Source organism: Salmo salar, chromosome ssa10 (genome assembly GCF_905237065.1).
Source record: "Salmo salar chromosome ssa10, Ssal_v3.1, whole genome shotgun sequence".
NCBI lineage: Eukaryota > Metazoa > Chordata > Actinopteri > Salmoniformes > Salmonidae > Salmo > Salmo salar.
In genome coordinates this window covers 125498314-125642492 of record NC_059451.1, presented here as the reverse complement: position 1 = coordinate 125642492, position 144179 = coordinate 125498314, and the positions used below count along the sequence as shown (strand labels likewise).

Below are 144179 nucleotides of genomic sequence, written 5' to 3'. Positions count from 1 at the left end.
ATTTTTCTCGTAGAAAAGCGATAATATTCCGACAGGGAATCTCCTTTTCGGCAAACAGAGGAAAAAATCCCAAAGGCGGGGGCGGTCGGGGTCACGCGCATAAGCCCAGTGTCCCTTGATCGGCCACTTGAGAAAGGCAATAATGTGTTTCAGCCTGGGGCTGGGATGACAACATTCTGTTTTTTCCCGGGCTCTGAGCGCCTATGGACGACGTGGGAAGTGTCACGTTAGAGCAGAGATCCTTAGTAAATGATAGAGATGGAAAAGAAGTTCAAGAAATGGTCAGACAGGCCACTTCCTGTAAAGGAATCTCTCAGGTTTTGACCTGCCATTTGAGTTCTGTTATACTCACAGACACCATTCAAACAGTTTTAGAAAATTTAGGGTGTTTTCTATCCATATGTAATAAGTATATGCATATTCTAGTTACTGGGTAGGAGTGGTAACCAGATTAAATCGGGTATGTTTTTTATCCAGCCGTGTCAATACTGCCCCCTAGCCCTAACAGGTTAACTGATTTTTGTACTCCGACGTCCTTGGGTAGGCGAACGGAGTCTGGAAGGGCATCTAGGAATCTTTGGTTTGTCCGAGAATTTATAGAACAACTTTTGATGATCCTTGGTTGGGGTCTGAGCAGATTATTTGTTGCTATTGCAAATGTAATAAAATGGTGGTCCGATAGTCCAGGATTATGAGGAAAAACATTAAGATCCACAACACTTATTCCATGGGAGAAAACTAGGTCCAGAGTATGACTGTGGCAGTGAGTAGGTCCGGAGACATGTTGGACAAAACCCACTGAGTCGACGATGGCTCCGAAAGCCTTTTGGAGTGGGTCTGTGGACTTTTCCATGTGAATATTAAAGTCACCAAAAAAAGTGAATATTATCTGCCATGACTACAAGGTCCGATAGGAATTCAGGGAACTCAGTGAGGAACGCTGTATATGGCCCAGGAGGCCTGTAACAGTAGCTATAAAAAGTGATTGAGTAGGCTGCATAGATTTCATGACTAGAAGCTTGAAAGACGAAAACGTCAGGTTTTTTTGTCAATTGAAATTTGCAATCATAAATGTTAGCAACACCTCCACCTTTGCGGGATGCGCGGGGGATATGGTCACTAGTCTAACCAGGAGGTGAGGCCTCATTTAACACAGTAAATTATTCAGGTTTAAGCCATGTTTCAGTCAGGCCAATCACATTAAGATTATGATCAGTGATTAGTTAATTGACTATAACTGCCTTGGAAGTGAGGAATCTAAAATTCAGTAGCCCTATTTTGAGATGTGAAGTATCACAATCTCTTTCAATAATGGCAGGAACGGAGGTCTTTATACTAGTGAGATTGCTAAGGTGAACACCGCCTTGTTTAGTTTTGCCCAACCTAGGTTGAGGCACAGCCACGGTCTCAATGGGGATAGCTGAGCTGACTACACTGACTGTGCTAGTGGCAGACTCCACTAAGCTGGCAGATTGGCTAACAGCCTTCTGCCTGGCCTGAACCCTATCTCATTGTGGAGCTAGGGGAGTTAGAGCCCTGTCTATGTTCGTAGATAAGATGAGAGCACCCCTCCAGCTAGGATGGAGTCCATCACTCCTCAACAGGCCAGGCTTGGTCCTATTTGTGGGTGAGTCCCAGAAAGAGGGCCAATTATCTACTAATTCTATCTTTTGGGAGGGGCAGAAAACCGTTTTCAACCAGCGATTGAGTTGTGAGACTCTGCTGTAGAGCTCATCACTCCCCCTAACTGGGAGGGGGCCAGAGGAAATTACTCGATGCCGACACATCTTTCTAGCTGATTTACACGCTGAAGCTACATTGCGCTTGGTGACATCTGACTGTTTCATCCTAACATTGTTGGGGCCGAGGTGGATAACAATATCCCTATACTCTCTACACTCGCCAGTTTTAGCTTTAGCCAGCACCATCTTCAGATTAGCCTTAACATCGGTAGCCCTGCCCCCTGGTTAACAGTGTATGATCGCTGGATAATTCGTTTTAAGTCTAATACTGCGGGTAATGGAGTCGCCAATGACTAGGGTTTTCAATTTGGCGGAGCTAATGGTGGGAGGCTTCGACGTCTCAGACCCCGTAATGGGAGGAGTAGAGACCAGAGAAGGCTCGGCCTTCTGAGTCGCTGCTTAATAGGGAGAACCGGTTGAAAGTTTCTGTCGGCTGAATGAGCGACACCGGTTGAGCATTCCTACAGCATTTCCCTCCAGAAATCATGATAAAGTTGTCTGGCTTCGGGGACTGTGCGAGGGGATTTATACTATCATCTGTTCTTACTGGTGGTACAGACGCTGTTTCGTCCTTTCCTACACTGAAATTACCCTTGCCTAACGATTGCGTCTGAAGCTGGGCTTGCAGCACAGCTATCCTCGCCGTAAGGCGATCGTTCTCGTCTATATTATGAGTACAGCGACTGCAATTAGAAGTCATCATGTTAATGTTACTACTTAGCTTCGGCTGGTGGAGGTCCTGACAAACCACATCCAGATAAAGCGTCCGTAGTGAAAAAGTTATATGAAAAAAAGCAGAGCGAGGGAAAAACCAAAAATGTAAACGGTATTTAATAAGTAAAAACCGTAAAGTTGTCAGGTAGCAAAGTAAGGTTAGCAACAAAACGCACAGTAGCACGTAAACAAGTCTGCAAGTTGTGGCCGGAAATAACGAAAAAGAGAGTCAGATTTTTCCCAGTATCAGAAACCCTAATAGAATCCAGATACACTCTCAGAACATACAGTACCAGACAAAAATGATCTGCACCTTCAGTATTGGGAAACCCTAATAGAATCCAGAAAAACTCTCAGAACAGAAAAGGAACAATACATCAGCCATCAACTAACTGAAATGGAGGAATCCAGAACTGCCTATCCAAACCATAAGGAGAATAACTGCCTATCCAAACCATAAGGAGAATAACTGCCTATCCAAACCATAAGGAGAAAAACTGCCTATCCAAACCATATGAAGAAGAACTGCCTATCCAAACCATAAGGAGAAAAACTGCCTATCCAAACCATAAGAAGAACTGCCTATCCAAACCATACTGAGAAGAACTGCCTATCCAAACCATACTGAGAAGAACTGCCTATCCAAACCATACTGAGAAGAACTGCCTATCAAAACCATACGGAGAAAAACTGCCTATCAAAACCATACGGAGAAAAACTGCCTATCAAAACCATACGGAGAAAAACTGCCTATCCAAACCATACAGAGTTGAACTGCCTGTCCAAGCCATACTGAGAAGAACTGCCTATCCAAACCATGCAGAAAATAACTGCCTATCCAAACTATACAGAGAAGAAATGCCTTTCCAAACTATACAGAGAAGAAATGCCTTTCCAAACCATACAGAGAAAAACTGTCTATCGAAACCATACGGAGAAGAGCTGCCTAACCAAACCATAGGGAGAAGAACTGCCTAACCAAACCATAGGGAGAAGAACTGCCTAACCAAACCATAGGGAGAAGAACTGCCTAACCAAACCATAGGGAGAAGAACTGCCTAACCAAACCATAGGGAGAAGAACTGCCTAACCAAACCATACGGAGAAGAACTGCCTATCCAAACCATAAGGAGAAGAACTGCCTATCCAAACCATAAGGAGAAGAACTGCCTATCCAAACCATAAGGAGAAGATCTGCCTGACCAAACCATACAGAGAAGAACTGTCTAACCAAACCATACAGAGAAGAACTGCCTATCCAAAGTGATAAAATACACAGACAGCAAATTCAGCCCTGCCATAATCCCGTGTGGCTCAGTTGGTAGAGCATGGTGTTTGCAATGCCAGGGTTGTGGGTTTAATTCCCACGGGGGACCAGTATGGAGAAGAAAAAAAAAAGAGAAAAAAAATTAAATGTATGCATTCACTACTGTAAGTCGCTCTGGAAAAGAGCGTCTGCTAAATGACTAAAATGTTTTTAAAAAATGTAAAATGTGTTGTAGGCTGTTTCTCTGACATCTGGAACCAGGGACTAATAACTCAAATTTTAGAAAATTGAGAAATATTTTTTCCAATTTCCGTGGCATTTCTGTCAACATCATGAACATGGTTCTTTTCTGTTTTGAGGATGGATTTTAGTACGTATGGCACGATAGCGCATAGGGTGCACCAATTGGTGTCACCTCGCTAGTCAGTATGTAGTCCACCTGTACTGTTTGCCATCTTGTTAGTGGGACGGTGTTTCACCTGTGCTGGCCCAGGTGCTATTTAAGAGTGGCTGGCCCAGTTCTCTTGATAGATGTGAAAGGTTAACCCTTTTAGTAGGCTCTCACTAGTTTGTGGTCTAGACAAACAATCCTTTATCTGATCTTCCCTGGTTTTGTTTTCCTGCACCTTTTTGATTTCCTTCCTGTCTTTAAGTTTGGTGTGGGTTTTTCTTTTGTTTGCCTCTTCTTGGGCAGATTTAGTGGGCACTCATGGTGGCTGTCTTTTAAGTCTCAGTTGTTGCTAGGCAACTTTCAATGGACACTCCCTTGCATGTCTTTTAGAACTCCTCCTAAAAGCCCACCTGTTTCATTCTGGTTGTTGTCAGTGACTCTCTTTGTTAGTTCCTTCCCTCTTCTGTTTGAGTAACATTTCAGGTTTTTTTGCTGGAGAATGTAAAAAAATGGGGGCTCATCTGGGATATTGTTTCCCATGAGTATGGTAGTCACTATAATCACCTACTCTTAAGCTCTGCCCAGATATAGGAGTGTTCAAAATACCCTTTGTGGTAATCGGTCACTGACATCCACCCAAAGAGGTTATAAGATTGGGGGAATCATTTTGAAAGTTGCATAAACATACCGGCTAATAAAATGAAGCCCTATAGTGCAATAGGGCTAGGCCCCTTTTTTCTCAATTTCCGCCTGAATGACGTCCCCAAAGTAAACTGCCCGTTACTCAGGACATGAAGACAGGATATGCATATAATTGGTACCATTGGAAAGAAAACACTTTGAAGTTTGTAGAAATGTTAAAATAATGTAGGAGAATATAACACAATAGATATGGTAGGAGAAAATCCAAAGAAAAACCAAACAGAATCTTTTTTTTGAAAGAGATTATGTTCTTCCAATGGCAAGTATAAGGGCATACTCAATTCTAGCTCCCAATTCTAGCTCTCAATTCCTATGGCTTCCACTGGGTGTCATCAGTCTATGATCAAGGTTTCAGGCTTGTAACTTGAAAAACAAATAAGAAATAACTGTTTTAGTACAGGGACACAGTCTTGGAAATTCATGTTTTCGCGCTCCATAAAGACAAGACACTCCTGCTATAATCTGTTTCCTATTGAACATACTTTTTCCGTAAGAAATATTATAGTTTGATTACTTAAACCATGTGAAGGGATGGCGTGATTAATGGGGAACCAATTATTTGTCTCCACAATGTCTGTGCGCAAGTCACTCCCCTCAGTGAGCTTGTCCAGGAGTGGAGTCAAGAGGGGGTTTGCTTGAGATGGGAGTATCTAGAGTTGACAATTGATTCATGCCATTGGATGAAATGGTGTTTTTGTTCTATGAAGTACCAGGGACGAGATTAGAACCTCGTCATTAGGGACCAAACTGAATGATAATTTATAGTGAATGCTATCTGGCTGTGGATACTCCTTTCTAAACTATAAGGTCCCTTTGTGAACTGTTCCTAAGATCTGTGATTTGTCATGTCAAAGGGGGGTGGATATTTGCTATAAAATATCTCACTAGCCATTGTGTTGACTCTTAACGGGTCATTAGAAATGGTGAATCGTTGAAAGTCAAAGTGCTTTTGCAAAAGTATCTTAATTATTAAAGATGTAGTTAACTCGGACTGGTGTGTTTGTAACTCTCCTCATTTGGTAATGCAGAAATTAGCCACCACATGTGTACGCCGAGGAACTTAAAACTCTCCACCCTCTCCACTACTGTCCCGTCAATGTAGATAGGGGGCTGCTCCTTCTGCTGTTTCCTGAAGTCCACGATCATCTCATTTGTTTTGTTGACACTGAGTGCAAGGTTATTTTCCTGACACCACACTCCGAGGGCCCTCACCTCCTCCCTGTAGGCCGTCTCATTGTTGTTGGTAATCAAGCCTACCACTGTAGTGTCGTCTGCAAACTTGATGATTGAGTTGGATGCGTGCATGGCCATGCAGTCGTGGGTGAACAGGGAGTACAGAAGAGGGCTGAGAACGCACCCTTGTGGGGACCCAGTGTTGAGGATCAGTGGGGTGGAGATGTTGTTACCCACCCTCACCACCTGGGGGCGGCCCGTCAGGAAGTCCAGGACCCAGTTGCACAGGGCGGGGTCGAGACCCAGGGTCTCGAGCTTAATGACGAGTTTGGAGGGTACTATGGTGTTAAATGCTGAGCTGAAATCGATGAACAGCATTCTTACATAGGTATTCCTCTTGTCCAGATGGGTTAGGGCAGTGTGCAGTGTGATGGCGATTGCGTCGTCTGTGGACCTATTGGGTCGGTAAGCAAATTGGAGTGGGTCTAGGGTGTCAGGTAGGGTGGAGGTAATATGGTCCTTGACTAGTCTCTCAGAGCACTCCATGATGACGGAAGTGAGTGCTACAGGGCGGTAGTCATTTAGCTCAGTTACCTTAGCTTTCTTGGGAACAGGAACAATGGCGGGCCCTCTTGAAGCATGTGGGGACAGCAGACTGGGATAAGGATTGATTGAATATGTCTGTAAACACACCAGCCAGCTGGTCTGCGCATGCTCTGAGGACGCGGCCGGGGATGCCGTCTGGGCCTGCCGCCTTGCGAGGGTTAACACGTTTAAATGTTTTACTCACGTTGGCTGCAGTGAAGGATAGCCCGCAGGTTTTGGTAGCGGGCCGTGTTAGTGGCACTGTATTGTCCTCAAAGCGAGCAAAAAACTTGTTTAGTCTGTCTGGGAGCAAGGCATCGTGATCCGCAACGGGGCAGATTTTTTTTTTTTGTAGTCCGTGATTGACTGTAGACCCTGCCACATACCTCTCGCGTCTGAGCCGTTGAACTGCGACTCCACTTTGTCTCTGTACTGACGCTTAGCTTGTTTTATTGCCTTGTGGAGGGAATAGCTACACTGTTTATATTCGGTCATGTTTCCGGTCACTTTGCCCTGATTAAAAGCAGTGGTTCGCACCTTCAGTTTTGCGCGAATGCTGCCATCAATCCACGGTTTCTGGTTGGGGAATGTTTCACAATTTTCACCCATATTAAGAGATACAACAACAAAGACAAGGCAAAAAAAAACAGCACTCACGTACACACACACACACACCATTTTCCTCTCCCCGCTCAGCGCTTCTCTCACCCCATCCCCCTCATTGCGTCTCTCAATACATACATTTTAAACAAACATAAAAAGAAATAATTATTACTTTTTTTTTATTTAAAAAAAAAAATATGTAAAAAAAAAAGCTCAGTTTAAACCAAGAAGTTGGCTTCCCCACATGGAACGTACAGTGTAATAGACGCTGTTGGTATGACATCACCGATGCACTTATTAATGAACTCGCACACCGAATCAGCGTATTCGTCAATGTTGTTGTTCGCAGCAATGCGGAACATATCCCAGTCCACGTGATCGAAGCAATCTTGAAGTGTGGAATCCGACTGGTCGGACCAGCGTTGAACAGACCTGAGGGCTGGAGCTTCCTGTTTTAGCTTCTGTCTATAGGCTGGGAGCAACAAAATGGAGTCGTGGTCAGCTTTTCCAAAGGGAGGGCGGGGGAGGGCCTTATATGCATCACGGAAGTTAGAATAACAGTGGTCTAGGGTTTTGCCCACCCTGGTAGCACAACCGATATGCTGATAGAATTTGGGGAGCCTTGTTTTCAGATTAGCCTTGTTAAAATCCCCGGGTACAATAAATGCAGCCTCAGGATATGTGGTTTCCAGTTTACATAGAGTCCAATGAAGTTCTTTCAGGGCCGTCGAGGTGTCTGCTTGGGGGGGATATACACAGCTGTGATTATAATCGAAGAGAATTCTCTTGGTAGATAATGTGGTCGGCATTTGATAGTGAGGAATTTTAAGTCAGGTGAAGAAAATGACTTGAGTTCCTGTATGTTGTTATGATTACTGCACTTCTCGATAATCTTAAGGCACACACCCCCAGCCTTCTTCTTACCAGAGAGATGCTTGTTTCTGTCGGCGCGATGCGTGAAGAAACCAGGTGGCTGTACCGACTCAGATAGTGTGTCTCAAGTGAGCCATGTTTCCGTGAAACAAAGAACGTTACAGTCTCGGATGTCTCTCTGGAATGCTACCCTTGCTCGGATTTCGTCTACCTTGTTGTCAAGAGACTGGACATTGGCGAGTAGTATGTTCGGGAGCGGTGCGCGATGTGCCCGTCTCTGGAGCCTGACCAGAAGACCGCTCCGTCTGCCCCTTCTTCTGCGGCGCCGTTGTTTTGGCTCGCCGGCTGGGATCCAATCCATTGTCCTGGGTGGTGGGCCAAACAGGGGATACGCTTCGGGAAAGTCGTATTTCTGGTCATAATGTTGGTGAGTTGACGTTGCTCTTATATCCAATAGTTCCTCCCGACTGTATGTAATAAAACCTATGATTACCTGGGGTAACAATGTAAGAAAGAACACATAAAAAAGCAAAATGCTGCATAGTTTCCTAGGAATGCGAAGCGAGGCGGCCATCTTTGTCGGCGCCGGAAGTCTCTATAGTGCAACTAAGGGAGTTAGAAGTAAAGACAAAGTTGGAGCAACAAAAATTGGAGCTGGAGCACAGGGAAAGACAAGATGAGCATGCAGCCAGACTAGAATAAGAACAATGTGCACATTCTATTTGGTAATGGAAGCGCGACAAAGGGAGATAGATCTGGAAGCACTCCGAATCCAGTCAGGCCATCCTGCACCCTCACGGAGTTTTATCTTGGTCAAAACAGCCAATTTGTACAGCTTGAACTTCAATGCAAAGGAGGGGGATGTGTCTTTTACTCTGTTTGAGCGGATTGCCACATCCCTAAAACGGCCTCTACATATTTGGTCTGTTGACACATAAAACGACCTTCACAAGCGAGAAGTCACCTCCTTCTACAAGGTTTCAGTCCATTTCTACATTAGGGTTAGGGCTAACCCTACATTACAGCCCAAAGATAAAGATCGATAGAACTGGTATTTCATATCCACCAGTTTGTCATTACTGCCCTGACAAAGGACACATTGTCTCAGTGTCCTAAGTTGAAGCAAAAATGAGCAATGGGAAAAAGCTATTTATTCTTGTAGGAGAACTCCAGCCCATCAAGACTGGTTGGGACTGATCTATCTCCTAAACAAGATTTTTGATCATATGTGTATGAACCCTTTGTTTCAGACGGGTTCGTGTCTCTGCAGCATGTCAATGCTGGTAAACAGCCGGTGAAGATACTGCGAGACACTGGGGCAGCCCAGTCCTTCATTTTGGAGGGTGTTTTGCCTGGTTACAATGTGTTAGTACAAGGCATGGAGATGGGCTGCATGGAAGTTCCTTCGTATACAGCTATGGAAAGAATTAAGAGACCACTGCAAAATTATCAGTTTCTCTGGTTTTACTGTTTATCCTCTACGGGCTAGGGGGCAGTATTGAGAATTTTGAAAAAAAATATGTGCCCATTTTTAACTGCCTCCTACACCAACTCAGAAGCTAGGATATGCATATTATTAACATTTGGATAGAAAACACTCTGAATTTTCTAAAACTGTTTGAATGGTGTCTGTGAGTATAACAGAACTCATATGGCAGTCAAAACCCCGAGACAGATCGAAACAGGAAGTGGAATTCTGAATTGCGAAATAATTTACATTTACATTTAAGTCATTTAGCAGACGCTCTTATCCAGAGCGACTTACAAATTGGACCTGAGGGCTGGAGCTTCCCGTTTTAGTTTCAACTTCATCACGTTGCCTATTAATCACACCGTTAGCTATGGTTCATTGAGCACTTCCTATTGCTTCCACTAGATGTCCCCAGTCTTTACAAAGTGGTTTGAGTTTCCTACTGTTAAAACTGAGTGAATGAGACGCTGTTGAAATTGGTCACATGAGGAGGGCCATCACCATTATGACGCCGGCGGCCCTGGCTTCCCTCCCCTTTCGAAACATTTTGAAACACAATGCAATCGTCCTCCTTGAATCTTATTGGCTCTCTTGTTGAAAAACGCCCTGAAGATTTATGTTATACAATGTTTGACATGTTTGAACGAACCTAAATGGAAAAAAATGCATTTTCTCGAAATGACTGTCCCGCGGCCGACGGAGCATTTGGATCAGCTTTCAGACGCGCTAACAAGAACAAGCTCTTGGAACATAAAGGAGTCATTTTTTCGAACGAAAATACATTTGTTGTGGACCTGGGATTCCTGGAAGTGCTTTCTGATGAAGACAACCAAAGGTAAGGGATTATTGACAATAGTATACAAGACTAGATGTGATATGCGATTGTTCCAAGATGGCGCTGACCTGTAACGTTAGCCTATTTTTCAGAGTATCGCATCCCCTTTCATCGCAAAGTATGATTACCCAGTAAAGTTAATTTTAAATCTGGCATTACAGGTGCTTTCAAGAGATATTCATCTATAAATCTTAGAATGACAATATTACATTTTAAAAATGTTTTCGAATAGTAATTTAGTAAATTGTAGCTCTGTTTCATCGGATGCATTTGAGGGAAAATAGTTAGTCAACGTTACGCACCGATGTAAAATGCTGTTTTTATATATAAATATGAACTTTATCGAACAAAAGAATGCATGTATTGTGTAACATGATGTCCTAGGTGTGTCATCTGATGAAGATTGTCAAAGGTTAGTGCTGCATTTAGCTGTTTTTTGGTTATTTGTGATGCATGTGGTTGGTCGGAAAATGGCAATGTGGCTACTTTTACGATATACTCCTCTAACCTAATCTAATGTTTTGCTTTTGCTGTAAAGCCTTTTTGAAATCGGACAATGTGGTTCGATTCAGGAGAGGTGTATCTATAAAACGATATAATTTGAAAAAAAATTTGAAAAAAAAATATTATTACATTTTGTTATGCTAATGGCGATATGATTTTTAGCTTAGCTGTGGTTTAGTTTTTTGTGACATATATGCTTGCTTTGAAAATGGCTGTGTGATTATTTTTGGCAGAGTACTCTCCTGACATAATCTAATGTTTTGCTTTCGCTGTAAAGCCTTTTTGAAATCGGACAATGTGGTTAGATTAACCTGTTAGGGCTAGGGGGCAGTATTGACACGGCTGGATAAAAAACGTACCCGATTTAATCTGGTTACTACTCCTGCCCAGTAACTAGAATATGCATATAATGATTGGCTTTGGATAGAAAATACCCTAAAGTTTCTAAAACTGTTTGAATGGTGTCTGTGAGTATAACAGAACTCATATGTCAGGCGAAAACCTGAGAAGATTCCATGCAGGAAGTGGCCTGTCTGACAATTTCTTGCCCTTCTTGATTATCTCTATCCATTACAGAGGATCTCTTCTGTTACGTGACACTTCCTACGGCTCCCATGGGCTCTCAGAAGGCGGCAAAAAGCTGAATCGTGGCTTTGCAGGCTCTGGTTGAAAAAAAGTAGCGCGTTTGGGTAGTGGCTGGTTACAGTACTGTGAGACTCAGGCGCGTGCCCGCGTCGACCGAATGCTTTGTTTTCTTTCCCCGGTTTACCTAAACGCAGATTCCCGGTCGGAATATTATCGCTTTTTTACGAGAAAAATGGCATAAAAATTGATTTTAAACAGCGGTTGACATGCTTCGAAGTACGGTAATGGAATATTTAGACATTTTTTGTCACGAAATGCGCCATGCTCGTGACCCTTATTTACACTTCGGATAGTGTCTTGAACGCACGAACAAAACGCCGCTATTTGGATATAACGACATTATATGCTAGCTTGAAAAATGGGTGTCTGATTATTTCTGGCTGGGTACTCTGCTGACATAATCTAATGTTTTGCTTTCGTTGTAAAGCCTTTTTGAAATCGGACAGTGTGGTTAGATTAACGAGAGTCTTGTCTTTAAAATGGTGTAAAATAGTAATATGTTTGAGAAATTGAAGTAATAGCATTTCTAAGGTATTTGAAAATCGCGCCACGGGATTACACTGGCTGTTGCGTAGGTGGGACGATTTCGTCCTGCCTAGCCCAGAGAGGTTAACGAGAGTCGTGTCTTTAAAATGGTGGAAAATAGTCATATGTTTGAGAAATTGAAGTTATAGCATTTTTTAGGTATTTGTATTTCGCGCCACGCGATTCCACTGGCTGTTGACTAGGGTGGGACGTTTGCCCAGAGAGGTTAACAAAATAAATGTAATCATTTTTCATATTATATGCACAACGTATTGGATGGACACTTGACAAAGGGGATATACTTTTCAAGTTACAGTATTTCTTTATAACCTTTTTTTAATGATATCACAAAATAACAACCCATATGACATTATACGTTTTTAGATCATGACTGACCATTCCCCACCTTCTTATAATAGAAATGTTGTTCCAGTATTTACTATTTGAATGTGTTAGAGTTTTGGCGGGATAAAGTCTGTTCCTTGGGTTAAATACTGGAGGGGGAGAGAAAGTCCTCTTCTCCTGTAATTTAGGACAGGGTGTGAACTGTCAACCCCCCAGCAGCTCCCTCCCTCCTCTGTGGGTGAGAGAGGGCCTGGTTACCGTCATCCACCACCAAGCTGATCTGACCCATTCTGATCCTCATGGGACGGTCATGACACAGACAAGGGTATCCCACGGGGGGCCAGCACAGAAAAAAATGTATGAAATGTATGCATTCACTACTGTAAGTCGCTCTGGATAAGAGCGTCTGCTAAATGACTAAAATGTAAAAAATGTATCCCCCTGTGATGCATGATTGCCTCTGACCCATCAGAGGTAATCACAATCAGACCCATCAACAGAGGTAATCACGATCAGATCACGATTATTCCTTTTGTGTGTATAGGGTAGTTGTTGTGAAATTGTTAGGTTATATTACTTGTTGGATATTAATAATGCATGGTCGGAACTAGAAGCACAAGCATTTCGCTACACACGCATTAACATCTGCTAACCATGTGTATGTGACAAATAAATTTGATTTGATTTGACCCATCAACAGAGGTAATCACGATCAGACCCATCAACAGAGGTAATGACGATCAGACCCATCAACAGAGGTAATGATGATCAGACCCATCAACAGAGGTAATCACGATCAGACCCATCAAGAGGTAATGACGATCAGACCCATCAACAGAGGTAATGATGATCAGACCCATTAACAGAGGTAATCACGATCAGACCCATCAAGAGGTAATGATGATCAGACCCATTAACAGAGGTAATGATGATCAGACCCATCAACAGAGGTAATGATGATCAGACCCATCAACAGAGGTAATGACAATCAGACCCATCAACAGAGGTAATCACGATCAGACCCATCAACAGAGGTAATGACGATCAGACCCATCAACAGAGGTAATTACGATCAGACCCATCAACAGAGGTAATGACATTTCAGACCCATCAACAGAGGTAATGACATTTCAGACCCATCAACAGAGGTAATGACGATTCAGACCCATCAACAGAGGTAATGACGATCAGACCCATCAACAGAGGTAATGACGATCAGATCCATCAACAGAGGTAATGACGATCATATCCATCATCTGTCTTTCCTTTTGCTTGACATTTTCCTTTACTTACTCATGGGCCTTCAGACGCCCCCTCTGACTGACTTTGTCCAAAGCCACTTAATATGATTAACTGTCCTGATAAACTTCAGGGAAGAAATATTTTATGTCAATCATCGTATCCAAATGAATACTGCAAAAAATCGTCAACCTGCTCTAATGTGTACAGGGAACCTGACAGGGACACCCTGAGATGCTACATCTACATTGATGAGGATAGCCGACAGCTTGTCAATCTCTTCCTCCATCCTCATTCTAACCCTAACCCATTGATGAGGATAGCTGACAGCTTGTCAATCTCTTCCTCCATCCTCATTCTAACCCTAACCCATTGATGAGGTTAGCCGACAGCTTGTCAATCTCTTCCTCCATCCTCATTGAGCAGCTCTACGTAATCCAGAACCCGCCAGCTCCACCCCACTGCCTCCAACCCCTCCCCAATATATCACCCTGCTTGTCTATAATTTCACTGGGCACATCATCCTGCGTGTCTGTAATTACATTGGGAACATCATTTTCCGTTGTCTGTGAGACTGGTGTATCAGCCTTGGAGTCCGTGTTGCCAGTACCCTCTGTAACCCCTGCAGGGTGCTCAGTCACTATCACACCTGGCCCTGAGCCCACCACCACGGCAACCTCAGCTACCTCATTCACAGTGCGTGCGACGGAACCTTGCAATTCCGATGGTTGGGGTTGAGTCTGGACCCTGCTAGAGGCCAGGGCTTCCCCGAAACCCCCGCTCCAATCTCAGATCTGGATCCAGACGTGACAGAGGGTCCATCAGTGCTCTGCTTGCCCCGCTCCCTGTGCCTGCATGCCTGCCGCTTATGTCCAATCTCCCCACAATCAAAACGCTTCCAACTATCTGTATTCGCATAAACCATTTAGGCTTTCGCAGTATATAACACCTGATATGAAATATCTACATTTTTTGTCGGTGTGTCCAAAAACATGAAAAACTGCCTTCTACAAGCGGTAACATGTTTCAGCGGTTTTTACATCCAAGTAATAACTCTTTCATTGGGCAAATGTCCTGTTAAGTGCAAGCTCTCGCATCAGGTCACCATCAATAATGAACAGTGGTACATTGGATATAGTCAACCACGTAGGCGGAGAGAACAGCAGCGTGATCTGCAAAAATACAACATTTATAGTAACACCTGTCTCAACCAGCCAGTTGACAAGGCGCTTCTCTTTCAGAAACACTGCTTTATTCATTCACAAAACAGTTGAAAGACATTCATGGCCTGTTCTTCCACAGCAAGGAGAACATCCTCCACGTAACATTCGGCTCAGGCACACATCTGAACCCATGGTGGAGAGACCGGGACGGTTTCACTACGTGAGATGCCATTCCCATTCCCACTCCCACCAAACAAATGCCACCCGAGAGAGAGAGAGAGAGAGAGAGAGAGAGACAGACAGACAGACAGACGGAGACAGCCCCTCCCATCTCCTTCAAATGGACAATTGAAGGAAGTGCACTTCATCACCCAACTGACTGATTAGTCTGAACACACACACACACACACACACACACACACACACACACACACACACACACACACACACACACACACACACACACACACACATTCCTGCCAACCCAAACATGCTGAACAAACAGACCACACACTAATAGCAGCACACACACACTGAACAACAGTTCACCACATTACTATGATCATAGTCTCATGAAGACGCACAGTATCTATTTTAGTGTGGCGGTAATGATGGAAAAGTAGAGTTATGTCTATCAACTGATGACTTTATTACACGCCAAATAACCGATAGACAGTCTGTAATTAATGTATCAGGTTATCTGACAGTTCCTCTGTTCATGTGTTCAAACTGTAAGGGGATATTTATATTAGGGTTATTGATTCCCCAAGGTTGATCCGTCGCTGTCTAGCTGTGCTGAAACCAAGGGGGAAGGGAGCTCCGCTTGCCGAGACATTGAGCCATGGGGCCAGGGGCCCAGGCCACCCAGGGGAGGAGGAAGTAGTGTGATCCAGCCCACCCTGGGGAAGTAGTGTGATCCAGCCCACCCTGGGGAAGTAGTGTGATCCAGCCCACCCTGGGGAAGTAGTGTGATCCAGCCCACCCTGGGGAAGTAGTGTGATCCAGCCCACCCTGGGGAAGTAGTGTGATCCAGCCCACCCTGGGGAAGTAGTGTAATCCAGCCCACTCTGGGGAAGAATTGTGATCCAGCCCACCCTGGGGAAGGGGAAGTGGTTTACTAAGGAACTGACAAAAATCATAACGGAATGAAATGCTTTGTTGGTTTAAGCAAGAGGGACTGGTTTGGCAGATGATTGGATGGCTTTTAAACGTCTTCAAAATATGGGTGTGGCTATGATCCGTAAATTGAAAGCAGTACACTTCCTGAAATTTAAATAATCCATCCAAATTTAAATAATCCATCCAAATTTTGACAAGTAGTGAAAGGTTTGAAGTGCAGAAAAGATACACAGCTTCCTAAACAATTGTTGGTCAACACACAGATTGTAACTGAGAACCTCCATTCTGAAAGCCTTGAACCAGCATTTTTTAGATGCAGGCAGTTTATTTGAAAAGGTCAAAGGTATAATTGAGCCCCCTATAAATGTACCTGCACCCCTGTGCACTCCTTCACCAGGTTCTCCTTTTCATCCTTCTCTGTTTCAGAAGTGTGTAAAGCCCTGAAAGAAATTGATAAAAAAAAATCCCATGGCCCTGATGAACTAGACCCACGCCTCATACACCTAGCCGCAGACATCATTGCTCCCCCCGTAACATGTATTTTTAACCTTACGCTTGATGTTAAGGAAATCCCCAAGTTATGGAAATCTGCTTTTGTACTGCCTCTCCTGACAGGTGGAGATCCCTCGCTACTTGACAACTATGGACCCATATCAAAGTTATCTGTACTGTCAAAGGTACTGGAGTCCTTAGTTAGAAGGCAGCTAAAGACCTACTTCCAAGAAAACAACATCTTAAATTGAATGCAATCAGGTTGTAGGTCTGGCCACAGCACTGCTTCAGCAACATTGAAGTTTTAAAATGACATCCACTGTGCTCTTGATAAGAAGTTACATTGTGTGTCTGTTTTTATTGATTTGTCGAAGGCTTTTGACCCCGTGGACCATGCTGTGTTAGTGCAAAGGTTAACATGTTGTGGAATTACTGGTCATGCTCTAGATTGGTTTATAAATTACCTATCGAATCGTACACAATGTGTAATGGCAGATGGTTGCGAATCTGAGTCCATAGAGGTGTGCGCAGGTGTACTGCAAGGTTCTATTTTGGGCACACTGTTGTTCATTTTTATATCAACAACATTGGAGATCTTATTGAAACAGCGGATGTTCATTTTTATGCAGATGATACTGTTATTTATTCAAGTGGTAGTAGTTTATCTTTAGCTTTTGAAAATGCCCAAAGAGCATTTAACATCATACAACAGAATCTGTAAGATTTAAAGATGATTCTAAATTCGGGTAAAACAAAATGCATGGTATTTTCAAATGCCAGGCATGTTACAAATTATGTCATTGCTACGTTTGCTGGACAAATATTTGGGTGTGTGGGTTGATGATAAGCTGAGCTTCACTGTGCCTGTAGAGAACTTGATAAGGAAGCTCAAGCTGAAAATAGGATTTTATTACCGGCATAAGGTTGTTTTTCTTTTGAGGCCAGGAAGGAGCTGGTACGATGTACATTACTGTCGGTTTTAGATTTTAGTGATGTTATACAGTGGGGGAGAAAAGTATTTGATCCCCTGCTGATTTTGTATGTTTGCCCACTGACAAAGAAATGATCAGCCTATAATTTTAATGGTAGGTTTATTTGAACAGTGAGAGACAGAATAACAACAAAAAAATCCAGAAAAACGCATGTCTAACGAAACGTCTAACACATCATTGTGATCTCTACAGCGCTGTTGGCTGGTCGTCATTGACCTTGCGTAGGCTTTAACACTGGTATACACTGATTTATTAGGCCATATTGGGTAAAATGCCATTTTATCTGTGTTCTTTTTTGGTCAGTAAATAAATATCAATTACGGTCCCATTCTGATTTGCTTCTAACAGTACCAAAAATTAGAACAGGTCATGGTAGAAATAGTTTTAGTTACTTAGCACCATGGTCCTGGAATTCACTCCTGAACATTTTAAAATGTAATGATCTAGTTTCGTTGGTGGAGTTTAAACACTTGATCGATGTATATATCATAGAAGAGTGTAATTGTTTTTAGGCCAGCTGTTTTTAGTCAAGATGTTTGTGTTTTTAATGTAATATGTAATTGTTGTACTGTATGTGTGTTTATAGTTTTGTTTAATGTTGTGTTAGTGTCTGTAAGTTGTTTTGTCTGAAACGTTCCCCCTGCTGCTATTGGACCAGGTCTCTCTTGGAAAAGAGATATTATCTCAATGAGAAAAAACCTGTATAAATAAAGATAAAATAAAAAAAATAAAGTGGTGTGATCCTGTGGTGCGCGTTCAGGCAGGTGTCGGTGCGGAAGTGGCGATTAACTGAAGAGGCGACTCCTGTTTGGGACTGTCGCTCCATCTCGGGTCTCCGCAATAGCAGGTTCAACAGGCAATTATGGACTACAAAAAGAAAACCAGCCATGTCACGGACACCGACGTCTTGCTTCCAGACAAACAAAACACCTTTTTGCTCACTTTGAGGATAATATGGTGCCCCCGACGCGGCCCGCTACCAAGGACTGTCCTTCTCCGTGGTCGACGTGAGTAAGTCATTTAAACGTGTTAACCCTCGCAAGGCTGCTGGCCCAGACGGCTTCCCAAGCCGAGTCTGACGGGCCGCCCACAGGAGGCGAAGATAGGAAACAACATCTCCACTTTGCTAGTTCTCAACACTGGGGTTCCAACAAGGGTGTGTTCTCAGCCCCCTCCTGTAGTCCCTGTTTACCCATGACTGCGTGGCCATGCACGCCTCCAACTCAATCATCAAGTTTGCAAATGACACAACAGTAGTGGGCTTGATTACCAACAACGCCGAGACAGTCTACAGGGAGGAGGTGAGGGCACTCAGAGTGTGGTGTCAGAAACAACCTCTCACTCAAAGTCAACAAAACAAAGGAGATGATCGTGGACTTCAGGAAACAGCAGAGGGAGCACCCCCCTATCCACATGGAAGGGACAGCAGTGGAGAAGGTGGAAAGTTTGAAGTTCCTCGGCATACACATCACGGACAAACTGAAATGGTCCACCCACACAGACAGTGTGGTGAAGGTGGAACAGCGCCTCTTCAACCTCAGGAGGCTGAAGAAATGTGGCTTGTCACCTAAAACACTCACAAACGTTTACAGATGCACAGTTGAGAGCATCCTGTCGGGCTGTATCATCGCCTGGTACGGCAGCTGCTCCGCCCATAACTGTAAGGCTCTCCAGAGGGTGGTGCGGTCTGCATAACGCATCACCGGGGGAAAACTACCTGCCCTCCAGGACACCTACAGCACCCGATGTCACAGGAAGGCCAAAAAGATCATCATGGACAACAACCACCTGAGCCACTGCCTGTTCACCCCGCTACCATCCAGAACTCAAGGTCTGTACAGGTAAATCAAAGCTGGGACCGAGTGACTGAAAAACAGCTTCTATCTCAAGACCATCAGACTGTTAAACAGCCATCACTAACACAGACAGGCTGCTGCCTACATACAGACTCAAATCATTGGCTACTTTAATTAATAAATGGATCACTAGTCACTTAAAATAATGCCACTTTAATAATGTTTACATATCTTCCATTACTCATCTCATATGTATATATTGTATTTTATACCATCTATTGCATCTTGCCTATGCCGCTCGACCATCACTCATCCATATATTTATATGTACATATTCATATTCCAGCCCTTTACATTTGTGTGTATAAGGTAGTTGTTGTGGAACTGTTAGATAACTTGTTAGATATTACTGCACTGTCGGAACTAAATCAAATCAAATTTATTTATATAGCCCTTCTCACATCAGCTGATATCTCAAAGTGCTGTACAGAAACCCAGCCTAAAACCCCAAACAGCAAGCAATGCAGGTGTAGAAGCAACTAGAAGCACAAGCATTTTGCTACACTCGCATTAACATCTGCTAACCATGTGTATGTGACCAATAAAATTTGAATTGAACCCATCTTCAACATCTCTAATAATCAGATCGAGAAACCCTAGAAATCCAACATGATAGAGAGGATCTTTTCAACATTAAACAACACTTATGTTCTTCTGTGAAGATAATATTATATACACTAATCTTTACAGGAAACCTACTGATCATAACAGTTTGTTGAGGGCTGATAATTGTCACCCACTTCCCCTGTTCAACCTCTCTTTCGTATCGTCCGAGATCCCTACAGATTGGAAAGCTGCTGCGGTCATCCCCCTTCAAAGGGGGTGACACTCTAGACCCAAACTGTCATAGACCTATGTCCATCCTGCCCTGCTTTCTAAAGTCTTCGAAAGCCAAGTTAATAAACAGATCACTGACCATTTCGAATCCCACCGTACCTTCTCCGCTGTGCAATCTGGTTTTCGAGCTGGTCACGGGTGCACCTCAGCCACGCTCAAGGTCCTAAACGATATCATAACCGCCATCGATAAAAGACAGTACTGTGCAGCTGTCTTCATCGACCTGGCCAAGGCTTTCGACTCTGTCAATCACAGCCTTGGTTTCTCAAATGACTGCCTCACCTGGTTCACCAACTACTTCTCAAACAGAGTTCAGTGTGTCAAATCGGAGGGCCTGTTGTCCGGACCTCTGGCAGTCTCTATGGGGGTGCCACGGGGTTCAATTCTCGGGCCGACTCTTTTCTCTGTATATATCAACGATGTCTCTCTTGCTGCACGTGATTCCCTGATCAACCTCTACGCAGATGACACCATTCTGTATACATCTGGCCCTTCTTCGGACACTGTGTTATCTAACCTCCAAACGAGCTTCAATGCCATACAACAATCCTTCAGTGGCCTCTAACTGCTTTTAAACACTAGTAAAACCAAATGCATGCTTTTCAACCGTTCGCTGCCCGCACCTGCCCGCTCGACTAGCATCACTTCTCTGGATGGTTCTTAAAATATGTGGACAACTACAAATACCTAAGTGTCTGGCTAGACTGTAAACTCTCCTTCCAGACTCATATTAATCATCTCCAATCCAAAATTAAATCTAGAATTGGCTTCCTTTTTTGCAACAAAGCTTCCTTCTCTCACACCACCAAACATACCCTCGTAAAACTGACTATCCTACGGATCCTCGACTTCGGCGATGTCATTTACAAAATAGCTTCTCATACTCTACTCATCAAACTGGATGCAGTCTATCACAGTGCCATCAGTTTTGTCACCAAAGCCCCATATACCACCCACCAATGCGACCTTTATTCTCTAGTCGGCTGGCCCTCGCTTCATATTTGTCGCCAAACCCACTGGCTCCAGGTCATCTATAAGTCTATAATAGGTAAAGCTCTGCCTTATCTCAGCTCACTGATCACGATAACAACACCCACCCATAGCACGTGCTCTAGCAAGTATATCTCACTGGTCATCCCCAAAGCCAACACCTCTTTGGCTGCCTTTCCTTCCAGTTCTCAGCTGCAAATAACTGGAATGAACTGCAGAAATCGCTGAAGCTGGAGACTTATATCTCCCTCACTAACTTTAAACATCAGCTATCTGAGCAGCTAATTGATTGCTGCAGCTGTACATAGTCCATCTGTAAATAGCCCACCCAATCTACCTACCTCATCCCCATATTGTTTTTATTTACTTTTCTGCTCTTTTGCACACCAGTATTTCTACTTGCACATCATCATCTGCTCATCTATCACTCCAGTGTTAATTTTCTAAATTGTAATTCCTTAATAATAATAACTACTATGGCTTATTTATTGCTTTACCTCCTCATGCCATTTGCACACACTGTATATAGACTTTCTTTTTTCTATTGTGTTATTGACTGTATGTTTGTTTATTCCATGTGTAACTCTGTGTTGTTGTTTGTGTCACACTGCTTTGCTTTATCTTGGCCAGGTCACAGTTGTAAATCAGAACTTGTTCTCAACTTGCCTACCTGGTTAAATAAATGTGAAATAAAAAATAAAAAAGACATTACCATACTATCATCGGATCTTAGAATGTGCCAATGTTTGAACGGTTCCCTTAATTTGTTCAGAGCACTTTGAATAGCGGGTCATGTCATGTCTCATCTTGTTTTCAATTATCTCAATGGCAGTACTGATCTGACCATTTTTGTACCCCCTCTCCTTGAATTTTCTTTGTATCTCAGCCATATTTCTGTCGAAATCTGATAGTTTTTTTGCAAATTCTTTTGATTTGACAGAATTGGCTGTAGGGCAAACTATTTTTCAGGGGAAGTGGGTGACAACTATCAGCCCTCAACAAACTGTTACGATCAGTAGGTATCCTGTAAAGATCAGTGTATAGAACATTATCTTCACAGAAGATCAAGTAAACTGATTTGACGTGTTTCACAGTAAATCTCAAATGCTCAGAACAAGAGTTGAGAAAATTATGGAAAGCCTGGAGCTGTTTTGCATCACCCCTCCATAGAACAAAAATATAATCAAAATACCGTTTCCAAATCATGATGTTAGGCAAGAAAACATTTGTGAGAGGATTGAATATAGACTGTTTCACCATGTAACCCACATAGAAATTCGCATAGTTAGGAGCCAAGGGGGATCCCATAGCAGTACCCTTCGTCTGAATAAAGAAATAATTTAGAAACATGAAGTAGTTGTGGGTGAGTACTATTTCAGACAATGTTATAATGCAGGCACTAGAAGGTAGTTCATTAGGGTCATGTTGCAGAAGAAAATGTTCCATAGCTTCAATACCGCCCTCAAGTGGAAAATTTGTGTATAACAACTCAACATCAAAAGTAGCTAACAAAGTATCTCAGGGAGAGGATCAAGAGATTCAATGATAGAGATCATACTGCTGGTGTCCTTTAGGAGGAGGGGAGCTGTTCTGAGATCATACTGCTGGTGTCCTTTAGGAGGAGGGGAGCTGTTCTGAGACCATACTGCTGGTGTCCTTTAGGAGGAGGGGAGCTGTTCTGAGATCATACTGCTGGTGTCCTTTAGGAGGAGGGGAGCTGTTCTGAGATCATACTGCTGGTGTCCTTTAGGAGGAGGGGAGCTGTTCTGAGACCATACTGCTGGTGTCCTTTAGGAGGAGAGCTGTTCTGAGACCATACTGCTGGTGTCCTTTAGGAGGAGGGGAGCTGTTCTGAGACCATACTGCTGGTGTCCTTTAGGAGGAGGGGAGCTGTTCTGAGATCATACTGCTGGTGTCCTTTAGGAGGAGGGGAGCTGTTCTGAGACCATACTGCTGGTGTCCTTTAGGAGGAGAGGAGCTGTTCTGAGATCATACTGCTGGTGTCCTTTAGGAGGAGGGGAGCTGTTCTGAGATCATACTGCTGGTGTCCTTTAGGAGGAGAGCTGTTCTGAGATCATACTGCTGGTGTCCTTTAGGAGGAGGGGAGCTGTTCTGAGACCATACTGCTGGTGTCCTTTAGGAGGAGGGGAGCTGTTCTGAGATCATACTGCTGGTGTCCTTTAGGAGGAGAGCTGTTCTGAGATCATACTGCTGGTGTCCTTTAGGAGGAGGGGAGCTGTTCTGAGACCATACTGCTGGTGTCCTTTAGGAGGAGGGGAGCTGTTCTGAGACCATACTGCTGGTGTCCTTTACAAAGGAGGGGAGCTGTTCTGAGATCATACTGCTGGTGTCCTTTAGGAGGAGAGCTGTTCTGAGATCATACTGCTGGTGTCCTTTAGGAGGAGAGCTGTTCTGAGATCATACTGCTGGTGTCCTTTAGGAGGAGGGGAGCTGTTCTGAGACCATACTGCTGGTGTCCTTTAGGAGGAGGGGAGCTGTTCTGAGATCATACTGCTGGTGTCCTTTAGGAGGAGGGGAGCTGTTCTGAGACCATACTGCTGGTGTCCTTTAGGAGGAGGGGAGCTGTTCTGAGATCGTACTGCTGGTGTCCTTTAGGAGGAGGGGAGCTGTTCTGAGACCATACTGCTGGTGTCCTTTAGGAGGAGGGGAGCTGCTCTGAGATCATACTGCTGGTGTCCTTTAGGAGGAGGGGAGCTGTTCTGAGATCATACTGCTGGTGTCCTTTAGGAGGAGGGGAGCTGTTCTGAGATCATACTGCTGGTGTCCTTTAGGAGGAGAGCTGTTCTGAGATCATACTGCTGGTGTCCTTTAGGAGGAGGGGAGCTGTTCTGAGATCATACTGCTGGTGTCCTTTAGGAGGAGGGGAGCTGTTCTGAGATCATACTGCTGGTGTCCTTTAGGAGGAGGGGAGCTGTTCTGAGACCATACTGCTGGTGTCCTTTACAAAGGAGGGGAGCTGTTCTGAGATCATACTGCTGGTGTCCTTTAGGAGGAGGGGAGCTGTTCTGAGATCATACTGCTGGTGTCCTTTAGGAGGAGGGGAGCTGTTCTGAGACCATACTGCTGGTGTCCTTTAGGAGGAGGGGAGCTGTTCTGAGACCATACTGCTGGTGTCCTTTAGGAGGAGGGGAGCTGTTCTGAGATCATACTGCTGGTGTCCTTTAGGAGGAGGGGAGCTGTTCTGAGATCATACTGCTGGTGTCCTTTAGGAGGAGGGGAGCTGTTCTGAGATCATACTGCTGGTGTCCTTTAGGAGGAGGGGAGCTGTTCTGAGATCATACTGCTGGTGTCCTTTAGGAGGAGGGGAGCTGTTCTGAGATCATACTGCTGGTGTCCTTTAGGAGGAGGGGAGCTGTTCTGAGATCATACTGCTGGTGTCCTTTAGGAGGAGGGGAGCTGTTCTGAGATCATACTGCTGGTGTCCTTTAGGAGGAGGAGCTGTTCTGAGACCATACTGCTGGTGTCCTTTAGGAGGAGGGGAGCTGTTCTGAGATCATACTGCTGGTGTCCTTTAGGAGGAGGGGAGCTGTTCTGAGACCATACTGCTGGTGTCCTTTAGGAGGAGGGGAGCTGTTCTGAGATCATACTGCTGGTGTCCTTTAGGAGGAGGGGAGCTGTTCTGAGATCATACTGCTGGTGTCCTTTAGGAGGAGGGGAGCTGTTCCGAGATCATACTGCTGGTGTCCTTTAGGAGGAGGGGAGCTCTTCTGAGATCATACTGCTGGTGTCCTTTAGGAGGAGGGGAGCTGTTCTGAGATCATACTGCTGGTGTCCTTTAGGAGGAGGGGAGCTGTTCTGAGACCATACTGCTGGTGTCCTTTAGGAGGAGGGGAGCTGTTCTGAGATCATACTGCTGGTGTCCTTTAGGAGGAGGGGAGCTGTTCTGAGATCATACTGCTGGTGTCCTTTAGGAGGAGGGGAGCTGTTCTGAGATCATACTGCTGGTGTCCTTTAGGAGGAGGGGAGCTGTTCTGAGATCATACTGCTGGTGTCCTTTAGGAGGAGGGGAGCTGTTCTGAGATCATACTGCTGGTGTCCTTTAGGAGGAGGGGAGCTGTTCTGAGATCATACTGCTGGTGTCCTTTAGGAGGAGGGGAGCTGTTCTGAGATCATACTGCTGGTGTCCTTTAGGAGGAGGGGAGCTGTTCTGAGATCATACTGCTGGTGTCCTTTAGGAGGAGGGGAGCTGTTCTGAGATCATACTGCTGGTGTCCTTTAGGAGGAGGGGAGCTGTTCTGAGATCATACTGCTGGTGTCCTTTAGGAGGAGGGGAGCTGTTCTGAGATCATACTGCTGGTGTCCTTTAGGAGGAGGGGAGCTGTTCTGAGATCATACTGCTGGTGTCCTTTAGGAGGAGGGGAGCTGTTCTGAGATCATACTGCTGGTGTCCTTTAGGAGGAGGGGAGCTGTTCTGAGATCATACTGCTGGTGTCCTTTAGGAGGAGGGGAGCTGTTCTGAGACCATACTGCTGGTGTCCTTTAGGAGGAGGAGAGCTGTTCTGAGATCATACTGCTGGTGTCCTTTAGGAGGAGGGGAGCTGTTCTGAGATCATACTGCTGGTGTCCTTTAGGAGGAGGGGAGCTGTTCTGAGATCATACTGCTGGTGTCCTTTAGGAGGAGGGGAGCTGTTCTGAGATCATACTGCTGGTGTCCTTTAGGAGGAGGGGAGCTGTTCTGAGACCATACTGCTGGTGTCCTTTAGGAGGAGGGGAGCTGTTCTGAGATCATACTGCTGGTGTCCTTTAGGAGGAGAGCTGTTCTGAGACTATACTGCTGGTGTCCTTTAGGAGGAGGGGAGCTGTTCTGAGATCATACTGCTGGTGTCCTTTAGGAGGAGGGGAGCTGTTCTGAGATCATACTGCTGGTGTCCTTTAGGAGGAGAGCTGTTCTGAGATCATACTGCTGGTGTCCTTTAGGAGGAGGGGAGCTGTTCTGAGATCATACTGCTGGTGTCCTTTAGGAGGAGGGGAGCTGTTCTGAGATCATACTGCTGGTGTCCTTTAGGAGGAGAGCTGTTCTGAGATCATACTGCTGGTGTCCTTTAGGAGGAGGGGAGCTGTTCTGAGACCATACTGCTGGTGTCCTTTAGGAGGAGGGGAGCTGTTCTGAGATCATACTGCTGGTGTCCTTTAGGAGGAGGGGAGCTGTTCTGAGATCATACTGCTGGTGTCCTTTAGGAGGAGGGGAGCTGTTCTGAGACCATACTGCTGGTGTCCTTTAGGAGGAGGGGAGCTGTTCTGAGATCATACTGCTGGTGTCCTTTACAAGGAGGGGAGCTGTTCTGAGATCATACTGCTGGTGTCCTTTAGGAGGAGGGGAGCTGTTCTGAGATCATACTGCTGGTGTCCTTTAGGAGGAGGGGAGCTGTTCTGAGATCATACTGCTGGTGTCCTTTAGGAGGAGGGGAGCTGTTCTGAGACCATACTGCTGGTGTCCTTTAGGAGGAGGGGAGCTGTTCTGAGATCATACTGCTGGTGTCCTTTAGGAGGAGGGGAGCTGTTCTGAGACCATACTGCTGGTGTCCTTTAGGAGGAGGGGAGCTGTTCTGAGATCATACTGCTGGTGTCCTTTAGGAGGAGGGGAGCTGTTCTGAGACCATACTGCTGGTGTCCTTTAGGAGGAGGGGAGCTGTTCTGAGATCATACTGCTGGTGTCCTTTAGGAGGAGGGGAGCTGTTCTGAGATCATACTGCTGGTGTCCTTTAGGAGGAGGGGAGCTGTTCTGAGATCATACTGCTGGTGTCCTTTAGGAGGAGAGCTGTTCTGAGATCATACTGCTGGTGTCCTTTAGGAGGAGGGGAGCTGTTCTGAGATCATACTGCTGGTGTCCTTTAGGAGGAGGGGAGCTGTTCTGAGATCATACTGCTGGTGTCCTTTAGGAGGAGGGGAGCTGTTCTGAGATCATACTGCTGGTGTCCTTTAGGAGGAGGGGAGCTGTTCTGAGATCATACTGCTGGTGTCCTTTACAAAGGAGGGGAGCTGTTCTGAGATCATACTGCTGGTGTCCTTTAGGAGGAGGGGAGCTGTTCTGAGATCATACTGCTGGTGTCCTTTAGGAGGAGGGAGCTGTTCTGAGACCATACTGCTGGTGTCCTTTAGGAGGAGGGGAGCTGTTCTGAGATCATACTGCTGGTGTCCTTTAGGAGGAGGGGAGCTGTTCTGAGATCATACTGCTGGTGTCCTTTAGGAGGAGGGGAGCTGTTCTGAGATCATACTGCTGGTGTCCTTTAGGAGGAGGGGAGCTGTTCTGAGATCATACTGCTGGTGTCCTTTAGGAGGAGGGGAGCTGTTCTGAGATCATACTGCTGGTGTCCTTTAGGAGGAGGGGAGCTGTTCTGAGATCATACTGCTGGTGTCCTTTAGGAGGAGGGGAGCTGTTCTGAGATCATACTGCTGGTGTCCTTTAGGAGGAGGGGAGCTGTTCTGAGATCATACTGCTGGTGTCCTTTAGGAGGAGGGGAGCTGTTCTGAGATCATACTGCTGGTGTCCTTTAGGAGGAGGGGAGCTGTTCTGAGATCATACTGCTGGTGTCCTTTAGGAGGAGGGGAGCTGTTCTGAGATCATACTGCTGGTGTCCTTTACAAGGAGGGGAGCTGTTCTGAGATCATACTGCTGGTGTCCTTTAGGAGGAGGGGAGCTGTTCTGAGATCATACTGCTGGTGTCCTTTAGGAGGAGGGAGCTGTTCTGAGACCATACTGCTGGTGTCCTTTAGGAGGAGGGGAGCTGTTCTGAGATCATACTGCTGGTGTCCTTTAGGAGGAGGGGAGCTGTTCTGAGATCATACTGCTGGTGTCCTTTAGGAGGAGGGGAGCTGTTCTGAGATCATACTGCTGGTGTCCTTTAGGAGGAGGGGAGCTGTTCTGAGATCATACTGCTGGTGTCCTTTAGGAGGAGGGGAGCTGTTCTGAGATCATACTGCTGGTGTCCTTTAGGAGGAGGGGAGCTGTTCTGAGATCATACTGCTGGTGTCCTTTAGGAGGAGGGGAGCTGTTCTGAGATCATACTGCTGGTGTCCTTTAGGAGGAGGGGAGCTGTTCTGAGATCCTACTGCTGGTGTCCTTTAGGAGGAGGGAGCTGTTCTGAGACCATACTGCTGGTGTCCTTTAGGAGGAGGGGAGCTGTTCTGAGATCATACTGCTGGTGTCCTTTAGGAGGAGGGGAGCTGTTCTGAGACCATACTGCTGGTGTCCTTTAGGAGGAGGGGAGCTGTTCTGAGATCATACTGCTGGTGTCCTTTAGGAGGAGGGGAGCTGTTCTGAGATCATACTGCTGGTGTCCTTTAGGAGGAGGGGAGCTGTTCTGAGATCATACTGCTGGTGTCCTTTAGGAGGAGAGGAGCTCTTCTGAGATCATACTGCTGGTGTCCTTTAGGAGGAGGGGAGCTGTTCTGAGATCATACTGCTGGTGTCCTTTAGGAGGAGGGGAGCTGTTCTGAGACCATACTGCTGGTGTCCTTTAGGAGGAGGGGAGCTGTTCTGAGATCATACTGCTGGTGTCCTTTAGGAGGAGGGGAGCTGTTCTGAGATCATACTGCTGGTGTCCTTTAGGAGGAGGGGAGCTGTTCTGAGATCATACTGCTGGTGTCCTTTAGGAGGAGGGGAGCTGTTCTGAGATCATACTGCTGGTGTCCTTTAGGAGGAGGGGAGCTGTTCTGAGATCATACTGCTGGTGTCCTTTAGGAGGAGGGGAGCTGTTCTGAGATCATACTGCTGGTGTCCTTTAGGAGGAGGGGAGCTGTTCTGAGATCATACTGCTGGTGTCCTTTAGGAGGAGGGGAGCTGGTCTGAGATCATACTGCTGGTGTCCTTTAGGAGGAGGGGAGCTGTTCTGAGATCATACTGCTGGTGTCCTTTAGGAGGAGGGGAGCTGTTCTGAGATCATACTGCTGGTGTCCTTTAGGAGGAGGGGAGCTGTTCTGAGATCATACTGCTGGTGTCCTTTAGGAGGAGGGGAGCTGTTCTGAGATCATACTGCTGGTGTCCTTTAGGAGGAGGGGAGCTGTTCTGAGATCATACTGCTGGTGTCCTTTAGGAGGAGGGGAGCTGTTCTGAGATCATACTGCTGGTGTCCTTTAGGAGGAGGGGAGCTGTTCTGAGACCATACTGCTGGTGTCCTTTAGGAGGAGGGGAGCTGTTCTGAGATCATACTGCTGGTGTCCTTTAGGAGGAGGGGAGCTGTTCTGAGATCATACTGCTGGTGTCCTTTAGGAGGAGGGGAGCTGTTCTGAGATCATACTGCTGGTGTCCTTTAGGAGGAGGGGAGCTGTTCTGAGATCATACTGCTGGTGTCCTTTAGGAGGAGGGGAGCTGTTCTGAGACCATACTGCTGGTGTCCTTTAGGAGGAGGGGAGCTGTTCTGAGATCATACTGCTGGTGTCCTTTAGGAGGAGGGAGCTGTTCTGAGACCATACTGCTGGTGTCCTTTAGGAGGAGGGGAGCTGTTCTGAGATCATACTGCTGGTGTCCTTTAGGAGGAGGGGAGCTGTTCTGAGATCATACTGCTGGTGTCCTTTAGGAGGAGGGAGCTGTTCTGAGATCATACTGCTGGTGTCCTTTAGGAGGAGGGGAGCTGTTCTGAGATCATACTGCTGGTGTCCTTTAGGAGGAGGGGAGCTGTTCTGAGATCATACTGCTGGTGTCCTTTAGGAGGAGGGGAGCTGTTCTGAGATCATACTGCTGGTGTCCTTTAGGAGGAGGGGAGCTGTTCTGAGACCATACTGCTGGTGTCCTTTAGGAGGAGGGGAGCTGTTCTGAGATCATACTGCTGGTGTCCTTTAGGAGGAGAGCTGTTCTGAGATCATACTGCTGGTGTCCTTTAGGAGGAGGGGAGCTGTTCTGAGACCATACTGCTGGTGTCCTTTAGGAGGAGGGGAGCTGTTCTGAGACCATACAGCTGGTGTCCTTTAGGAGGAGGGGAGCTGTTCTGAGATCATACTGCTGGTGTCCTTTAGGAGGAGGGGAGCTGTTCTGAGATCATACTGCTGGTGTCCTTTAGGAGGAGGGGAGCTGTTCTGAGATCATACTGCTGGTGTCCTTTAGGAGGAGGGGAGCTGTTCTGAGACCATACTGCTGGTGTCCTTTAGGAGGAGGGGAGCTGTTCTGAGATCATACTGCTGGTGTCCTTTAGGAGGAGGGGAGCTGTTCTGAGACCATACTGCTGGTGTCCTTTAGGAGGAGGGGAGCTGTTCTGAGATCGTACTGCTGGTGTCCTTTAGGAGGAGGGGAGCTGTTCTGAGACCATACTGCTGGTGTCCTTTAGGAGGAGGGGAGCTGCTCTGAGATCATACTGCTGGTGTCCTTTAGGAGGAGGGGAGCTGTTCTGAGATCATACTGCTGGTGTCCTTTAGGAGGAGGGGAGCTGTTCTGAGATCATACTGCTGGTGTCCTTTAGGAGGAGGAGCTGTTCTGAGATCATACTGCTGGTGTCCTTTAGGAGGAGGGGAGCTGTTCTGAGATCATACTGCTGGTGTCCTTTAGGAGGAGGGGAGCTGTTCTGAGATCATACTGCTGGTGTCCTTTAGGAGGAGGGGAGCTGTTCTGAGATCATACTGCTGGTGTCCTTTAGGAGGAGGGGAGCTGTTCTGAGATCATACTGCTGGTGTCCTTTACAAAGGAGGGGAGCTGTTCTGAGATCATACTGCTGGTGTCCTTTAGGAGGAGGGGAGCTGTTCTGAGATCATACTGCTGGTGTCCTTTAGGAGGAGAGCTGTTCTGAGACCATACTGCTGGTGTCCTTTAGGAGGAGGGGAGCTGTTCTGAGATCATACTGCTGGTGTCCTTTAGGAGGAGGGGAGCTGTTCTGAGATCATACTGCTGGTGTCCTTTAGGAGGAGGGGAGCTGTTCTGAGATCATACTGCTGGTGTCCTTTAGGAGGAGGGGAGCTGTTCTGAGATCATACTGCTGGTGTCCTTTAGGAGGAGGGGAGCTGTTCTGAGATCATACTGCTGGTGTCCTTTAGGAGGAGGGGAGCTGTTCTGAGATCATACTGCTGGTGTCCTTTAGGAGGAGGGGAGCTGTTCTGAGATCATACTGCTGGTGTCCTTTAGGAGGAGGGGAGCTGTTCTGAGATCATACTGCTGGTGTCCTTTAGGAGGAGGGAGCTGTTCTGAGACCATACTGCTGGTGTCCTTTAGGAGGAGGGGAGCTGTTCTGAGATCATACTGCTGGTGTCCTTTAGGAGGAGAGCTGTTCTGAGACCATACTGCTGGTGTCCTTTAGGAGGAGGGGAGCTGTTCTGAGATCATACTGCTGGTGTCCTTTAGGAGGAGGGGAGCTGTTCTGAGATCATACTGCTGGTGTCCTTTAGGAGGAGAGCTGTTCCGAGATCATACTGCTGGTGTCCTTTAGGAGGAGAGGAGCTCTTCTGAGATCATACTGCTGGTGTCCTTTAGGAGGAGGGGAGCTGTTCTGAGATCATACTGCTGGTGTCCTTTAGGAGGAGGGGAGCTGTTCTGAGACCATACTGCTGGTGTCCTTTAGGAGGAGGGGAGCTGTTCTGAGATCATACTGCTGGTGTCCTTTAGGAGGAGGGGAGCTGTTCTGAGATCATACTGCTGGTGTCCTTTAGGAGGAGGGGAGCTGTTCTGAGACCATACTGCTGGTGTCCTTTAGGAGGAGGGGAGCTGTTCTGAGATCATACTGCTGGTGTCCTTTAGGAGGAGGGGAGCTGTTCTGAGATCATACTGCTGGTGTCCTTTAGGAGGAGGGGAGCTGTTCTGAGATCATACTGCTGGTGTCCTTTAGGAGGAGGGGAGCTGTTCTGAGATCATACTGCTGGTGTAGTTTAGGAGGAGGGGAGCTGTTCTGAGATCATACTGCTAGTGTCCTTTAGGAGGAGGGGAGCTGTTCTGAGATCATACTGCTGGTGTCCTTTAGGAGGAGGGGAACTGTTCTGAGACCATACTGCTGGTGTCCTTTACAAAGGAGGGGAGCTGTTCTGAGATCATACTGCTGGTGTCCTTTAGGAGGAGAGCTGTTCTGAGATCATACTGCTGGTGTCCTTTAGGAGGAGGGGAGCTGTTCTGAGACCATACTGCTGGTGTCCTTTAGGAGGAGGGGAGCTGTTCTGAGATCATACTGCTGGTGTCCTTTAGGAGGAGGGGAGCTGTTCTGAGACCATACTGCTGGTGTCCTTTAGGAGGAGGGGAGCTGTTCTGAGATCATACTGCTGGTGTCCTTTAGGAGGAGGGAGCTGTTCTGAGATCATACTGCTGGTGTCCTTTAGGAGGAGGGGAGCTGTTCTGAGACCATACTGCTGGTGTCCTTTAGGAGGAGGGGAGCTGTTCTGAGATCATACTGCTGGTGTCCTTTAGGAGGAGGGGAGCTGTTCTGAGATCATACTGCTGGTGTCCTTTAGGAGGAGGGGAGCTGTTCTGAGATCATACTGCTGGTGTCCTTTAGGAGGAGGGGAGCTGTTCTGAGATCATACTGCTGGTGTCCTTTAGGAGGAGGGGAGCTGTTCTGAGATCATACTGCTAGTGTCCTTTAGGAGGAGGGGAGCTGTTCTGAGATCATACTGCTGGTGTCCTTTAGGAGGAGGGGAACTGTTCTGAGACCATACTGCTGGTGTCCTTTACAAAGGAGGGGAGCTGTTCTGAGATCATACTGCTGGTGTCCTTTAGGAGGAGAGCTGTTCTGAGATCATACTGCTGGTGTCCTTTAGGAGGAGAGCTGTTCTGAGATCATACTGCTGGTGTCCTTTAGGAGGAGGGGAGCTGTTCTGAGACCATACTGCTGGTGTCCTTTAGGAGGAGGGGAGCTGTTCTGAGATCATACTGCTGGTGTCCTTTAGGAGGAGGGGAGCTGTTCTGAGATCATACTGCTGGTGTCCTTTAGGAGGAGGGGAGCTGTTCTGAGATCATACTGCTGGTGTCCTTTAGGAGGGGAGCTGTTCTGAGATCATACTGCTGGTGTCCTTTAAGAGGAGGGGAGCTGTTCTGAGATCATACTGCTGGTGTCCTTTAGGAGGAGGGGAGCTGTTCTGAGAAAATACTGCTGATGTCCTTTAGGAGGAGAGCTGTTCTGAGACCATACTGCTGGTGTCCTTTAGGAGGAGGGGAGCTGTTCTGAGGTCATACTGCTGGTGTCCTTTAGGAGGAGAGCTGTTCTGAGATCATACTGCTGGTGTCCTTTAGGAGGAGGGGAGCTGTTCGGAGGTCATACTGCTGGTGTCCTTTAGGAGGAGGGGAGCTGTTCTGAGATCATACTGCTGGTGTGCTTTAGGAGGAGGGGAGCTGTTCTGAGATCATACTGCTGGTGTCCTTTACAAAGGAGGGGAGCTGTTCTAAGATCATACTGCTGGTGTCCTTTATGAGGAGGGGAGCTGTTCTGAGATCATACTGCTGGTGTCCTTTAGGAGGAGGGGAGCTGTTCTGAGATCATACTGCTGGTGTCCTTTAGGAGGAGGGGAGCTGTTCTGAGATCATACTGCTGGTGTCCTTTAGGAGGAGGGGAGCTGTTCTGAGGTCATACTGCTGGTGTCCTTTAGGAGGAGGGGAGCTGTTCTGAGATCATACTGCTGGTGTCCTTTAGGAGGAGGGGAGCTGTTCTGAGATCATACTGCTGGTGTCCTTTAGGAGGAGGGGAGCTGTTCTGAGATCATACTGCTGGTGTCCTTTACAAAGGAGGGGAGCTGTTCTAAGATCATACTGCTGGTGTCCTTTAGGAGGAGGGGAGCTGTTCTGAGATCATACTGCTGGTGTCCTTTAGGAGGAGGGAGCTGTTCTGAGACCATACTGCTGGTGTCCTTTAGGAGGAGGGGAGCTGTTCTGAGATCATACTGCTGGTGTCCTTTAGGAGGAGGGGAGCTGTTCTGAGACCATACTGCTGGTGTCCTTTACAAAGGAGGGGAGCTGTTCTGAGATCATACTGCTGGTGTCCTTTAGGAGGAGAGCTGTTCTGAGACCATACTGCTGGTGTCCTTTAAAAGGAGGGGAGCTGTTCTGAGATCATACTGCTGGTGTCCTTTAGGAGGAGGGAGCTGTTCTGAGATCATACTGCTGGTGTCCTTTAGGAGGAGGGGAGCTGTTCTGAGATCATACTGCTGGTGTCCTTTAGGAGGAGGGGAGCTGTTCTGAGATCATACTGCTGGTGTCCTTTAGGAGGAGGGAGCTGTTCTGAGACCATACTGCTGGTGTCCTTTAGGAGGAGGGGAGCTGTTCTGAGATCATACTGCTGGTGTCCTTTAGGAGGAGGGGAGCTGTTCTGAGATCATACTGCTGATGTCCTTTAGGAGGAGGGAGCTGTTCTGAGACCATACTGCTGGTGTCCTTTAGGAGGAGGGGAGCAGTTCTGAGGTCATACTGCTGGTGTCCTTTAGGAGGAGGGGAGCTGTTCTGAGGTCATACTGCTGGTGTCCTTTAGGAGGAGGGAGCTGTTCTGAGATCATACTGCTGGTGTCCTTTAGGAGGAGGGGAGCTGTTCTGAGATCATACTGCTGGTGTCCTTTAGGAGGAGGAGCTGTTCTGAGACCATACTGCTGGTGTCCTTTAGGAGGAGGGGAGCTGTTCTGAGATCATACTGCTGGTGTCCTTTAGGAGGAGAGCTGTTCTGAGATCATACTGCTGGTGTCCTTTAGGAGGAGGGGAGCTGTTCTGAGATCATACTGCTGGTGTCCTTTAGGAGGAGAGCTTTTCTGAGATCATACTGCTGGTGTCCTTTAGGAGGAGAGGAGCTGTTCTGAGATCATACTGCTGGTGTCCTTTAGGAGGAGGGGAGCTGTTCTGAGATCATACTGCTGGTGTCCTTTAGGAAGAGGGGAGCTGTTCTGAGACCATACTGCTGGTGTCCTTTAGGAGGAGGGGAGCTGTTCTGAGATCATACTGCTGGTGTCTTTTAGGAGGAGAGCTGTTCTGAGACCATACTGCTGGTGTCCATTAGGAGGAGGGGAGCTGTTCTGAGACCATACTGCTGGTGTCCTTTAGGAGGAGGGGAGCAGTTCTGAGATCATACTGCTGGTGTCCTTTAGGAGGAGGGGAGCTGTTCTGAGATCATACTGCTGGTGTCCTTTAGGAGGAGGGGAGCTGTTCTGAGATCATACTGCTGGTGTCCTTTAGGAGGAGGGGAGCTGTTCTGAGATCATACTGCTGGTGTCCTTTAGGAGGAGGGGAGCTGTTCTGAGATCATACTGCTGGTGTCCTTTAGGAGGAGGGGAGCTGTTCTGAGATCATACTGCTGGTGTCCTTTAGGAGGAGGGGAGCTGTTCTGAGATCATACTGCTGGTGTCCTTTAGGAGGAGGGGAGCTGTTCTGAGATCATACTGCTGGTGTCCTTTAGGAGGAGGGGAGCTGTTCTGAGATCATACTGCTGGTGTCCTTTAGGAGGAGAGCTGTTCTGAGACCATACTGCTGGTGTCCTTCAGGAGGAGGGGAGCTGTTCTGAGATCATACTGCTGGTGTCCTTTAGGAGGAGGGGAGCTGTTCTGAGACCATACTGCTGGTGTCCTTTACAAAGGAGGGGAGCTGTTCTGAGATCATACTGCTGGTGTCCTTTAGGAGGAGGGGAGCTGTTCTGAGATCATACTGCTGGTGTCCTTTAGGAGGAGAGCTGTTCTGAGACCATACTGCTGGTGTCCTTTAGGAGGAGGGGAGCTGTTCTGAGATCATACTGCTGGTGTCCTTTAGGAGGAGGGGAGCTGTTCTGAGATCATACTGCTGGTGTCCTTTAGGAGGAGAGCTGTTCTGAGACCATACTGCTGGTGTCCATTAGGAGGAGAGCTGTTCTGAGATCATACAGCTGGTGTCCTTTAGGAGGAGGGGAGCTGTTCTGGTATCATACTGCTGGTGTCCTTTAAGAGGAGGGGAGCTGTTCTGAGATCATACTGCTGGTGTCCTTTAGGAGGAGGGGAGCTGTTCTGAGAAAATACTGCTGATGTCCTTTAGGAGGAGAGCTGTTCTGAGACCATACTGCTGGTGTCCTTTAGGAGGAGGGGAGCAGTTCTGAGATCATACTGCTGGTGTCCTTTAGGAGGAGGGGAGCTGTTCTGAGATCATACTGCTGGTGTCCTTTAGGAGGAGAGCTGTTCTGAGATCATACTGCTGGTGTCCTTTAGGAGGAGGGGAGCTGTTCTGAGATCATACTGCTGGTGTCCTTTAGGAGGAGAGCTGTTCTGAGACCATACTGCTGGTGTCCTTTAGGAGGAGGGGAGCTGTTCTGAGATCATACTGCTGGTGTCCTTTAGGAGGAGAGCTGTTCTGAGATCATACTGCTGGTGTCCTTTAGGAGGAGGGGAGCTGTTCTGAGATCATACTGCTGGTGTCCTTTAGGAGGAGAGCTTTTCTGAGATCATACTGCTGGTGTCCTTTAGGAGGAGAGGAGCTGTTCTGAGATCATACTGCTGGTGTCCTTTAGGAGGAGGGGAGCTGTTCTGAGATCATACTGCTGGTGTCCTTTAGGAAGAGGGGAGCTGTTCTGAGACCATACTGCTGGTGTCCTTTAGGAGGAGGGGAGCTGTTCTGAGATCATACTGCTGGTGTCTTTTAGGAGGAGAGCTGTTCTGAGACCATACTGCTGGTGTCCTTTAGGAGGAGGGGAGCTGTTCTGAGACCATACTGCTGGTGTCCTTTAGGAGGAGGGGAGCTGTTCTGAGATCATACTGCTGGTGTCCTTTAGGAGGAGGGGAGCTGTTCTGAGATCATACTGCTGGTGTCCTTTAGGAGGAGGGGAGCTGTTCTGAGATCATACTGCTGGTGTCCTTTAGGAGGAGGGGAGCTGTTCTGAGATCATACTGCTGGTGTCCTTTAGGAGGAGGGGAGCTGTTCTGAGATCATACTGCTGGTGTCCTTTAGGAGGAGGGGAGCTGTTCTGAGATCATACTGCTGGTGTCCTTTAGGAGGAGGGGAGCTGTTCTGAGATCATACTGCTGGTGTCCTTTAGGAGGAGGGGAGCTGTTCTGAGATCATACTGCTGGTGTCCTTTAGGAGGAGGGGAGCTGTTCTGAGATCATACTGCTGGTGTCCTTTAGGAGGAGGGGAGCTGTTCTGAGGTCATACTGCTGGTGTCCTTTAGGAGGAGAGCTGTTCTGAGACCATACTGCTGGTGTCCTTCAGGAGGAGGGGAGCTGTTCTGAGATCATACTGCTGGTGTCCTTTAGGAGGAGGGGAGCTGTTCTGAGACCATACTGCTGGTGTCCTTTACAAAGGAGGGGAGCTGTTCTGAGATCATACTGCTGGTGTCCTTTAGGAGGAGGGGAGCTGTTCTGAGATCATACTGCTGGTGTCCTTTAGGAGGAGAGCTGTTCTGAGACCATACTGCTGGTGTCCTTTAGGAGGAGGGGAGCTGTTCTGAGATCATACTGCTGGTGTCCTTTAGGAGGAGGGGAGCTGTTCTGAGATAATACTGCTGGTGTCCTTTAGGAGGAGAGCTGTTCTGAGACCATACTGCTGGTGTCCATTAGGTGGAGGGGAGCTGTTCTGAGATCATACTGCTGGTGTCCTTTAGGAGGAGGGGAGCAGTTCTGAGATCATACTGCTGGTGTCCTTTAGGAGGAGGGGAGCTGTTCTGAGATCATACTGCTGGTGTCCTTTAGGAGGAGGGGAGCTGTTCTGAGATCATACTGCTGGTGTCCTTTAGGAGGAGGGGAGCTGTTCTGAGATCATACTGCTGGTGTCCTTTAGGAGGAGGGGAGCTGTTCTGAGATCATACTGCTGGTGTCCTTTAGGAGAAGAGCTGTTCTGAGACCATACTGCTGGTGTCCTTTAGGAGGAGGGGAGCTGTTCTGAGATCATACTGCTGGTGTCCTTTAGGAGGAGAGCTGTTCTGAGACTATACTGCTGGTGTCCTTTAGGAGGAGGGGAGCTGTTCTGAGATCATACTGCTGGTGTCCTTTAGGAGGAGGGGAGCTGTTCTGAGATCATACTGCTGGTGTCCTTTAGGAGGAGAGCTGTTCTGAGATCATACTGCTGGTGTCCTTTAGGAGGATAGGAGCTGTTCTGAGATCATACTGCTGGTGTCCTTTAGGAGGAGGGGAGCTGTTCTGAGATCATACTGCTGGTGTCCTTTAGAAGGAGGGAAGCTGTTCGGAGACCATACTGCTGGTGTCCTTTAGGAGGAGGGGAGCTGTTCTGAGATCATACTGCTGGTGTCCTTTAGGAGGAGAGCTGTTCTGAGATCATACTGCTGGTGTCCTTTAGGAGGAGGGGAGCTGTTCTGAGACCATACTGCTGGTGTCCTTTACAAAGGAGGGGAGCTGTTCTGAGATCATACTGCTGGTGTCCTTTAGGAGGAGGGGAGCTGTTCTGAGGTCATACTGCTGGTGTCCTTTAGGAGGAGGGGAGCTGTTCTGAGATCATACTGCTGGTGTCCTTTAGGAGGAGGGGAGATGTTCTGAGATCATACTGCTGGTGTCCTTTAGGAGGAGGGGAGCTGTTCTGAGATCATACTGCTGGTGTCCTTTAGGAGGAGGGGAGCTGTTCTGAGATCATACTGCTGGTGTCCTTTAGGAGGAGGGGAACTGTTCTGAGACCATACTGCTGGTGTCCTTTACAAAGGAGGGGAGCTGTTCTGAGATCATACTGCTGGTGTCCTTTAGGAAGAGAGCTGTTCTGAGATCATACTGCTGGTGTCCTTTAGGAGGAGAGCTGTTCTGAGATCATACAGCTGGTGTCCTTTAGGAGGAGGGGAGCTGTTCTGAGATCATACTGCTGGTGTCCTTTAGGAGGAGGGGAGCTGTTCTGAGACCATACTAGTGGTGTCCTTTAGGAGGGGAGCTGTACTGAGACCATACTGCTGGTGTCCTTTAGGAGGAGGGGAGCAGTTCTGAGGTCATACTGCTGGTGTCCTTTAGGAGGAGGGGAGCTGTTCTGAGGTCATACTGCTGGTTTCCTTTAGGAGGAGAGCTGTTCTGATATCATACTGCTGGTGTCCTTTAGGAGGAGGGGAGCTGTTCTGAGATCATACTGCTGGTGTCCTTTAGGAGGAGGGGAGCTGTTCTGAGGTCATACTGCTGGTGTCCTTTAGGAGGAGGGGAGCTGTTCTGAGATCGTACTGCTGGTGTCCTTTAGGAGGAGAGCTGTTCTGAGACCATACTGCTGGTGTCCTTTAGGAGGAGGGGAGCTGTTCTGAGATCATACTGCTGGTGTCCTTTAGGAGGAGAGCTGTTCTGAGACCATACTGCTGGTGTCCTTTAGGAGGAGGGGAGCTGTTCTGAGATCATACTGCTGGTGTCCTTTAGGAGGAGGGAAGCTGTTCTGAGACCATACTGCTGGTGTCCTTTACAAAGGAGGGGAGCTGTTCTGAGATCATACTGCTGGTGTCCTTTAGGAGGAGGGGAGCTGTTCTGAGACCATACTGCTGGTGTCCTTTACAAAGGAGGGGAGCTGTTCTGAGATCATACTGCTGGTGTCCTTTAGGAGGAGGGGAGCTGTTCTGAGATCATACTGCTGGTGTCCTTTAGGAGGAGAGCTGTTCTGAGACCATACTGCTGGTGTCCTTTAGGAGGAGGGGAGCTGTTCTGAGATCATACTGCTGGTGTCCTTTAGGAGGAGGGGAGCTGTTCTGAGACCATACTGCTGGTGTCCTTTACAAAGGAGGGGAGCTGTTCTGAGATCATACTGCTGGTGTCCTTTAGGAGGAGGGGAGCTGTTCTGAGATCATACTGCTGGTGTCCTTTAGGAGGAGGGGAGCTGTTCTGAGACCATACTGCTGGTGTCCTTTAGGAGGAGGGGAGCTGTTCTGAGACCATACTGCTGGTGTCCTTTACAAAGGAGGGGAGCTGTTCTGAGACCATACTACTGGTGTCCTTTAGGAGGAGGGGAGCTGTTCTGAGATCATACTGCTGGTGTCCTTTAGGAGGAGGGGAGCTGTTCTGAGATCATACTGCTGGTGTCCTTTAGGAGGAGAGCTGTTCTGAGATCATACTGCTGGTGTCCTTTAGGAGGAGGGGAGCAATTCTGAGATCATACTGCTAGTTTCCTTTAGGAGGAGAGCTGTTCTGAGATCATACTGCTGGTGTCCTTTAGGAGGAGGGGAGCTGTTCTGAGATCATACTGCTGGTGTCCTTTACAAAGGAGGGGAGCTGTTCTAAGATCATACTGCTGGTGTCCTTTAGGAGGAGGGGAGCTGTTCTGAGATCATACTGCTGGTGTCCTTTAGGAGGAGAGCTGTTCTGAGACCATACTGCTGGTGTCCTTTAGGTGGAGGGGAGCTGTTCTGAGATCATACTGCTGGTGTCCTTTAGGAGGAGGGGAGCTGTTCTGAGACCATACTGCTGGTGTCCTTTACAAAGGAGGGGAGCTGTTCTGAGATCATACTGCTGGTGTCCTTTAGGAGGAGGGGAGCTGTTCTGAGATCATACTGCTGGTGTCCTTTAGGAGGAGAGCTGTTCTGAGACCATACTGCAGGTGTCCTTTAGGAGGAGGGGAGCTGTTCTGAGATCATACTGCTGGTGTCCTTTAGGAGGAGGGGAGCTGTTCTGAGATCATACTGCTGGTGTCCTTTAGGAGGAGAGCTGTTCTGAGACCATACTGCTGGTGTCCATTAGGAGGAGGGGAGCTGTTCTGAGATCATACTGCTGGTGTCCTTTAGGAGGAGGGGAGTAGTTCTGAGACCATACTGCTGGTGTCCTTTAGGAGGAGGGGAGCTGTTCTGAGATCATACTGCTGGTGTCCTTTAGGAGGAGGGGAGCTGTTCTGAGATCATACTGCTGGTGTCCTTTAGGAGGAGGGGAGCTGTTCTGAGATCATACTGCTGGTGTCCTTTAGGAGGAGGGGAACTGTTCTGAGACCATACTGCTGGTGTCCTTTAGGAGGAGAGCTGTTCTGAGACCATACTGCTGGTGTCCTTTAGGAGGAGGGGAGCTGTTCTGAGATCATACTGCTGGTGTCCTTTAGGAGGAGAGCTGTTCTGAGACCATACTGCTGGTGTCCTTTAGGAGGAGGGGAGCTGTTCTGAGATCATACTGCTGGTGTCCTTTAGGAGGAGGGGAGCTGTTCTGAGACCATACTGCTGGTGTCCTTTACAAAGGAGGGGAGCTGTTCTGAGATCATACTGCTGGTGTCCTTTAGGAGGAGGGGAGCTGTTCTGAGACCATACTGCTGGTGTCCTTTACAAAGGAGGGGAGCTGTTCTGAGATCATACTGCTGGTGTCCTTTAGGAGGAGGGGAGCTGTTCTGAGATCATACTGCTGGTGTCCTTTAGGAGGAGAGCTGTTCTGAGACCATACTGCTGGTGTCCTTTAGGAGGAGGGGAGCTGTTCTGAGATCATACTGCTGGTGTCCTTTAGGAGGAGGGGAGCTGTTCTGAGACCATACTGCTGGTGTCCTTTACAAAGGAGGGGAGCTGTTCTGAGATCATACTGCTGGTGTCCTTTAGGAGGAGGGGAGCTGTTCTGAGATCATACTGCTGGTGTCCTTTAGGAGGAGGGGAGCTGTTCTGAGATCATACTGCTGGTGTCCTTTAGGAGGAGGGGAGCTGTTCTGAGATCATACTGCTGGTGTCCTTTAGGAGGAGGGGAGCTGTTCTGAGATCATACTGCTGGTGTCCTTTAGGAGGAGAGCTGTTCTGAGATCATACTGCTGGTGTCCTTTAGGAGGAGGGGAGCTGTTCTGAGATCATACTGCTGGTGTCCTTTAGGAGGAGGGGAGCTGTTCTGAGATCATACTGCTGGTGTCCTTTAGGAGGAGGGGAGCTGTTCTGAGATCATACTGCTGGTGTCCTTTAGGAGGAGGGGAGCTGTTCTGAGATCATACTGCAGGTGTCCTTTAGGAGGGGAGCTGTTCTGAGATCATACTGCTGGTGTCCTTTAGGAGGAGGGGAGCTGTTCTGAGATCATACTGCTGGTGTCCTTTAGGAGGAGGAGAGCTGTTCTGAGACCATACTACTGGTGTCCTTTAGGAGGAGGGGAGCTGTTCTGAGATCATACTGCTGGTGTCCTTTAGGAGGAGGGGAGCTGTTCTGAGATCATACTGCTGGTGTCCTTTAGGAGGAGAGCTGTTCTGAGATCATACTGCTGGTGTCCTTTAGGAGGAGGGGAGCAATTCTGAGATCATACTGCTAGTTTCCTTTAGGAGGAGAGCTGTTCTGAGATCATACTGCTGGTGTCCTTTAGGAGGAGGGGAGCTGTTCTGAGATCATACTGCTGGTGTCCTTTACAAAGGAGGGGAGCTGTTCTAAGATCATACTGCTGGTGTCCTTTAGGAGGAGGGGAGCTGTTCTGAGATCATACTGCTGGTGTCCTTTAGGAGGAGAGCTGTTCTGAGACCATACTGCAGGTGTCCTTTAGGAGGAGGGGAGCTGTTCTGAGATCATACTGCTGGTATCCTTTAGGAGGAGGGGAGCTGTTCTGAGATCATACTGCTGGTGTCCTTTAGGAGGAGAGCTGTTCTGAGACCATACTGCTGGTGTCCATTAGGAGGAGGGGAGCTGTTCTGAGATCATACTGCTGGTGTCCTTTAGGAGGAGGGGAGTAGTTCTGAGATCATACTGCTGGTGTCCTTTAGGAGGAGGGGAGCTGTTCTGAGATCATACTGCTGGTGTCCTTTAGGAGGAGGGGAGCTGTTCTGAGATCATACTGCTGGTGTCCTTTAGGAGGAGAGCTGTTCTGAGACCATACTGCTGGTGTCCTTTAGGAGGAGGGGAGCTGTTCTGAGATCATACTGCTGGTGTCCTTTAGGAGGAGGGGAGCTGTTCTGAGATCATACTGCTGGTGTCCTTTAGGAGGAGGGGAGCTGTTCTGAGATCATACTGCTGGCGTCCTTTAGGAGGAGGGGAGCTGTTCTGAGATCATACTGCTGGTGTCCTTTAGGAGGAGGGGAGCTGTTCTGAGATCATACTGCTGGTGTCCTTTAGGAGGAGGGGAGCTGTTCTGAGATCATACTGCTGGTGTCCTTTAGGAGGAGGGGAGCTGTTCTGAGACCATACTGCTGGTGTCCTTTAGGAGGAGGGGAGCTGTTCTGAGACCATACTGCTGGTGTCCTTTTGGAGGAGGGGAGCTGTTCTGAGATCATACTGCTGGTGTCCTTTAGGAGGAGAGCTGTTCTGAGATCATACTGCTGGTGTCCTTTAGGAGGAGGGGAGCTGTTCTGAGATCATACTGCTGGTGTCCTTTAGGAGGAGGGGAGCTGTTCTGAGATCATACTGCTGGTGTCCTTTAGGAGGAGGGGAGCTGTTCTGAGATCATACTGCTGGTGTCCTTTAGGAGGAGGGGAGCTGTTCTGAGATCATACTGCTGGTGTCCTTTAGGAGTAGGGGAGCTGTTCTGAGATCATACAGCTGGTGTCCTTTAGGAGGAGGGGAGCTGTTCTGAGATCATACTGCTGGTGTCCTTTAGGAGGAGGGGAGCTGTTCTGAGAAAATACTGCTGATGTCCTTTAGGAGGAGAGATGTTCTGAGATCATACTGCTGGTGTCCTTTAGGAGGAGGGGAGCTGTTCTGAGATCATACTGCTGGTGTCCTTTACAAAGGAGGGGAGCTGTTCTGAGATCATACTGCTGGTGTCCTTTAGGAGGAGGGGAGCTGTTCTGAGATCATACTGCTGGTGTCCTTTAGGAGGAGGGGAGCTGTTCTGAGATCATACTGCTTGTGTCCTTTAGGAGGAGGGGAGCTGTTCTGAGGTCATACTGCTGGTGTCCTTTAGGAGGAGGGGAGCTGTTCTGAGATCATACTGCTGGTGTCCTTTAGGAGGAGAGCTGTTCTGAGACCATACTGCTGGTGTCCATTAGGAGGAGGGGAGCTGTTCTGAGATCATACTGCTGGTGTCCTTTAGGAGGAGGGGAGTAGTTCTGAGATCATACTGCTGGTGTCCTTTACGAGGAGGGGAGCTGTTCTGAGATTATACTGCTGGTGTCCTTTAGGAGGAGGGGAGCTGTTCTGAGATCATACTGCTGGTGTCCTTTAGGAGGAGAGCTGTTCTGAGACCATACTGCTGGTGTCCTTTAGGAGGAGGGGAGCTGTTCTGAGATCATACTGCTGGTGTCCTTTAGGAGGAGGGGAGCTGTTCTGAGATCATACTGCTGGTGTCCTTTAGGAGGAGGGGAGCTGTTCTGAGATCATACTGCTGGTGTCCTTTAGGAGGAGGGGAGCTGTTCTGAGATCATACTGCTGGTGTCCTTTAGGAGGAGGGGAGCTGTTCTGAGATCATACTGCTGGTGTCCTTTAGGAGGAGGGGAGCTGTTCTGAGATCATACTGCTGGTGTCCTTTAGGAGGAGGGGAGCTGTTCTGAGATCATACTGCTGGTGTCCTTTAGGAGGAGGGGAACTGTTCTGAGACCATACTGCTGGTGTCCTTTAGGAGGAGAGCTGTTCTGAGACCATACTGCTGGTGTCCTTTAGGAGGAGGGGAGCTGTTCTGAGATCATACTGCTGGTGTCCTTTAGGAGGAGAGCTGTTCTGAGATCATACTGCTGGTGTCCTTTAGGAGGAGGGGAGCTGTTCTGAGATCATACTGCTGGTGTCCTTTAGGAGGAGAGCTTTTCTGAGATCATACTGCTGGTGTCCTTTAGGAGGAGGGGAGCTGTTCTGAGATCATACTGCTGGTGTCCTTTAGGAGGAGAGCTGTTCTGAGATCATACTGCTGGTGTCCTTTAGGAGGAGGGGAGCAATTCTGAGATCATACTGCTAGTTTCCTTTAGGAGGAGAGCTGTTCTGAGATCATACTGCTGGTGTCCTTTAGGAGGAGGGGAGCTGTTCTGAGATCATACTGCTGGTGTCCTTTACAAAGGAGGGGAGCTGTTCTAAGATCATACTGCTGGTGTCCTTTAGGAGGAGGGGAGCTGTTCTGAGATCATACTGCTGGTGTCCTTTAGGAGGAGAGCTGTTCTGAGACCATACTGCTGGTGTCCTTTAGGTGGAGGGGAGCTGTTCTGAGATCATACTGCTGGTGTCCTTTAGGAGGAGGGGAGCTGTTCTGAGACCATACTGCTGGTGTCCTTTACAAAGGAGGGGAGCTGTTCTGAGATCATACTGCTGGTGTCCTTTAGGAGGAGGGGAGCTGTTCTGAGATCATACTGCTGGTGTCCTTTAGGAGGAGAGCTGTTCTGAGACCATACTGCAGGTGTCCTTTAGGAGGAGGGGAGCTGTTCTGAGATCATACTGCTGGTGTCCTTTAGGAGGAGGGGAGCTGTTCTGAGATCATACTGCTGGTGTCCTTTAGGAGGAGAGCTGTTCTGAGACCATACTGCTGGTGTCCTTTAGGAGGAGGGGAGCTGTTCTGAGATCATACTGCTGGTGTCCTTTAGGAGGAGGGGAGTAGTTCTGAGATCATACTGCTGGTGTCCTTTAGGAGGAGGGGAGCTGTTCTGAGATCATACTGCTGGTGTCCTTTAGGAGGAGGGGAGCTGTTCTGAGATCATACTGCTGGTGTCCTTTAGGAGGAGAGCTGTTCTGAGACCATACTGCTGGTGTCCTTTAGGAGGAGGGGAGCTGTTCTGAGATCATACTGCTGGTGTCCTTTAGGAGGAGGGGAGCTGTTCTGAGATCATACTGCTGGTGTCCTTTAGGAGGAGGGGAGCTGTTCTGAGATCATACTGCTGGCGTCCTTTAGGAGGAGGGGAGCTGTTCTGAGATCATACTGCTGGTGTCCTTTAGGAGGAGGGGAGCTGTTCTGAGATCATACTGCTGGTGTCCTTTAGGAGGAGGGGAGCTGTTCTGAGATCATACTGCTGGTGTCCTTTAGGAGGAGGGGAGCTGTTCTGAGACCATACTGCTGGTGTCCTTTAGGAGGAGGGGAGCTGTTCTGAGACCATACTGCTGGTGTCCTTTTGGAGGAGGGGAGCTGTTCTGAGATCATACTGCTGGTGTCCTTTAGGAGGAGAGCTGTTCTGAGATCATACTGCTGGTGTCCTTTAGGAGAAGAGCTGTTCTGAGATCATACTGCTGGTGTCCTTTAGGAGGAGGGGAGCTGTTCTGAGATCATACTGCTGGTGTCCTTTAGGAGGAGGGGAGCTGTTCTGAGATCATACTGCTGGTGTCCTTTAGGAGGAGGGGAGCTGTTCTGAGATCATACTGCTGGTGTCCTTTAGGAGGAGGGGAGCTGTTCTGAGATCATACTGCTGGTGTCCTTTAGGAGGAGGGGAGCTGTTCTGAGATCATACTGCTGGTGTCCTTTAGGAGGAGGGGAGCTGTTCTGAGATCATACTGCTGGTGTCCTTTAGGAGGAGGGGAGCTGTTCTGAGATCATACTGCTGGTGTCCTTTAGGAGGAGAGCTGTTCTGAGACCATACTGCTGGTGTCCTTTAGGAGGAGGGGAGCTGTTCTGAGATCATACTGCTGGTGTCCTTTAGGAGGAGGGGAGCTGTTCTGAGATCATACTGCTGGTGTCCTTTAGGAGGAGGGGAGCTGTTCTGAGATCATACTGCTGGCGTCCTTTAGGAGGAGGGGAGCTGTTCTGAGATCATACTGCTGGTGTCCTTTAGGAGGAGGGGAGCTGTTCTGAGACCATACTGCTGGTGTCCTTTAGGAGGAGGGGGAGCTGTTCTGAGATCATACTGCTGGTGTCCTTTAGGAGGAGGGGAGCTGTTCTGAGACCATACTGCTGGTGTCCTTTAGGAGGAGGGGAGCTGTTCTGAGACCATACTGCTGGTGTCCTTTTGGAGGAGGGGAGCTGTTCTGAGATCATACTGCTGGTGTCCTTTAGGAGGAGGGAGCTGTTCTGAGATCATACTGCTGGTGTCCTTTAGGAGAAGGGAGCTGTTCTGAGATCATACTGCTGGTGTCCTTTAGGAGGAGGGGAGCTGTTCTGAGATCATACTGCTGGTGTCCTTTAGGAGGAGGGGAGCTGTTCTGAGATCATACTGCTGGTGTCCTTTAGGAGGAGGGGAGCTGTTCTGAGATCATACTGCTGGTGTCCTTTAGGAGGAGGGGAGCTGTTCTGAGATCATACTGCTGGTGTCCTTTAGGAGGAGGGGAGCTGTTCTGAGATCATACTGCTGGTGTCCTTTAGGAGGAGGGGAGCTGTTCTGAGATCATACTGCTGGTGTCCTTTAGGAGGAGGGGAGCTGTTCTGAGAAAATACTGCTGATGTCCTTTAGGAGGAGAGCTGTTCTGAGATCATACTGCTGGTGTCCTTTAGGAGGAGGGGAGCTGTTCTGAGATCATACTGCTGGTGTCCTTTACAAAGGAGGGGAGCTGTTCTGAGATCATACTGCTGGTGTCCTTTAGGAGGAGGGGAGCTGTTCTGAGATCATACTGCTGGTGTCCTTTAGGAGGAGGGGAGCTGTTCTGAGATCATACTGCTTGTGTCCTTTAGGAGGAGTGGAGCTGTTCTGAGGTCATACTGCTGGTGTCCTTTAGGAGGAGGGGAGCTGTTCTGAGATCATACTGCTGGTGTCCTTTAGGAGGAGAGCTGTTCTGAGATCATACTGCTGGTGTCCTTTAGGAGGAGGGGAGCTGTTCTGAGATCATACTGCTGGTGTCCTTTAGGAGGAGGGGAGCTGTTCTGAGATCATACTGCTGGTGTCCTTTAGGAGAAGAGCTGTTCTGAGACCATACTGCTGGTGTCCTTTAGGAGGAGGGGAGCTGTTCTGAGATCATACTGCTGGTGTCCTTTAGGAGGGGAGCTGTTCTGAGATCATACTGCTGGTGTCCTTTAGGAGGAGGGGAGCTGTTCTGAGATCATACTGCTGGTGTCCTTTAGGAGGAGGGGAGCTGTTCTGAGATCATACTGCTGGTGTCCTTTAGGAGGAGAGCTGTTCTGAGATCATACTGCTGTTGTCCTTTAGGAGGAGGGGAGCTGTTCTGAGACCATACTGCTGGTGTCCTTTAGGAGGAGGGGAGCTGTTCTGAGATCATACTGCTGGTGTCCTTTAGGAGGAGAGCTGTTCTGAGATCATACTGCTGGTGTCCTTTAGGAGGAGGGGAGCTGTTCTGAGACCATACTGCTGGTGTCCTTTACAAAGGAGGGGAGCTGTTCTGAGATCATACTGCTGGTGTCCTTTAGGAGGAGGGGAGCTGTTCTGAGGTCATACTGCTGGTGTCCTTTAGGAGGAGGGGAGCTGTTCTGAGATCATACTGCTGGTGTCCTTTAGGAGGAGGGGAGATGTTCTGAGATCATACTGCTGGTGTCCTTTAGGAGGAGGGGAGCTGTTCTGAGATCATACTGCTGGTGTCCTTTAGGAGGAGGGGAGCTGTTCTGAGATCATACTGCTGGTGTCCTTTAGGAGGAGGGGAACTGTTCTGAGACCATACTGCTGGTGTCCTTTACAAAGGAGGGGAGCTGTTCTGAGATCATACTGCTGGTGTCCTTTAGGATGAGAGCTGTTCTGAGATCATACTGCTGGTGTCCTTTAGGAGGAGAGCTGTTCTGAGATCATACTGCTGGTGTCCTTTAGGAGGAGGGGAGCTGTTCTGAGACCATACTGCTGGTGTCCTTTAGGAGGAGGGGAGTTGTTCTGAGATCATACTGCTGGTGTCCTTTAAGTGGAGGGGAGCTGTTCTGAGATCATACTGCTGGTGTCCTTTAGGAGGAGAGCTGTTCTGAGATCATACAGCTGGTGTCCTTTAGGAGGAGGGGAGCTGTTCTGAGATCATACTGCTGGTGTCCTTTAGGAGGAGAGCTGTTCTGAGACTATACTGCTGGTGTCCTTTAGGAGGAGGGGAGCTGTTCTGAGATCATACTGCTGGTGTCCTTTAGGAGGAGGGGAGCTGTTCTGAGATCATACTGCTGGTGTCCTTTAGGAGGAGAGCTGTTCTGAGATCATACTGCTGGTGTCCTTTAGGAGGAGAGGAGCTGTTCTGAGATCATACTGCTGGTGTCCTTTAGGAGGAGGGGAGCTGTTCTGAGATCATACTGCTGTTGTCCTTTAGGAGGAGGGGAGCTGTTCTGAGACCATACTGCTGGTGTCCTTTAGGAGGAGGGGAGCTGTTCTGAGATCATACTGCTGGTGTCCTTTAGGAGGAGAGCTGTTCTGAGATCATACTGCTGGTGTCCTTTAGGAGGAGGGGAGCTGTTCTGAGACCATACTGCTGGTGTCCTTTACAAAGGAGGGGAGCTGTTCTGAGATCATACTGCTGGTGTCCTTTAGGAGGAGGGGAGCTGTTCTGAGGTCATACTGCTGGTGTCCTTTAGGAGGAGGGGAGCTGTTCTGAGATCATACTGCTGGTGTCCTTTAGGAGGAGGGGAGCTGTTCTGAGATCATACTGCTGGTGTCCTTTAGGAGGAGGGGAGCTGTTCTGAGATCATACTGCTGGTGTCCTTTAGGAGGAGGGGAGCTGTTCTGAGATCATACTGCTGGTGTCCTTTAGGAGGAGGGGAACTGTTCTGAGACCATACTGCTGGTGTCCTTTACAAAGGAGGGGAGCTGTTCTGAGATCATACTGCTGGTGTCCTTTAGGATGAGGAGCTGTTCTGAGATCATACTGCTGGTGTCCTTTAGGAGGAGGAGCTGATCTGAGATCATACTGCTGGTGTCCTTTAGGAGGAGGGGAGCTGTTCTGAGACCATACTGCTGGTGTCCTTTAGGAGGAGGGGAGTTGTTCTGAGATCATACTGCTGGTGTCCTTTAGGTGGAGGGGAGCTGTTCTGAGATCATACTGCTGGTGTCCTTTAGGAGGAGAGCTGTTCTGAGATCATACAGCTGGTGTCCTTTAGGAGGAGGGGAGCTGTTCTGAGATCATACTGCTGGTGTCCTTTAAGAGGAGGGGAGCTGTTCTGAGACCATACTGCTGGTGTCCTTTAGGAGGAGGGGAGCAGTTCTGAGGTCATACTGCTGGTGTCCTTTAGGAGGAGGGGAGCTGTTCTGAGGTCATACTGCTGGTTTCCTTTAGGAGGAGAGCTGTTCTGATATCATACTGCTGGTGTCCTTTAGGAGGAGGGGAGCTGTTCTGAGATCATACTGCTGGTGTCCTTTAGGAGGAGGGGAGCTGTTCTGAGGTCATACTGCTGGTGTCCTTTAGGAGGAGGGGAGCTGTTCTGAGATCGTACTGCTGGTGTCCTTTAGGAGGAGAGCTGTTCTGAGACCATACTGCTGGTGTCCTTTAGGAGGAGGGGAGCTGTTCTGAGATCATACTGCTGGTGTCCTTTAGGAGGAGAGCTGTTCTGAGACCATACTGCTGGTGTCCTTTAGGAGGAGGGGAGCTGTTCTGAGACCATACTGCTGGTGTCCTTTAGGAGGAGGGGAGCTGTTCTGAGATCATACTGCTGGTGTCCTTTAGGAGGAGGGGAGCTGTTCTGAGACCATACTGCTGGTGTCCTTTACAAAGGAGGGGAGCTGTTCTGAGATCATACTGCTGGTGTCCTTTAGGAGGAGGGGAGCTGTTCTGAGATCATACTGCTGGTGTCCTTTAGGAGGAGAGCTGTTCTGAGACCATACTGCTGGTGTCCTTTAGGTGGAGGGGAGCTGTTCTGAGATCATACTGCTGGTGTCCTTTAGGAGGAGGGGAGCTGTTCTGAGACCATACTGCTGGTGTCCTTTACAAAGGAGGGGAGCTGTTCTGAGATCATACTGCTGGTGTCCTTTAGGAGGAGAGCTGTTCTGAGACCATACTGCTGGTGTCCTTTAGGAGGAGGGGAGCTGTTCTGAGATCATACTGCTGGTGTCCTTTAGGAGGAGGGGAGCTGTTCTGAGATCATACTGCTGGTGTCCTTTAGGAGGAGAGCTGTTCTGAGACCATACTGCAGGTGTCCTTTAGGAGGAGGGGAGCTGTTCTGAGATCATACTGCTGGTGTCCTTTAGGAGGAGGGGAGCTGTTCTGAGATCATACTGCTGGTGTCCTTTAGGAGGAGAGCTGTTCTGAGACCATACTGCTGGTGTCCATTAGGAGGAGGGGAGCTGTTCTGAGATCATACTGCTGGTGTCCTTTAGGAGGAGGGGAGTAGTTCTGAGATCATACTGCTGGTGTCCTTTAGGAGGAGGGGAGCTGTTCTGAGATCATACTGCTGGTGTCCTTTAGGAGGAGGGGAGCTGTTCTGAGATCATACTGCTGGTGTCCTTTAGGAGGAGAGCTGTTCTGAGACCATACTGCTGGTGTCCTTTAGGAGGAGGGGAGCTGTTCTGAGATCATACTGCTGGTGTCCTTTAGGAGGAGGGGAGCTGTTCTGAGATCATACTGCTGGTGTCCTTTAGGAGGAGGGGAGCTGTTCTGAGATCATACTGCTGGCGTCCTTTAGGAGGAGGGGAGCTGTTCTGAGATCATACTGCTGGTGTCCTTTAGGAGGAGGGGAGCTGTTCTGAGATCATACTGCTGGTGTCCTTTAGGAGGAGGGGAGCTGTTCTGAGATCATACTGCTGGTGTCCTTTAGGAGGAGGGGAGCTGTTCTGAGATCATACAGCTGGTGTCCTTTAGGAGGAGGGGAGCTGTTCTGAGATCATACTGCTGGTGTCCTTTAGGAGGAGGGGAGCTGTTCTGAGAAAATACTGCTGATGTCCTTTAGGAGGAGAGCTGTTCTGAGACCATACTGCTGGTGTGCTTTAGGAGGAAGGGAACTGTTCTGAGATCATACTGCTGGTGTCCTTTAGGAGGAGGGGAGCTGTTCTGAGATCATACTGCTTGTGTCCTTTAGGAGGAGGGGAGCTGTTCTGAGGTCATACTGCTGGTGTCCTTTAGGAGGAGGGGAGCTGTTCTGAGATCATACTGCTGGTGTCCTTTAGGAGGAGAGCTGTTCTGAGATCATACTGCTGGTGTCATTTAGGAGGAGGGGAGCTGTTCTGAGACCATACTGCTGGTGTCCTTTACAAAGGAGGGGAGCTCTTCTGAGATCATACTGCTGGTGTCCTTTAGGAGGAGGGGAGCTGTTCTGAGATCATACTGCTGGTGTCCTTTAGGAGGAGGGGAGCTGTTCTGAGATCATACTGCTTGTGTCCTTTAGGAGGAGGGGAGCTGTTCTGAGGTCATACTGCTGGTGTCCTTTAGGAGGAGGGGAGCTGTTCTGAGATCATACTGCTGGTGTCCTTTAGGAGGAGGGGAGCTGTTCTGAGATCATACTGCTGGTGTCCTTTAGGAGGAGAGCTGTTCTGAGACCATACTGCTGGTGTCCTTTAGGAGGAGGGGAGCTGTTCTGAGATCATACTGCTGGTGTCCTTTAGGAGGAGGGGAGCTGTTCTGAGATCATACTGCTGGTGTCCTTTAGGAGGAGGGGAGCTGTTCTGAGATCATACTGCTGGTGTCCTTTAGGAGGAGGGGAGCTGTTCTGAGATCATACTGCTGGTGTCCTTTAGGAGGAGGGGAGCTGTTCTGAGATCATACTGCTGGTGTCCTTTAGGAGGAGGGGAGCTGTTCTGAGATCATACTGCTGGTGTCCTTTAGGAGGAGGGGAGCTGTTCTGGGACCATACTGCTGGTGTCCTTTACAAAGGAGGGGAGCTGTTCTGAGATCATACTGCTGGTGTCCTTTAGGAGGAGGGGAGCTGTTCTGAGATCATACTGCTGGTGTCCTTTAGGAGGAGGGGAGCTGTTCTGAGATCATACTGCTGGTGTCCTTTAGGAGGAGGGGAGCTGTTCTGAGATCATACTGCTGGTGTCCTTTAGGAGGAGGGGAGCTGTTCTGAGATCATACTGCTGGTGTCCTTTAGGAGGAGAGCTGTTCTGAGATCATACTGCTGGTGTCCTTTAGGAGGAGGGGAGCTGTTCTGAGACCATACTGCTGGTGTCCTTTACAAAGGAGGGGAGCTGTTCTGAGATCATACTGCTGGTGTCCTTTAGGAGGAGGGGAGCTGTTCTGAGATCATACTGCTGGTGTCCTTTAGGAGGAGAGCTGTTCTGAGACCATACTGCTGGTGTCCTTTAGGAGGAGGGGAGCTGTTCTGAGATCATACTGCTGGTGTCCTTTAGGAGGAGGGGAGCTGTTCTGAGACCATACTGCTGGTGTCCTTTACAAAGGAGGGGAGCTGTTCTGAGATCATACTGCTGGTGTCCTTTAGGAGGAGGGGAGCTGTTCTGAGATCATACTGCTGGTGTCCTTTAGGAGGAGGGGAGCTGTTCTGAGATCATACTGCTGGTGTCCTTTAGGAGGAGGGGAGCTGTTCTGAGATCATACTGCTGGTGTCCTTTAGGAGGAGGGGAGCTGTTCTGAGATCATACTGCTGGTGTCCTTTAGGAGGAGGGGAGCTGTTCTGAGATCATACTGCTGGTGTCCTTTAGGAGGAGGGGAGCTGTTCTGAGATCATACTGCTGGTGTCCTTTAGGAGGAGGGGAGCTGTTCTGAGATCATACTGCTGGTGTCCTTTAGGAGGAGAGCTGTTCTGAGACCATACTGCTGGTGTCCTTTAGGTGGAGGGGAGCTGTTCTGAGATCATACTGCTTGTGTCCTTTAGGAGGAGGGGAGCTGTTCTGAGACCATACTGCTGGTGTCCTTTACAAAGGAGGGGAGCTGTTCTGAGATCATACTGCTGGTGTCCTTTAGGAGGAGGAGCTGTTCTGAGACCATACTGCTGGTGTCCTTTAGGAGGAGGGGAGCTGTTCTGAGATCATACTGCTGGTGTCCTTTAGGAGGAGGGGAGCTGTTCTGAGATCATACTGCTGGTGTCCTTTAGGAGGAGAGCTGTTCTGAGACCATACTGCTGGTGTCCTTTAGGAGGAGGGGAGCTGTTCTGAGATCATACTGCTGGTGTCCTTTAGGAGGAGGGGAGCTGTTCTGAGATCATACTGCTGGTGTCCTTTAGGAGGAGAGCTGTTCTGAGACCATACTGCTGGTGTCCATTAGGAGGAGGGGAGCTGTTCTGAGATCATACTGCTGGTTTCCTTTAGGAGGAGGGGAGCTGTTCTGAGATCATACTGCTGGTGTCCTTTAGGAGGAGGGGAGCTGTTCTGAGATCATACTGCTGGTGTCCTTTAGGAGGAGGGGAGCTGTTCTGAGATCATACTGCTGGTGTCCTTTAGGAGGAGGGGAGCTGTTCTGAGACCATACTGCTGGTGTCCTTTAGGAGGAGGGGAGCTGTTCTGAGATCATACTGCTGGTGTCCTTTAGGAGGAGGGGAGCTGTTCTGAGATCATACTGCTGGTGTCCTTTAGGAGGAGGGGAGCTGTTCTGAGATCATACTGCTGGCGTCCTTTAGGAGGAGGGGAGCTGTTCTGAGATCATACTGCTGGTGTCCTTTAGGAGGAGGGGAGCTGTTCTGAGATCATACTGCTGGTGTCCTTTAGGAGGAGGGGAGCTGTTCTGAGATCATACTGCTGGTGTCCTTTAGGAGGAGGGGAGCTGTTCTGAGATCATACTGCTGGTGTCCTTTAGGAGGAGGGGAGCTGTTCTGAGATCATACTGCTGGTGTCCTTTAGGAGGAGGGGAGCTGTTCTGAGATCATACTGCTGGTGTCCTTTAGGAGGAGAGCTGTTCTGAGACCATACTGCTGGTGTCCTTTAGGAGGAGGGGAGCTGTTCTGAGATCATACTGCTGGTGTCCTTTAGGAGGAGGGGAGCTGTTCTGAGACCATACTGCTGGTGTCCTTTAGGAGGAGGGGAGCTGTTCTGAGATCATACTGCTGGTGTCCTTTAGGAGGAGGGGAGCTGTTCTGAGATCATACTGCTGGTGTCCTTTAGGAGGAGGGGAGCTGTTCTGAGATCATACTGCTGGTGTCCTTTAGGAGGAGGGGAGCTGTTCTGAGACCATACTGCTGGTGTCCTTTAGGAGGAGGGGAGCTGTTCTGAGACCATACTGCTGGTGTCCTTTACAAAGGAGGGGAGCTGTTCTGAGATCATACTGCTGGTGTCCTTTAGGAGGAGGGGAGCTGTTCTGAGATCATACTGCTGGTGTCCTTTAGGAGGAGGGGAGCTGTTCTGAGATCATACTGCTGGTGTCCTTTAGGAGGAGGGGAGCTGTTCTGAGATCATACTGCTGGTGTCCTTTAGGAGGAGGGGAGCTGTTCTGAGATCATACTGCTGGTGTCCTTTAGGAGGAGAGCTGTTCTGAGATCATACTGCTGGTGTCCTTTAGGAGGAGGGGAGCTGTTCTGAGACCATACTGCTGGTGTCCTTTACAAAGGAGGGGAGCTGTTCTGAGATCATACTGCTGGTGTCCTTTAGGAGGAGGGGAGCTGTTCTGAGATCATACTGCTGGTGTCCTTTAGGAGGAGGGAGCTGTTCTGAGACCATACTGCTGGTGTCCTTTTGGAGGAGGGGAGCTGTTCTGAGATCATACTGCTGGTGTCCTTTAGGAGGAGGGGAGCTGTTCTGAGACCATACTGCTGGTGTCCTTTACAAAGGAGGGGAGCTGTTCTGAGATCATACTGCTGGTGTCCTTTAGGAGGAGGGGAGCTGTTCTGAGATCATACTGCTGGTGTCCTTTAGGAGGAGGGGAGCTGTTCTGAGATCATACTGCTGGTGTCCTTTAGGAGGAGGGGAGCTGTTCTGAGATCATACTGCTGGTGTCCTTTAGGAGGAGGGGAGCTGTTCTGAGATCATACTGCTGGTGTCCTTTAGGAGGAGGGGAGCTGTTCTGAGATCATACTGCTGGTGTCCTTTAGGAGGAGGGGAGCTGTTCTGAGATCATACTGCTGGTGTCCTTTAGGAGGAGGGGAGCTGTTCTGAGATCATACTGCTGGTGTCCTTTAGGAGGAGGGGAGCTGTTCTGAGACCATACTGCTGGTGTCCTTTAGGAGGAGGGGAGCTGTTCTGAGATCATACTGCTGGTGTCCTTTAGGAGGAGGGGAGCTGTTCTGAGACCATACTGCTGGTGTCCTTTACAAAGGAGGGGAGCTGTTCTGAGATCATACTGCTGGTGTCCTTTAGGAGGAGGAGCTGTTCTGAGACCATACTGCTGGTGTCCTTTAGGAGGAGGGGAGCTGTTCTGAGATCATACTGCTGGTGTCCTTTAGGAGGAGGGGAGCTGTTCTGAGATCATACTGCTGGTGTCCTTTAGGAGGAGAGCTGTTCTGAGACCATACTGCTGGTGTCCTTTAGGAGGAGGGGAGCTGTTCTGAGATCATACTGCTGGTGTCCTTTAGGAGGAGGGGAGCTGTTCTGAGACCATACTGCTGGTGTCCTTTAGGAGGAGGGGAGCTGTTCTGAGACCATACTGCTGGTGTCCTTTAGGAGGAGGGGAGCTGTTCTGAGATCATACTGCTGGTGTCCTTTAGGAGGAGGGGAGTAGTTCTGAGATCATACTGCTGGTGTCCTTTAGGAGGAGGGGAGCTGTTCTGAGATCATACTGCTGGTGTCCTTTAGGAGGAGGGGAGCTGTTCTGAGATCATACTGCTGGTGTCCTTTAGGAGGAGGGGAGCTGTTCTGAGACCATACTGCTGGTGTCCTTTAGGAGGAGGGGAGCTGTTCTGAGATCATACTGCTGGTGTCCTTTAGGAGGAGGGGAGCTGTTCTGAGACCATACTGCTGGTGTCCTTTAGGAGGAGGGGAGCTGTTCTGAGATCATACTGCTGGCGTCCTTTAGGAGGAGGGGAGCTGTTCTGAGACCATACTGCTGGTGTCCTTTAGGAGGAGGGGAGCTGTTCTGAGATCATACTGCTGGTGTCCTTTAGGAGGAGGGGAGCTGTTCTGAGATCATACTGCTGGTGTCCTTTAGGAGGAGGGGAGCTGTTCTGAGATCATACTGCTGGTGTCCTTTAGGAGGAGGGGAGCTGTTCTGAGATCATACTGCTGGTGTCCTTTAGGAGGAGGGGAGCTGTTCTGAGATCATACTGCTGGTGTCCTTTAGGAGGAGGAGCTGTTCTGAGACCATACTGCTGGTGTCCTTTAGGAGGAGGGGAGCTGTTCTGAGACCATACTGCTGGTGTCCTTTAGGAGGAGGGGAGCTGTTCTGAGATCATACTGCTGGTGTCCTTTAGGAGGAGGGGAGCTGTTCTGAGATCATACTGCTGGTGTCCTTTAGGAGGAGGGGAGCTGTTCTGAGATCATACTGCTGGTGTCCTTTAGGAGGAGGGGAGCTGTTCTGAGACCATACTGCTGGTGTCCTTTAGGAGGAGGGGAGCTGTTCTGAGATCATACTGCTGGTGTCCTTTAGGAGGAGGGGAGCTGTTCTGGGACCATACTGCTGGTGTCCTTTACAAAGGAGGGGAGCTGTTCTGAGATCATACTGCTGGTGTCCTTTAGGAGGAGGGGAGCTGTTCTGAGATCATACTGCTGGTGTCCTTTAGGAGGAGGGGAGCTGTTCTGAGATCATACTGCTGGTGTCCTTTAGGAGGAGGGGAGCTGTTCTGAGATCATACTGCTGGTGTCCTTTAGGAGGAGGGGAGCTGTTCTGAGATCATACTGCTGGTGTCCTTTAGGAGGAGAGCTGTTCTGAGATCATACTGCTGGTGTCCTTTAGGAGGAGGGGAGCTGTTCTGAGACCATACTGCTGGTGTCCTTTACAAAGGAGGGGAGCTGTTCTGAGATCATACTGCTGGTGTCCTTTAGGAGGAGGGGAGCTGTTCTGAGATCATACTGCTGGTGTCCTTTAGGAGGAGAGCTGTTCTGAGACCATACTGCTGGTGTCCTTTAGGAGGAGGGGAGCTGTTCTGAGATCATACTGCTGGTGTCCTTTAGGAGGAGGGGAGCTGTTCTGAGACCATACTGCTGGTGTCCTTTACAAAGGAGGGGAGCTGTTCTGAGATCATACTGCTGGTGTCCTTTAGGAGGAGGGGAGCTGTTCTGAGATCATACTGCTGGTGTCCTTTAGGAGGAGGGGAGCTGTTCTGAGATCATACTGCTGGTGTCCTTTAGGAGGAGGGGAGCTGTTCTGAGATCATACTGCTGGTGTCCTTTAGGAGGAGGGGAGCTGTTCTGAGATCATACTGCTGGTGTCCTTTAGGAGGAGGGGAGCTGTTCTGAGATCATACTGCTGGTGTCCTTTAGGAGGAGGGGAGCTGTTCTGAGACCATACTGCTGGTGTCCTTTACCAAGGAGGGGAGCTGTTCTGAGATCATACTGCTGGTGTCCTTTAGGAGGAGGGGAGCTGTTCTGAGATCATACTGCTGGTGTCCTTTAGGAGGAGGGGAGCTGTTCTGAGATCATACTGCTGGTGTCCTTTAGGAGGAGGGGAGCTGTTCTGAGACCATACTGCTGGTGTCCTTTAGGAGGAGGGGAGCTGTTCTGAGATCATACTGCTGGTGTCCTTTAGGAGGAGGGGAGCTGTTCTGGGACCATACTGCTGGTGTCCTTTACAGGAGGGGAGCTGTTCTGAGATCATACTGCTGGTGTCCTTTAGGAGGAGGGGAGCTGTTCTGAGACCATACTGCTGGTGTCCTTTAGAAGGAGGGGAGCTGTTCTGAGATCATACTGCTGGTGTCCTTTAGGAGGAGGGGAGCTGTTCTGAGATCATACTGCTGGTGTCCTTTAGGAGGAGGGGAGCTGTTCTGAGATCATACTGCTGGTGTCCTTTAGGAGGAGAGCTGTTCTGAGATCATACTGCTGGTGTCCTTTAGGAGGAGGGGAGCTGTTCTGAGACCATACTGCTGGTGTCCTTTACAAAGGAGGGGAGCTGTTCTGAGATCATACTGCTGGTGTCCTTTAGGAGGAGGGGAGCTGTTCTGAGATCATACTGCTGGTGTCCTTTAGGAGGAGAGCTGTTCTGAGACCATACTGCTGGTGTCCTTTAGGAGGAGGGGAGCTGTTCTGAGATCATACTGCTGGTGTCCTTTAGGAGGAGGGGAGCTGTTCTGAGACCATACTGCTGGTGTCCTTTACAAAGGAGGGGAGCTGTTCTGAGATCATACTGCTGGTGTCCTTTAGGAGGAGGGGAGCTGTTCTGAGATCATACTGCTGGTGTCCTTTAGGAGGAGGGGAGCTGTTCTGAGATCATACTGCTGGTGTCCTTTAGGAGGAGGGGAGCTGTTCTGAGATCATACTGCTGGTGTCCTTTAGGAGGAGGGGAGCTGTTCTGAGATCATACTGCTGGTGTCCTTTAGGAGGAGGGGAGCTGTTCTGAGATCATACTGCTGGTGTCCTTTAGGAGGAGGGGAGCTGTTCTGAGATCATACTGCTGGTGTCCTTTAGGAGGAGGGGAGCTGTTCTGGGACCATACTGCTGGTGTCCTTTACAAAGGAGGGGAGCTGTTCTGAGATCATACTGCTGGTGTCCTTTAGGAGGAGGGGAGCTGTTCTGAGATCATACTGCTGGTGTCCTTTAGGAGGAGAGCTGTTCTGAGACCATACTGCTGGTGTCCTTTAGGTGGAGGGGAGCTGTTCTGAGATCATACTGCTGGTGTCCTTTAGGAGGAGGGGAGCTGTTCTGAGACCATACTGCTGGTGTCCTTTACAAAGGAGGGGAGCTGTTCTGAGATCATACTGCTGGTGTCCTTTAGGAGGAGAGCTGTTCTGAGACCATACTGCTGGTGTCCTTTAGGAGGAGGGGAGCTGTTCTGAGATCATACTGCTGGTGTCCTTTAGGAGGAGGGGAGCTGTTCTGAGACCATACTGCAGGTGTCCTTTAGGAGGAGGGGAGCTGTTCTGAGATCATACTGCTGGTGTCCTTTAGGAGGAGGGGAGCTGTTCTGAGATCATACTGCTGGTGTCCTTTAGGAGGAGAGCTGTTCTGAGACCATACTGCTGGTGTCCATTAGGAGGAGGGGAGCTGTTCTGAGATCATACTGCTGGTGTCCTTTAGGAGGAGGGGAGTAGTTCTGAGATCATACTGCTGGTGTCCTTTAGGAGGAGGGGAGCTGTTCTGAGATCATACTGCTGGTGTCCTTTAGGAGGAGGGGAGCTGTTCTGAGATCATACTGCTGGTGTCCTTTAGGAGGAGGGGAGCTGTTCTGAGATCATACTGCTGGTGTCCTTTAGGAGGAGGGGAGCTGTTCTGAGATCATACTGCTGGCGTCCTTTAGGAGGAGGGGAGCTGTTCTGAGATCATACTGCTGGTGTCCTTTAGGAGGAGGGGAGCTGTTCTGAGATCATACTGCTGGTGTCCTTTAGGAGGAGGGGAGCTGTTCTGGGACCATACTGCTGGTGTCCTTTACAAAGGAGGGGAGCTGTTCTGAGATCATACTGCTGGTGTCCTTTAGGAGGAGGGGAGCTGTTCTGAGATCATACTGCTGGTGTCCTTTAGGAGGAGAGCTGTTCTGAGACCATACTGCTGGTGTCCTTTAGGTGGAGGGGAGCTGTTCTGAGATCATACTGCTGGTGTCCTTTAGGAGGAGGGGAGCTGTTCTGAGACCATACTGCTGGTGTCCTTTACAAAGGAGGGGAGCTGTTCTGAGATCATACTGCTGGTGTCCTTTAGGAGGAGAGCTGTTCTGAGACCATACTGCTGGTGTCCTTTAGGAGGAGGGGAGCTGTTCTGAGATCATACTGCTGGTGTCCTTTAGGAGGAGGGGAGCTGTTCTGAGATCATACTGCTGGTGTCCTTTAGGAGGAGAGCTGTTCTGAGACCATACTGCAGGTGTCCTTTAGGAGGAGGGGAGCTGTTCTGAGATCATACTGCTGGTGTCCTTTAGGAGGAGGGGAGCTGTTCTGAGATCATACTGCTGGTGTCCTTTAGGAGGAGAGCTGTTCTGAGACCATACTGCTGGTGTCCATTAGGAGGAGGGGAGCTGTTCTGAGATCATACTGCTGGTGTCCTTTAGGAGGAGGGGAGTAGTTCTGAGATCATACTGCTGGTGTCCTTTAGGAGGAGGGGAGCTGTTCTGAGATCATACTGCTGGTGTCCTTTAGGAGGAGGGGAGCTGTTCTGAGATCATACTGCTGGTGTCCTTTAGGAGGAGAGCTGTTCTGAGACCATACTGCTGGTGTCCTTTAGGAGGAGGGGAGCTGTTCTGAGATCATACTGCTGGTGTCCTTTAGGAGGAGGGGAGCTGTTCTGAGATCATACTGCTGGTGTCCTTTAGGAGGAGGGGAGCTGTTCTGAGATCATACTGCTGGCGTCCTTTAGGAGGAGGGGAGCTGTTCTGAGATCATACTGCTGGTGTCCTTTAGGAGGAGGGGAGCTGTTCTGAGATCATACTGCTGGTGTCCTTTAGGAGGAGGGGAGCTGTTCTGAGATCATACTGCTGGTGTCCTTTAGGAGGAGAGCTGTTCTGAGATCATACTGCTGGTGTCCTTTAGGAGGAGAGCTGTTCTGAGATCATACTGCTGGTGTCCTTTAGGAGGAGGGGAGCTGTTCTGAGATCATACTGCTGGTGTCCTTTAGGAGGAGGGGAGCTGTTCTGAGATCATACTGCTGGTGTCCTTTAGGAGGAGGGGAGCTGTTCTGAGATCATACTGCTGGTGTCCTTTAGGAGGAGGGGAGCTGTTCTGAGATCATACTGCTGGTGTCCTTTAGGAGGAGGGGAGCTGTTCTGAGATCATACAGCTGGTGTCCTTTAGGAGGAGGGGAGCTGTTCTGAGATCATACTGCTGGTGTCCTTTAGGAGGAGGGGAGCTGTTCTGAGAAAATACTGCTGATGTCCTTTAGGAGGAGAGCTGTTCTGAGACCATACTGCTGGTGTGCTTTAGGAGGAAGGGAACTGTTCTGAGATCATACTGCTGGTGTCCTTTAGGAGGAGGGGAGCTGTTCTGAGATCATACTGCTTGTGTCCTTTAGGAGGAGGGGAGCTGTTCTGAGGTCATACTGCTGGTGTCCTTTAGGAGGAGGGGAGCTGTTCTGAGATCATACTGCTGGTGTCCTTTAGGAGGAGAGCTGTTCTGAGATCATACTGCTGGTGTCCTTTAGGTGGAGGGGAGCTGTTCTGAGACCATACTGCTGGTGTCCTTTACAAAGGAGGGGAGCTGTTCTGAGATCATACTGCTGGTGTCCTTTAGGAGGAGGGGAGCTTTTCTGAGATCATACTGCTGGTGTCCTTTAGGAGGAGGGGAGCTGTTCTGAGATCATACTGCTTGTGTCCTTTAGGAGGAGGGGAGCTGTTCTGAGGTCATACTGCTTGTGTCCTTTAGGAGGAGGGGAGCTGTTCTGAGGTCATACTGCTGGTGTCCTTTAGGAGGAGAGCTGTTCTGAGATCATACTGCTGGTGTCCTTTAGGAGGAGGGGAGCTGTTCTGAGACCATACTGCTGGTGTCCTTTACAAAGGAGGGGAGCTGTTCTGAGATCATACTGCTGGTGTCCTTTAGGAGGAGGGGAGCTGTTCTGAGATCATACTGCTGGTGTCCTTTAGGAGGAGAGCTGTTCTGAGACCATACTGCTGGTGTCCTTTAGGAGGAGGGGAGCTGTTCTGAGATCATACTGCTGGTGTCCTTTAGGAGGAGGGGAGCTGTTCTGAGACCATAATGCTGGTGTCCTTTACAAAGGAGGGGAGCTGTTCTGAGATCATACTGCTGGTGTCCTTTAGGAGGAGGGGAGCTGTTCTGAGATCATACTGCTGGTGTCCTTTAGGAGGAGAGCTGTTCTGAGACCATACTGCTGGTGTCCTTTAGGTGGAGGGGAGCTGTTCTGAGATCATACTGCTGGTGTCCTTTAGGAGGAGGGGAGCTGTTCTGAGACCATACTGCTGGTGTCCTTTACAAAGGAGGGGAGCTGTTCTGAGATCATACTGCTGGTGTCCTTTAGGAGGAGAGCTGTTCTGAGACCATACTGCTGGTGTCCTTTAGGAGGAGGGGAGCTGTTCTGAGATCATACTGCTGGTGTCCTTTAGGAGGAGGGGAGCTGTTCTGAGATCATACTGCTGGTGTCCTTTAGGAGGAGAGCTGTTCTGAGACCATACTGCAGGTGTCCTTTAGGAGGAGGGGAGCTGTTCTGAGATCATACTGCTGGTGTCCTTTAGGAGGAGGGGAGCTGTTCTGAGATCATACTGCTGGTGTCCTTTAGGAGGAGAGCTGTTCTGAGACCATACTGCTGGTGTCCATTAGGAGGAGGGGAGCTGTTCTGAGATCATACTGCTGGTGTCCTTTAGGAGGAGGGGAGTAGTTCTGAGATCATACTGCTGGTGTCCTTTAGGAGGAGGGGAGCTGTTCTGAGATCATACTGCTGGTGTCCTTTAGGAGGAGGGGAGCTGTTCTGAGATCATACTGCTGGTGTCCTTTAGGAGGAGAGCTGTTCTGAGACCATACTGCTGGTGTCCTTTAGGAGGAGGGGAGCTGTTCTGAGATCATACTGCTGGTGTCCTTTAGGAGGAGGGGAGCTGTTCTGAGATCATACTGCTGGTGTCCTTTAGGAGGAGGGGAGCTGTTCTGAGATCATACTGCTGGCGTCCTTTAGGAGGAGGGGAGCTGTTCTGAGATCATACTGCTGGTGTCCTTTAGGAGGAGGGGAGCTGTTCTGAGATCATACTGCTGGTGTCCTTTAGGAGGAGGGGAGCTGTTCTGAGATCATACTGCTGGTGTCCTTTAGGAGGAGAGCTGTTCTGAGATCATACTGCTGGTGTCCTTTAGGAGGAGAGCTGTTCTGAGATCATACTGCTGGTGTCCTTTAGGAGGAGGGGAGCTGTTCTGAGATCATACTGCTGGTGTCCTTTAGGAGGAGGGGAGCTGTTCTGAGATCATACTGCTGGTGTCCTTTAGGAGGAGGGGAGCTGTTCTGAGATCATACTGCTGGTGTCCTTTAGGAGGAGGGGAGCTGTTCTGAGATCATACTGCTGGTGTCCTTTAGGAGGAGGGGAGCTGTTCTGAGATCATACAGCTGGTGTCCTTTAGGAGGAGGGGAGCTGTTCTGAGATCATACTGCTGGTGTCCTTTAGGAGGAGGGGAGCTGTTCTGAGAAAATACTGCTGATGTCCTTTAGGAGGAGAGCTGTTCTGAGACCATACTGCTGGTGTGCTTTAGGAGGAAGGGAACTGTTCTGAGATCATACTGCTGGTGTCCTTTAGGAGGAGGGGAGCTGTTCTGAGATCATACTGCTTGTGTCCTTTAGGAGGAGGGGAGCTGTTCTGAGGTCATACTGCTGGTGTCCTTTAGGAGGAGGGGAGCTGTTCTGAGATCATACTGCTGGTGTCCTTTAGGAGGAGAGCTGTTCTGAGATCATACTGCTGGTGTCCTTTAGGAGGAGGGGAGCTGTTCTGAGACCATACTGCTGGTGTCCTTTACAAAGGAGGGGAGCTGTTCTGAGATCATACTGCTGGTGTCCTTTAGGAGGAGGGGAGCTGTTCTGAGATCATACTGCTGGTGTCCTTTAGGAGGAGAGCTGTTCTGAGACCATACTGCTGGTGTCCTTTAGGAGGAGGGGAGCTGTTCTGAGATCATACTGCTGGTGTCCTTTAGGAGGAGGGGAGCTGTTCTGAGACCATAATGCTGGTGTCCTTTACAAAGGAGGGGAGCTGTTCTGAGATCATACTGCTGGTGTCCTTTAGGAGGAGGGGAGCTGTTCTGAGATCATACTGCTGGTGTCCTTTAGGAGGAGGGGAGCTGTTCTGAGATCATACTGCTGGTGTCCTTTAGGAGGAGGGGAGCTGTTCTGAGATCATACTGCTGGTGTCCTTTAGGAGGAGGGGAGCTGTTCTGAGATCATACTGCTGGTGTCCTTTAGGAGGAGGGGAGCTGTTCTGAGATCATACAGCTGGTGTCCTTTAGGAGGAGGGGAGCTGTTCTGAGATCATACTGCTGGTGTCCTTTAGGAGGAGGGGAGCTGTTCTGAGAAAATACTGCTGATGTCCTTTAGGAGGAGAGCTGTTCTGAGACCATACTGCTGGTGTGCTTTAGGAGGAAGGGAACTGTTCTGAGATCATACTGCTGGTGTCCTTTAGGAGGAGGGGAGCTGTTCTGAGATCATACTGCTTGTGTCCTTTAGGAGGAGGGGAGCTGTTCTGAGGTCATACTGCTGGTGTCCTTTAGGAGGAGGGGAGCTGTTCTGAGATCATACTGCTGGTGTCCTTTAGGAGGAGAGCTGTTCTGAGATCATACTGCTGGTGTCCTTTAGGTGGAGGGGAGCTGTTCTGAGACCATACTGCTGGTGTCCTTTACAAAGGAGGGGAGCTGTTCTGAGATCATACTGCTGGTCTCCTTTAGGAGGAGGGGAGCTGTTCTGAGATCATACTGCTGGTGTCCTTTAGGAGGAGGGGAGCTGTTCTGAGATCATACTGCTTGTGTCCTTTAGGAGGAGGGGAGCTGTTCTGAGGTCATACTGCTGGTGTCCTTTAGGAGGAGGGGAGCTGTTCTGAGATCATACTGCTGGTGTCCTTTAGGAGGAGAGCTGTTCTGAGATCATACTGCTGGTGTCCTTTAGGAGGAGGGGAGCTGTTCTGAGACCATACTGCTGGTGTCCTTTACAAAGGAGGGGAGCTGTTCTGAGATCATACTGCTGGTGTCCTTTAGGAGGAGGGGAGCTGTTCTGAGATCATACTGCTGGTGTCCTTTAGGAGGAGAGCTGTTCTGAGACCATACTGCTGGTGTCCTTTAGGAGGAGGGGAGCTGTTCTGAGATCATACTGCTGGTGTCCTTTAGGAGGAGGGGAGCTGTTCTGAGACCATACTGCTGGTGTCCTTTACAAAGGAGGGGAGCTGTTCTGAGATCATACTGCTGGTGTCCTTTAGGAGGAGGGGAGCTGTTCTGAGATCATACTGCTGGTGTCCTTTAGGAGGAGGGGAGCTGTTCTGAGATCATACTGCTGGTGTCCTTTAGGAGGAGGGGAGCTGTTCTGAGATCATACTGCTGGTGTCCTTTAGGAGGAGGGGAGCTGTTCTGAGATCATACTGCTGGTGTCCTTTAGGAGGAGGGGAGCTGTTCTGAGATCATACTGCTGGTGTCCTTTAGGATGAGGGGAGCTGTTCTGAGATCATACTGCTGGTGTCCTTTAGGAGGAGGGGAGCTGTTCTGGGACCATACTGCTGGTGTCCTTTACAAAGGAGGGGAGCTGTTCTGAGATCATACTGCTGGTGTCCTTTAGGAGGAGGGGAGCTGTTCTGAGATCATACTGCTGGTGTCCTTTAGGAGGAGGGGAGCTGTTCTGAGACCATACTGCTGGTGTCCTTTACAAAGGAGGGGAGCTGTTCTGAGATCATACTGCTGGTGTCCTTTAGGAGGAGAGCTGTTCTGAGATCATACTGCTGGTGTCCTTTAGGAGGAGAGCTGTTCTGAGATCATACTGCTGGTGTCCTTTAGGAGGAGAGCTGTTCTGAGATCATACTGCTGGTGTCCTTTAGGAGGAGGGGAGCTGTTCTGAGATCATACTGCTGGTGTCCTTTAGGAGGAGGGGAGCTGTTCTGCTAGTGGTCTAATAAAAAAGTCAACAAAGGTAGATAGAAGGGCTGTTACTACATCAATGCCCGCTCAATAAGGCGCCCTGGAGGTTTTGTAAATTCTTGTGTAATTTCGGCAAAGTATAGAAAGTAGCAATTTTAGGGTGTTGAATAGCCAAAAAGTTGTGTTCTTTCTTGGTGATCTGACAAGAACTTAAACACCAATCTAGGACAGTAAAGATCGTATTCTGAAATTGGGCATTGGGGTCACTTCTGAGTTTCTTGTAAAAGGTGTTGTCAAACAGTTGTCTATGACACTCATTTACATAAACTGTCGTATCCATGAGTACAACCGACCCACCCTTATCAGCAGGGAGGGTAAGGACTGACATATCAGATTGACCAACCGACCCACCCTTATCAGCAGGGAGGGTAAGGACTGACGTATCGGATTGACCAACCGACCCACCCTTATCAGCAGGGAGGGTAAGGACTGACGTATCGGATTGACCAACCGACCCACCCTTATCAGCAGGGAGGGTTAGGACTGACCAACCGACCCACCCTTATCAGCAGGGAGGGTTAGGACTGATGTATCGGATTGACCAACCGACCCACCCTTATCAGCAGGGAGGGTAAGGACTGATGTATCGGATTGACCAACCGACCCACCCTTATCAGCAGGGAGGGTTAGGACTGACCAACCGACCCACCCTTATCAGCAGGGAGGGTTAGGACTGATGTATCGGATTGACCAACCGACCCACCCTTATCAGCAGGGAGGGTAAGGACTGATGTATCGGATTGACCAACCGACCCACCCTTATCAGCAGGGAGGGTTAGGACTGACCAACCGACCCACCCTTATCAGCAGGGAGGGTTAGGACTGACCAACCGACCCACCCTTATCAGCAGGGAGGGTTAGGACTGACGTATCGGATTGACCAACCGACCCACCCTTATCAGCAGGGAGGGTAAGGACTGACGTATCGGATTGACCAACCGACCCACCCTTATCAGCAGGGAGTTGTTTCTAAAAAACTTAAACATGTCTACCTTAACATCAAAATTGTTGCATTGAGTTGTAGGCACAAAAGATAACCCTTTATTATGCAAGGAGACATGGCTGGGTTCAATATCTTGCTTGATAAATTAAAGACAGTCCTGTTGGTTCTGGGAGCGTGTGAACGGTCATCTCTGCCTCTGGTAGTCGTTTCTTCTTACCCCGTCAGGTACGGCATCTCGTAGATGCGAGTGCCTGCGGCCACCTCCCCTCTTCCGTCGGCCTAGTCTCTAGTTGGATAAAAAACTGGCACTGGAAGCAGATGAGGCGCTGGTTGTAGAGTGTTGGTCAGACGGGGGTGGATAGAAGGAAGCGGCATCCCTCCTGTGTCTGTCATGGAGAGGAGAAGCAAGACATCTTTTGTCAGGGTTTCTCCAGAAGTAGACTTTGTCCTCGGCCTTGTCTTTTTTGTCTTGGTGGAATTTCTTGATTTTAAGTTAGTTTATTTATGTAGACAACTTGTGCTGGAGCGCTTGGTTAGTTTTCATCAGTTCATTGAATATGCCATCATCAGTAACAGCTCCTTGCAGAGCTATGCTTTTCTCTTCAATCATGTTATCCATTTCAATAAAATCCTTTTTCAACTGGTTAACAATTAATGTAATTAAATCAATAGAGCATTTGTTCAGGATCGTTCACAAACATTGACACATTCTAAGATCCGATGATAGTATCGGTAATGTGTTTTCGAACCTTCCCTTGGTCGTATTCTCGCGGGGCAGAAATCTCAGAGATCAGTTGGTAAACTGTGATTTACCACCCCAAGATATCCCTGAACAACGTCTATTTGCGCCCCTACTGGATGGAAACTACAAGTGTAATGGCTGTGCTCAATGCAATGGCACTTATAAATGTAGATCCTTCAAACACCCACAAACAGGGAAACAGATCCCAATCAAAGGTGTTATCACTTGCTCCACTAAGGCAGTTATTTATCTTATAACTTGTCCTTGTGGTAAAATGATGTGGGTAAAACAAAGCGTGAATTAAAAGTACGTATCTCAGACCATCGCAGCACCATTAGGTGGTAAAACTTAACTTACCCAGTTGGGGCCCACTTTTTGGAATCAAACCACCCGATTTCGTCTCTACGTTATATCAGCATAGAACACGTCACCCTCCCTAGGAGAGGAGAACCTCGTCTCTACGTTATATCAGCATCGAACACGTCACCCTCCCTAGGAGAGAGGAACCTCGTCTCTACGTTATATCAGCATCGAACACGTCACCCTCCCTAGGAGAGGAGAACCTCGTCTCTACGTTATATCAGCATCGAACACGTCACCCTCCCTAGGAGAGGAGAACCTCGTCTCTACGTTATATCAGCATCGAACACGTCACCCTCCCTAGGAGAGGGGAACCTCGTCTCTACGTTATATCAGCATCGAACACGTCACCCTCCCTAGGAGAGAGGAACCTCGTCTCTACGTTATATTGGCATCGAACATGTCACCCTCCCTAGGAGAGGGGGTGACCTCGATAATTTATTGTTAAAATGAGAGGCTGCTGGATCTTTACCATCTTTACCATAAAGTAGACTTTGATCTGAAGCCATTCTTGTGATTATTGTTATTTTGCTACTGTAAATGTTTGTAGGCTTATGTAGCCAAATTGTATCTATGATCGTACGCTATCCATTAATGTTTTTGTATGCTATTTTAATATATGAGAATTAACCAATAATATCAGGCCACACCCGGCCATGATTACAGACACCTGTGTGTGTCTTTTGACACCATATAAACGAATCACCCCGCAGTGTTTGTCATTATACCCTGATGAAGACAGCTTGTCTGTCGAAATGTTGGACATTACATTTTTGCATCTGAGCTCCTAGAGTGTGCAGCTCTCCTTTATTTTTCAGAAGGATAGTGCACCTGCAAACAACAAAATAGCATTAATATAAATTACAATTAACTGTCTCATCCCTGTCAATCTGTCTTTACACTGTTCATTGAAAGGTATTTGCCTGTCTCCCGTATATACAAAAAATATATATAATTAATTAATTTTATATATATATATATATATATATATACTGCTCAAAAAAATAAAGGGAACACTAAAATAACATCCTAGATCTGAATGAAAGAAATAATCTTATTAAATACTTTTTTCTTTACATAGTTGAATGTGCTGACAACAAAATCACATAAAAATAATCAATGGAAATCCAATTTATCAACCCATGGAGGTCTGGATTTGGAGTCACACTCAAAATTTAAGTGGAAAACCACACTACAGGCTGATCCAACTTTGATGTAATGTCCTTAAAACAAGTCAAAATGAGGCTCAGTAGTGTGTGTGGCCTCCACGTGCCTGTATGACCTCCCTACAATGGCTGGGAATGCTCCTGATGAGGTGGCGGATGGTCTCCTGAGGGATCTCCTCCCAGACCTGGACTAAAGCATCCGCCAATTCCTGGACAGTCTGTGGTGCAGATGTGCTCAATTGGATTCAGGTCTGGGGAACGGGCGGGCCAGTCCATAGCATCAATGCCTTCCTCTTGCAGGAACTGCTGACACACTCCAGCCACATAAGTTATTGCATTGTCTTGCATTAGGAGGAACCCAGGGCCAACCGCACCAGCATATGGTCTCACAAGGGGTCTGAGGATCTCATCTCGGTACCTAATGGCAGTCAGGCTACCTCTGGCGATCACATGGAGGGCTGTGCAGCTCCCCAAAGAAATGCCACCCCACACCATGACTGACCCACCGCCAAACCGGTCATGCTGGAGGATGTTGCAGGCAGCAGAACGTTCTCCACGGCGTCTCCAGACTCTGTCACGTCTGTCACATGTGCTCAGTGTGAACCTGCTTTCATCTGTGAAGAGCACAGGGCGCCAGTGGCGAATTTGCCAATCTTGGTGTTCTCTGGCAAATGCCAAACATCCTGCATGGGGTTGGGCTGTAAGCACAACCCCCACCTGTGGACGTCGGGCCCTCATACCACCGTCATGGAGTCTGTTTCTGACCGTTTGAGCAGACACATGCACATTTGTGGCCTGCTGGAGGTCATTTTGCAGGGCTCTGGCAGTGCTCCTCCTTGCACAAAGGCGGAGGTAGCGGTCCTGCTGCTGGGTTGTTGCCCTCCTACGGCCTCCTACACGTCTCCTGATGTACTGGCCTGTCTCCTGGTAGCGCCTCCATGCTCTGGACACTACGCTGACAGACACAGCAAACCTTCTTGCCACAGCTCGCATTGATGTGCCATCCTGGATGAGCTGCACTACCTGAGCCACTTGTATGGGTTGTAGACTCCGTCTCATGCTACCACTAGAGTGAAAGCACCGCCAGCATTCAAAAGTGACCAAAACATCAGCCAGGAAGCATAGGAACTGAGAAGTGGTCTGTGGTCCCCACCTGCAGAACCACTCCTTTATTGGGGGTGTCTTGCTAATTGCCTATAATTTCCACCTGTTGTCTATTCCATTTGCACAACAGCATGTGAAATTTATTGTCAATCAGTGTTGCTTCCTAAGTGGACAGTTTGATTTCACAGAAGTGTGATTGACTTGGAGTTACATTGTGTTGTTTAAGTGTTCCCTTTATTTTTTTGAGCAGTATATATATCCATCTATGTCCTTAATCAGTATAAAGGAGGAAATGTTTCTTACTTGTTGAGCAAAATCAAAGCTGTAATGCATCCTGATGTCGTTGCTTGTTGGTTCAGTAGGGGCCCCCAGAGACAACTGCAGGTCTTGACAGGTGATCTTGCAGTCAGCAACCATCTTCTGGTAGACAGACCGCTCACTCTGAACAAGCAGGAGATGTTTCTCTTGCTTCTTCAGCTTGACTGACTTAACAGCTTCAGGCAGATTGGCTGATCTGAACATAGTTGTTCCTCTGGCACTGCGAGCACAGGTCTGTCCTGGGCTTAATGCTTGAGATGTGGGGCAGCAATTTTCTCCACAGATTCCTGAAGGAAGACAGCCCGTCTACACGTAACTCTGGATTAGTTGTTGAAGTTCACCACTCGCTGCAAGTCCTCACGCTTCAGGTGTAACATGTACTTGCTTGGGCCAGCTCTCTTTTTGATGGGAGACATTAGAACATTCTCCCTGTATGACTGGTGGAGGAGAGTCAGGCGTGTTCTACTGATGCTGAAAGACAAATTCCAGATACTAACATTACACACACTTCATCATGTAAGTTAATGTTAACGATCTGACCTCCGCTAACGTTAGCTAGCTAACAGCACGCTTAAACTTGAGGTCTTCTGTTTAGACATGTAACGTTAACTAGCTAGAAAACACTTTACTAAAATCCCAATCCATAGAGTAACGTTAGCAAGCCAGCCATCAAACTCCAGCTGGCTAGCCTGTTTAGGATTGAGACCCAGGGCCACAAGCTTAATGATGAGCTTGGAGGTTAGTATAGTGTTGAATGTTGAGCTGTAGTCAATGAATGGCATTCTTGCATAGGTATTTGTCTTGTCCAGATGGGATAGGGCAGTGTGCAGTGTGACGACGATTGCATGGACCTATTGGGGCGGTATGCAAATTGCAGTGGATTTAGGGTGACAGGTAAGGTGGAGGTGATATGATCCTTGACTAGTCTCTCAAAGCAATTCATGATGACAGAAGTGAGTGCTACGGGGTGATAGTTATTCAGTTCAGTTACCTTTGCCTTCTCGGTTACAAGAACAATGGTGGCCATATTGAGGCATGTGGGTACAGCAGACTGGGATAGGGAGAGATTGAATATGTCCGCAAACACACCAGCCAGCTGGTTAGCGCATTGTCTGAGGACGCGGCAAAGGATGCCGTCTGGGCCGGCAGCCTTGCGAGTGTTAACACGTTTAAATGTCTTACTCACATTGGCAATGGAGAAAGAGAGAGGGGGCCCCCAGTCCTTGGTGGAGGGCCACATCGGTGGCAACTGCATTATCCTCAAAGCGGGCAAAGAAGGTGTTTAGTTTGTCTGGAAGCAAGACGTCAGTGTCTGTGACATGGCTTGTTTTCTTTTTGTAGTCTGTGATTGCCTGTAGACCCTGCCACAAACTCAGCAAAAAAAGAAACATCCCTTTTTCAGGACCCTGTGATGGTCAGATTTGTGTTTATCATTGAAGGAATGAGTGTTACACCGAGGCCTGTACTCTGGAGAGGGATCGATTTAGAGGTGGAGGGTCCGTCATGGTCTGGGGCGGTGTGTCACAGTATCATCGGATTGAGCTTGTTGTCATTGCAGACAATCTCAACGCTGTGCGTTACAGGGAAGACATCCTCCTCCCTCAAGTGGTACCCTTCCTGCTGGCTCATCCTGACATGACCCTCCAGCATGACAATGCCCCCAGCCATACTGCTCGTTCTGTGCATGATTTCCTGCAAGACAGGAATGTCAATGTTCTGCCATGGCCAGTAAAGAGCACAGATCTCAATCCCATTGAGCTCGTCTGGGACCTGTTGGATCGGAGGGTGAGGGCTAGGGCCATTCCTCCCAGAAATGTCCGGGAACTTGCAGGTGCCTTGGTGGAACAGTGGGGTAACATCTCACAGCAAGAACTGGCAAATCTGGTGCAGTCCATGAGGAGGAGATGCACTGCAGTACTTAATGCAGCTGGTGGCCACACCAGATACTGCTACTTTTGATTTTGATCCCCCTTTGGTCAGGGACACATTATTCAATTTCTGTTAGTCACATGTCTGTGGAACTTGTTCAGTTTATGTCTCAGTTGTTGAATCTTATGTTCATACAAATATTTAAACATGTTACGTTTGTTGAAAATAAATGCAGTTGACAGTAGGAGGACATTTCTTTTTTTGTTGTGTTCATAAGGAGCTTCCCCAAAACCTACAAAATCTCAACCCCAGTCTTTGTGCAGATTCACGGTGGGCAATTACGCACTGTAGCCTGCTGGCATGGAAAAACCCCACAGCATGCTGGCGGATTCCCCCAAGCCATGGTGTGCCCCCGAGACAATAGAGCAACTCAAAAAAACTAACGATTCAAACAAAGTACCGACAGAGTTTTCAAAAACTAACTCCACGCTCCGCCTATCAACATCCTGTTGAGGAAAACTAGCAAAGAGAAATAATTCAGCAGACGGAGTGGGAGCATCATCAAAACTGAGTCTGTTTCCAGCGGCGGATCTTCCTTGGTGCATTCAGCGTGGGTGGGACGTTACTAGGGGCCCACCGGGCCCAAAAATTGCTGCGTCGGGTTCGCTTCCCCGCCAGACTGCACGTGGTTCCCCTCAAGGTCCCAGGACCCCAGCCGTGCCGAGCAACTCCAAGCCTATTTCACAAACACTCCATTGTAATCTCTCAAGTTCTACCTAGCCATTTCTTGTGCAATCTTCACCAGAGCTATTCTCAAAAAGGGCTGCAGGCTGACGGTTACAGGAAGGCTCACTGGAGTGAAAGTGTGTCGTTGGCAGCTTTGGTGAAAGGGTCTGGCAAAAATAAATTATACTCAGAACTCTGATTGCGTATGGCTGCATCGCCTTCTGTTAGGGCGTCTTATCCCGTGCATTGCACAGGGGTGGCACTCTCCTCAACACCCTAGGGGTAGCAGAGGCAAGGTTTGACTTTACATTCTAAAAGATGGGGGGAAGAGTGGTTGCGGCAAACCTGTGCAGTCTGCTCCAGTCGGAAACCCAGGGATGCCCGTAGTTGCGGCAACCCCAAGTGCCTAGGTCCAAGCCGGAGACGTCGCAGGGTCCAAAGTAGTGCTAGTCCTGTTTGCTTGTGTTGTTCCTGGTTTTGTCAGCGGCTCGAACTGAGAGTTGTGTGGAGGGCCCAAGGTTATGGCTATCCTCGGTGTCTTGCATGGGCGGAGAGGTCTTTAATGGTTAGGGTCCGATGTGGGCAGAGTCTTTCCTTGGTAGGGTCCGTGGTTTGGGCAACGCTGTCTCCCCAGGTCCGAACTGGAGACATTGCAGCGTCCATAGTAGTGGCAGCCCTGTTTGCTGTGTGTGGTGGAAATCGTAGTTGTTTTCGTTGTAGCCTTGTGTTGTGTGGGAGGGTGGTGTGACGACAGAGGTGGTGGTGGGTTTTTGAGATTATTGAGGGTCGTTAAGGTTGACTACTGCTGCCAGCGCTGTTGCTGCCTGTTGTTGCTGCCCCAGCTACTGGTGTCTTCCCGAGCCGTGTAGGGCCTCCAAGATTCTTTTGTTGAGTCTGTCTGGCATAGTGGTACCCTGCCGGTCTATCCGTAGCACTCCCTTTTGCATCACTGCTCGGTGGTCCACAGTGGGTTGTGTTCCAGACCCGTCCGGTCGTTGTACTTGGAGATAGTGTTGCATCAGTGGGTCTGAAGGAGGAGAAGTTGTAGAGGTGTTGGGTGAGTCAGGTCCAGAGGGAGCCACTTGTTTCCCCCATGTAGGTGGCATTGTAGGCTTTGCATATGAGGACGTACACGCAGTTGGTGGTGTGTAGAGTGAGACATCTGTGGGGGCTGCCCACTTTTAGGACCGTGTGGCATGTTGTTCCATGGATGCTGTGGAGTTGTTGAAACTGGGGTTCTCCTGCCACTGCGTGGGTTGCGGAGGTTGGGGTTACTGCAGAATGCGAGAATTGGTTTGCGTAGGGGTAGGTTCCTCGTCTGGAGGAGGATCCTTTTGAGCAGCCTGGCCACTCTAACGCTGAGTGGATTGTATGTGATGGTTATCCGTTCCGATCCCTTTTGGGCTCTGCCACCGCGTCTCCCTGGTTCGGTGCTGGCTCTGGGTGAATGCAGCAGATCATGATGGGCTTGTTGTAGGGAGGAACGGGTGTAGCCTCAGTTCCGTCTGAGTGCCCGAGACAGGGTAAATGCTGCATTGCAGAAGGTGTCCGGTTGGGTGCAGATGTGCCGGTAGCATAGCAGTTGGGACTGAGCCGTATTCCCCTGCTCATGTGGTGTGGGTGGTGGCTGTCAGCGTGCAGGAGGGTGGGTGTTGGTCATTTTGAAGCATATTTTGGTGTCCAGGTGGCCCGTTTCGGTGAAGCTAGGTCCCTTGTAGGTGGTGGTGTCCAGGAAGTGCTCTTGTTGTTCATCCAGCTCATAGGTGAGGTGGATGGATGGGTGGTGTGTGTTGAGCACGGGGGCAAACCGTCCAAGCTCCTCTGTGCCATGGGGCCAGACGCCCCACACGTCGTCCAGATAGTGTTAGAATCGCGAGGGTTGGAGAGGGCATAGAAGGAACACGGTGGTTTCCTATTCCGCCAGGTAGATGTCAGCGTATGAGGGGGCAAACCGTTTTCCCATGGCCACACCTTTGACCTACATCCGTTGAATTTGAAGTCTTTGCGTGTGAGTGAGAGCTCCAACAGTCGTAGGAGTTGTTGGTCCAGTCTGCTGGGTTGCGGGTGGCATTCCAGGTGGGCCCAGACAGCGGCCAAGACCGGGCCCTACCTCGATTGTGGTGCCATAGTGAAGAGGAGGTTGCCAGCGGCCATGGAGGCCTCGCCACTTTGTCCAGGAAGTCCACCATGTCTTTATAGCTGTTGTGCCTTGTGACCAGCAGGTGTAGGTAGGTGTCTATCGACTGTGACAAACTGTAGTCTCACTGTCGGATATGATCGGTCTGCCTGGGTTCACCTCGTGAGGCTCCAGCCAGGTGGATGGGTCCTTGTGGATTTTGGGCAGTAGGTTGAAGTTCCTCATTTTAGAAGGTGTGCTTCCTACCAAGTGCTTCCTACCAAGCATTGTTTGGGCCTTAGGTGTCCACTTGACACCAGTTGGTCTAGCTCCTCTTTGATCCACATGGCCGTCTCTTGGAAGATGGATTTGGCGAGCCTCCGGTAGTTCTGTACCTGGCCGAGTTGGCATTTTGCCTCAGCCATGTACTGGCTCCTGTCCAGGATTACCACAGCAGATCCTTTGTCTGCTAGTTTGATGACGATCGTGGCATCCCTCTGCAGTTGCCTGAGGATGGTCACTTCCTCCTGGGGTAGGTTGTCCCGGGTCCCTGGCGGGAGGGGGATTGAGTTAAACGCTTCCCAGTCATTTTAGAGAAGGTGGCGGACTGCCAAAGGCAGCTCCCTGTTGGGTGGTTCCCATGGCGAGGGGTCCTGAAAGGGGTGTGGCGGGTTTCAGCCCCCTGACGGCGTTCACCCCTTGTTCCGGTGATGTGCACGTTGTTGGTGCTGTCTTAGTCATCTTTGTGGTTGTGGTGGGGTATAGCCTGTCTCCTGTTGGTCGGAGCACAGAGAGGTGGGTGGTTTGGTGTCACTAAGGAGAACGCTCTCCCCCTGGTCAGGGCCAGAGAGGGGCACACCTAATTTAAATGGTGGCTCCACCATTCCAACATCACCGTGCCCGTCGCCGGGTCAAGTGCAATCAATCCTGTTGTGTGTAGAACTGCAAAGAGGGCAGGAGGGGGACAAGTTGTCTTTGGTGATCAACCTGTTGAGGATGTCCAGGTTGATCCGTTCCAACAGTGGCATGCTCTGGGAGTAATTTGTTTTGGGCATGAAGATGGATGCCTTGGCGAAGGCCTGGGCCGCCATCCTGAATAGGAGTTCAAGGCCCTTTTGGTTGGGGTCGCCGTTCGCTTCTCCCGGTTGTTGAGGCTGAAGGAAACGATACAGTTGAAGTCAGAAGTTTACATACACCTAAGCCAAATACAATAAAACTCAGTTTTTCACAATTCCTGACATTTAATCCTAGTAACAATTCCCAGTCTTAGGTCATTTAGGATCACCACTATATTTTAAAAATGTGAAACGTCAGAATAAATAGTAGAGAGAATGATTTAATTCAGCTTTTGTTTCTTTCATCACATTCCCAGTGGGTCAGACGTTTACATACACTAAAATAGTATTTGGTAGCTTTGCCTTTAAATTGTTTAACTTGGGTCAAATGTTTCGGGTAGCCTTCCACAAGCTTCCCACAATACGTTGGGGGAATTTTGGCCCATTCCTCCTGACAGAGCTGATGTAACTGAGTCAGGTTTGTTGGCCTCATTGCTTGCACACGCTTTTTCAGTTCTGCCAACAAATTTTCTATAGGACTGAGGTCAGGGCTTTGTGATGGTCACTCCAATACCTTGACTTTGTTGTCCTTAAGCCATTTTGCCACAACTTTGGAAGTATGCTTGGGGTTATTGTCCATTTGGAAGACCCATTTGCGACCAAGCCTTAACTTCCTGACTGAGGTCTTGAGATGTTTCTTCAATATATCCACATCATAATCCTCCCTCATGATGCCATCTATTTTGTGAAGTGCACCAGTCCCTCCTGCAGCAAAGTACCCCCACAACATGATGCTGCCGCCCCCGTGCTTCACGGTTGGGATGGTGTTCTTTGGCTTGCAATTCTCCCCCTTTTTCCTCCAAACATAACGATGGTCATTACGGCCAAACAGTTCTATTTTTGTTTCATCAGACCAGAGGACATTTCTCCAAAATGTACGATCTTTGTCCCCATGTGCAGTTGCAAACCATAGTCTGGCTTTTTCATGGTGGCTTTGGAGCAGTGGCTTCTTCCTTGCTGAGCGGATTTCAGGTTATGTCGATATATGACTCGTTTCACTGTGGATATAGATACTTTTGTACCTGTTTCCTCCAGCATCTTCACAAGGTCCTTGCTGTTGTTCTGGGATTGATTTGCACTTTTCGCTTTAAAGTACATTCATCTCTAGGAGACAGAACGCGTCTCCTTCCTGATCAGTATGACAGCTGTGTGGTCCCATGGTGTTTATACTTGCGTACTGTTGTTTGTACAGATGAACGTGGTACCTTCAGGCATTTGGAATTTGCTTCCAAGGATGAACCAGACTTGTGGGGTCTACAATTTATTTTCTGAGGTCTTGGTTGATTTCTTTTGATTTTCCCATGATGTCAAGCAAAGAGTCACTGAGTTTGAAGGTAGGCCTTGAAATAAATCCACAGGTACATTTTACATTTTAGTCATTTAGCAGACGTTCTTATCCAGAGCGACTTACAGTAGTGAATGCATAGATTTCATTTCATTTCATACATTTTTTTTCTGTACACCTCCAATTGACTCAGGAATTTTCCAAGCTGTTTAAAGGCACAGTCAACTTAGTGTATGTTCACTTCTGACCCACTGGAATTGTGATACTGTCAATTATTTGCAAAATAATCTGTCTGTAAACAATTGTTGGAAAAATTACTTGTGTCATGCACAAAGTAGATGTCCTAACCAACTTGCCAAAACCATTGTTTGTTTAACAAGAAATTTGTGGAGTGGTTGAAAAATGAGTTTTAATGACTCCAACCTAAGTGTATGTAAACTTCCAACTTCAACTGTATATCTTGGTTACCTGAGGGCAACCCTCTGGTAGTCGGTAGTCCAGGATGGTGGTGGTGTGGCAGAGGTATGCTCCGGGGTAGGCTTCCACTTGGGCCTGGTCCGAGGAGATCTGGGGGAGCCTAGCGATGTTGGAGTCGCCTAGAATGGGTATGGGTCAGTGGGGTTGTACCCTCCATTGAGGTTTGGCGAGCTCTGGGGTGGCGCCTGAAGCTGCTGGTATCCTGTGTCGGTGTTGTATCTGTTGCTGTGGGTGCTGTCAGACGGATTGTGTCGTAACAGGATGAGGAGGAGTAGACGGTGGATGAGGAGAGGGAGGAACAAGGGGAGGGGGCGGGACCAAGGGTAGTGGTCCCGATTGGTGGGCACATCCGGGCCGGGGTCTACCGGCTCGGCTCCTGTTCGGGAGTAGGGCAACTCTGTCTGCCAGGGGTCGGCCGGCCCCGGAATGTCGTTGCCGGATACTCTCTGTGAGAGTGATAGAGACAGTCCGTGAACTCCCCGAGTTTACTATCGGGTGGTGAAGTTCTTGAGGGGTCGGTCCAGTGTGAGGAGGCGGTAGGGGAGCCAGAGTGTGAGGTGGACTTGTGGTGGATACAGGCTGGGCCTGTGAGCCTCCGTGTTCTCCATCCGTGCCTGTTGGGAGAGCTCGGTCACTGCACTCATGAAGATGGCATAATCTATGATGTCCAAGTATTCCTGGTCCAGCGGTGGGAGGGGGGGTTCTTGAGGGGTGGAGGGGAGAGGCCATTGCCCTTAGCTGCAAGCAGGTCGACCATCCTTTCAATCCTCTGTGTCACCCTGTTATGGGTATGACGGGTTGGTCTGCCTTTTGCAGACCAACCCTTTTGGTGGTGTGCGGACCTCCGACTGTAATCCCATGTCGTCTTGCGCTGACCCATCCCTGTCCACCCTGGTTCGGGCATGGTCAGTGGCGAGGTCTGGCCGGCCCTTTTCCTCCTGCTGAGTCCCAACCCGTTCCACCCTGGTTTGGATTTGGTCGGGTGTGGGATGCTCAGAGGCCACCATCACTTCCTCGGTCCTCCCCTGCCCAGTCACCCTGGTTGGGGCATGATCAGGGCTAGGGTCAGACCAGGTTGTGTAGAGGGCGATGTAATTATCCTCCGTTGGTAGCCGGGTGGAAAGGGACCACCGGAGAGATAATTGTTGATCTCCTCCAGTTGGTGTTGGGCTCTGATGAGCTTGGAGAGGATCTTAGCAGTAGTCTTGATGCTGGGATGGAGGAAGGAGGAGGGGGCCCCTCCTGGTCCTGCCCTACTATACTTCGGGTCAACAGTTGGGAGTCCGACCTCGGTCATCTCCTCACGGTTCCTTGTCAGTCCGGTGCCTCCTTGGGAGGGGGAGGAGAGGTGGTTCAGTGGGGTCGGTGGTGTGCTGTTGGAGGTGTAAGGTGTGTGAGGGAGGCTGTCACTTCCCCACTGTCCCTGGCAGCCCGGCACTGTAATGAAGTGAGGGTAGGGGAAGGAGAGGCCGCTGGTTGCTGTGGGGGTGCCATGGGGGATGGCCTGTGTGTACCGGGGGTGGTAGTCTAGTGTTGTTCCTCCAGGCCTCGTGCTGGTGAAGTGAGGAGGAGGAAGGGACCTGTGAATAATCAGAGGTGACCGTGGTTGTTGCCTCGTGTGGTGTCGTCGGTCGCTTGCTCGTAGTGCTGGGTGTTGCACCTCCTCTGGAGGCATCACAGTAGCTGTACCGGATTGGTGATCAGTCCGCTCAACGTTGTGTGGGCTGCTCTTGGGGGGAGACGTGTCTGCCCAGGTTTCTGAGTGTCCCATTGCCGTTGTTGGACGTGGCCCCAGCGTATTCTTGCGCTACATGTTGTTCCTGTTGCGATTTTCGTGGGAGTCGTGGTGCCGTATTGGTGCCAAAGGGCTGTCTAGTCGGGTTCCGCAGTGTCCTTGGCCTCCATTAGCGACATTAGTGAAAAATTTGAAAATAAGAAATAAAAGTAACAAATAATTAAAGAGCAGCAGTTAAATAACAATAGCGAGGCTATATACAGGGGGGTACCAGTACAGAGTCAATGTGCGGGGGCACCGGTTAGTCAAGGTAATTGAGGTAATATGTACAGTCATTGCCAAAAGTTTTGAGAATGACACAAATATTAATTTCCACAAAGTCTGCTGCCTCATTGTCTTTAGATATTTTTGTCAGATGTTAATATGGAATACTGAAGTATAATTACAAGCATTTCATAAGTGTCAAAGGATTTTATTGACAATTACATGAAGTTGATGCAAAGAGTCAATATTTGCAGTGTTGATCCTTCTTTTTCAAGACCTCTGCAATCTGCCCTGGCATGCTGTCAATTAACTTCTGGGCCACATCCTGACTGATGGCAGCCCATTCTTGCATAATCAATGCTTGGAGTTTGTGGGTTTTTGTTTGTCCATCCGCCTCTCGAGGATTGACCACAAGTTCTCAATGGGATTAAGGTCTGGGGAGTTTCCTGGCCATGGACCCAAAATATCAATATTTTGTTCCCTGAGCCACTTAGTTATCACTTTTGCCTTATGGCAAGGTGTGCCATCATGCTGGAAAAGGCATTGTTCATCACCAAACTGTTCCTGGATGGTTGGGAGAAGAAGCAATCGGAGGATGTGTTGGTACCATTCTTTATTCATGGCTGTGTTCTTAGGCAAAATTGTGAGTGAGCCCACTCCCTTGGCTGAGAAGCAACCCCACACATGAATGGTCTCAGGATGCTTTACTGTTGGCATGACACAGGACTGATGGTAGCCCTCACCTTGTCTTCTCCGGACAAGCATTTTTCCGGATGCCCCAAACATTCGGAAAGGGGATTCATCAGAGAAAATGACTTTACTCCAGTCCTCAGCAATCCAATCCCTGTACCTTTTGCAGAATATCAGTCTGTTCCTGATGTTTTTCCTGAGAGAAGTGGCTAATTTGCTGCCCTTCTTGACACCAGGCCATCCTCCAAAAGTCTTCGCCTCACTGTCGTGCAGATGCACTCACACCTGCCTCCTGCCATTCCTGAGCAAGCTCTGTATTGGTGGTGCCCTGATCCCGCAGCTGAATCAACTTTAGAAGACAATCCTGGTGCTTGCTGTACTTTCTTGGGTGCCTTGAAGTCTTCTTCACAATAATTTACCGCTCTCCTTGAAGTTCTTGATAAGCCGATAAATGGTTGATTTAGGTGCAATCTTACTGGCAGCAATATCCTTGCCTGTGAAGCCCTTTTTGTGCAAAGCAATGATGACGGCACACGTTTCCTTGCAGGTAGCCATGGTTGACAGAGGAAGAACAATGATTCCAAGCACCACCCTACTTTTGAAGCTTCCAGTCTGTTTTTCGAACTAAATTATCATGACAGAGTGATCTCCAGCCTTGTCCTCGTCAACACTCACACCCGTGTTAACGAAAGAATCACTGACATGATGTCAGCTAGTCCTTTTGTGGCAGGGCTGAAATGCAGTGGAAATGTTTTTGGGGGATTCAGTTCATTTGCTTGGCAAAGAGGGACTTTGCAATTAATTGCAATTCATCTGATCACTCTTCAAAACATTGTGGAGTATATGAAAATTGCCATCATAAAAAACTGAGGCAGCAGACTTTGTGAAAATGTTGTGTCATTCTCAAAACTTTTGGCCATGACGGAATGTCAGTATGTCTGTATGTGTGTATGTCAGTATGTGTGTATGTCTGCATGTGTGTATGTAAGTGTGTATGTCTGTATGTGTATATGTAAGTGTGTCTGTATGTCTGTATGTGTGAATGTCTGTATGTCTGTTTGTCTGTATGTGTGTATGTCAGTATGTCTGTATGTCTGTATGTCTGTATGTGTGTATGTCAGTATGTCAGTATGTGTGTATGTCAAGATATCTGTATGTGTGTATGCGTGTATGTCAGTATGTCTGTATGTCTGTATGTCTGTATGTGTGTATGTCTGTATGTCAGTATGTCAAGATATCTGTATGTGTGTATGCGTGTATGTCAGTATGTCTGTATGTCTGTATGTCTGTATGTGTGTATGTCTGTATGTCAGTATGTCAAGATATCTGTATGTGTGTATTTGTGTATGTCTGTATGTCTGTATGTGTGTATGTCAGTATGTCAGTATGTCTGTATGTGTGTATGTCAGTATGTCAGTACGTCTGTATTTGTGTATGGCATTATGTTTGTATGTGCATATGTCAGTATGTCAGTATGTCTGTATGTCAGTATGTCTGTATGTCAGTATGTAGTATGTCAGTATGTCTGTATGTCAGTATGTAGTATGTCAGTATGTCTGTGTGTGTGTGTGTCAGTATGTCTGATGATCGGTATCTTAAGGGTTCAGTCTTTATATGCATGAGGGTTCTAGGGAAAGTCTGAGAATGGGAGTGGGGGATGGTATAGGGAGGTGGGATTTGGCCCCGGATTAGAGGGAGGGAAAGGATGAGGTAAGGATTTCAGGCCCAGTTGCAGGGTGGGGTTGGGGTCAGGAGCAGGGTTCTGTGGGTCAACGTTAGAATACGTAGCAGATTTCTGTGGGTTGAAGTTAGGCTTAGGAGCAGGTTTCTGTGGGTTAGGGTTGGGGTCAGCAGCAGGGTTCTGTGGGTTAAGTATGGGACAAATTCTTAAAGCTGAGTGGGTGTTAAGTGTTCACGGGCACAGTTGCTATACATATATATATATATATATACATATATATATATATATATATATACACATGTGTATATTTGTATGTTTTAAACTTGGAACAGGCGTTCCACTAGCGACCCACCTCGACAACATCTGGGCGAAATTCAAATGACAGAAATATAAATATTTAACATTCATAAAAATACAAGTGTCATACATCAAAATAAAGTTTAACTTCTTGTTAATCCAGCCGCTGTGTCAGATTTCAAAAAGGCTTTACAGCGAAAGCACACCATGTGATTATCTGAGGACAGCGCCCCGCATACAAAAGCATGAAAAAAAAAATTCAACCAGGCAGGTGCGGCACGAAAGTCAGAAATAGCGATATAATAAATACCTTTGAAGACCTTCTTCTGTTGGCACTCCAAAAGGTCCCAGCTACACCACAAATGGTCCTTTTGTTCGATAAAGTCCTTCTTTATATCCCCAAAAACTCAGTTTAGCTGGCGCGCTTCATTCAATAATCCACCGGTTTCCCTCCTTCAAAATGCATACAAAATGAATCCCAAACGTTACCAATAAACTTCTCCAAACAAGTCAAACAACGTTTATAATCAAACCTCAGGTACCCTAATACGTAAATAAACGATACAATTTAAGATGGAGAATTGTTATTGTCTTTACCGGAGATAAACAACAAAGAACGTGCTCTTATCCAAGCGCATGACAACACTACAGCCAAAATGGAAGCCACTTAGAAAACTACAAATTCTAGCTAATTTTTCCAAAAACCAGCCTGAAACTCTTTCTAAAGACTGTTGACATCTAGTGGAAGCCCTAGGAACTGCAATCTGGGAGGTTTTCATCTCATAATAAACATGACAGCCATTGGATACAGTGGTTGAAATGTTTTATTTTTTTGGATGGTTTGTCCTCGGGTTTTTGCCTGCCATATCAGTTCTGTTATACTCACAGACATTATGTTAACAGTTTTGGAAACTTTAGAGTGTTTTCTATCCCAATCTACCAATTATATGCATATCCTAGCTTCTGGGCCTGAGTAACAGGCAGTTTACTTTCATCCAGACGTCAAAATACTGCCCCCTAGCCCAGATTATTAATGAAATCAAGGAAATAAAAAACAGTAGGGACCAAGACAAGACATTACAGTAGGGTTCCAAGGGGGGGTGTTAGGTTTTAGACACTAGTGCCACTGAGGTTAGGTTTAGACAACGGTGTCACTGAGGTCAGGGTTAGGATGAGGGGCAGGGGAATATTCTCTAGTCACAGGCCCCACTGGGCTTAGGTTAAGGCACAGGCCCAACTGAGGTTAGAATTAGGCAGAGGCCCTATTGAGGTTAGGATTAGGCACAGACCCCACTAGGGTTATTTTTAGGCACAGGCCCAAATGAGGTTATGCTTAGGCACAGGCCCCACTGAGGTTAGGATTAGGGCCAGGCCCCACTGGGGTTAGGATGAGGCACAGGCCCCACTGAGGTTAGGATTAGGCCCAGGTGCCACTGGGGTTAGGTTTAGGCATGATGTCACTGGGGTTAGGTCAAAGGGTGAGGGGAATATTCTGTCTTCGGCTGGGGTAACCAACTAACTACAGGAGCCTGTTTATATCTCATTGTGGGGGAGGGAACAAAAACGGATGAGTTGGGATTTGACAATTCCCCTAAAAGTATGTTTGGGGAGTTAGCTAGATCGGTGAAGTAATGCATGTGTGTCTGTGTCTTTAAAGGAGACCTTGGTGTGGAGGGAAACTGAAGTGGCTGAAGGTTCTGGAAAGAAAACAGTGGTGTCCAAAACGTTACTGTGTGGATGTATGACATATTTCACTGTAATGGTGGGATGATGGTTATTCAGTATATCTATAAATGTAGTGAAGTCTTGTAGGTTGTGTTGCCACACTTCGAAGATATTGTCCAGGTAACGTTTGTAGAACACAGGCAGCAATGAGCATTTGGCCAACGCTGTTGTCTCCCAGTCCGCCATGTATATATTGGCGTAAGCTGTGGCAAACTTCTTGCCCATTGCTGTCCCATGAGTCTGTAGGTAGTGTTTATGGTTGAATGTGAAGTCATTGTGTCTGAGGCCCAGTTCAAGTAGTTGTAGGATATGTGTGTCTGGTCTCTGTGTGTCTGGATATCTTTGGAGTGCGGCTTCCTCTACTGCCATACCTGATGGTATGTTTGTATAGAGGGAGTCTATGTCTATGGTAAACAAGTATGCATGGACTGGGACTGGGATGGTGTGAAGTGTGTCTATGTATCCTTGATGGAGCTGGCGTGTTTCTGTGAGATGGGGTTGAGGAAATGGCCTATAAACTCAGCTGCCGGCGAGGACTCACTCTCACAATCTGAGATGATGGGTCTCCCCGGAGAGACCTGGAAAGGGGCCGTCTGTTTCTGGTGCTTTATGAATGTTTGGTAGAAGATAGAAACATCTCTGTCTAGGTGTGTCTGGTCCATCTAAATAGTGCTTTTGTTTCATAATGTCTGACTAGTGTGACTGTATGCATCTGAGTGGAATGGGAGTGTAATGTAATGTGTTGGAGAGTTGCCGGTTTGCTTTCAGGAGGTATTGTTGGTTATCCATTATGATTATTCTAGAGCCTTTATCTGCTGGTTTATATCCATTATGATTATTCTAGAGCCTTTATCTGCTGGTTTATATCCATTATGATTATTCTAGAGCCTTTATCTGCTGGTTTATATCCATTATGATTATTCTAGAGCCTTTATCTGCTGGTTTATATCCATTATGATTATTCTAGAGCCTTTATCTGCTGGTTTATATCCATTATGATTATTCTAGTTAGAAGGATTACTTTATCCTATCCTAGGTATTCCTTAAAGAGGTGGGGTTTCAGGTGTCTCCGGAAGGTGGTGATTGACTCCGCTCTCCTGGCGTCGTGAGGGAGCTTGTTCCACCATTGGGGTGCCAGAGCAGCGAACAGTTTTGACTGGGCTGAGCGGGAACTGTGCTTCCTCAGAGGTAGGGGGGCCAGCAGGCCAGTGGTGGATGAACGCAGTGCCCTTGTTTGGGTGTAGGGCCTGATCAGAGCCTGAAGGTATGGAGGTGCCGTTCCCTTCACAGCTCCGTAGGCAATCACCATGGTCTTGTAGCGGATGCGAGCTTCAACTGGAAGCCAGTGGAGAGAGCGGAGGAGCGGGGTGACGTGAGAGAACTTGGGAAGGTTGAACACCAGACGGGCTGCGGCGTTCTGGATGAGTTGTAGGGATTTAATGGCACAGGCAGGGAGCCCAGCCAACAGCGAGTTGCAGTAATCCAGACGGGAGATGACAAGTGCCTGGATTAGGACCTGCGCCGCTTCCTGTGTGAGGCAGGGTCGTACTCTGCGAATGTTGTAGAGCATGAACCTACAGGATCGGGTCACCGCCTTGATGTTAGTGGAGAACGACAGGGTGTTGTCCAGGATCACGCCAAGGTTCTTAGCACTCTGGGAGGAGGACACAAGGGAGTTGTCAACCGTGATGGCGAGATCATGGAACGGGCAGTCCTTCCCCGGGAGGAAGAGCAGCTCCGTCTTGCCGAGGTTCAGCTTGAGCTGGTGATCCGTCATCCACACTGATATGTCTGACAGACATGCAGAGATGCGATTCGCCGCCTGGTTATCAGAAGGGGGAAAGGAGAAGATTAATTGTGTGTCGTCTGCATAGCAATGATAGGAGAGACCATGTGAGGATATGACAGAGCCAAGTGACTTGGTGTATAGCGAGAATAGGAGAGGGCCTAGAACAGAGCCCTGGGGGACACCAGTGGTGAGAGCGCATGGTGCGGAGACAGATTCTCGCCACGCCACCTGGTAGGAGCGACCTGTCAGGTAGGACGCAATCCAAGCGTGGGCCGCGCCGGAGATGCCCAACTCGGAGAGGGTGGAGAGGAGGATCTGATGGTTCACAGTATCAAAGGCAGCAGATAGGTCTAGAAGGATGAGAGCAGAGGAGAGAGAGTTAGCTTTAGCAGTGCGGAGAGCCTCCGTGACACAGAGAAGAGCAGTCTCAGTTGAATGCCCAGTCTTGAAACCTGACTGATTAGGATCAAGAAGGTCATTCTGAGAGAGATAGCAGGAGAGCTGGCCAAGGACGGCACGTTCAAGAGTTTTGGAGAGAAAAGAAAGAAGGGATACTGGTCTGTAGTTGTTGACATCGGAGGGATCGAGTGTAGGTTTTTTCAGAAGGGGTGCAACTCTCGCTCTCTTGAAGACGGAAGGGACGTAGCCAGCGGTCAAGCATGAGTTGATGAGCGAGGTGCATGTATGTATCTGCTGGTTTATATCCATTATGATTATTCTAGAGCCTTTATCTGCTGCTTTATATCCATTATGATTATTCTAGAGCCTTTATCTGCTGGTTTATATCCATTATGATTATTCTAGAGCCTTTATCTGCTGGTTTATATCCATTATGATTTTTCTAGAGCCTTTATCTGCTGGTTTATATCCATTATGATTATTCTAGAGCCTTTATCTGCTGGTTTATATCCATTATGATTATTCTAGAGCCTTTATCTGCTGGTTTATATCCATTATGATTTTTCTAGAGCCTTTATCTGCTGGTTTATATCCATTATGATTATTCTAGAGCCTTTATCTGCTGGTTTATATCCATTATGATTATTCTAGAGCCTTTATCTGCTGGTTTATATCCATTATGATTATCCTAGAGCCTTTATCTGCTGGTTTATATCCATTATGGTTATCCTAGAGCCTTTATCTGCTGGTTTAATTGTAATATGTTTGTTTGAACGTAGGTTTGCTATGGATAATCTTTCTTCTTGAGTAATGTTATGTGTGGTGGTAGTGGTAGAGGTATGCAGAGCTCGGATAATCTGTGTGTTGGTTTTAAAACGATTTCTGATTGGTTGTGATAGTGGTTCCCATGTGGATCTGACGGTAAATGGTTGAGTGGTGAAGTCAGAGGTGTAGTGGAAGTGGTCTAATAGTTTAAGACTTCTACGGTACCTGTGGATGTCCCTTTGGAGGTCCCCCCAGTCCGACCGCATCGGTGGGGGGACGAAGGACATCCCCCTTTCCAGCAGACGAGCCTCAGAAGGTGATAAAACAAAGGCAGTGGAGAGATTCTTAATATTTGTGTTTTGGGGGAGGGGCTGTGCTGTCAGCGTACACTCCTCTACCACTTCAGCTGCGTGGCCCAATGTTTGAGGATCTTAGTGTCTGTAGTTAGTGTCCAATGTATAATATCATATTTATCAGTGATGAATTCTGAGTGCTGTATTTCCAGTAAGGTATTGTAATGTGTTGCAATGTAGGCATTGATAAGCTTAAGCATGTCTTTCTGTGGATGTGAGAACGGGTGAAAAATGTATGATTGGCCAGTAGATGGTGGCATTGGGATACATCACTGTGGCTTTATTGTGGAGTATCTGTAGTTGACTGATGGGTGTGGATTTTCTTTCTTGGTCTTTGTTATTGAGCCCCAAAGCCAGTACAAGAACCTTAGCATTGGGGTTGGGGGAGATTTGGTCAATAGTGATGTCATGAAATTGTGCTCCTGTATAACTGTTGCATATGTTTATAGGGGTGTGGTGGAATTCTACTGAGATTGGATGGTCCTATGATGATCATCGGTTGTGTGAGTTGATGTGCCAGTCGTAGGGGAGAGAGTCTAATCAGGCGGTCTATTACTTTATGTTTATTAGTTCCCCAAAAGGGTGTGGTGAATGTAGGGTTTCTAGACTGTGGAGGTAAGTATTGATGATGTTTAAGCTTAGGTAAGGGGAAAGAAGCTGTTACCCACAAGGAGTGCAGAGTGCACCCCCCTCATTTTATGAACCTCTAGTTAAAACCCCTGTATCATTTTAATGAATTATAAAAATAGGTGAGGTGGTCCCATAACGCTGAAAACTTCCAACCAGAATAAAGGGTAGTCCCCTGTAATGTTTGTTAATTGTCACTAGATGGCCTTCCCTGTAGCTCAGTTGGTAGAGCATGGTGTTTGCAACACCAGGGTTGTGGGTTCGATTCCCACGGGGGGCCAGCACAGAAAAATAATGTATGAAATGAAATGTATGCATTCACTACTGTAAGTCGCTCTGGATAAGGGCGTCTGCTAAATGACTAAAAATGTAAATGTAAAAATGGCATAAATTCAACAGCGCACCATAAAACAGCTGGCACCAAGTGCCTTTCTCAATGGAACACCCCATATCTTTTTTTCCCCTTCAGGGGATACGAACCAGCATTTTATTGGTCACTCTCCCCACTGGGCTATCATGGTCAGGTCCATAGCAGTTAACATCTATAGAATGTTTGTTAACTAGACAACATTGTCTTTTAGTTGGGAGGAGATGACACCAACCACACCAATCCTCAAAACATTTACATCTTCATATAAATGGATCAATCTCGTTGAGACCGGTTCGGGCAAGTGTACCCAATTTCTTAATCCACCTTTTCTCTAGATATGTTCTCTTTTCCATGTGTACATATAATTCTGCCATTTTATCCACTCTCTCTACGCAATATATATGTTGTTTTAGACATTTCAGTAATTGATGTTTGGTTTCTCCTACATACAGTGTGTTACATTCTATCACATAAACCAGATTGGAAGACTCCAGCTGGAAGCTCTGCCAAACCAGAGCTCCCATTTCCGTACATTTATTTTGTAAGTATTTGAAAACTCTAAAATAAGTATTAACCTGCACTTTCCCACTACCTAAGGAAGCATTCACCAAGATGTCTTTAAGGTTCTTGTTTCTCCTAAATGATTAAATTAAAATAGTACGGTTTCAATGGTTCCAATCGATTCTGTGTCTCCTCAAAATGTTTCTTAACAATCAAGTTAAGCTTCATTGATTCTAAACACGGTCCCTTCAACATTTCGTTCTCAGTGAGGGCCACCACTGGAGGTTGGTGTGTATGGGATGCATTGGAGTGCATGTTTGGCTGCTCCCCTCTAGGTGCCAACACGCCATCTATACAGGGGGAAAGAGAAATGTCGTCAAACATAATTACTGCAACATTACTGGTAGCTACCCCCCTTATTCCTATACCTGAAGTCGCTGGAGGATTGTATGGTGTCGGGGGGTGGGGCATCATCCAAGGTTCCCAACTCAAAATTGACATTAAAAATGATATTAGTCTAAACTGCTGGGTTCGTTGTTAGAATGCTGAAGGGAGCTGTCTCCACCTGCGTGGTAAATGGTAGATTCTAGGCCAGAGTCAATACCAAGGTCAGAACCAACTGGGGGTTACTGGAATTGGCCATGTTGCCCTGACTGGTTTAGATTGTATCAAAATTAGAGCTAACCGAAGAATTCTGTGGTAAGCTTTGTTCTCTTGTGTGGTTGAGGTTAGGGCCATTGCCCAGGTAAGGGTAATTGGCAAAGTCAAGCTCAAGACCAAAGCAACCCGATTGTGCTGGAGTAGGCCATTTTCCTCTAAATTGTTAAGGTTTGGCTCAGAATCAACCAAAGGTTGCTGAAGTGAGGCATTGTCTCCAATGTGGTTAACCTTAGGATTAGAGTTAGAATCAGAACCGAAATTAATACCAGGGCCTGAGGCAACTGGAAGCTGTTAGAGTAAGCCATGTTCCCCTGATTGGTTAAGGTTAGGGTTGAGATTAGACTCAGCTCACCCGAACAACCTTTGAAAGAAGCTGTTACCCACAACGAGTACAGAGTGCACGGGCACATAGACAATTAGTCCACTCATTTTATGAACCAACATTGTCTTTTAGTTGGGAGGAGATGACACCAATCCTCAAAACATTTACATCCTCATATACATATATGTTATAACCCTAACCCTAACACACAAATATATATATATATATATATACTGCTCATAAACATAAAGGGAACACTTAAACAACACAATGTAACTCCAAGTCAATCACACTTCTGTGAAATCAAACTGTCCACTTAGGAAGCAACACTGATTGACAATAAATTTCACATGCTGTTGTACAAATGGAATAGACAACAGGTGGAAATTATAGGCAATAAGCAAGACACCCCCAATAAAGGAGTGGTTCAGCAGGTGGGGACCACAGACCACTTCTCAGTTCCTATGCTTCCTGGCTAATGTTTTGGTCACTTTTGAATGCTGGCGGTGCTTTCACTCTAGTGGTAGCATGAGACGGAGTCTACAACCCACACAAGTGGCTCAGGTAGTGCAGCTCATCCAGGATGGCACATCAATGCGAGCTGTGGCAAGAAGGTTTGCTGTGTCTGTCAGCGTAGTGTCCAGAGCATGGAGGTGCTACCAGGAGACAAAATCAGCATATACAGTGAGGGAAAAAAGTATTTGATCCCCTGCTGATTTTGTACGTTTGCCCACTGACAAAGAAATTATCAGCCTATCATTTTAATGGTATGTTTTTTTGAACAGTGAGAGAGAGAATAGCAACAAAAAATCCAGAAATATGCATGTCAAAAATGTCATAAATTGATTTGCATTTTAATGAGGGAAATAAGTATTTGACCCCTCTGCAAAACATGACTTAGTACTTGGTGGCAAAAACCTTGTTGGCAATCACAGAGGTCAGACGTTTCTTGTAGTTGGCCACCAGGTTTGCACACATCTCAGGAGGGATTTTGTCCCACTCCTCTTTGCAGATCTTCTCCAAGTCATTAAGGTAACGAGGCTGACGTTTGGCAACTCGAACCTTCAGCTCCCTCCACAGATTTTCTATGGGATTAACCTCTCTAGGGTCGGCGGGACGAAATCGTCCCACCTACTCAACAGCCAGTTGAATCCCGTGGCGCGTTATTCAAATACCTTAGAAATGCTATTACTTCAATTTCTCAAACATATTACTATTTTACACCATTTTAAAGACAAGACTCTCGTTAATCTAACCACACTGTCTGATTTCAAAAAGGCTTTACAATGAAAGCAAAACATTAGATTATGTCAGCAGAGTACCCAGCCAGAAATAATCAGACACCCATTTTTCAAGCTAGCATATAATGTCACATAAACCCAAACCACAGCTAAATGCAGCACTAACCTTTGATGATCTTCATCAGATGACAACCCTAGGACATTATGTTATACAATACATGCATGTTTTGTTCAATCAAGTTCATATTTATATCAAAAACCAGCTTTTTACATTAGTATGTGACGTTCAGAACTAGCATACCCCCCGCAAACTTCCGGTGAATTTACTAAATTACTCACGATAAACGTTCACAAAAAACATAACAATTATTTTAAGAATTATAGATACAGAACTCCTCTATGCACTCGCTATGTCCGATTTTAAAATAGCTTTTCGGTGAAAGCACATTTTGCAATATTCTGAGTAGATATCCCGGCATCACAGGGCTAGCTATTTAGACACCCACCAAGTTTAGCCCTGACCAAAGTCAGATTTACTATAAGAAAAATGTTATTACCTTTGCTGTTCTTCGTCAGAATGCACTCCCAGGACTTCTACTTCAATAACAAATGTTGGTGTGGTTCAAAATAATCCATAGTTATGTTCAAATATCCTCTGTTTTGTTTGTGTGTTCAAGACACTATCCGAATGGTAAAGAAGGGTGACGCCCACGACGCATTTCGTGACAAAAAAATTCTAAATATTCCATTACCGTACTTCGAAGCATGTCAACCACTGTTGAAAATCAATTTTTATGCCATTTTTCTCGTAAAAAAGCGATAATATTCCGACCGGGAATCTGTGTTTAGGTTCAAAGACGAAAGAAAATAAAAACATGGGGTCGACTCGTGCACGCGCCTCAGCCCATTGTCCTCTGATAGAGCACTTGCCAAACGCGCTAATGTTTCTCAGCTAGAGGCTGGAATTACATCATTCAGCTCTTTCCCGGGTTCTGAGAGCCTATGGAAGCCGTAGGAAGTGTCACGTTACAGCAAAGATCCTCAGTCTTCAATAAACAGAGCCAAGAAGAACAAGAACTTGTCAGACATGCAACTTCCTGTAAGGAATCTTCTCAGGTTTTTGCCTGCCATATGAGTTCTGTTATACTCACAGACACCGTTCAAAAAGTTTTAGAAACTTTAGGGTGTTTTCTATCCAAAGCCAATAATTATATGCATATTCTAGTTACTGGGCAGGAGTAGTAACCAGATTAAATCAGGTACGTTTTTTTATCCGGCCGTGCAAATACTGCCCCCTATCCCCAACAGGTTAAGGTCTGGAGACTGGCTAGGCCACTCCAGGACCTTAATGTGCTTCTTCTTGAGCCACTCCTTTGTTGGCTTGGCCGTGTGTTTTGGGTCATTGTCATGCTGGAATACCCATCCACGACCCATTTTCAATGCCCTGGCTGAGGGAAGGAGGTTCTCACCCAAGATTTGACGGTACATGGCCCCGTCCATCGTCCCTTTGATGCGGTGAAGTTATCCTGTCCCCTTAGCAGAAAAACACCCCCAAAGCATAATGTTTCCACCTCCATGTTTGACGGTGGGGATGTTGTTCTTGGGGTCATAGGCAGCATTCCTCCTCCTCCAAACAAGGCGAGTTGAGTTGATGCCAAAGAGCACCATTTTGGTCTCATCTGACCACAACACTTTCACCCAGTTGTCCTCTGAATCATTCAGATGTTCATTGGCAAACTTCAGACGGGCATGTATATGTGCTTTCTTGAGCAGGGGGACCTTGCGGGCGCTGTAGGATTTCAGTCCTTCATGGCGTAGTGTGTTACCAATTATTTTCTTGCTGACTATGGTCCCAGCTGCCTTGAGCTCATTGACAAGATCCTCCCGTGTAGTTCTGGGCTGATTCCTCACCGTTCTCATGATCATTGCAACTCCACGAGGTGAGATCTTGCATGGAGCCCCAGGCCGAGGGAGATTGACAGTTCTTTTGTGTTTCTTCCATTTGCGAATAATCGCACCAAATGTTGTCACCTTCTCACCAAGCTGCTTGGCGATGGTCTTGTAGCCCATTCCAGCCTTGTGTAGGTCTACAATCTTGTCCCTGACATCCTTAGAGAGCTCTTTGGTCTTGGCCATGGTGGAGAGTTTGGAATCTAATTGATTGATTGCTTCTGTGGACAGGTGTCTTTTATACAGGTAAATCAAATCAAATCAAATGTATTTATATAGCCGCTGATATCTCAAAGTGCTGTACAGAAACCCAGCCTAAAACCCCAAACAGCAAGCAATGCATGTGAAAGAAGCACGGTGGCTAGGAAAAACTCAGTAGGAAAAACTCCCTAGAAAGGCCAAAAACCTAGGAAGAAACCTAGAGAGGAACCAGGCTATGAGGGGTGGACAGTCCTCTTCTGGCTGTGACGGGTGGATATTATAACAGAACATGGTCAAGATGTTAAAATATTCATAAATGACCAGCATGGTCAAATAATAATAATCATAGTAGTTCAACAAGCACGTCCGGTGAACAGGTCAGGGTTCCATAGCCGCAGGCAGAACAGTTGAAACTGGAGCAGCAGCATGGCCAGGTGGACTGGGGACAGCAAGTAGTCATCATGCCAGGTAGTCCTGAGGCATGGTCCTAGGGCTCAGGTCCTCCGAGAGAAAGAAAGAAAGAAAGAAAGAGAGAAAGAGAGAATTAGAGAGAGCATATTTAAATTCACACAGGACACCGGATAAGACAAGAGAAATACTCCAGATGTAACAGACTGACCCTAGCCCCCCGACACATAAACTACTGCAGCATAAATACTGGAGGCTGAGACAGGAGGGATCAAAAGACACTGTGGCCCCATCCGATGATACCCCCGGACAGGGCCAAACAGGCAGGATATAACCCCACCCACTTTGCCAAAGCACAGGCCCCACACCACAAACTGAGATTAGGAGCACTCCCTTTAAGAGTGTGCTCCTAATCTCAGCTCGTTACCTGTATAAAAGACACCTGGGAGCCAGAAATCTTTTTGATTGAGAGGGGGTCAAATACTTATTTCCTTCATTAAAATGCAAATCAATTTATGACATTTTTGACATTTATATTTCTGGATTTTTTGTTGCTATTCTCTCTCTCACTGTTCAAAAAAACATACCATTAAAATGATAGGCTGATAATTTCTTTGTCAGTGGGCAAACGTACAAAATCAGCAGGGGATCAAATACTTTTTTCCCTCACTGTATATATATATGTTTTGTCGATCAAGGCCATAAATGCTGATGTTGGCAAAGAAATGAGTAGATGCTAATTGTTGAAAACAGTGCATCAGGAGAAGAGGGTACAATTCAAAATAGCTGTCATGTCCTGACCAGTAAAAGTTTTTTTTTGTTATTGTAGTTTGGTCAGGGCGTGGCAGGGGGTGTTTTTCTGTGTGTTTTGGGGTTTTGGGCATTCTATGTCCTTTTTTCTATGTGTTTGTATTTCTTTGTTTTGTCCTGGTATGGCTCTCAATCAGGGACAGCTGTACATCGTTGTCACTGATTGAGAGCCATACTTAGGTAGCCTGTTTTCCTTTGGGTCTTGCTGGTGGTTAATTTCTGTTTAGTGTTTTGTTATACCTGACAGAACTGTTTGGCTGTCATTTTCTTGTTTTGTTCAAAGTGTCTCGATTACAATTAAATATGAGCACCCAACACACTGCGCCTTGGTCAACTCCTTCAGACGGCCATTACAGAACTACCCACCACAACTGGATCAAGCAGCGTGCTCGGGAGGAGATGGACACCTGGTCTCATCAGGAGTGGATTGGGAGGAGAGACTGGACTTGGGGCCAGGTGATCGACAGATATCGGAGCCTAACCGGGAAGAACGAGAGGCAGCCCCAATATTTTTTTTTGGGGGGGGGGGCACACGGGACGGTCGGCGGTGCCGAGGATGGAACCAAAGCCAATCGGGGTGAAGTTGGAGGTGGGCGAAGGGAGCGAATCAGAGACAGTGAAAGAGTTGATGGGGAGATTGGAGGAGAGAGATATGAGAGAGCTGCTGTGTTGGTGCATGAGGCACGACATTCGCCCTACGGAGCGTGTCCTCAAATTAATGTCACCTGAGTCAGCTCTCCATATTCGTCCTGAGGTGCATGCTAGCCGTCTGGTGAAGACTGTGCCAGCCCCACGCACCAGGCCTCCTGTGCGCCTCCCCAGCCCTGCACATCTTGTGCCTGCTCCCAGAGCCAGGCCTCCTGCATGTCTCCCCAGCCTGGTGAATCCTGTGCCGGCACCCAAAACCAGGCCTCCTGCATGTCTTCCCAGCCTGGTGAGTCCTGTGCCTGCTCCAGAGCCAGGCCTCCTGCATGTCTCCCCAGCCTGGTGAATCCTGTGCCTGTGCCCAGAGCCAGGCCTCCTGCAAGTCTCCCCAGCCTGGTGAGTCCTGTGCCGGCGCCCAGAGCCAGGCCTCCTGCATGTCTCCCCAGCCTGATGAGTCCTGTGCCTGCTCCCAGAGCCAGGGCTCCTGCAAGTCTCCCCAGCCTGGTGAGTCCTGTGCCTGCTCCCAGAGCCAGGCCTCCTGCAAGTCTCCCCAGCCTGATGAGTCCTGTGCCTGCTCCCAGAGCCAGGGCTCCTGCAAGTCTCCCCAGCCTGGTGAGTCCTGTGCCTGCTCTCAGAGCCAGGCCTCCTGCATGTCTCCCCAGCCTGGTGAATCCTGTGCCTGCGCCCAGAGCCAGGCCTCCTGCAAGTCTCCCCTGCCTGATGAGTCCTGTGCCTGCGCCCAGAGCCAGGCCTCCTGCATGTCTCCCCAGCCTGGTGAGTCGCCCGCCTGTCCGGCGCAGCCAGAGTCGCCCGCCTGTCCGGCGCAGCCAGAGTCGCCCGCCTGTCCGGCGCAGCCAGAGTCGCCCGCCTGTCCGGCGCAGCCAGAGTCGCCCGCCTGTCCGGCGCAGCCAGAGTCGCCCGCCTGTCCGGCGCAGCCAGAGTCGCCCGCCTGTCCGGCGGCGAGCGACCCCGCTCTAGAGGCGCCACCTAAGTGGGGTGAGCCAGTGGTGGAGCGGGGTCTGCGTCCCGCTCCTGAGCCACCTCTGTAGGGGGGAGGTTTGGGAAGGGGGGGTGTAGCACAAGAACCGTCATTGACGGTGGCCACCCTCCCTTCCCTCCCTTTAGTTTGGGATTATTGTTTTGTGAGTTTTTGTTTCAGGTGCATTCAGGGTCTGCACCTTTGGGGAGGGTACTGTCACGTCCTGACCAGTAAAAGGGGTTATTTGTTATTGTAGTTTGGTCAGGGTGTGGCAGGGGGTGTTTTTCTGTATGTTTTGGGGTTTTGGGTATTCTATGTCCTTTTTTCTATGTGTTTGTATTTCTTTGTTTTGTCCTGGTATGGCTCTCAATCAGGGACAGCTGTACATCGTTGTCGCTGATTGAGAGCCATACTTAGGTAGCCTGTTTTCCTTTGGGTTTTGTGGGTGGTTAATTTCTGTTTAGTGTTTTGTTATACCTGACAGAACTGTTTGGCTGTCATTTTCTTGTTTTGTTCAAAGTGTCTCGATTACAATTAAATATGAGCACCCAACACGCTGCGCCTTGGTCAACTCCTTCAGACGGCCGTTACAATAGCCTTTAAATTCAAAAGAGGGAAAACTCTATTCTGTTACCATGCAAACCAAACAAAACCACAAAGAAATCCCATCAAAATAAGAACACAGATAATATAAACAATATATGTTTAATAGAGGATCTATTCAAATTGGGTTACAGGTTATTTGTTACAGTCAGTGCAATCTCCCCACACAAACATGTTGTCAAAAATATGTTTTTTTTCTGGTTGGAGAAAGATCCACAAAGGCACTCTAGTCAATCTCTTTGAGACCGGTGGGGGCAAGTGTGCCCAATTTCTTAATCCACCTTTTCTCTGTGTTGGGTTTTGTATCTGGGTAAAGGGGTTAGGAAGCTTGGTATTTGTATTTATTATGGATCCCAATTAGCTGCTGCCAAAGCAGCAGCTACTCTTTCTGGGGTCCAGCAAAATTTGGCAGTTTATACAATTCTAAAACATTACAATACATTCACAGATTTCACAACACACTCTGTGCCCTTCGGCCCCTACTCCACTACTACATTACTAAATCCATGTGTATGTATTGTGCGTATGTTATCGTGTGTGTGTGCGCATGTGTCTGTGCCAATGTTTGAGTTGCTTCACAGTCCCCGCTATTCCATAAGGTGTTTTTAAATGTAATTTTACTGCTTGCATCAGTTACTTGATGTGGAATAGAGTTCCATGTAGTCATGGCTCTATGTAGTACTGTGTGCCTCCCATAGTCTGTTCTGGACTTGGGGACTGTAAAGAGACCTCTTGTGGCATGTATTGTGGGGTATGCATGGGTGTCTGAGCAGTGTGCCAGTAGTTAAGACAGACATCTCGGTACATTCAACATGTCAATACCTCTCATAAATAAATTAGTGATGAAGTCAATCTCTCCTCCACTTTGAGCCAGGAGAGATTGATGTGCATATTATTAATATTAGCGCTCTGTGTACATCCAAGAGCCAGCCGTGCTGCCCTGTTCTGAGACAATTGCAATTTTCCTAAGTACTTTTTTGTGGCACCTGACCACATGACTGAACAGTAGTCAAGGTGTGACAAAACTAGGGCCTGTAGGACCTGCCTTGTTGATAGTGCTGTTAATAAGGAAGAGCAGAGCTTTATTATGGACAGACTTCTCCCCATCTTAGCTACTGTGGTATTAATATCTTTTGACCATGACAGTTTACAATCCAGGGTTACTCCAAGCAGTTTAGTCATGTCAACTTGCTCAATTTCCACATTATTTATTACAAGATTTAGTTGAGTTTTAGGGTTTAGTGAGTGTTTTGTTCCAAATTCAATGCTTCTAATTTGAGAAAAATGTTGGGCTAACTTATTCCTTGACACCCACTCTGACACTAACTGCGGCTCTTTGTTTCTTTGTTGAGTGTTGCAGTCATTTCAGTCGCTGTAGTAGCTGACGTGTACAGTGTTGAGTCATCCGCATACATAGAAACTCTGGCTTTACTCAGTCAGTGGCATGTCGTTAGTAACAATTGAAAAAAGCAAGGGGCCTAAACAGCTACCCTGGGGAATTCCTGATTCTAACTGGATTATATTTGATAGTGTTCCATTAAAAAACACCCTCTGTGTTCTGTTAGACAAGTAACTCTTTATCCACATTATAGCAGGGGGTGTAAAGCCATAACACATACGTTTTTCCAGCAACAGACTATGATCAATAATGTCAAAAGCTGCACTGAAGTCTAAGAAGACAGCCCCCACAATCATTTTACCATCAATTTCTCTCAGCCAATCATCAGTCATTTGTGTAAGTGCTGTGCTTGTTGAGTGTCCTTCCCTATAAACATGCTGAAATTCTGTGGTCAATTTGTTTACTGTAAAATAGTATTGTATCTGGTCAAACACAATTTTTTCCAGAAGTTTACTAAGGGTTAGCAACAGGCTGATTGGTCGGCTATTTGAGCCAGTAAAGGGGGCTTTACTATTCTTGGGTAGCGGAATGACTTTAGCTTCCCTCCAGGCCTGAGGGCACAAGCTCTCTAGTAAGCTTAAATTGAAGATGTGGCAAATAGGAGTGGCAATATCGTCTGCTATCATCCTCAGTAATTTTCCATCTAGATTGTCAGACGCCGGTGGCTTGTCATTGTTGATCGACAACAACAAAAAATTCACCTCTTTCCATTTACCTATCCCAAAGGGGATAGGCTTAGGTAAATGGGTATAGTGGTTAGGTAGCTGTGTATAGGGTTATGATAAGGTAGCTGGGTATAGGGTTAGGTAGCTGGGTATTTGGGTTAGGGTTAGGTTGCTGGCTATAGGGGTTTGATTGGTAGATGGGTTAGGTAGCTGGTTAAGGGGCTTAGGTAGCTTTGTATAGGGTTAGGGTTTGGTATCTGGGTATAGGGATAGGTAGCTAGGTATAGGGTTAGGTTGCTGGGTAGATGGGTTAGGGTTAGGTAGCTGGGAAATGGGGTTAGGTAGCTGAGTGTAGATGGTTAGGGTTAGGTAGCTGGGTATAGGGTTAGGTAGCTGGGTATAGGGTTAGGTAGCTGGGTATAGGGGTTAGGGAACTGGGTAGATGGGTTAGGGTTAGGTAGCTGGATATAGGGTTAGGTAGCTGGGTATAGGGTTAGGTAGCTGGGTATAGGGTTAGGTAGCTGGGTATAGGGTTAGGTAGCTGGGTAGATGGGTTAGGTAGCTGGGTAGATGGGTTAGGTAGCTGGGCAGATGGGTTAGGTAGCTGGGTAGATGGTTAGGGTTAGGTAGCTGGGTATATGGTTAGGTAGCTGGGTGTAGATGGTTAGGGATAGGTAGCTGGGTATATGGTTAGGTAGCTGGGTGTAGATGGTTAGGGATAGGTAGCTGGGTATATGGTTAGGTAGCTGGGTGTAGATGGTTAGGGATAGGTAGCTGGGTATATGGTTAGGTAGCTGGGTGTAGATGGTTAGGGATAGGTAGCTGGGTATATGGTTAGGTAGCTGGGTGTAGATGGTTAGGGATAGGTAGCTGGGTGTCTTTGATTAGGGATAGGTAGCTGGGTGTAGATGCTTAGGATTAGGTAGCTGGGTGTAGATGGTATAGGGTTAGGTAGCTGGTTGTAGATGAGTTAGGGATAGGTAGCTGGGTTAGGGATACGTCACTGGGTTAGGGATAGGTCGCTGGGTTAGAGATAGGTAGCTGGGTTAGGGATAGGTCGCTGGATGTAGGGGTTAGGGTTAGGGTTAGGATTAGGGATAGGTAGATGGGTTAGGGGTTAGCGATGGGTAGCTGGGTATAAGGGTTAGGGATAGGTAGCTGGGTTAGGGATAGGTCACTGGGTTAGGGATAGGTAGCTGGGTTAGGGATAGGTTGCTGGATGTAGGGCTTAGGGTTAGGGTTAGGATTAGGGATAGGTAGATGGGTTAGGGGTTAGGGATGGGTAGCTGGGTATAGGGGTTAGGGATAGGTAGCTGGGTATAGGGGTTAGGGATGGGTAGCTGGGTGGATGGGTTAGGGATAGGTAGCTTGTTATAGCATCAGGGAAAGGTAGCTGGGTACAGGGTTAGGTAGCTGGGTAGATGGGATAGGTTAGCTGGGTAGATGGGTTAGGGATAGGTACCTGGGTTAGGGATGGGTAGCTGGGTAGATGGGTTAGGTAGCTGGGTAGATGGGTTAGGGTTAGGTAGCTGGGTAGATGGGTTAGGTAGCTGGGTATAGGGGTTAGGGTTAGGTAGCTGGGTAGATGGGTTAGGTAGCTGGGTAGATGGGTTAGGGTTAGGTAGCTGGGTAGATGGGTTAGGTAGCTGGGTAGATGGGTTAGGTAGCTGGGTAGATGGGTTAGGTAGCTGGGTAGATGGGTTAGGTAGCTGGGTATAGGGGTTAGGGTTAGGTAGCTGGGTAGATGGGTTAGGGATAAGTAGGTGGGTATAGGGGTTAGGGATAAGCATCTGGGTATAGGGTTATGGATGGGTAGCTGGGTATAGGGGTTAGGGATGGTAGCTGGGTATAGGGGTTAGGGATGGGTAGCTGGGTATAGGGGTTAGGGATGGGTAGCTGGGTATAGGGGTTAGGGATGGTAGCTGGGTATAGGGGTTAGGGATAGGTAGCTGGGTATAGGGATTAGGGATAAGTAGCTGGGTATAGGGGTTAGGGATGGGTAGCTGGGTATAGGGGTTATGGATGGGTAGCTGGGTAGCTGGGTAGATGTGTTAGGAATAAGTAGGTGGGTATAGGGGTTAGGGATAAGTATCTGGGTATAGGGTTATGGATGGGTAGCTGGGTATAGGGGTTAGGGATGGGTAGCTGGGTAATTCTATAGGGGTTAGGATGGTTGCTGTGGCTTTATGGGTAGCTGGGTATAGGGGTTATGGATGGGTAGCTGGGTAGCTGGGTAGATGTGTTAGGAATAAGTAGGTGGGTATAGGGGTTAGGGATAAGTATCTGGGTATAGGGTTATGGATGGGTAGCTGGGTATAGGGGTTAGGGATGGGTAGCTGGGTAGATGGGTTAGGGATGGTTGCTGGGTGTAGGGGTTAGGGATGGGTATCTGGGTATAGGGGTTAGGGATGGTTGCTGGGTGTAGGGGTTAGGGATGGGTAGCTGGGTATAGGGGTTAGGGATGGGTAGCTGGGTATAGGGGTTAGGGATGGTAGCTGGGTATAGGGGTTAGGGATGGTAGCTGGGTATAGGGGTTATGGATAATATCTGGGTATATGGGTTAGGGATGGTAGCTGGGTATAGGGGTTAGGGATGGTAGCTGGGTATAGGGTTAGGATGGTAGCTGGGTATAGGGGTTAGGGATGGGTAGCTGGGTAGATGGGTTAGGGATGGGTAGCTGGGTATAGGGTAATGGATGTTTAACTGGGTATAGGGGTTAGGGATAAGTTGCTGGGTATAGGGGTTAGGGATGGGTAGCTGGGTATAGGGGTTAGGGATGGGTAGCTGGGTATAGGGGTTATGGATGGGTAGCTGGGTATAGGGTTAGGGATGGGTAGCTGGGTAGATGGGTTAGGGATGGGTAGCTGGGTATAATGTAATGGATGTTTAGCTGGGTATAGGGGTTAGGGATGGGTAGCTGGGTATAGGGGTTAGGGATGGGTAGCTGGGTATAGGGGTTAGGGATGGGTACCTGGGTATAGGGGTTAGGGATGGTAGCTGGGTATAGGGGTTAGGGATGGGTACCTGGGTATAGGGGTTAGGGATGGGTAGCTGGGTGTAGGGGTTAGGGATGTGTTGCTTGGTTACTATAGAGGTGTAGTGTTGAGTACTGCTGGTATCAGCCGTCTGTCTGTCTGTGAAGCCTAAGGGTGACATCACATCACCATTACATTCTCTTTGTAACCGTGTCGGAAGTCGACTCTCTTCCTTCCCACTCTGCTTTTTTGTTCTTTCGCATTTGAAATCCTTCGTCCCGCCTCCAGCGACCGCTCAGATGGGAAGCGTTGGGGAGGGGGTGGGGGCTGTCCCCGGTCACCCTCGCTGTCGCCAAGGAAACTGACAGGCCATATAATTGGCTCTAATCAACACGCGTCTCCTCTGAGTGAGTGACTGTTTTGTTCTGAGAGGAGCAGTGTGGCCTGCATGATGTTTCACTACACACTGCCCTAGGCTGCAGGCTTCTCCAATACAACAACACTTCACAGGGTGTATAATACCACTACCAAACATCACAGGCCACAACACTTCACAGGAAACCCCAAACCGCAGTCCCTCTTTGGTCAAAAAATAAAGATTAAAAAGAGAAAAAACATAGAGAGACAGACAGACGGAGACTGGGAGAGGGGAAGGGAGAGGGAGAGAGAGGGAGAGACTGGGAGAGAGAGGGAGAGACTGGGAGAGGGAAATAGACAGAGAGGGAGGGGGAGAGAGACAGACAGAGGGAAGGAGGGAGGAGAGGTAGAGGGAAAGAGACAGAGATGGGGCGAGGTAGAGAGCACCGTCTATTTCATACGTCAAATCTTTGTGTTATGTAAAGCATGCTTCATTTCTCTGCTTTATCATTTGACTTAGAGCTTTGAATTACAGAGGAATATCTGTCAAGAGTTAGAAGCAGAGAAATCAATGATTCATCACAAGGAGTTCTTGAAGGCTGACGAAGGAGAACAGAATTCTGGGATGAAACCAACATTCATGAAAGTTCCATCTCCTCAAGCAATTATTAGCGGTGATAGTTTGACATGTGGAAGAGTTGTCAACAACTGGCTTCAAACAAAGTACCAAGCAGATACAAACAGAGCCTGGGGCAACATTAACTAGGGGACTATCAACCACATGAATTATAGATGTCCATCTATCTACTCAGTGTAGAGACACCAGGAGGCCTCACATTATACTAGCCTGTGATTACTCAATGTAGAGAAACCAGGAGGCCTCACATTATACTAGCCTGTGATTACTCAATGTAGAGAAACCAGGAGGCCTCACATTATACTAGCCTGTGATTACTCAGTATAGAGACACCAGGAGGCCTCACATTATACTAGACTACTAGCCTGTGATTACTCAGTATAGAGACACCAGGAGGCCTCACATTATACTAGACTACTAGCCTGTGATTACTCAGTATAGAGACACCAGGAGGCCTCACATTATACTAGACTTCTTTAATATCCTAGCACTCAGCTCTATCTCTACTGCTAGGGAAGTAGCATGTAAGTCAGGGAGAAGATGGGCATGTAATTTAATAATCCAGTTGTCTAATTTCCCTGTGGTACCAAATGAACCAGAGTATCCCCTCAGGGACTTGGTGCAAATGCTGTTCAGGCCATTATCCAAGACTCACTAACTGTCATTCACTTGTAAATGAACTCCTGTCACAAAGCACATTATTCAGCTAATGATCAATGTTGCCAGAAGGTAAAAGACAAGGTTGTATCTCATTCATCTACATCTCTCAGATAGTTCTGAACTAGAATGATTTCATCAGGTTTGGTTGGTTCTGAACTAGAATGATTTCATCAGGTTTGGTTGGTTCTGAACTAGAATGATTTCATCAGGTTTGGTTGGTTCTAAACAAGAATGATGTTCTGTGGTTTGGTTGGTTCTGAACAAGAATGAGTTCATCAGGTTTGGTTGGTTCTGAACTAGAATGATTTCATCAGGTTTGGTTGGTTCTGAACAAGAATGATGTTCTGAGGTTTGGTTGGTAATGAACAATAATTATTATTAGGTTTGGTTGGTTCTGAACAAGAATTGTGTTCTGAGGTTTGGTTGGTTCTGAACTAGAATGAGTTCATCAGGTTTGGTTGGTTCTGAACTAGAATGATTTCATCAGGTTTGGTTGGTTCTGAACAAGAATGATGTTCTGAGGTTTGGTTGGTAATGAACAATAATTATTATTAGGTTTGGTTGGTTCTGAACAAATAATGATTATCAGGTTTGGTTGGTTCTGAACTAGAATGATTTCATCAGGTTTAGTTGGTTCTGAACTAGAATGAGTTCATCAGGTTTGGTTGGTTCTGAACTAGAATGATTTCATCAGGTTTGGTTGGTTCTGAACTAGAATGATTTCATCAGGTTTGGTTGGTTCTGAACTAGAATGATGTTCTGAGGTTTGGTTGGTAATGAACAATAATTATTATTAGGTTTGGTTGGTTCTGAACAAATAATGATTATCAGGTTTGGTTGGTTCTGAAGTAGAATGATTTCATCAGGTTTAGTTGGTTCTAAACAAGAATGATGTTCTGTGGTTTGGTTGGTTCTGAACTAGAATGATTTCATCAGGTTTGGTTGGTTCTAAACTAGAATGATGTTCATCAGGTTTAGTTGGTTCTGAACTAGAATGATTTCATCAGGTTTGGTTGGTTCTGAACTAGAATGATTTCATCAGGTTTGGTTGGTTCTGAACTAGAATGATTTCATCAGGTTTGGTTGGTTCTGAACTAGAATGATTTCATCAGGTATGGTTGGTTCTAAACAAGAATGATGTTCTGTGGTTTGGTTGGTTCTGAACAAGAATTGTGTTCTGAGGTTTGGTTGGTTCTGAACTAGAATGAGTTCATCAGGTTTTGTTGGTTCTGAACTAGAATGATTTCATCAGGTTTGGTTGGTTCTGAACAAGAATGATGTTCTGAGGTTTGGTTGGTAATGAACAATAATTATTATTAGGTTTGGTTGGTTCTGAACAAATAATGATTATCAGGTTTGGTTGGTTCTGAACTAGAATGATTTCATCAGGTTTAGTTGGTTCTGAACTAGAATGATTTCATCAGGTTTGGTTGGTTCTGAACTAGAATGATTTCATCAGGTTCGGTTGGTTCTGAACTAGAATGAATATTATCAGGTTTGGTTGGTTCTGAACTAGAATGATTTCATCAGGTTTGGTTGGTTCTGAACAAGAATGATTTCATCAGGTTTGGTTGGTTCTGAAAAAGAATGATGTTCTGAGGTTTGGTTGGTAATGAACAGTAATTATTATTAGGTTTGGTTGGTTCTGAACAAATAATGATTATCAGGTTTGGTTGGTTCTAAACTAGAATGATTTCATCAGGTTTGGTTGGTTCTGAACTAGAATGATTTCATCAGGTTTGGTTGGTTCTGAACTAGAATGATTTCATCAGGTTTGGTTGGTTCTAAACTAGAATGATTTCATCAGGTTTGGTTGGTTCTGAACAAGAATGATTTCATCAGGTTTGGTTGGTTCTGAACAAGAATTGTGTTCTGAGGTTTGGTTGGTTCTGAACTAGAATGAGTTCATCAGGTTTGGTTGGTTCTGAACAAGAATGATTTCATCAGGTTTGGTTGGTTCTGAACAAGAATCGTGTTCTGAGGTTTGGTTGGTTCTGAACTAGAACGAGTTCATCAGGTTTGGTTGGTTCTGAACTAGAATGATTTCATCAGGTTTGGTTGGTTCTGAAAAAGAATGATGTTCTGAGGTTTGGTTGGTAATGAACAATAATTATTATTAGGTTTGGTTGGTTCTGAACAAATAATGATTATCGGGTTTGGTTGGTTCTAAACTAGAATGATTTCATCAGGTTTGGTTGGTTCTGAACTAGAATGATTTCATCAGGTTTGGTTGGTTCTGAACAAGAATGATGTTCTGAGGTTTGGTTGGTAATGAAAAATAATTATTATTAGGTTTGGTTGGTTCTGAACAAGAATTGTGTTCTGAGGTTTGGTTTGTTCTGAACTAGAATGAGTTCATCAGGTATGGTTGGTTCTAAACTAGAATGATTTCATCAGGTTTGGTTGGTTCTGAACAAATAATGATTATCAGGTTTGGTTGGTTCTGAACAAATAATGATTATCAGGTTTGGTTGGTTCTGAACTAGAATGATTTCATCAGGTTTGGTTGGTTCTGAACTAGAATGATTTCATCAGGTTTGGTTGGTTCTAAACTAGAATGATTTCATCAGGTTTGGTTGGTTCTGAACTAGAATGATTTCATCAGGTTTGGTTGGTTCTGAACTAGAATGATTTCATCAGGTTTGGTTGGTTCTAAACAAGAATGATGTTCTGAGGTTTGGTTGGTTCTGAACTAGAATGATTATTATCAGGTTTGGTTGGTTCTGAACTAGAATGATTTTATCAGGTTTGGTTGGTTCTAAACAAGAATGATGTTCTGTGGTTTGGTTGGTTCTGAACAAGAATGATATTCTGCGTTTTGGTTGGTTTTGAACTAGAATGATTTCATCAGGTTTGGTTGGTTCTGAACTAGAATGATTTCATCAGGTTTGGTTGGTTCTGAACAAGAATTATGTTCTGAGGTTTGGTTGGTAATGAACAATAGTTATTATCAGGTTTGGTTGGTTCTGATCTAATAATGATTATCAGGTTTGGTTGGTTCTAAACTATAATGATTTCATCAGGTTTGGTTGGTTCTGAACTAGAATGATTTCATCAGGTTTGGTTGGTTCTAAACTAGAATGATTTCATCAGGTTTGGTTGGTTCTGAACTAGAATGATTTCATCAGGTTTGGTTGGTTCTAAACAAGAATGATGTTCTGTGGTTTAATTGGTTCTGAACAAGAATTGTGTTCTGAGGTTTGGTTGGTTCTGAACTAGAATGAGTTCATCAGGTTTGGTTGGTTCTGAACTAGAATGATTTAATCAGGTTTGGTTGGTTCTGAACAAGAATGATGTTCTGAGGTTTGGTTGGTAATGAACAATAATTATTATCAGGTTTGGTTGGTTTGAACAAATAATGATTATCAGGTATGGTTGGTTCTAAACTAGAATGATTATCAGGTTTAGTTGGTTCTAAACTAGAATGATTTCATCAGGTTTGGTTGGTTCTAAACAAGAATTATGTTCTGTGGTTTGGTTGGTTCTGAACAAGAATTGTGTTCTGAGGTTTGGTTGGTTCTGAACTAGAATGATTTCATCAGGTTTGGTTTGTTCTGAACTAGAATGATTTCATCAGGTTTGGTTTGTTCTGAACTAGAATGATTTCATCAGGTTTGGTTGGTTCTGAACTAGAATGATTTCATCAGGTTTAGTTGGTTCTGAACTAGAATGATTTCATCAGGTTTGGTTGGTTCTGAACTAGAATGATTTCATCAGGTTTGGTTGGTTCTAAACTAGAATGATTTCATCAGGTTTGGTTGGTTCTAAACTAGAATGATTTCATCAGGTTTGGTTGGTTCTGAACTAGAATGATTTCATCAGGTTTGGTTGGTTCTGAACTAGAATGATTATTATCAGGTTTGGTTGGTTCTGAACTAGAATGATTTTATCAGGTTTGGTTGGTTCTAAACAAGAATGATGTTCTGAGGTTTGGTTGGTTCTGAACAATAATTATGTTCTGTGGTTTGGTTGGTTCTGAACAAGAATGATGTTCTGCGTTTTGGTTGGTTTTGAACTAGAATGATTTCATCAGGTTTGGTTGGTTCTGAACTAGAATGATTTCATCAGGTTTGGTTGGTTCTGAACAAGAATTATGTTCTGAGGTTTGGTTGGTAATGAACAATAATTATTATCAGGTTTGGTTGGTTCTGATCTAATAATGATTATCAGGTTTGGTTGGTTCTAAACTATAATGATTTCATCAGGTTTGGTTGGTTCTGAACTAGAATGATTTCATCAGGTTTGGTTGGTTCTGAACTAGAATGATTTCATCAGGTTTGGTTTGTTCTGAACTAGAATGATTTCATCAGGTTTGGTTGGTTCTGAACTAGAATGATTTCATCAGGTTTAGTTGGTTCTGAACTAGAATGATTTCATCAGGTTTGGTTGGTTCTGAACTAGAATGATTTCATCAGGTTTGGTTGGTTCTAAACTAGAATGATTTCATCAGGTTTGGTTGGTTCTAAACAAGAATGATGTTCTGTGGTTTAGTTGGTTCTGAACAAGAATTGTGTTCTGAGGTTTGGTTGGTTCTGAACTAGAATGAGTTCATCAGGTTTGGTTGGTTCTGAACTAGAATGATTTCATCAGGTTTGGTTGGTTCTGAAAAACAATGATGTTCTGAGGTTTGGTTGGTAATGAACAATAATTATTATTAGGTTTGGTTGGTTTGAACAAATAATGATTATCAGGTTTGGTTGGTTCTGAACTAGAATGAGTTCATCAGGTTTAGTTGGTTCTAAACTAGAATGATTTCATCAGGTTTGGTTGGTTCTAAACAAGAATTATGTTCTGTGGTTTGGTTGGTTCTGAACAAGAATTGTGTTCTGAGGTTTGGTTGGTTCTGAACTAGAATGATTTCATCAGGTTTGGTTGGTTCTGAACTAGAATGATTATTATCAGGTTTGGTTGGTTCTGAACTAGAATGATTTCATCAGGTTTGGTTGGTTCTGAACTAGAATGATTTCATCAGGTTTGGTTGGTTCTAAACAAGAATGATGTTCTGTGGTTTGGTTGGTTCTGAACAAGAATTGTGTTCTGAGGTTTGGTTGGTTCTGAACTAGAATGATTTCATCAGGTTTGGTTGGTTCTGAACAAGAATGATGTTCTGAGGTTTGGTTGGTTCTGAACTAGAATGATTTCATCAGGTTTGGTTGGTTCTGAACTAGAATGATTTCATCAGGTTTGGTTGGTTCTGAACTAGAATGATGTTCTGAGGTTTGGTTGGTAATGAACAATAATTATTATTAGGTTTGGTTGGTTTGAACAAATAATGATTATCAGGTTTGGTTGGTTCTGAACTAGAATGAGTTCATCAGGTTTGGTTGGTTCTGAACTAGAATGATTTCATCAGGTTTGGTTGGTTCTAAACTAGAATGATTTCATCAGGTTTGGTTGGTTCTGAACAAGAATGATGTTCTGAGGTTTGGTTGGTAATGAACAATAATTATTATTAGGTTTGGTTGGTTCTGAACAAGAATTGTGTTCTGAGGTTTGGTTGGTTCTGAACTAGAATGAGTTCATCAGGTATGGTTGGTTCTGAACAAATAATGATTATCAGGTTTGGTTGGTTCTGAACTAGAATGATTTCATCAGGTTTGGTTGGTTCTGAACTAGAATGATTTCATCAGGTATGGTTGGTTCTAAACTAGAATGATTTCATCAGGTTTGGTTGGTTCTGAACAAGAATGATTTCATCAGGTTTGGTTGGTTCTGAACTAGAAGGATTTCATCAGGTTTGGTTGGTTCTGAACTAGAATGATTTCATCAGGTTTGGTTGGTTCTGAACTAGAATGATTTCATCAGGTTTGGTTGGTTCCAAACTAGAATGATTTCATCAGGTTTGGTTGGTTCTGAACTAGAATGAATTTATCAGGTTTGGTTTGTTCTAAACTAGAATGATGTTCTGAGGTTTGGTTGGTGTCCTTTCATCTGTCCAGACAGTCTGTCATGGATCATGTTGGCAGCAAGCGGTACTGGAGTCTGTGTTCAAAAGTCTCCTTAACAGCTTCTACCCCCATGCCATAAGACTGTTGAACAATTAATCAAATGACCACCTGTAGGATTATTTAAGATACTCTTTGAAGAGATAGGGTTTCAGATGTTTTTGGAAGATGGGCAGGGACTCTGCTGTCCTAGCTTCAGGGGGAGGAAGATGTGCAGGGACTCTGCTGTCCTAGCTTCAGGGGGAAGATGGACAGGGACTCTGCTGCCCTAGCTTCAGGGGGGTAAGATGTGCAGGACCTTGCTGTCCTAGCTTCAGGGGGAAGATGGACAGGGACTCTGCTGTCCTAGCTTCAAGGGGGAAGATGGACAGGGACTCTGCTGTCCTAGCTTCAGGGGGAAGATGGACAGGGACTCTGCTGTCCTAGCTTCAAGGGGGAAGATGGACAGGGACTCTGCTGTCCTAGCTTCAAGGGGGAAGATGGACAGGGACTCTGCTGTCCTAGCTTCAGGGGGAAGCTGGTTCCACCATTGGGGTGCCAGGACAGAGAAAAGCTGGAAAGAAATAGGGCATTTTCTCCGTATATCCACGGATGAGCCAGTCACACTTCATATGCAATGTAGGACCCTAGCATTGCCATAATACACAGCACAAAGATAAACGCAAGATTTTACTGAGTTAGAGTTCATATAAGGAAATAATTCAATTTAAATAAATTAATTAGGCTCTAATCTATGGATTTTACTTGACTGGGAATACAGATATGCATCTGTTGGTCCCAGACACCTTAAAAAAAAGGTAGTGGCGTGGTTCAGAAAACCAGTCAGTGTCTGGTGTGACTCTATTTGCTTCATGCAGTGCGACACACCTCCTTCGCATAGAGTTTATCAGGCTGTTAACTGTGGCCTTTGGAATGTTGTCCCACTCCTCTTCAATGTCTGTGTCTGAAGTTGCTGGACATTGGCAGGAACTGGAACGCGCTGTCGCACACGTTGATCCAGAACATCGCCAACCTGCTCAATAGGTGAGGTGTGGTGCGTATGCAGGTCATGGAAGAACTGGGACATTTTCAGCTTCCTGGAATTATGTACAGATCCTTGACACATGGGGCTGTGCATTTTCATGCTGAAACATGAGGTGATGGCAGAAGTTGAATGGCACGACAATGGGCCTCAAGATATCGTCACGAAAATGCAATTGTGTTCGTTGTCCGTAGCTTATTTCTGCCATACCATAACCCCCCCCGCCGCCACCATGGGGAAACCTGTTCACATTGGGTTATGAAACCAATGCCTAATTGGAAAAAAGTTAGCTAACTAGTTGCCGGTCTTTGGGTTGCTTGAAAGTTGCTATGTTCAAAATGCTCAACAGCTAGTTCAGCAGCTTGATCACTCACTTTCGGCCATGCTGTCCATCCCGAACTTAAAACACTTGTTTAGGTTATTCAAACCTGATCTGTCATCAACGACAACAAGCTAGCTTGTTTTTGAATTGCACAAAGTGGTGATGTCATCTTTCGCATCACAATTTGTGATTTATGCTGATGAAGAGTGACACTACTTCTGCCTTGCCTCAAGCTAGCTAGAGGTAGGCTATAAGTTACACTTTTTTCTTTAGCTAAGTGCATGCAGTTGTGGTAACCTGTGTTGAATTGGCAATTCACCATCTTTGCTTTGTAGCTTCAAATAAGTTGTAAAACAAAGTTATTTGTTGAAATTCAACTTGATGGCTCTCACATCAGTAGAGTTAGAGTGGAACTCCTGTAGTCCTCATAGTGTGTCTGTGTCACTGCTGTTGAAGTCCACATCCACACACTGCTCTATGAATGTTCAGAGTTGGAAGAGTGGCTCTCGTTCCAGGGAGTGGCAGTCCAGGGAGTGGGAGTCTGGTGGCAGGTTGCCTAGTGGTTAAGAGTGTTTGGCCAGTAACCAAAAGGTCATTGGTTGGAATCTCAGAGCTGGCAAGGTGGAAAAATCAGCTGTTCTGCCCTTGAGCAAGGCACATCCCTCAACAACAACTGCTCCCTGCGGGCTGATGACATGGATGTTGATTAAGGCAGTACCCCCGCACATCGCTGATTAAGGCAGCCCCCCGCACATCGCTGATTCAGAAGCCCCTCGCACATCGCTGATTCAGAAGCCCCCCGCACATCGCTGATTAAGGCAGCTCCCCGCACATCGCTGATTAAGGCAGCTCCCCGCACATCGCTGATTAAGGCAGCTCCCTGCACATCGCTGATTAAGGCAGCCCCCCGCACATCGCTGATTCAGAAGCCCCCCGCGCATCGCTGATTAAGGCAGCCCCCGCACATCGCTGATTAAGGCAGCCCCCCGCACATCGCTGATTAAGGCAGCCCCCCGCACATCGCTGATTAAGGCAGTCCCCCGCACATCGCTGATTAAGGCAGTCCCCCGCACATCGCTGATTAAGGCAGTCCCCCGCACATCGCTGATTAAGGGAGCCCCCCGCACATCGCTGATTAAGGGAGCCCCCCGCGCATCGCTGATTCAGAGGAGTTGGTTTAAATGCGGAAGACACATTTCGGTTGAATGTAGTCAGTTGTACAACCCTAACCCTTTCTGTTCCAGGGACTGTTAGTCTCTTTCTGGGGACTGTCAGTCTCTCTTTCCAGGGAGATTGAGTCTGTCTTTCCAGGGAGTGAGAGTTTGCACAGCGTGATCGTCTCTTCTGATTCAGAGGGTAACACCTTCCCTTCTCTCGTCTCTTCTAAAGCCCAGTAAACAACACATTCTGTTCAGAAACACTTGATGTAAACAACAACATAAACATCGTAGCTCAATGTGATCTCCCTCTGCTAAAAGGTGATTGACAGGTCTCTGTCTTCCACTGTAACTCAATACACCTTCACACATTAATGGTGGCTGTTATTATAGAGCATTAACCAATATATATTCAGCGTTTCTCTCTTCAGTTCTGAGGCCTCTCTTCAAACAGAGCGCTGTTAGTGAGCCGCACCACAGTGGATTCAGGAGAGTTGAAACACCATTTAAGAACAAGGCAGAGAGAGTCACTGCAGAACTACATTCCCCCGAGCTGTTTTTTACTAAACAAAATAAACTAAAATAACTCAAGTTTGTTTTAAATTTGAAAGTGTTCATAAGTGAAAATAAACAGTAGGTGTAAACTGTGTGCAGCTGAATTCTGTCTGCATACCAATGAACATCCCGACTCTGTTTCTGGGCCTTTTGGAATTGACTTTCTCTTTCAATTATTCAACAGTCAGTCTCAGTTCTCTCTGGTTCCATTGTGCTCCGGTCTGTCTGATAGCTGATTGGACAGAGCAGTTAAAGGTCTCTATGCTCATGTGGCGATGATAAAGAACATAGAAATGAAAAAGTGTCCTGTGCTTTGATAGAAAACACATTGACCAAACTGGGGCAGGGAGTCTGAGGCTGAGGCAGAGAGTCTGAGGCTGAGGCAGGGAGTCTGAGCCTGAGGCAGGGAGTCTGGGGCTGAGGCAGGGAGTCTGGGGCTGAGGCAGGGAGTCTGGGGCTGAGGCAGGGAGTCTGGGGCTGAGGCAGGGAGTCTGAGGCTGAGACAGGGAGTCTGAGGCTGAGGCAGGGAGTCTGGGGCTGAGTAAGGGAGTCTGGGGCTGAGGCAGGGAGTCTGGGGCTGAGGCAGGGAGTCTGGGGCTGAGGCAGGGAGTCTGGGGCTGAGTAAGGGAGTCTGGGGCTGAGGCAGGGAGTCTGAGACTGAGGCAGGGAGTCTGGGGCTTTGATAGAAAACACATTGACCAAACTGGGGCAGGGAGTCTGGAGCTGAGGCAGGGAGTCTGGGGCTGAGGCAGGGAGTCTGGGGCTGAGGCAGGGAGTCTGAGGCTGAGGCAGGGAGTCTGGGGCTGAGGCAGGGAGTCTGAGGCTGAGGCAGGGAGTCTGGGGCTGAGGCAGGGAGTCTGGGGCTGAGGCAGGGAGTCTGGGGCTGAGGCAGGGAGTCTGAGGCTGAGGCAGGGAGTCTGGGGCTGAGGCAGGGAGTCTGAGGCTGAGGCAGGGAGTCTGGGGCTGAGTAAGGGAGTCTGGGGCTGAGGCAGGGAGTCTGGGGCTTTGATAGAAACATGGTGACCACAACACTGCATGGCATCATCAAGGTGGCAATTGTCCAACATGCCTGGAAGATACCCAGATGAGATGTTGGACTACAGAAGCTTTGCCTGTGTTTTGTATACTTTATGTTCAGTTTACATGGGGAGGGAGGGACCTTAATAATTATCCATAAGGGGGAGCTGCTAGTGACTACAGTACTGTGTTACAGCCCCTCCTAGTTGTTTAATACCCCCTCCCCCCGCTGTCAGGCCAGACCTGACAGCAAGCCATCCATCCGTGTCAAGATGATGGGAGAATAAAAAGAGAGAAAGGGATCAACCTGGTAATGACTTCATACTGTAAATACTACGTTAAGGGGGAATCCCCACAGCAGTCATGTTTTTATGTATAATTAGGCAAAACATGCCTGGGTCTGGGATGGGCTGGGGCTGAGGCAGGGGTTAGAGGCAGGTCATCTGGGACGGACTGGGGCTGAGGCAGAGGTCTGGGTGTAGGGCAGATTGGGTCTGAGGCAGGTCATCTGGGACGGATTGGGGCTGAGGCAGAGGTCTGAGGCAGGTCGTCTGGGATGGACTGGGTCTGAGGCAGGTCGTCTGGGACGGATTGGGGCTGAGGCAGAGGTCTGAGGCAGGTCATCTGGGACAGACTGGGGCTGAGGCAGGTCATCTGGGACGGACTGGGGCTGAGGCAGAGGTCTGAGGCAGGTCATCTGGGACAGACTGGGTCTGAGGCAGGTCGTCTGGGACGGACTGGGGCTGAGGCAGAGGTCTGAGGCAGGTCATCTGGGACAGACTGGGGCTGAGGCAGGGGTCTGGATGTAGGGTAGATTGGGTCTGAGGTAGGGCATCTGGGACGGACTTGGGCAGAGGCTCAGGTCTGAGACAGGTCATCTGGGACGGACTGGGGCTGAGGCAGGTCATCTGGGATGGACTGGGGCTGAGGCAGGGGTCTGGGACGGACTGGGGCTGAGACAGGGGTCTGGGACGGACTGGGTCTGAGGCAGGTCATCTGGGACGGACTGGGGCTGAGGCAGGTCATCTGGGATGGACTGGGGCTGGGGCAGGTCATCTGGGACGGACTGGGGCTGAGGCAGAGGTCTGAGGCAGGTCATCTGGGACGAACTGGGTCTGAGGCAGGTCATCTGGGACGGACTGGGGCTGAGGCAGGTCATCTGGGACGGACTGGGGCTGGGGCAGGTCATCTGGGACGGACTGGGGCTGAGGCAGAGGTCTGAGGCAGGTCATCTGGGACGAACTGGGTCTGAGGCAGGTCATCTGGGACGGACTGGGGCTGAGGCAGGGGGTCTGGGGCTGGGGCTGGGGCTTAGGCAGAGGGTCTGGGACGGACTGGGTCTGGGGCGGACTGTCACAATGGGTCTAGGATGAGCTGAGGCAGGAGATCTGGGACGAGCTGAGGTAATCTACACACAATACCCTATAATGACAAAGCGAAAAAACAGGTTAAGAAATGTATTAAAAATAAACAGAAATACCTTATTTACATCAGTATTTAGACCCGTTGCTATGAGACTCGAAATTGAGCTCAAGTGCATCCTGTTTCCATTGATCATCCTTGAGTCCACCTGTGGTAAATTGGTTGGACAATTGATTGGACATGATTTGGAAAGGCACATGCCTGTCTATATAAGTTCCCACAGTTGACAGTGCATGTCACAGCAAAAACCAAGCCATGAGGTCGAAGAATTTGTCAGTAGAGCTGAGATTGGATTGTGGCGAGGCACAGATCTGTGGAAGGGTACCAAAACAAACTGAGCAATCAGGGGACAATTGCCTTGGTCATGGAAGTGACCAAGAGCCCAATGGTCACTCTGACAGAGCTCCAGGGTTCCTCTGTGGAGATGGGAGAACCTTCCAGAAGGAGAACCATCCCTGCAGCACTCCACCAATCAGGCCTTTATGGTAGAGTGATCAGACGGAAGCAACTCCTCAGTAAAAGGCACCATACAGCTCGCTTGGAGTTTGCCAAAAGGAGCCTAAAGGACTCTGTCCATGAGAAACGAGATTCTCTGGTTTGATGAAACCAAGGTTGAACTCTTTGGCCTGAATGCCAATCTTCACATCTTGATGAAACCTTTCACATTTTTTACATTTACATTATTTAGCAGAGGCTCTTATCCAGAGCAACTTACAGTAGTGAATGCATACATTTCATACATTTTTTTTTTTTTTTCATACTGGTCCCCCGTGGGAATCAAACCCACAACCCTGGTATTGCAAACACCATGCTCTACCAACTGAGCCACACGGGACCATCGTTTCACCATCGTTGAAGGATGGTGGTGGCAGCATCATCCTGTGGGGATGTTTTTCAGCGTCAGGGATTGGGAGACTAGTCAGGATCGATGGAAAGATAAACAGAGCAAAATACAGAGATCTTTGATGAAAACCTGCTCCAGAGTGCTCAGGACCTCAGACTGGGGTGAACGTTTACCTTCCAACAGGACAAAGACCCTAAGCACACAGCCAAAACGCTGGAGTGGCTTTGGGACAAGTCTCTGAATGTCTTTGAGTGGCCCAGCCAGAGCCCGGACTTGAACACAATCGAACATCTCTGGAGAGACCTGAAAATAGCTACACTGCTCATCCAACCTGACAGAGCTTGAGAGGATCCTCAGAGAAGAATGGGAGAAACTCCCCAAATACAGATGAGCCAAGCTTGTAGCGTCATACCCAAGAAGACTCCAGGATGTAATCATTGACAAAGGTGCTTCAACAAAGTACTGAGTAAAGGGTCAATACTTATTTAAATGTCATATTTCCATTTTTTTTTCTTTTTTAAATGTGCTAAACTTTTTAAAAACAAGATTTTGCTTTGTCATTATGGAGTATTGTGTGCAGATTGAATTCAATTGTTTTTCACTCATTTTAGAATAAGGCTGTAACGCAACAAAATGTGGAAAAAGTCAAGGGGTCTGAAAACTTTCCGAATGCACTGGATGTCGGCTCAATCTGATATTACTTTTACATTTCTCTCATGAAATCTGAGTAGAGCTCTTAACTGACTGAGTGAGGCCAGGAGAGCCTCACCAAGCCGCCTGCATACATTAACACTGTCATAAATTATACATGCTAATTACCATGAGGCTCCACTTTAATTATCTTAAAAATAACATGGTGGGTTACTGTTTGGTCTATTCATCCTCTAACAGAGCACGACCTTATGTCTTAGTGGAACATCTGAGACCAAAGAACAGGGACATTGTTGCTATTGAATTTAGAGTAGTGATTTCAACAGCCTATTTTCAAACAGACTGACTCGTCTCATAATCTGAGTGTTTAGCACTCACTACAGCATCAACTAGGATTATAAAGAACTCATTTAGTACTATAAAAAAGAGAAAATAACCCCTTAACCCCTCACGGAAATGTAATTAACATAATACAAAAATTCCCATCAAAATCCATCTGTTTCAGCTAGAGATATTTTTTTGCATGGGCTATATACAGGGGGCACCGGTATCGAGTCAGTGTGCGGGGGTACAGGCTAGTTGAGGTACCAGTTTTAAAATTAAATGGAAGTTCTGTATGTATGGAGAGTTTAGTCCTTAAAATAAGAGGATAAATAGATGTAAAAAAATGTAGAAATAGTTTCCTGATCTTTTTAATATCTCAGATATCAGCCAGACACTTCAGAACAAACTTCCTTTAGATTTTTGGGGGGATTATCTGTTGTTCCATGTAGTGAATCTGTTATTCAATGGGTTTCAATTGGCAAATTGTATTTTATTTCACCTTTATTTAACCAGGTAGGCTAGTTGAGAACAAGTTCTCATTTACAACTGCGACCTGGCCAAGATAAAGCAAAGCAGTGTGACACAGACAACAACACAGAGTTACACATGGAATAAACAATAAACAAGCCAATAACACAATAAACAAGTCAATGACACAGTAGAAAAAAAGAAAGTCTATATACAGTGTGTGCAAAAGGCATGAGGAGGTAGGCAATAAATAGGCCATAGTAGCGTAGAATTACAATTTAGCAGATTAACACTGGAGTGATAGATGAGCAGATGATGATGTGTAAGTAGAGATACTGGTGTGCAAAAGAGCAGAAAAGTAAATAAAAACAGTATGGGGATGAGGTAGGTAGATTGGGTGGGCTATTTACAGATGGACTATGTACAGCTGCAGCGATCGGTTAGCTGCTCAGATAGCTGATGTTTAAAGTTGGTGAGGGAAATAAAAGACTCCAGCTTCAGCGATTTTTGCAATTCGTTCCAGTCACTGGCAGCAGAGAACTGGAAGGAAAGGCGGCCAAATGAGGTGTTGGCTTTGGGGATGACCAGTGAGATATACCTGCTGGAACATGTGCTAATAGTAGTAATGCCAAATTCAATGTCTCATTCAATAATTTTTCTTTAGCTTCAGGGGTCTTAAAATTCAAATAGCTGATTAATCATTGGTATGACCATTTTAAAACAATTCCATATGTTGCAACATCAGCAAATTAAACTCTGATCTAGCTTCCGAGTGGCGCATCGGTCTAAGGCAGTTCAGTGCTAGAGGTGTCACTACAGACCCTGGTTCAATTCCAGGCTGTATCGCAACCGACCGTGATTGGGAGTCCCATAGGGCGGCGCACAATTGGCCCAGCGTCGTCCGGGTTAGGGTTTGACCGAGGTAGGCTGTCTTTGTAAGTAAAAATGTGTTCTTAAATGACTTGCCAAGTGTTAAAAATAAAATCCTCTTACAAAAAGGTCATAAACAAACATAGTTCTAATGAATAATTGCATCATCATGACACAGGTAAGGGTGTGAGTGAAACAGTATAAATATATACATATATTATAATCTCTCAACATTATGTAAAACATTACAATAGCTGGTCAAAGGCAAAATAAGAAATAGCAGTATTATATAACTCTAAACATGTTTGTTTTCAACTCATGTACAGAAGTTTAAAGCTATAAATGAATTGGCAGCTAGAATAGAGAAAATCAGGTAGTGAATTGACTGGCCTGGATAAAGAGAACAGGCAGCTAGAATAGTTGTATACATAATTGGAGACAGGCACAGGAATTTGTAATAGGGGGGGGTTTAATACTCCACCCAAGATATATAACATGCCAAGAAAAGGCACGGGGATGAAGCCCAAAACAAACACGTATACAAAAACACAGGGATGTAATCCAAACAAAAGAGCGAGGTAAAAAAATACACGGGACGAGACCCGTAATGAGTGCACAATAGACGCAGCGCGAAAGCCGAAATAACAAAGGTACTCAAGCCCAACAGACATGGGAACAATAGCCGACCAGGATACTGGTGAACAGAGGGCACATATAAAATTATTCATCAGGGGAATTGGAATCAGCGTAATGAAACAGTTCAGTGACGTAGACCCCCGGAACTGGTGCACCGAACAACACCGGCCTTGAGGACAACTACAGGGACCCGGTGCGGGTCGGTCAGGGCCAGTTGCAGCTGACGCAATGTCGGCAGGTTGCGGCAGCGTCGGACAGGCTGATTGTGGCTGCCGAAGTTGCAGTGGCGTTAGACGGGCCATTCCCGCTGTCTCCGTTTAGGGTCGGTTATTCTGTCACGTTGTATAAATGATTGGAGACAGGCGCAGGAATTCTTAATAGGTGGTTTTAATACTCCACCTAAAATATACAACATGCCATGAAAGGCAAGGGGACGAAGCCCAAAACAAACGCATTTACAAAAACACAGGGATGTAACCCAAACAAAAGAGCGAGGTAAAACCTCTAATAAATACACGGGACAAACCCGTAATACACTACACGGGGCGAGACCCGTAATAACAAATGCACAACAATACACTGGACGAGATCCATAATAACATGTGCACAATACATGCAGCAAGAAAGCCGAAATAACACAGCACAGGTACTCACAAGACCAACGGACATGGGAACAATAACAGACAGAATGAAACAGTTCAGTGACGCCTAGAAGCCTAGACCTCCGGAACCGGTGCATGGAATGAGCATCAGTACCGGGGGAATCTGTGACAATAGTGGGGGCTATACTCGGCCTTGTCTCAGGATGGTAAGTTGGTGGTTGAAGGTATCCCTCTAGTGGTGTGGGGGCTGTGCTTTGGAAAAGTGGGTGGGGTTATATCCTGCCTGTTTGGCCCTGTCCGGGGGTATCATCGGATGGGGCCACAGTGTCTCCTGACCCCTCCTGTCTCAGCCTCCAGTATTTATGCTGCAGTCGTTTATGTGTCGGGGGGCTAGGGTCAGTTTGTTATATCTGGAGTATTTCTCCTGTCTTATCCATTGTCATGTGTGAATTTTAGTATGCTCTCTCTAATTCTCTCTAATTCTCTCTTTCTTTCTTTCTCTCTCTCGGAGGACCTGAGCCCTAGGACCATGCCTCAGGACTACCTGGCATGATGACTCCTTGTTGCCCCCAGTCCACCTGGCCGTGCTGATGCTCCAGTTTCAACTGCTCTGCCTGCGGCTATGGAACCCTGACCTGTTCACTATGATTACTATTATTTGACCATGCTGGTCATTTATGAACATTAGAACGTTTTGGCCATGATCTGTTATAATCTCCACACGGCACAGCCAGAAGAGGACTGGCCACCCCTCATAGGCCTTTCTAGGGTCGTTTTTCCTAGCCACCGTGCTTCTACACCTGCATTGCTTGCTGTTTGGGGTTTTAGGCTCGGTTTCTGTACAGCACTTTGATATATCACAGCTGATGTAAGAAGGGCTATATAAATACATTTGATTTGATTTAGTAGAGGAGAAAAGCAGGTAGTGAATTTTTCTTTTCACCTAGGTAGGCTAGTTGAGAACAAGTTCTGATTTACAACTGTGACCTGGCCAAGATAAAGCAAAGCAGTGTGACACAAACAACAACACAGAGTTACACATGGAATAAACAAACATACAGTCAATAACACAATAGAAAAAAGAAAGTCTATATACAGTGTGTGCAAATGGCATGAGGAGGTAAGGCAATAAATAAGCCATAGTAGTTATTATTTTAAGGAATGACAATTTAGTAAATTAACACCGGAGTGATAGATGAGCAGATGATGATGTGCAAGTAGAAATACTGATGTTTAAAAGAGCAGAAAAGTAAATAAAAACAATATGGGAATGAGGTAGGTAGATTGGGTGGGCTATTTACAGATGGACTATGTACAGCTGCAGCGATCGGTTAGCTGCTCCGATAGCTGATGTTTAAAGTTTGTGAGGGAAATATAAGTCTCCAGCTTCAGCGATTTTTGCAATTCGTTCCAGTCATTGGCAGCAGAGAACTGTAAGGAAAGGTGGCCAAAGGGGGTGTTGGCTTTGGGGATGACCAGTGAGATATACCTGCTGGACCGCGTGCTACGGGTGGGTGTTGTTATGGTGACCAGTGAGATATACCTGCTGGAGCGCGTGCTACGGGTGGGTGTTGCTATGGTGACCAGTGAGATATACCTGCTGGAGCGAGTGCTACTGGTGGGTGTTGCTATGGTGACCAGTGAACTGAGATAAGGCGGGGCTTTACCTAGCAGAGACTTGTAGATGACCTGGAGCCAGTGGGTTTGGTGACGTGTATAAAGCGAGGGCCAGCCAACGAGAGCATACAGGTCGCAGCGGTGGGTGGTATATGGGTGGTATATGGGGCTTTGGTGATAAAACGGATGGCACTGTGATAGACTGCATCCAGTTTGCTGAGTAGAGTATTGGAAGCTATTTTGTAAATGACATCGCTGAAGTCGAGGATCGGTAGGATAGTCAGTTTTACGAGGGTAAGTTTGGCGGTGTGAGTGAAGTAGGCTTTGTTGCAAAATAGGAAACCGATTCTAGATTTATTTTGGATTGGAGATGTTTAATGTGAAGGAAGGAGAGTTTACAGTCTAGCCAGACACCTTGGTATTTGTAGTTGTCCACATATTCTAAGTCAGAACCATCCAGAGTAGTGATGCTAGTCGGGTGGGCGGGTGTGGGCAGCAAACGGCTGAAAAGCCTGCATTTATTTTTACTAGCATTTAAAAGCAGTTGGAGGCCACGGAAGGAGTGTTGTATGGCATTGAAGCTCGTTTGGAGGTTAGTTAACACAGAGTCCAAAGAAGGGCCAGATGTATACAGAATGGTGTCGTCTGCGTAGAGGTTGACTGGCCTGTATAAAGAGAATTGGCAGCTGGAATAGTAGCGGAGAAAAGCAGTTAGTGAATTGACTGGCCTGGATAAAGAGAATTGGCAGCTACAGTGGGGGAAACACGTATGATTTTGTACGTTTGCCCACTAACAAAGAAATGATCAGTCTCTAATTTTAATGGTAGGTTTATTTGAACAGTGAGAGACAGAATAACAACAAAAAAATCCAGAAAAATGCATGTCAAAAATATTATACATTTATTTGCATTTTAATGAGGGAAATAAGTATTTGACCCCTCTGCAAAACATGACTTAGTACTTGGTGGCAAAACCCTTGTTGGCAATCACAGAGGTCAGACGTTTCTTGTAGTTGGCCACCAGGTTTGCACACATCTCAGGAGGGATTTAGTCCCACTCCTCTTTGCAGATCTTCTCCAAGTCATTAAGGTTTCGAAGCTGACGTTTGGCAACTCGAGCCTTCAGCTCCCTCCACAGATTTTCTATGGGATTAAGGTCTGGAGACTGGCTAGGCCAGTCCAGGACCTTAATGTGCTTCTTCTTGAACCACTCCTTTGTTGGCTTGGCCGTCTGTTTTGGGTCATTGTCATGCTGGAATACCCATCCATGACCCATTTTCAATGCCCTGGCTGAAGGAAGGAGGTTCTCACGCAAGATTTGACGGTACATGACCCCGTCCATCGTCCCTTTGATGCGGTGAAGTTGTCCTGTCCCCTTAGCAGAAAAACACCCGCAAAGCATAATGTTTCCACCTCCATGTTTGATGGTGGGGATGGTGTTCTTGGGGTCATAGGCAGCATTCCTCCTCTTCCAAACACGGCGAGTTGAGTTGATGCCAAAGAGCTCCATTTTGGTCTCATCTGACCACAACACTTTCACCCAGTTGTCCTCTGAATCATTCAGATGTTCATTGGCAAACTTCAGATGGGCATGTATACAGGGGCGGAAATCCCGGGGGGGACGGGGGGTGACACGACCCCCCCATCCTGGGAAAAATATGATTTGTCCCCCCCAATATATCACTGAAACATAACTAAGTAATTTAAATAATATTAATAATACGCAATGAAAGCAATTGTGCTGATTATAGACACTAAATAGCGCGTTTTTAAGTTTCAAAAGATTGCGACCCCCCCACCCTTTGCCTCACAATGGTTTGATCCACTGCCAGTTCCTTAGCTTGCTAGGTAACGTAGAGGTCGTATCTACTGTCTGAAAGGCATTCAATGAACGTAACTGACGTGAGGTTAATCCAGTCAATCGCGCACACACACACTAGCTGAATATGCAGAGCTAGCGCGCAAATATGAACTATTAAGCTAGCTAGTACCTATTCCATTTATGTGGCGTCGTCAAAGATGGAATCTTTGCTATCGTCAATTTATTCCAAGATCAGCATGCATGTAAGTTAGTGCTTCAAAGTCCCTGTGATAAGATTAGCGATAAACTGAACAGAACTACACTCTCTTCTACCATTGTTTTAAATATATTTAATGGTCTCGTTGCAAAAGCTAAATTGTCGCAAGGGAACTTTTATTTATATATTTTATTTCACCTTTATTTAACCCGGGTAGCAAAGATTATAGCAAACACCACTGAATTGGTGCTCGCTAGCTTTGCAAATTCAGCTTTTGTTGGAAGCCAGCCAATATGAAACAAACGATTAAAATTACAAAAGGTTGCAGCATATGTTGTGTAAATGGTGAACTCATACAGCTGTCAACTCTTGTCACTGCAATCCGTTTCACATTTGCTAGTTACCTTTTAGATCGAAGCCCATATAGAATGATAGAAGATAAGATGATAGAAGCCCATCTCCTACTGTAAATAACCTACATACTGTGTGTGTGTAGCCAACCAGGTAGAAAAATGGCAGAAAAATGGCAGAAAAAAGACGAACATCAGAGTATTTTTCAGTACACCAAAACGCAAAGTAAGAACCCTAGTAGCCTAATATCTCAAAGACTAGTTGATAAAATGTTCATAAGAAAGAAATGAAATTCTAATGGAAATGTTTCACAATGATGTCATTAGGCAGAGCAGGCAACAGATGGCACACAGACAGCAGAGTTGGGGACAGATATGCAGGGACAGACTGGCAGAGACAGGGAGTCTCAGGTAAGTTTGTTGAGTCTTTGTTTGGCAACATTATGAAAGGTTCTCAATTTTTTTTACTTGTAAAATAGGAACATAATTGGAAAATGCCATGGATACCCCCACTCTCAACTTAAACTGGTGACTGAACTAAGATTTGTTAAAGGCAATGGTATTGCTGTTGTGATTAGTTGTGTAGTTTTGGGTACCGGTAGTTAGGAGTACGGCAAACACCTTATTTCTTTGGTTCCTCAATATACATTTACCATATTAAACGTAGGCTATGTGTTACAGCACTACTTTTGGTGTCCCCCTCAGGAATTGCTCTTGAGAAAATTTTATGTAATTGTCCCCTCCAAAGTTGATATCAAATTTTCGCCCCTGCATATATATGTGCTTTCTTGAGCAGGGGGACCTTGCGGGCGCTGCAGGATTTCAGTCCTTCACGGCGTAGTGTGTTACCAATTGTTTTCTTGGTGACTATGGTCCCAACTGCCTTGAGATCATTGACAAGATCCTCCCATGTAGTTCTGGGCTGATTCCTCACCGTTCTCATGATCATTGCAACTCCACGAGGTGAGATCTTGCATGGAGCCCCAGGCTGAGGGAGGTTGACAGTTCTTTTGTGTTTCTTCCATCTGTGAATAATCGCACCAACTGTTGTCACCTTCTCACCAAGCTGCTTGGCGATGGTCTTGTAGCCCATTCCAGCCTTGTGTAGGTCTACAATCTTGTCCCTGACATCCTTGGAGAGCTCTTTGGTCTTGGCCATGGTGGAGAGTTTGGAATCTGATTGATTGATTGATTGCTTCTGTGGACAGGTGTCTTTTATACAGGTAACAAACTGAGATTAGGAGCACTCCCTTTAAGAGTGTGCTCCTAATCTCAGCTCGTTACCTGTATAAAAGACACGTGGGAGCCAAAAATCTTTCTGATTGAGAGGGGGTCAAATACTTATTTCCCTCATTAAAATACAAATCAATTTATAACATTTTGTTATTCTGTCTCTCACTGTTCAAATAAACCTACCATTAAAATGATAGACTGATCATTTCTTTGTCAGTGGGCAAAAGTACAAAATCAGCAGGGGATCAAATACTTTTTCCCTCACTGTAGAATAGTAGCGGAGAAAAGCTGGTAGTGAATTGACTGGCCTGGATAAAGAGAATTGGCAGCAGCATGCAGAAGTCAATATAAAGGCTGAATAGATTATTCATTTAATGATGAACGAAAATAATGTATAGTCTCCAAACTTGAAGCTAGAAATTCACCACTTGTGTTTTAATCACCCGGAGTAAACATTAATACAATACACACAATGCAAGAACGGGAAAACCAGAGCACTGTTGGGCAAACAGGGTCAGGAGGAGGGGAGGGGTGGATTTAAATTCCAAAGGGGTCTCTGAGCCCGTTTCCCAGTTCCCCAGTCAGCAATGTGTTTGTGAGAAATCAGTCTTTTTGTCTACTCGAAAAAAGGCTAAATCTACATTGGTGGCCCAGTCGAAGTTTGCAATTCTTTGCTCTTTCTATTGAGTGAATGGAGAGAATGAAGTGGCTAGAAGGCGGTATTTGATCTAGTCAATTGGAGAAAGTGACAGAATTCTAAAGTATTTGTTTAATGCGCCGAGATGGGCTATTTCTTTCACAGCACCTGATGTCACTGACACTGAATGAATGCATTTTAATATAAATAAAAATACAATTAAACATATAAGCTATCAATGTAGCACACTTAAGGCCAACTACACACGTGGATATATAAATAGGCTATTTAGGATTATACAAAAATACATAAGAAACAATTAAATAAATAGAGATAAACAATATTTTAGTCGCCTGTGATTATTGCATTGTGAAAAAATGCACATGCAGAGATACATTTCGTTGACTGTAAATTAATTTAAAAAAATGACTTATTGGGCTATCCACACGATCAATGTCAGCTATGTAATATATGGCTTAAACAAGTCCAATTCAAATTAACTTGTGCAAAATGGTTAGCAGTTTTTTTCAATGCAAAACATAAAAACTGCATTGAATGTTAACCTTTCTTATATGATAATTACGATTTTTATAATGTGCTAGACCTACTCTGTTCATTGTCGATATGTTTTGGAAGTCAGAAGCAAATCTCACGGTGTTATATAGCCTAATGTAATTGTATTCCATCTCCGTGTCAATGTGTGTTGCTTCATTTATTGAGGGTCTATTACTGTGTAGCTGAATGAATGAGGCCGGTTGTCTGCGCTGTGACTACGGCAGTACCTCCATGCATTCTAATCACCCGCATTATGATTCTGATTCAGCAGTTCCACGGTTCTGTTCTGACTGCTCCTGTGGGAGCGGCGCGACGAGGGTTCTGGTGTAGCCTATACACTGTACCCCGCGTTCTGTACTCAGGTCTAGACACTCAAATACACAGCAACATACCATATTGAGCTATATTCATGATTATGTAAACATTATTTGATTTACTTTATATTTGTAATGGAAATATATTTGTTAGATTTGTATATATTTGTAATGGAAATAAAGTAAATATTAGAAAGTGAAGAGTCATATTGAAATCGAAAAGTTGTATTGTTGTTTATATATAATAATAATCATCATCATCATCATGCCATAATGATATCTGTCTGGAAGCTTTCCCAGTTGTAAATCAGTAAGTGCATGATGACAGCATTATTTCAGCTGTTAACAGAATACATCATTATTATATTATTTACACTATTTACACAGAATACACCAACCATTATAATGTTTACACTATTTACACACAATACACCAACCAATATAATGTTTACACTATTTACACAGAATACACCAACCATTATAATGTTTACACTATTTACACAGAATACACCAACCATTATAATGTTTACACTATTTACACAGAATACACCAACCATTATAATGTTTACACTATTTACACAGAATACACCAACCATTATAATGTTTACACTATTTACACAGAATACACCAACCATTATAATGTTTACACTATTTACACAGAATACACCAACCATTATAATGTTTACACTATTTACACAGAATACACCAACCATTATAATGTTTACACTATTTACACAGAATACACCAACCATTATCATTTTTACACCATTTTAATAAGAAAATATTTCCATGACCAAGTTTATAATTCATTGCAGACTATATGAACACTTTTCAAAAACACATATGCTGGCAGAAAAACAACTTGTAGTTAGGGTTTAGCATGCTGTTCCTTTAACATAGAAAAGTCAACAGTTACAGCATTTAATCACATGTATGTCACCATGGTTTTAAATGGCTTTACATTACACGCTTCACAGAACAGCTCCTGCAAAATAGATATCTAAAACATTTAACTAAAAAGTGTATTTTACAACATTTTCATATCAACTTATTTGCAATTATTCACTTTTATTCACATATTTATTTTGCATTTAGTAAAGACCCTATAGTTCCCATTACTATTTTTTAAGATTGAAAAAAAATCACAATTCTCTTTGTTATTTTTACACATTAGCAGAAATAAATAAAAGTAAATCTCTTTCATGCGCCTGACTGTTTGCATTGCCTCACTAATTTACAAAACACACTGATAAAACTGACACAACGAATACCTTTTAAGTTGAACAGCAATATTTCACTATATCTCTGCTGGAACCATGTTAGAAGACAATTAGCATTCAAAGCAAAACACCGACATCAAAATACACTGCAGCACGGAAGTCTCTTGCCTTAATTAATTATAGTTATTCTCCGCCCAAGATGTCACGGCAAGAGTCAAAATAAACGTTGGATTTGGTTTGAGCCTGCTGGTGTAGTTTATAAAGAGTTCTGCACAGTTCTTAATGTTAGTGCACTGCCACGGACTGCAGTGTCGGGTTGGTGTGAGTCTCCCTGGGAGTGGGGGGGCTGCTTTGGCTGGTGTCTGTCTGCGGGGAGGTGGGGCTCAGAGATTGGGGAGAGTTCGAAAGGAAGGCGGATGTGTGGGGCGTCAGCCCCGCCGAGAGACCTACCGTGGTCGGGTTGGGTTTGATGGGCACCGGAATGGCGGGTAGGGTCTGTCCTCCGTGACACAGAGATTTAAGGGGCATGCGGTAGGCCACGTAGTTACCGCTCACAGAGATAGGAGAAACAGAGTCCACCATAGTGTTGTACATGTGAGGCCAGGCCGCAGTCAGCTGGTTGTGCAGCGGGTAGCCTGCAGACATTGACTGCATGGTGGAGAACGCCAGACTCCCGGGAACCTTGTACTCTCTGGCGATGATGTTCTCTATAGCAAATGGGTGTTTAAAAGTTGATGGCTGTGACACTCCCAAGTTATAGCTGGACATCTGAGGGAGGTGTGTGCTGGTGGCAGCCAGGGCATTGAGCCTGAGATAATGGGCTGCGTCAGACTGCTTGGACTGAGCCAGGTGCTCCTGCGCCATCATCATCATCACCTTGAACCGTTTACGGCGCCGCAAGAAGCTCCCGTTCTCGAACATGTCCCCGCAGCTGGGGTGCAGAGCCCAGAAACTACCCTTCCCGGGCTGGTCCGGACGCCGCGGGATCTTGATGAAACAGTCGTTGAAGGACAGGTTGTGTCGTAAGGAGTTCTGCCACCGCTGGGTGTTCTCTCTGTAGTAAGGGAACCTGTCCATGATGAACTTGTAGATCTCGCTGAGAGGGAGCATCTTCTCCGGGCAGGACTGGATGGCCATGGCGGTGAGGGAGATGTAGGAATAGGGAGGTTTCTGGTCGCTGTACGTATTCCTCCCTGGTCGGGGCATCCTGACAGTATTCTTTCACAACACTTTACTTCAAACAACTCGTTCCGCTTAGTTTAGCTTCGTGATGAAAACTTCTCAGAACTCTGCATGAAAAATAAATATTCTGCATGCGTAAAATACAAAACACGTGAGTAGTAGCCTACCGCAGTAAAAGTTTAACTGATATAAGTTGAGTTGAGATGAGCTAAGTAGCAGCTATACTTCCATGTCCTCCCTTTTCTGCCGTGTGATAGTTGACTGTGGTGACAGCCATATAATAGACCCCCCCCAGAGCAGCTCCACTAATGTGCCACCTCTACATATCACATGACAACCACCCAGGGAAGAGGGGGCTCCTCGCGGAGAAAGGCATAATCCGCTTTCATTGACACCTATTTACATGGACACCTTGGGCCAATGGAAATCCTTTCCATCTGAAGACCGAGCAAAGGGTAAAAAGGCTCGGTAAACGGAATTGAACAGTGATGGCACTCGATAGCTAAGAGTGTATATGCGCTAACCTTTCTGCAGGGGGTTTAAAGCCGTAAATTCACAGTACATTTGGAGCTACTGAGCTATGGGATGTTTGACATGGAAATTGGCTGACACTTCCATTGTGTTTTGTATTATTAGTGTGTATTAGGTTGTTTGCTGTCATGACATTACCTTATAGGAGATCACCGTTAGTGATTTGTTTATCGGAAATCACTGTTAGTGTTTTGTTTTGTATGCCACTGTCAATGTTGAAATGTATGTATGTCGCTTTGGATGAAAAAAAATATCGAATCTGATGAATGACCACATTATGGTCTTTACAAAGCAAAATGTTCTACTACAATTTGAAGTCGTGTGTTCTATTTATGTTAGTCTATGCATTCAGTCGGCAGCCTGTGTGTGAGTCGTGTGAATGAACAGCTTTATTCACCTGATCCTTTCCAATCCTGATAACCGGGATTTAACACATTCAGACAGGTGCATAAAGTCGACTGCATTGGTGTGTAAAGCTGCTAAATAAGCTTTACGTTAAACTGTCAATAGTTTCACCCATAATCAAACAGGAAAATCGTCTTTTAAAATTCGTAGACACACTTTATTTTATTGCTATTAAATGCACTATAATTAAAATCACCAGCACAATATGCTATAGTAGACCAACACAATAATTATTCCCTGAAACAAAAAATAACCATCTTGATTGATTTATGGCAATTAATTAAGAAACCTCCAATGGTATGAAACTTGAACCAGCCTCAACACGTATTATCTTTCCCTGCTTATCCAGGACATAAGGGTATAGTGTGGTCTATGAAACTTCATGAAGGCCAGTGAGTCTTTTGTGTTTATGTAAAACAAATTTGAAAAGTACTTCAGAAATGCAAATAAAGTCTCTGGGGTTGAAAACTATAAAATATCCATAAGTGAATTATATGAATGTGAAAACCAAATGCAAGCCTATTTTCAGCCCTGGCCATTCAAACTTTTTGCCAGGCTCACCATGGAGCAACTTTCCGCTTGGCGGGTTCCCAATGCCAGGGACCACACATGCCCACGCGGATTTGGTCATAATTTATGCTAATGAGCCTCCATAAATCCACAATACAGGCCATTGCAGGCTGACGGATTAGCAATAGAATCTGCTATGGGAGGAGACTATAGTAACAGCTATGGGCCTACTCTCAGAGAGATATCAGGAGCTTGAGGAAACTACAGCTATAAAAGATGAGATCTTCTCCAAGTTGTTAAATATTTACAAAACAGAAAATAAAGTAAGCAGACCAACCAAAGGGGTTAGGGTTTCCTTGGTTGCCACACAATCCCTGTCTGAACAAAATAGGCTGCAGGAAGTCAGATCCACGCTGCGCATGGAAGCATCTTTTTATTTCCATGGGCTTTTATTCCTCATGAAGAGATTCTTTTAACTTGTCATTCCTCTATTGGTGTTAGGCAGAAAGGAGTCTGGTTTTCAGGCTTTTCAACAGACATTTCTTAAAGTGTCCCAACTGCCCGTGACCCTCGGAACGCCCTGGGTCCAGAGGGTCCATTATTTAGGTGATAATGCCGGAGAAGCCGGTGTTTGGAGGATATATTGGCTCGTCCAGGGCCGGCAAACCTGCCAATATATCCTCCAAACACCGGCTTCTCCGGCATTATCACTATTATACAACTGGTTACCAACATGTTCAAATAAAACATTTTAATGAATTTATTCATATTATTTCATCCTTCCCCTTACAAAAAAGATTGCAGTCAGAGTGCACAATAATTGCAGTACACTGCAGTATAACTGCAGTTAGAGTGCAGTATAACTGCACTTCAACTGCAGTACAACTGCTTCCAAAATACCACAGTCGACTGCAGTTACAGAACTTTTACTGCAGTTTCAAAACTGCAATCTTTTTTTGTATGGGTTCCACGACATATAGTCCCGACACAAATCAAAGGTTGCTACCCAAGCCAGCTGGTTGTTTGTTCTATCGGTTCGGTTGCCAGAGATGCGACCCAGTCTTTAAGTATTATTGTTCTGTATCTAGAGATGCGACCCAGTCGTTCATTCTAAATGTTATATTGCCATACTGGCTGGCAACATTCTTATCCCTTGCTTGCTAGCTAGCCAACTACGGCTAACTTACAGTCAGGTCAAACAGCGCAGCCAGAATAACAGCAAAGTAGCTGCATTTGCATTTGTTTATGCAGTTTTTTTGTGACATTTATTTGAATATATCCATAACAATGAGCTAATGAGTCACGATTTTGCCTGCCATAGAAAATGTGCTCTGTAGTCAGGACACTGTTGTTCAGAGTAGCTAGCCAACAACAGACCTAACACAATCACTTCAAACTGAAGCTGGAAAGACTGCAAACTAGCTGCATTTTGTTTAGTTTGACCTGTTTTCTGTGACATTCCTTGGATGTATATATATATCCATAAAAATGATGCCAGCTGATTCATGATTTCGACTGGCTGAGAAAAGCTGCCTACCTGTCTGTCTCATCCTGATTCCCAACACCTTCATTACAATGGAACAGCTGGAGATCAAATTTCCATACTGAAACAATGTTGCAAATGTTGGTGAGTCAGACAGCAAGGAAATATACAAATCTCTGCTGTTGAAAACCAAATGCTAGTCTAAAAGAATTGTGAGATAATGTCTAGATGCTTTTTATAGTGGAGATGAAGTTTATACATTAGCTGGCTGGGCTGATGTGACAGTGGACTGTGCAGTGAGATGGAACAGTCAATAGTTATTTTAACATCACTGCTTTAGCAGGTGGTAACTTGTGGAATAGACACCCGCTGGAATGCTATTTTAACCAATCAACATCCAAGGTTAGACCCAACCGCTGTATAAAACAGTAAAACAGTATTTACAGTGCCTTCGGAAAGTATTCAGACCCCTTGACTTTTTCCACATTTTCTAAGTTACAGCCTTTTTCTAAAGTTTATTAAATTGTTTTTTTTTCCCAACATCAACCTACACACAATACTCCATAATAACAAAGCAAAAACAGGTTTCCAGAATTTTTTGCTAATTTATAAAAATAAAAACTGAAATGTCACCTGTAAATAAATATTCTGACCCTTTACTCAGTACTTTGTTGAAGCACCTTTGGCAGCGATTACAGCATCGAGTCTTCTTGGGTATGACGCTACAAGCTTGGCACACCTTTAAGCGTTTCACTGTAAGGTCTACACCTGCTGTATTTGGCGCATGTGACAAATACAATTTTATTTTATTTTATTTGGGGAGTTTCTCCCATTCTTCTCTGCAGATCCTCTCAAGCTCTGTCAGGTTGGATGGGGAGTGTTGCTGCACAGCTATTTTCAGGTCTCTCCAGAGATGTTCGATCAGGTTCAAGTCCAGGCTCTGACTGGGCCACTCAAGGACATTCAGAGACTTGTCCCGAAGCCACTCCTGTGTTGTCTTGGCTGTGTGCTTAGGGTCATTGTCCTGTTGGAAGGTGAACATTTGCCCCAGTATGGAGCAGGTTTTCATCAAGGATATCTCTGTACTTTGCTCCATTCATCTTTCCCTCGATCCTGACTAGTCTCCCAGTCCCTGCCGCTGAAAAACATCCCCACAGCATGATGCTGCCACCACAATTCTTCACCGTTGGGATGATGCCAGGTTTCCTCCAGATGTGACGCTTGGCATTCAGGCCAAAGAGTTCAATCTTGGTTTCTTCAGACCAGAGAATCTTGTTTCTTATGGTCTGAGAGTCTTTAGGTGCCTTTTGGCTAACTCCAAGCATGCTCACATGTGCTTTTTACTGAGCAGTGGCTTCCGTCTGGTCACTCTACCATAAAGGACTGAATAGTGGAGTGGTGCAGAGATGGTTGTCCTTCTGGAAGGTTCTCCCATCTCCAGAGAGGAACTGTAGAGCTCTGTCAGAGTGACCATCGGGTTCTTGGTCACCTCCGTGACCAAGTCCCTTCTACCTTGATTGCTCATTTTGGCCGGGCGGCCAGCTCTAGGAAAAGAATTGGTGGTTCCAAACATCTTCAATTGAAGAATGATGGAGGCCCCTGTGTTCTTGGGGACCTTCAATGATGCAGAAATGTTTTGGTATCCTTCCCCAGATCTGTGCCTAGATAGTTATGGTCAATTAAATTTACAACAGGTGGACTCCAATCAAGTTGTAGAAACATCTTCAGACAGATCAATGGAAACAGGATGCACCAGAGCTCAATAACAAGTCTCATAGCAAAGGCTCTGAACACTTACGTAAACTATATTTCTGTTTAATTTATTTATACATTTGCAAAAATGTCTAAAACTTATTTTCGCTTTGTCATGATAGGGTATTGTGTATAAATTAGAATCAGGCTGTGACATAACAAAATGTGGAAAAAGTCAAAAGGGGTCTGAATTCTTTCCGAAGGCACTGTACAGTATATGATAATGTACTATTGTCACTATCATTTTTTACATTACATTTTAGTCACTCTAGTATTTTGTTGATATAAGGTGCAGTAGGCTACAGTACAACATTACTGTCACGTCCTGACCAGTAAAGGGGTTATTTGTTATTGTAGTTTGGTCAGGACGTGGCAGGGGGTATTTGTTTTATGTGGTTCAGGGTTTAATGGGATATGTATTTATGTAAGAGGGGTGTTTGATTTATGTGTTCCGGGGTTTTTGGGTAATGTTCTTGTTTTGTATTTCTATGGTTTTCTATGTTGTGTATTTCTTTGTGTTGGCCTGGTATGGCTCTCAATCAGGAACAGCTGTACATCGTTGTTGCTGATTGAGAGTCATACTTAGGTAGCCCTGTTTCACCTGTCCCTTTGTGGGAAGTTGTTGTTGTACTGCTGTGTGTTAGCCTGCAACACTGTTCGTTCGATCGTTTTCTTGTTTTGTTTGTTTGTTTGTTTGTTTGTTTGTTTGTTTGTTTGTTTGTTTGTTTGTTTGTTTGTTTGTTTGTTTGTTTGTTTGTTTGTTATGTGTTCTAATAAAGTTAAGATGAGCACTCAACCCGCTGCGCCTTGGTCCACTACGTACGACAACCGTTACAGAACTTCCCACCACCAACGGACCAAGCAGCGGGACCAGGAGGAGGAAGGATCCTGGGCCAGGGAGAGAAGGGAGTGGAGGACATTTTGGACATGGGAGGAGGTAATGGCAGGGGACAAGACCCTGCCATGGAAACAGGTGGAGACAGCGAGGGAGGAAAGGCGAAAGTGGAGTGAAGAGCGGGCCCAACGTAGGATGCATGAGAGGCAGCCCCAAGATTTTTTTTGGGGGGGAGCACACGGGTAGTTTGGCTGGGCCAGGGTTAAGCCCCAAGCAAACTCCCCGTGCTTATCGGAGGCAGCATGTTACTGGTCAGGCCCCGTGCTATGGGGTGATGCGCACGGCGTCGAGGCCGAGCATTCACAGGCCGGTGTGCGCGGTGCCAGCACCCCGCATTTGCCAGGGGGAAGCGGGCATCCAGCCAGCAAGGGTGGTGCCAGTACTGCGCTCAAGACCGCCAGTGCGCCTTCACGGCCCAGTGTATCCTGTTCCCGCTCCTCGCACTAGCCCTGAGGTGCTTGTTTCCAGTCTGGCACATCCAAAGCCAGCACCACGCACCAGGCCTCCAGTGCGTCAGCCCAGTCCAACTCGTCCTGTTCCTGCTCCTCGCACTAGCCTTGGGGTGCGTGTCTCCAGTCTGGTACCTCCACTACCAGCCCCACACATCAGGCTTTCAGTGCGCAGTCCCCGTCCAGAGCTTCCGACGACAGTACCCCATCCAGAGCTTCCGGCGACAGTACCCTGTCCAGAGCTTCCGGCGACAGTGCCCCGTCCAGAGCTTCCGGCGACAGTGCCCCGTCCAGAGTGTCCGATGACAGTGCCCCGTCCAGAGTGTCCGATGACAGTGCCCCGTCCAGAGTGTCCGATGACAGTGCCCCGTCTAGAGTGTCCGATGACAGTGCCCCGTCTAGAGATGGCCCACAGTCCGGGACCGCGTGAGACGGCCCACAGTCCGGGACCGAGTGAGACGGCCCACAGTCCGGGACCGAGTGAGTCGGCCCACAGTCCGGAGCTCCCAGAGTCGGCCCACAGTCCGGAGCTCCCAGAGTCGGCCCACAGTCCGGAGCTCCCAGAGTCGGCCCACAGTCCGGAGCTCCCAGAGTCGGCCCACAGTCCGGAGCTCCCAGAGTCGGCCCACAGTCCGGAGCTCCCAGAGTCGGCCTTCTCCCCGATGTCTACAGCGACGTGCTTCAGCCTGAGGTATTCAGCGGGGGTGGACAGGTTAGGTGGGGGACAAATTGATGGGGTACAGTAGGCTACAGTACAATATTACTAAATGATAACAATGTAGCCTTGTCAATAGGTAGTAGTTGGTTGATTAGGTGAGGTATAGTAGACTACAATACAGCAAAAGTATCCTTCCTACTGTTCTGTTATGCGTTGGGTATGGAAATTGGTAAATTAGCCAACATTAAAGAGATCACACATTCATGCAGTTTTGGTGGTGTAACGTTGAATTGATCCGTACCATAGCTGCTGTGGTGTTGTCTTTATCTATACCATAGCTGCTGTGGTGTTGTCTTTATCCATACCATAGCTGCTGTGGTGTTGTCTTTGTCCATACCATAGCTGCTGTGGTGTTGTCTTTATCCATACCATAGCTGCTGTGGTGTTGTCTTTATCTATACCATAGCTGCTGTGGTGTTGTCTTTATCCATACCATAGCTGCTGTGGTGTTGTCTTTGTCCATACCATAGCTGCTGTGGTGTTGTCTTTGTCCATACCATAGCTGCTGTGGTGTTGTCTTTATCCATACCATAGCTGCTGTGGTGTTGTCTTTATCCATACCATAGCTGCTGTGGTGTTGTCTTTATCCATACCATAGCTGCTGTGGTGTTGTCTTTGACCGTACCATAGCTGCTGTGGTGTTGTCTTTGTCCGTACCATAGCTGCTGTGGTGTTGTCTTTATCCATACCATAGCTACTGCTATGGATTTGCCTTTTACTTGAGAGCTCTGGCCTCTTTTCCAGGTCTCCCTTGATGTTATTGTTGACCTGGTAAAATAAGCTAAAGGTTGTGTGCACTTTCACTAGATAGAATTTGTTGTTCAGTGTCAGATTCTCAAATGGAAAAATACATATACTGTCTGTGATTTGTTTAGAATTCAAGGCACACTTAACCGGCATGGCTACCACAGCATTCTGCAGCGATACGCCATCCCATCTAGTTTGCGTTTAGTGGGACTTTAATTTGTTTTTCAACAGGACAATGGCCCAAAACACACCTCCAGGCTGTGTAAGGGCTATTTGACTGAATTAGATGACCTGGCCTCCACAATCACCTGACCTCAACCCAATTGCGATAGTTTGGGATGAGTTGGACAGCAGAGTGAAGGAAAAGCAGCCAACAAGTGCTCAACATATGTGGGAACTCCTTCTCTCAACCAGGTGAAGCTGGTTGAGAGAATGCCAAGAGTGTGCAAAGGCAACGGGTGGCTACTTTGAAGAAGCTAAAATCCCAAATATATTTTGGTTTAGCACTTTTTTGGTTACTACATGATTCCATGTGTGTCATTTCATAGTTTTGATGTCTTTGCTATTATTCTACAGTGTAGAAAATAGTAAAAAAAAAAAAAAAACCTTGAATGAGTAGGTGTGTCCAAACTTTTGGCTAGTACTGTGTATATGTATATATGCAATGGTAAGGACTTTTTGTTGACTATGGACTACTTGTCAAATGACCCTGAAATTGCACTCTTGTCCAGGACTACAGCAATGACTGTCATTTTGCATTATTATAAACCACCACTAGGGTCATCCCATGCCGAGCAAAAAATGTTTTCAAATGCAAAATGACAGTCTTTGATGTCAGAATTTGTATTTGGTGCAAAAAAGGACTCTCTGGCCCCTCCCTTACATTTCTCAGCTCCCAGATGTCCTTCATGCACTGTCTGCAGCATCTCCTGACACATCAAAGTATTTTTATTTATTTAACTAGGCAAGTCAGTTAAGAACAAATTCTTATTTGCAATGACAACCCACTGTTCACAGGCTAACTGTCTAGTTCTGGGGCAGAACAACAGATTTTTTACCTTGTCAGCTCAGGGATTCGATCTAGAAATCTTTCTGTTACTGGTCCAACGCTCTAACCACTAGGCTACCTGCCACCCCGAGAACATATCACCTTTCTGTTCTTCAACAGCACACCATTGACCACTGACAGCTCTTCGCTTAGTGGGATGTACTGCTAACAAGAGCCTTTTTGCCAGCCATTTTCCAGATTCTGGATCACCTTGCAAAGAATGGGATCTTTTGTGGTCTCTTCAGCTATTGTCCTTAGTTGCTGATCAGAAACAGGAAGTGACTCCATGACCATACGAACTTGCAAGGCAACCTCCTCCTCCATAGACTCCTGACTGAGGCTGATTTGGGCTACCACTGGTGGAGCCCTTGAGAGGGCATCTGTTACCACTAAAGTTGACCCAGGCCAGTGGTGGAAAAAGTACCAAATGTTCATACTTGAGTAAAAGTAAAGATACCTTATAAGAAAATGACTCAAGTAAAAGTGAAAGTAATACTACTTGAGTAAAAGTCAAAAAGTATTTTATTTTAAATTGACTTAAGTAGCAAAAGTAAAAGTATAAATCATTTAAAATTCCTTATATTAATCAAAACAGATGGCACAATTTCTTTTCATTCACGGATCGCCAGGGGCAACAACACTGAGACATCATTTACAAATGAAGCATTTCTGTTTAGTGAGTCTGCCAGATCAGAGGCAGTAGGAATGACCAGTGATGTTCTCTTGATAAGTGTGTGAATTAGACAATTTTCCTCTCCTGCTAAGCATTCAAAATGACTGCTTTTGAGATGCTTGTTCTAGGTCCCAAGAAACAGAGATATTCTGTTGAATTTGACAATTAATCTTGATGGTTGTACAGTCGTCTCAAATAAAACTGTGAAGGACCTCGGCGTTACTCTGGACCCTGATCTCTCTTTTGACGAACATATAAAGACTGTTTCAAGGACAGCTTTTTCCCATCTACGTAATATTACAAAAATCAGAAACTATCTGTCCAAAAATTATGCAGAAAAATGTATCCATGCTTTTGTCACTTCTAGGTTAGACTACTGCAATGCTCTATTTTCCGGCTACCCGGATAAAGCACTAAACAAACTTCAGTTAGTGCTAAATACGGCTGCTAGAATCCTGACTAGAATCAAAAAATGTGATCATATTACTCCAGTGCTAGCCTCCCTACACTGGCTTCCTGTTAAGGCTAGGGTTGATTTCAAGGTTTTACTGCTAACCTATAAAGCATTACATGGGCTTGCTCCTACTTACCTTTCAGATTTGGTCCTGCCATACATACCTACACGTACGCTACGGTCACAAGACGCAGGCCTCCTAACTGTCCCTAGCATGTCTAAGCAAACAGCTGGAGGCAGGGCTTTCTCCTATAGAGCTCCATATTTATGGAATGGGCTGCCTATCCATGTGAGAGACACAGATTCGGTCTTGACCTTAAAGTCTTTATTGAAGACTCATCTCTTCAGTAGGCTCTATGATTGAGTGTAGTCTGAAAAAAATTGATTTAAAAAACAGATTAAAAAAACACCTTATGGAACAGCGGGGACTGTGAAGCAACACAAACATAAGCATAGACACACACATACACACAAACACACACACACACACACACACACACGATAACATGCGTACTATACATATACATGGATTTAGTACTGTAGATATGTGGTAGTGGTGTAGTGGCCTGAGGGAACACAGTGTGTCGTGAAATCTGTGAATGTATTGTAATGTTTTTAAAATTGTATAAACTGCCTTAATTTTGTTGGACCCCAGGAAGAGTAGCTGCTGCTTTGGCAGGAACTAATGCGGATCCATAATAAATACAAATACTTTGTGACATCGACTGATGTGAAAAAGGGCTTTATAAATACTTTTGATTGATAAACACTTAGTTCTTGTTTTCCCCTTTACAGTTAGCTGACATAAACGTTTCATTCTTGTTTTCCTCTGTACAGTTTGCAGACACAAACCTTTAGTCTCAATTGCTTGGCCATTGTACGCTTTGAGAGCCACCACCTTTTGCATGATGGCTGGTTTATACTTTAGCTCATGAAAATCCCTCATGTTGATCAGGTGTATCCAGCTTTAAGATCAAAATTATACCATTGACCACGAGTGGTACAACCCAGTGGTCACTAGCTACACTATGGACCTGTAATGGTTCTTGCCCGTTCTCCATGGAATCCACAGCGCCCACGAACAAATCACTTTGTTCATTCTCCCCCATTTCAATGGTGTGAACATTTTGTCTCCCATACCTGTCCTTTGGAAAAAAACATTTTTCCAAAATCATTTTCCCCCTTGCACTTGCTGAAAATCTTTCCACAATCAGGGCACTTCCTGGCCTGGTGCGTGGTGCCACACCTGTTACAGTCATATTTCCTGTGACTCCTTTGGTCAAAGTCATAATGCATGTGATTCCTTTGCTCATACCGCCCCCTTGTGTCCTTGTCAGGCACTTGTCATCTCCCGTCTCCTGTCTGGATTACTGCAACTCGCTGTTGGCTGGGCTCCCTGCCTGTGCCATTAAACCCCTACAACTCATCCAGAACGCCACAGCCCGTCTGGTGTTCAACCTTCCCAAGTTCTCTCACGTCACCCCGCTCCTCCGCACACTCCACTGGCTTCCAGTTGAAGCTCGCATCTGCTACAAGACCATGGTGCTTGCCTACAAAGAAGGGCACTGCGTTCATCCACCTCTGGCCTGCTGGCCCCCCGACCTCTGCGGAAGCACAGTTCCCGCTCAGCCCAGTCAAAACTGTTCGCTGCTCTGGCACCCCAATGGTGTAACAAGCTCCCTCACGACGCCAGGACAGCGGAGTCAATCACCACCTTCCGGAGACACCTGAAACCCCACCTCTTTAAGGAATACCTGGGATAGGACAAAGCAATCCTTCTACCCCCCATACCCCCTGCCCCCAAAAATAAAAAGAAAGAAAGAAAGAAAATGAAATAAAAAAATAAGAAAAAAAAGATATAGATGTACTATTGCAAAGTGGTTGTTCCACTGGATATCATAAGGTGAATGCACCAATTTGTAAGTCGCTCTTGATAAGAGCGTCTGCTAAATGACGTAAATGTAATGTAAATGTCTGCATAATCCACTGGTGCGCTTTCCCACTCCAAGGCAGTGTTTGCTGGTGTTGAGCTAAAGGTTTTAATATGCAATTCTGCCAGCTCAATCGCATTACATATTTTTACTGCAGTTTCCAAATGTAACTCACTTTCCCGCAGCAATCTTTCTCTAACTGGAGTAATTTATACCAAACACAAACTGATCTCTAAGCGTAGATGAGGTTAGGTCTACAAAATTACATGTAGCTGCTATTAATTTCAAATCCATGAGAAAGATGTCACACTTTTCAGCTTGCTGTTGAAACACATAACATCCATATATCTCGTTCTTCTTAACAATATGCATCAAACTGATTCAGCACCGCCACGAACTCCTGGGTCAACTTTAGTGGTAGCAGATGCCCTCTCAAAGGCTGTACCACTGGTGGCCCAAAAAGGATGAATACAATAGATAGTAGTACCCTAGACATGAGTACACTAGATACTAGTACCCTAGACATTAGTACACTAGATACTGGTACCCTAGACATGAGTACACTAGATACTAGGACCCTAGTACCATAGACATGTGTCCACTATATACTAGACATGAGTACACTAGATACTAGCACCCTAGACATGAGAACACTAGATACTAGGACCCTAGACATGAGAACACTATATACTAGTATACTAGACATGAGTACACTAGATAGTAGTATCCTAGACATTAAAACACTATATACTAGACATGAGTACACTAGATAGTAGGACCCTAGACATGAGTACACTAGATACTAGTACCCTAGACATTTTTACACTAGATACTAGTACCCTAGACATTAGTACACTATATACTAGTACCCTAGACATTAGTACAGTAGATATTAGTTCCCTAGACATTAGTATAGTAGATACTAGTACCCTAGACATTAGTATAGTAGATATTAGTACCCTAGACATTAGTACAGTATATATTAGTGCCCTAGACATTAGTATAGTAGATATTAGTACCCTAGACATTAGTATAGTAGATATTAGTGCCCTAGACATTAGTATAGTAGATATTAGTGCCCTAGACATTAGTATAGTAGATATTAGTGCCCTAGACATTAGTATAGTAGATATTAGTGCCCTAGACATTAGTATAGTAGATATTAGTGCCCTAGACATTAGTACAGTAGATATTAGTGCCCTAGACATTAGTATAGTAGATATTAGTGCCCTAGACATTAGTACAGTAGATATTAGTACCCTAGACATTAGTACAGTAGATATTAGTGCCCCGGACATTAGTATAGTAGATATTAGTACCTATAGTACAGTATATATTAGTACCCTAAACTTTGGTGCGCAAGATCCTGGAGATGAGAACTATATACTAGTACCCTAGACATTAGTACACTAGATATTAGTACCCTGGACATTAGTACAGTAGATATTAGTACCCTAGACATTAGTACACTAGATACTAGTGCACTAGACACGAGTACACTAGAGAGTAGTACCCTAGACATGAGTACAGTAGATGCTAGTACCCTAGACATTAGTGCAAAAGATACTAGTACCCTAGACACGAGTACACTAGACACTAGAGGTCACCAAGCGCAACATAGCCTCAGCGTTTAAATCAGCTAGAAAGATGTGTCGGCATCGAGTAATTGTCTTTGGTCCCCTCCTATTTATGGGGAGTAATGAGCTCTATAGCAGAGTCTCACAACTCAATCACTAGTTGAAAAATGTTTTCTGTCCCTCCCAAAACCTAGAATTTGTATATAATTGGCCCTCTTTCTGGGACTCACTCATAAACTGGACCAAGCCTGGTTTGCTGAGGAGTGACGGACTCCATTCTAGCTGGAGGGGTGCTCTCATCTTATCTACGAACATAGACAGGGCTCTAACTACCCTAGCTCCACAATGAAATAGGGTTCAGGCCAGGCAGCAGGCTGATAGCCAGCCTGCCAGCTTAGTGGAGTCTGCCACTAGCACAGTCAGTGTATTCAGCTCAGCTATCCCCATTGAGACCATGTCTGTGCCTCGATCTAGGTTGGGCAAAACTAAACATGGCGGTGTTCGCCTTAGCAATCTCACTGGAATAAAGACCTCCTCCATTCCTGTCATTATTGAAAGAGATTGTGTTATCTCACATCTCAATATAGGCTACTTAATGTTAGATCCCTCACTTCCAAGGCAGTTATAGTCAATGAACTAATCACTGATAATCTTGATGTGATTGGCCTGACTGAAACATGGCTGAAGCCTGATGAATTTACTGTGTTAAATGAGGCCTCACCTCCTGGTTACACTAGTGACCATATCCCCCGCGCATCCCGCAAAGGCAGAGGTGTTGCTAACATTTACGATACCAAATTTCAATTTACAAAAAAACCTCAACATTTTTGTCTTTTGAGCTTCTAGTCATGAAATCTATGCAGCCTACTCAATCACTTTTTATAGCTACTGTTTACAGGCCTCCTGGGCCATATACAACGTTCCTCTCTGAGTTCCCTGAATTCCTATTGGACCTTGTAGTCATGGCAGATGATATTCACATGGAGAAGTCCACAGACCCACTCCAAAAGGCTTTCGGAGCCATCGTCGAGTAAGTGGGTTTTGTCCCACATGTCTCTGGACCTACTCACTGCCACAGTCATACTCTGGACCTAGTTTTGTCCTGTGGAATAAATATTGTGTATCTAAATATTTTTCCTCATATTCCTGGACTATCAGACCACCATCTTATTACCTCTGCAATCAAAACAAATAATCTGCTCAGACCCCAAGCAAGGATCATCAAAAGCCGTGCAATAAATTCTTGGACAACCCAAAGATTCCTAGATGCCCTTCCAGACTCGCTCCACCTACCCAAGGATGTCAGAGGACAACAATCGGTTAACCACTTAACTGAGGAACTTATTTCAACCTTGCGTAATACTCTAGATGCAGTCACACACCTAAAAACAAAAAACATTTGTCATAAGAAACTAGCACCCTGGTATACAGAAAATACTCGAGCCCTGAAGCAAGCTTCCAGAACATTGGAATGGAAATGGCGCTACACCAAACTGTAAGTCTTCCGACTAGCTTGGAAAGACAGTACCATGCAGTATCGAAGAGCCCTCACTGCTACTCGATCATCCTATTTTCCCAACTTAATTGAGGAGAATAAGAACAATCCAAAATGTATTTTTGATACTGCCGCAATGCTAACTAAAAAGCAGCATTCTCTGAGAGGATGGCTTTCACTTCAGCAGGGATAAATTCATGAACTTCTTTGACAAAAAGATCTTGATCATTAGAATGCAAATTAATGCGTATTTCTCCAAAGCTCAGTTGTCCTGAGTCTGCACAACACTGCCAGGCCCTATGATCAAGGGAGACGCTCAAGTTTTTTAATATTATATCTCTTGACACATTGATGAAAATAATCATGGCCTCTAAACCTTCAAGCTGCATGCTGGACCCTATCCCAACTAAACTACTGAAAGAGCTTCTTCCCGTGCTTGGCCCTGCTATGTTGAACATAATAAACATAACAAAATCATTAAAAGTGGCAGTAATAAAGCTTCTCTTGAAAAAGCCAAACCTTGACCCAGAAAATATCAAAATCTGTCGGCCTATATCAAATCTCCCGTTCCTCTCAAACAATTTTGAAAAAGCACAGCAACTCACTACCTTCCTGAAGACTAACAATGTATACGAAATGCTTC

At 46.6% G+C, this 144179-nt stretch overlaps 1 protein-coding gene across 1 annotated transcript; it reads right to left on the bottom strand.

Moving 5' to 3' along the window:
- Window positions 1–126728: 126728 nt before the first annotated feature.
- On the bottom strand, window positions 126729–129367 carry LOC106561868 (forkhead box protein B1). The gene has a single exon (XM_014126137.2). The coding sequence runs from the start codon at window positions 128890–128892 to the stop codon at window positions 127972–127974; it is 921 nt and encodes a 306-aa protein (XP_013981612.1). The 5' UTR covers window positions 128893–129367; the 3' UTR covers window positions 126729–127971.
- Between the last annotated feature and the right edge of the window lie 14812 nt (window positions 129368–144179).

Excerpts from the sequence above, each read along its gene's own strand:
- LOC106561868 (XM_014126137.2), bottom strand. The coding sequence starts at position 128,892 with ATGCCCCGACCAGGGAGGAATACGTACAGCGACCAGAAACCTCCCTAT.